This window comes from Platichthys flesus, chromosome 12, assembly GCF_949316205.1.
Source record: "Platichthys flesus chromosome 12, fPlaFle2.1, whole genome shotgun sequence".
Taxonomy (NCBI): Eukaryota; Metazoa; Chordata; class Actinopteri; order Pleuronectiformes; family Pleuronectidae; genus Platichthys; species Platichthys flesus.
In genome coordinates, this window is record NC_084956.1 from 1,451,311 (window position 1) to 1,567,897 (window position 116,587).

Consider the following 116,587-nt stretch of genomic DNA (forward strand, 5'->3'; position numbering starts at 1 on the left):
TTTCTCTCGCCCTCTAGCGGCACCGAACGTCCATTATTAACTGAATACATGATCCTAAGTTTGTTATCTACACTACCTTCTTCTATTGCTGCTAGTCTTGTATCAATACTGTTCATATTCCATATCTATTTCTTATTGTTCATATCTTACTTAATTTACATAATCCACTTTAAATATGCAAATACTAATAATGCACTTTTACTGCTTTTATGCACTTCTGGTTCGATGCTAAACTGCATTTCGTTGTCTCTGTACTTGTACTCTGTGCAATGACAATAAAGTTGAATCTAATCTTATCTAAATCTAAGTTTGTTAGCTACATCATAACCATCACAATAAAACATGAACTGTGAACCATTTCATCTTCATCGGTATGAACTGGACTTTAAACTGGGTGGTTTCAAAATTGAACTGGTTCAACAGGGAAGAGGAGCATAAGAACAGGGAGCGGTTAGACTCCATTTTCACCTGGACGAGCAGAAGGAAGAAAAGTGAGCAGGTGAGTGTGAACACAACTTTCTGAAAGTTTCACTGTCTCACTCTCACATCTGCTTTTAACATCCGTCTGCTGATCACACCACTCTAAGTTTGTCAGTTCACATCTGGTGACAGACGTAGTTTCATGTGATCGGATCCCAGAGACAAATGTGAACAGCAGGTCTGGAACAAAGAGCCTTCAAAGGACTAATTAACAGAGATCACTCACAGTTTAACTTTTTATCTTCATCTGTTCATCAAGTGTTTATTAACAGAACGTGTTTTCACATCATACGTTACAGCAGTGGTCACCAACCAGTCGAGAGTCTTCACTGTGGATCCCAGTAAAGCTCTGGACTCACTGGCTGAGGTGTGAGGTACATCGACCTGCAGAGCCAGGTACACACACACACACACACACAAACACACACACACACACACAGACACAAACACACACACACACACATATATAACTTCATACTGGTTTTGTGTGAGTTTTTAAAGTGAATATAAAGTTGGAGAGCTTGTGTTTGACCTTCATTTGGGCACAAAGCCATAGAACTGAGTGGAGATACAGAGTGCTGCTTCAAGCTGCTGACTGATGTGCTCTCAGTGTTACTGTCTATAAAGTTCTGTAATTCATTTACAGCCTTTATGACATTAACATGATACTAGATTTTGAGTTTCCTTCTGTTAGTGGCCGGGGGTTGAAGGACACATGAACTTTTACAAGCTTGTATTAATTAATTAATGTAGTTGATTAATCTGAGTGTAGATTAGGAATTGCTCAAGTTGCAACAATTCTTTTTTATTGAACGTTTGTTTATGGCTATGCAGGTTTATTGGTGGATTTACAAATGACATAAACCAATATTACATGAAAGGGAACTTTATTATTGAACTTGTACAATAGTACACCTCCATACCCTTAATGGCTGGTGCCCTAAAAAATATATTCATATTATTATTTAAATAATCAAGATCCATTTATTCATCCCAAACACATGCACAGACATGCAAAGGCACACTCATGCAGGTAGGGAAATTTAATCTCTGCTTTTCAACCATCTGGTGCAGGACACACAGAGCAGTGAACGATTATGTACGGCGCTCGGGAGCAGATGTTGGGGGAGTAAGGTGCCTTGCTCAGGGGCACTAGACAGGGTAGGGAGACTCTTGGATTTTTGGACAGATCAATCCAGGTTCGTCTTTTGTTGTCTCTCCATAGAGTCGAACCAGAGATGAACAATGTACTCAATGAAATGTTTGAAACTGGCTGAATAAATCAAGAGAGAGAGAGAGAGAGAGAGAGAGAGAGAGAGAGAGAGAGAGAGCCTATTGTCCTTCACCTGAAGTTTTTTTACTTTCAATGTAACTACAGCCCAGGCCCGGTTCCAGAACAGAATGCCTTGGGGTGCATCTGAGATTACAGGGGGTGCACCAGTACTATACAAACCAGCTACCCAGCTTCAGTTCAGACTTCGCTTTTTTACACACAGGCCTTTCTACCATAGACAAGCACTTCTGTGTAGTTCTACTGACATGTTGAGACAACAAACAATTACTGTGCTTAAAAGATGGTATCATATCATGTCTTGTGATGTGGAGAACATTTCAGCTGCAACATTTGCTTATTGATATCTTAGATAGCTTTGAATATGAGATAGGTTTTTGATATGTGTGATGTGTGAGTTGTAAAAAAGAACAGAATTCTACACAAAAAAAAAAACATGTGACTGCAATTCAAAAATAACGTTTATTTTTTATAAATTGGGGCAGGATATTTGACATAACAAATAATTTTACATTGCCACTTAAAAATAAAACAGATTTTAGCTGAACAAGGAAAGAACACTTTCAGATTTTGAACTTTGTCCAAAAAGTAATTAGTATAATTCTTAAAGTTAACATAACAGTAAATAAATACAATAAAAAGAAATATAGGTTCTTATGAACATAATACATTTAATACATTAATAAAAGAAGCTGTTGTTGACATATATGAACAAATAATTTTACAATGTCATTCAAATTGTAACAACTACCAGTATGTAGACATCAGGCTGTCAGCAGCCATTTTCTCAAACTGTCCCAGGTTCCAAGACAGGGGCACACTTGATCCACCAGGGGGCACAGGATCCTTGTTGGACAGTCAAAAGTCAAAGGTTAAACTATGTACATAACAAATTGTACATTATTATATTTTAATACAAACTTTTTTCTTTTGTGGAGCATGCTCCTTCTGTGTTCACTGAACACATTTTTGAGAGTTGAAAATGAATTTTCACATGTTGCAGTTGATGGACCGAAGGTAAGGCTCAGCTTGAGTGTTTTTAGCACAGTAGGCATGGCTGCTAGAGGCTCACAGTATCGTATCAAAATGTCCTGTGTAGTCCAGTTTTCATTTGATTTGGCCATTTCGTCCTGCAGAAACTGCTGTGCTACAGCAAACTCAGCTTCCTTCATCTCTGTGCCTGTTAGGTCAAGCAGTGGTCTCACTTTGTTTGTGTTCAGGAAATCTTCACTCCCTGGGTGTAAGGTGCAGAGGGCCTGCACCAGTTGGCTGTTTCTTATGCTGAATCTTGCTTTAATCTCTCCCACTACAGCATCCAATGTACTGAAATACAGTCTTTTACACCCAGTCCTCTCTTCCGCTTCCTTTTGACGGTGACCAACTGTGGTGTCCACCACATAGTCACTCAAGTGGCTCAAATTTCTTGGTCGTTTCTGTGGGGGTGCTGCTGCAGGAGGTTCTGAGGTCTGTCTGTCTTGAGAGAATTTCTCCCAAAATGTGTCAAACTGAGTATCACATCTCAGCTTCTCAACACACGCCAAGGCACTTTGGACCAGTCTGACACCAGTGTAGAGGTCTGTGGATTTGGCTTGGAGTGCAGTGTTGGGAGGATCAAGCAAACTCAATATTTGATGCGTCATGCAGGCAATGAACAGGAAGCTGGGCTGGGTAATGGCCTTCAAAAGCCCTGTGGCCTCCATTCGCACCTCTGCTGCACTGGTTTGGGAGCCTTCGATCCCACGAAGCAAGTGGACAATGTTATCAATTGATTTCAGGATCACCGTCACTGTGGCCAGGTGGCCTGTCCACCGTTGCTCAAGCAACCTCTTTAACTTCTCGCCCGTGTACACTGCAGCCACTGTAGGTTTCTTGAAGTACTTGTAGAGTGAGGTGCATACACTGAAAAAGTTTTCCAGTGCGAAATCAGAAGACATGGCGTGCACCACAACCAAATGCAACTGATGATTAAAGCAGTGTACGTATGGCACCTCTCTCTGCAATTCTTCCTGCACGATTTTCTGCATCCCTCCGTGTACTCCAGACATGACACTTGCCCCATCGTAACACTGACTGAGCACCTTCGCTGTATTTAGCCCAATGTCTCTCAACTGTGCCAAAACCAGCTGAGTCAGAGACTTGGCATCACATTGTTTGGTAGTGGCCATTGAGACAAGTCGCTCCCTTACAGTGTTGCTTGTGTCCACGTAGCGAAGCACTATGGATATATTTTCGCAGCCAGTGGGATCTTTGGTGCCATCAACCTTTAATGTGTACCAAGCCTCTCCTATATCTTTCACTATTTCCTCTGTGATGATTGTTCTCATGATTTCAATAATTTCATTTTGGATGTGATGTGATGTGTATGTGGCATTCGCAGGGATGGTGCTAAAAATCCTAGCAAGGTCCTTGTCCTTTTTAAGGGTGTAGTCCATCAATGCAAGAAAAATGCCAATGCCCACCTCACCTCTTGCATCCAAAGCATCATCTGAGCCACGAAAAGGCAGCTGGTTTAAAGCTATAAATTGAATGATGTCAACAATAGCTGCTACATAGGTGCGGTTCCTCTCCAGTTGTGCTGTATTTACAAGTGTGGAGATCTCTGTACCAGTCACACTCCTTGTACGCCTCTCCTTCCACAATGCCACTGACTTCATGTGCTCTTTGCTGGACTCGTGCCTTCCCAGCCCCTTTCCACGTACAAGAGCATGGCGCCAGTTGTTGTAGCCAGTCATGGTGAAAGCATCGGTGCTGTTTTTATTTGACCCAAAGTTTCTGCAGGCATAGCAGAAAATTGAATCTTTCTCACAAGAATACTCTAGCCATTCTCTAGCAGCAAACCACGAGCTGCAAAAGGACCGCTTTACCCCACTGTACAGGCGAGTCGGATATGTTTTAAGAAATACCTGGGTAGGCTGTGTTGATCCGAGATCCCCTGGCACTTGCGGGCCGCCAACGGGTGGCAGTGTCGAAGCCGAAGGCTGCTTGTCCGGGAGTGAGGGCGGCGCAGGCAAAGGCAGCGAGTCGGGCAGGATTGAGCTGGCGTTGCTAGTGCTAGCCTCCACAACGATTATAGAGCTGACGTTGACAGAAGCCAAAGTAACGTCAACTGTTCCGGCTGCCGCGTGACCCACATTGTCTCCATCCTCCTCCCTGCTCCGGTTAATGTCTTCTGCTGTGTTCTTTTTTAACCATTTTCGGATATCCATTCCTAAATGGATATCCAACGGATATATAACTGTTGCTGCCGAAGAAGTTCAACGTCACTACCGTGCGCGCTATAGATATACTATGGGTGCGTGCATTTTGCAAACGACGCCGGCATGACACACGATGCCGGCCGGCGGCCAATCATATAGAGCGACAACATTGCGCCCTCGAGTGTGATATTGCTTTATACAACAGTATAAAGCAAAATATATACTAGTAAAATGTACTGTTAATAATAATAATTGACAATAGATTGTGATTTGTTTGTTTATTTAATCATATAAACGAATGAAATTGCTTCCGGCAACAAAAATAAATTCCCACTGAGCGGACTGTTGCCAAGCAACATATAAACAAAACACCATACATAAATGCGGAGTGATTTTGTCAGTTTGTTGAACAGTCAGAGTGATGTCGGATGCTCATATCTCAATGGTATTTAATGGAAATAGTCACAAGTTTCATTACAATTTGTTTTGTGAGCAAGTATTTTATTATTTTTATCATATTTATAAAAAAAAAAAATCTTTATTTTTTTTCAATTGAGGGTGCAAACAATTTTTTTGGGGGTGCAATGCATGCTTATGCACCCCCATAGAACCGGACCTGCTACAGCCTTCCAGAGGTTTCTGATGTGATCACTGTATTTCCTTGTATATAAGTACTCCTGTGTACACAAATAAATACCAGTACTATAAACTATGAAGCCCTGCATCTATTTCACAATTAAAAACATTTAAAAAAGTATATTAATTGATTCAGTCGACAGAAAAACTGGAGTGCTTTTATTTGGAAATGGGTAGGCTACAGGAAGTGTTGACAATATTTTTGTGACGTTTTCAACAGATAAACATTGAAACTGGTGTGAAAGATCATTTCACTGTGGTCTGCTGTAAACTGAGCGCAGAACCAGAAGGAAAAAGACCAGACCTTGAATATTTAGAAGAGCAGCGTGGCCTGAACCACAACTGAGCCGCAGCCGGTGCAACATGGACGAGGACACTTCCGAGCAAGTTGGACCCTCACACACAAAGTAAGAGACCTGCTACAAACATGTGAACCTCCAAACTGAGTCCTCAGAGAATGAACCAGTGAATGATGTGTTCTGAATAAAAACATGTTTGTGTTTGCAGAGGTCAGGACCACACACTGAGAGGAGAGTCTCCAGGGTCCAGCTGTCTGTCTCAGAGGAGTTTACAGTTCAAAGATCTTCTTCTATTCTTCAGTAATGAACCTGGACCCTCATACACAGAGTAAGAGACCTGCTACAAACATGTGAACCTCCAAACTGAATCCTCAGAGAATGAACCAGTGAATGATGTATTCTGAATGAAAACATGTTTGTGTTTGCAGAGGTCAGGACCACAGACTGAGAGCAGAGTCTCCAGGGTCCAGCTGTCTGTCTTTGAAGAGTGACTGGTCCAAAGAGTATCCTCCAAACCTCAGTAATGAACCTGGACCCTCACACACAAAGTAAGAGAACTGCTACAAACATGTGAACCTCCAAACTGAATCCTCAGAGAATGAACCAGTGAATGATGTGTTCTGAATAAAAAAATGTTTGTGTTTGCAGAGGTCAGGACCACAGACTGAGAGCAGAGTCTCTAGGGTCCAGTTGTCTGTCTTTGAAGAGTGACATATCCAAAGAGTATCCTCCAAACCTCAGTAATGAACCTGGACCCTCACACACAGAGTAAGAGACTGTTTCTACTGGGACCTGCTCTGAAGAGGATCTAGTTTCCTCTAGTGTGGCCCCTGCATTAGGACACAGCTTCATTGAAGTTGGTGACTAATCTCTCAGAATCATTTAAAGAGCTCAGACCTCCACCAAGAACCAACACGCTCCTTATGAAACCACTTTGAAATCCACTAGAGACTCATTCTGATTTGGATCTGCACCAAATTCCACACACTGGTAAACAGCAGTCCTCTGAACATGTCTGTGAAAGAGTACCCCCCCCCCCCCCCCCCCCGATCTGGTTCACAGACCACAACCTTCCACCAAATTCACTGGTAATCTGTCATTTTTTATAATCCCACTAACGAACCAACCAACAAACAAACATACTGGGTGAAAACAAAACCTCCTTGACAGAAGTAATGACAACCTGTGACTGTGACATGTGACTTATCAGGAAATGTCTTCACAGGGAGAGGAAGAGGAGTCATGTTTCTGAGGAGGAGCAGTCGTCCTGCTGTGCTTCGTGTCAGGACGTCCTGAAGGATCCAGTCTCCACCAGCTTTGGACACTGGTTCTGCAGACGGTGCATCACCTCATACTGGGACCAGTCTGGCTCTTCAGGAGACTCCTCCTGTCCCCAGTGTGGACAAAGATCCAGAACAGGAGCTGGAGGTCAGTGAGCCGGTCAGAGCAGCACTGTACATGTGTCTGCTGATGTCTTCACTTCTGACATCAGCACATGTGGTTTTATTTTGTTCCTTCATACAGCATCAACATTTAACATCGTTAGAAAAGCACAAAGTTAAAAAGCTTTTATTTTCTGTAGTTTTTCTGGATCTGATGAAAACAATCAGCAGATTCTCAGATTCTCTGTCTCTCACATTGTTTCTTGTCTTTCAGCAGATCGTGGTCTGCAGGAGGTTTCAGATGAACATAAGCTCAGTCTGATGAGGAGATGTGAACATGTGACTGAAGGAAGTGATGAAACAGGAAGTAGAACCCTCCTGAACAGGATCTACACTGAGCTCCACATCACAGAGGGACAGAGTGAAGAGGTTAATACTCAACATGAGGTGAGGCAGCTTGAGACGGCTTCCAAGAGGAAGATCCTCCACGACACTCCCATCAAGGTCCACGACATCTTCAAAGCCTCCACTGACCAGCAGAGCAGCATCAGAGTCGTCCTGACCAACGGCGTCGCTGGCGTTGGAAAAACCTTCTTGGTGCAGAAGTTCACTCTGGACTGGGCAGAGGGTTTAGAGAACCAGGATGTGGGTCTGCTGGCTGTGCTTTCGTTCAGGGAGCTGAACCTGGTGAAGGACCAGCAGCACAGTCTTCTCACGCTGCTCCATGTTTTCCATCCAGCGTTACAGAAGCTCACGGCAGAGACGCTCGCTGTCTGTAAACCTTTGTTCATCTTTGACGGCCTGGATGAAAGCAGACTTTCTCTGGACTTCAACCACAGGGAGCTTGTGTCTGATGTCACACAGAGGTCATCAGTCAACGTGCTACTGACAAACCTCATCCGGGGGAATCTGCTTCCCTCTGCTCTCGTCTGGATAACCTCCAGACCTGCGGCGGCCAATCAGATCCCTCCTTCATGTGTTGACAGGATCACAGAAGTACGAGGCTTCACTGACGCCCAGAAGGAGGAGTACTTCAGGAGGAGATTCAGTGATGAAGAGCTGTGCAGCAGAATCATCTCACACATCAAGACGTCCAGGAGCCTCCACATCATGTGTCAAATCCCAGTCTTCTGCTGGATCAGTGCTACAGTTCTGGAGCAAATGTTGACCACAGACCAGAGAGGAGAGCTGCCCAAGACCCTGACTGACCTGTACTCACACTTCCTGCTGGTTCAGACAAAGAGGAAGAACAACAAGTACGGTGAGGGACATGAGACGTCTCCACAGCAGCTGAAGGAGGCTGACAGGGACGTTCTCCTGAAGCTGGGGTGGCTGGCATTTAAACAACTGGAGGAAGGAAACATCATGTTCTACCAAGAAGACCTGGAGCGGTGTGGTCTTAATGTCACAGAGGCCTCGGTGTACTCTGGAGTTTGTACTGAGATCTTCAGAAGAGAGTGTGTGATCTTCCAGAAATCAGTTTACTGCTTTGTTCATCTGAGCGTTCAGGAGTTTCTGGCTGCAGTCTACATGTTCCACTGTTACACCAAGAGAAACACAGAAGAACTCAACAACTTCTTGGGAACATATGGAGACACAGACAGTACCTTCTCCCTGGAGGACCTCCTGAAGAGAACCATGAAAAAATCCCTCACCAGTACAAATGGTCATCTGGACCTGTTTGTTCGCTTCCTTCACGGCCTCAGTCTGGAGTCCAACCAGAGAGTCTTAGGAGGCCTGCTGGGTCGGACACGGAACAATCCAGAGATCATCCAGAGAGTCATCAACAACCTGAAGGAGATGGAGAGTGATGACATTGCTCCTGACAGAAGCATCAATATCTTCCACTGTCTGACTGAGATGAACGACCACTCAGTTCATCAGAAGATGCAACAGTTCCTGACATCAGAGAACAGATCGAAGGAGAAACTCTCTGAGATCCACTGCTCAGCTCTGGCCTACATGCTGCAGATGTCAGAGGAGGTTCTGGATGAGTTTGACGTGAAGAAGTTCAACACATCAAACCAGGGTCAACGGAGACTCATCCCAGCTGTGAGGAACTGCAGGAAGGCTCAGTGAGTCCAGACATGATCAATAACATGTTCAATCAGTGGAGATGAGTCGTTCTTCAAATACACTCAGTGTTAAATGATCCTCATTGTTCTGGGCAGCATGGTGTTGCAGTGGTCAACACTGTTAGTGCAGCCTTTCTGTGGGGAGGAGGTTCTCCTGGTGTCTGTAGGGTTTTCTCTGGGTTTTCCAGCTTCCTCCACAAGGCGTTTGTACGCCACCACCAACCAGTGCAGTGTCCTTCCCACCAGGTTCCTGACATGTTGACTTCAGATCACTGTAACCTTTGACCTTTGCCCACTGAAATCTAATCAGTTTCTCTTTGAGTCAAAATGTGAAGAAATCCCCTAAAGAAAGTCTTGAGATATCATGTTCAAGAGGCCATAAACATGTTCTGTGACCTTGACCTTTGATCTTTGACGACCTGAATCTAATGAGTTCCTCTGTTAGTCTGAATGAACACTTGGACCAAATTTGAATTCTCTTGAGGAGTTTTTAACAGAGAAGGGATTTACCAGGGTGAGGGTCACATGATGAAATCAAATCAAATCAAATCAAAGTTTATTGTCACATGAACAAATGACAGCGTCTTCAGCTCAGTGAAATTCTTGTGACCTGGCAGGCAACATCTATGCAGTAGACATATTACATATAACATATAACAGTGCAAAAACTTAAATTTAAAAGAAGGGCTAGCAGCAGTTTACAGGGTGAAGGAGTGAGGAATATTAATCAAGTTTTGTATGATTGTTGTGTTTTCAGATTTTATTCTCACAGATATTTTCTTTAATTCCAGACTCCGTGGTTGTCGACTCTCAGAGACTCAGTGTGAAGTCGTGGCCTCAGCTCTGAAGTCAGACCCCTCACATCTGAGAGAACTGGAACTGGGTGGAAACGACCTGCAGGATTCAGGAGTGAAGCTGCTGTGTTCTGGACTAGAGAGTCCAAACTGTCGACTGGAGACTCTGAGGTCCTTAAATCCTTCTTCACTTTTCAGACTTTCTTTCTTATTGGGTCATTATTTATTTAAATTGTCTCAGTTCTGCTCTGCTCACTGTCCCTCAGTCATCTGTCACTCACCCAGCCTGTCAGTCACGTCCACCTCATCAACTCCATTCACCTGCACTCACCTGCTCCTGATCACTAAGAAAGTGTCAGTAAATAACATGTGGACTGAGGCCGAGCACTCGTCCTCCTCAGGTTTTCAAAATAAGACACATTCTTATTGAAACACGTTGGACAGTTGATAAGTATAGAAAAAAACAGGAAGTGACTGTCAGGAGCCATCCCTACTTTAAACAGTGTTTAATTACACAAACCTGCTCAGTGACCAACACACAGAGAAGAAGCTGATGAATGAAACAATGGTCCAACATGTCTGATCTGATATTTATCTTCAGGTCACAGATTGGACTGAGGTCAGCAGCATGTTGAGAGTCTGTGTTGACATGATGACGATCCACAACAACAGGAGGACACATTCTAATATTCATATTTCTTTATCCAGGTTGTATCAGTGCAGTCTGTCAGAGATCAGCTGTTCTTCTCTGGCTTCAGCTCTGAGGTCAAACCCCTCTCATCTGAGAGAACTGGATCTGAATCTAAACGGCCTGGAGGACTCAGGAGTGAAGGAGCTGTGTGGTTTTCTACAGAGTCCAACCTGTCGACTGGAGACTCTGAGGTCAGTTCACTGACTGACCTTTGTAGATCTCATATCTACAAAACAGCATTTATACACAATTTGTCTAATTTCGTTCTAATTGAACATAATTCCTCTTCATACATAACTTGAATCAATTCATTAATGAATCTGTGACATTTTAAATATTCAGCTACTTGTTAAAACACTGAGTTTAGTTCTGGATTTCCTAAACTTATCTGCAGGACAGAGACCGGGTCCAAATAATCTATTTTTACTGAATCAGGACTTGTTTTATAGTCAAACGAAGTCCAACCTGTCGACTGGAGAAGCTTAGGTTAGACATCATGTTTTGATGTTAAAGGTTCAGTCAAAAGTATTTTATTCTAAAGTCTGTAAATATAAAGTATGTAAATATATAGTATTTATTTATAAAGTATGTAAATATACAGTATTTAAATATAAAGTATTTAAATGTAAAGTAGGTAAATATTAATTATATAAATATAAATGCACCATTGAAAAGAACAACTGTTACAATTCAGATGAAACTAGTGAAAACATCTCTAGAATTCTTTTCTCTTCAGTTTCTAACAATGGATCCTTTCACCTGAATCTTCCACACTGGAGCTTTAAGGTCAAAGGTCAGAGCATGTGTTCCTAACAGTGAACACTGATACTGAACTGAGAGATGTTTGTAGAATGAGCGCTGAGGACCGAGTCAGGCTCAATGTGACTGAAGTTTTACTGACAGAGAAACAATCCAATGCTGGACAATGTGTACATGTAATGTTTCTGTGGAAGCTAACCAGGACTTGTCCCGGTGGTCCTGTGGACTGACCACATGACAGCGTGCTGCGTTGGTGTTCTGGGACAGGGCTCAGGGTCCAGAGTCCAAGTTGATTATATTTGATTCCTTTTATTTTCAGGACCAAGTTCTTCAGCCATGTTTCTTCTACTTTGGGTTACACGGGGTCGTCCATGCGTTTATCTTTTCACCACTAGATCTCTGTCCCGCCCTGTACACACGTGTTCCTCAGGCTCCCTGCACCACTTTCAACTGGTCAAACTGCTGCTCAGATCATCACCACTTCAAGAAAACATGATCATAGAACTGCTCGCCCTTTCACACATCAACTGTGGAACATGTTCTGACAAGTGGGTCGGACATTTTGTGGAACAGAAGCAGCAACAGGAGATTGTCCGGGTCCGACTCGTTCACAGCAACAGGAACATGTGGGAACATTCAGACAAGGGGCGGAGCCAAAACACATATCACCATGATAACCATGGTTACGTTAAGTTATGTTAAGTTACAGGTTCACTGTGAAGGAGTTAGTGACGTCTCCAGGTGTCGTACATGTGAACGTAGTCCACTTGTCCACTTGTACGGCACCTGAACATGTCCAGCAAGATATTTAGAGACCTCTAGTGGTGAAGTTACATATTACAAACAACTGAACCCCGAGGACATGAGGACTTTCAAGCTGTTATCAGTCATGAACTCTGTCAAATAGTGTCTGGACATTTTTCTGGAGTTTCACATATGAAGAACGGGTGGAGCAGCAGGAGGCCGGACATGACGCATAAATTCTGCTGTGGAAAGATCAGTGTTGTTGTTTACAGCTCATCCACACCGGCGTCAGACCTCATCACCAAAAGATCTGGAATCTCCTTGTGTTTCCAAGTTTACATCTTCGTCTTCTCTTTTTCATCCTGAGATATTTGTGTTCTTCCAGTTTCACGTCCGTCACGTATTAGAAGCCTCATCCACACGTCCACTCGCTCTCTGTGAATCCTCTGGACATTCACCTGCTCTATTCTCACATGGACTCACTCAGAAACTTTATTAGGAGGCTGCAGGAAAAGTTCCAGAAAATGTCCAGAACAACTTGACTCAGACTTCAGGTGTGAAAACAGAGACAGTGATGTTTAGTCAAAGTCTTTTGTTTTCACACATGAACTCAGTTTAATTTACAGTTAAGTTTTATTCTTTATCCAGGTTGGAGAGCTGCAGTCTGTCAGAGATCAGCTGGTCTTCTCTGGCTTCAGCTCTGAGGTCAAACCCCTCTCATCTGAGAAAACTGGATCTGAGCTTCAACGGCCTGAAGGACTCAGGAGTGAAGGAGCTGTGTGGTTTTCTACAGAGTCCAACCTGTCGACTGGAGACTCTGAGGTCAGTTCACTGACTGACTTTTGTCGATCTCATATCTATAATACACTATTTATACACAATTTGTTTAACTTCGTTCTAATTTAACATAATTCCTCATCATACATAACTTGAATCCATTCATTAATTAATCTGTGACATTTTAAATATTCAGCTACTTGATGCAACACTGAGTTTAGATCAGGATTTCCTAAACTGATCTGCAGGACAGAGACCGGGTCCAAATAGTCTATTTGTACTGAATCAGGACTCGTTTTTAGTCCAACATGTCTGATTTCATATTTATCTTCCATGTTATGAGTCTGAGCTGACAGTTTAATTCAAAGTTTTATTCTTTATCCAGGATGGAGGACTGCAGTCTGTCAGAGATCAGCTGTTCTTCTCTTGCTTCAGCTCTGAGGTCAAACCCCTCTCATCTGAGAGAACTGGATCTGAGTGACAACGGCCTGCAGTACTCAGCAGTGAAGGAGCTGCTTGATCTACGGCAGAGTTCAACCTGTCGACTGGAGACTCTGAGGTCAGTAGATGGTTGGAGTCAGTCCACGCTGCTTTCATCAGTATTTTACTAAACACAGTCAGTATCACAGATCCAGGGTCTGTGCTACCAAGCAGGATTTGTGGTTATCAGCTTAACTTCAGGTTTAGTTTTTTCAGTTCTACGAAACTCGTCCACTTCTTAACGAGGTAAATCACCATGGTAACTTCTGATTAAGTTTGAGATCAACCTGTATAGAAGCTCCGCCCACTGAGCACAGTGACTCTACACTGTTGTGTGGTGCACACTCTCCTTAAAGGGACCGATAAGGGAAGTTTAAATCAACGTCTCAATCTCTCCAGACTCATCCTGTCACCAAGACACGAGATGCACTCAGTCAGCTTCCTGAAGAAAGGGCCATGTGTTTGTATTAAGTAGTGATGTCAGAGGTTTCCACCACAGTATGTATCCTCAGAGACAGTGAGACAGTGTGTGTCTTCTTCTCTTCCTCTCGTCTTGTTAGTAAACAACAGATTCAGATTTCGTGGTCTTGAGTTATTTATCTCAATCACATGTTATTATGTCGTGGTCACGTAATATATTTTTACCAGATGCCACCAGGGGGCGCTGTAACTTACACATTGACATGATCCAGATGTTTTACCAGCTGTTCTTCCTGCATTTAGCAGCTGTGACTGAGTTTCTTTTATTCTGGATCATGTGTTTGTTCTCCTCTGATTTTTATTATAGAACAGTTTGATCCTGGTTGTGAAATATGAGGCTCTGCTGTCAGTCAAACTGTCCATGTCTGTTATTGGTCATACTAAGTAAACCCCGCCCCTTTTATGTGCACGCTCAGATCTCGATGAAGAAAACCTGAGTTAACTTAACGAGTTGATAACCAGCGTCATGTGACCACTTAGCCTGACTGTATCTGTCAGGTTCAGTTGAGCTGATCTCAGAAAGATCTCCTGGACATGTTGAAGTGTCTTCGTAGTTCAGGCCTCAGTGTTTCCTCAGTGAAGCTGTGAGAGGACAATGAGGACAGACGTCAGGATTGGACAGAGACACAGAGAGACAACAGTCGGTCAATCAGACAAGCCACAAGCTGCTTGGGATCATGTGATTGAGTTGACGTGAAGACCACAGTTGTTGTTGTTTTCATGTGAACAGGAAGTGAAGCTGGACCACAGCTGACAGCCTCACACGAGGGACAGAGACGGTGTCGTCTTCATCTGATCTGAGGCACTTTGTTCTCTCACTTCATCCGTGAAGAACTGATCAGGTGGATCTTTGTCACAGCTCTGAGATCAGTGGGACTGAAGCCTCTCCTCATCACATGGTAACCAGGAGCTCTTTATACAGAGCAGAACCTCTGCTGAGGTCCATCTGTCTCCACTGGTCCCAGTTTGTCAGAAGCAGATGTTCATCAACACACAGTAAAACATGTCTTCACCTGTAACAGCAGTAAATCCACCTCTCAGGTGTTCACTCTGCACTTTGACATGCAGGGGACACACACTGAGCTCTTAGCGTGTTCATTCCAACACGTGAACATGAAGCAGAGAGGAAGCTGCTCCACCTCTGAACAGGACTGAAGTCCCTGCTGCTCTTTCTACTGGATGAACTGCATCACTTACTCACAGCTGATGAAGTGAGTCTCTGTAACACTGATGTCTTCTTCTCTCAACAGGTGGTGAGCTTTGTGGAGCTGAGTGTGAAGAGCACAGTGTGTGTGGACGGAGGCTGAGCTGTGTCCTGAGGATCCAGAGGCTGAAGCAGTAGCAGCTTGTGTGTAGTCTCCAATCTACACAACCCCTAATCTGCATCTGTTTGTGAGATGAAACCGGAGCACCTGGAGAAAACACGGGGTGAACATGCAGACTCCACACAGGAAGACCCCATCTGAACCGGATTCAAACCAGCAACCTTCTTGCCCCGATTGTGTTTATTCATATGAAGAATGTGTTTATTTACATGACACAACACAAGCAGAATATATAAACCCTCTATAAAGAGTCACATACAGTGAGTTTAAGTTTGTCTTTATTATTTTCAACCTTTGTCTCTCAGTATGTCTCCATGTGTGTAGAACCACATTCTGTGTATATGTTTTTTTATGATCTTAAAGTTCCTGGATTCACGTCACAAATTGATTCAGTTCAACACAAAGTTAAACACATTGAAATCACTTTGTCGAGTTTTGTCTTTGACACAAAAGATAAAAACTCTGGACTTAAAAATGGGACGTTTTCATTTCTGCATCAGGTGCAGAGCGGTGGTGGCTTTTCTACTTTTGACCCACAGGTGGCGCTGCAGTATAACAGCAGCACATCCCAGTCAAAGCCTTTATATTCAGTCTATGAGTCAAACACATGGATCATTTCCTCTGTGACAAACCAGATGTAACGAGAAGAAAAACATCTCAGAGAGAAAAGTTCTGTTTCTACTTTAATGCTCAATAAACATCCTTCCACCGACTTCACTGGAATCATGACTCAGCTTTTCTTTCCTCTTCAAACAAACTGGTGGAAACATCTCGTCCTTGGTGCAGGTAAAAGAACAAAATCACCAGTTTGACATAATGGATACAAGCAGAAGAAAAGTGAATGAGACATTTACAGTATGAAGAAGAGTCGATACTAGAGCAGAGCATCTTTAAGTCTCTGAGGAAACTGTTTAATAAACATTTTACCATATTTAATAGAAAACTGACCCGAGGACGTTTTATACAAACGTAGATGAAGATTTTGTTGTACGTTCTCGACCACCACCTCAGAACATCCACCAGGGGGAGACTGTAGCAGGCCTCTGGGAACAGCAGCATGCTGGGAAATAATTGATGATGGGAGGTTCACAGCAGAGACAAGGGACAGAAAGTGTCTGAGAGACGATGTCCTGAAGACAGTGGACATTTTGGTCCTGTTGTGTTGAACAGTTTGTGTTATTTTGTGAAGACACTTGTCCAGTGGCGGACTGGGACAATAATTCAGGCCGGGAATTTGATGCCATTCCAGGCCACCCTTCTCATGCAGACCACCATACCTCTAGTTGTGTATTCTAACACTATTTGATAGTTAAAAGAGATTTAGGAGTGACCGATGAGTTATCTATTTGAATATATGATTTTCATTGAAAACCCTGTTTTCAAATGTTATAGCAATGGATGAATACTCAAAAACTATTGAGGACAGCAGCCATAGGATACACAAATGTACAAGTCAAGACATACAAAACAATGGGCCTATATTTGTAAAAAGAGAGACAAATACTAGCCTGGATGTTCAATAATTAACTTTACTTTCAAGCATCAAACATATAAAACATTTATCAAAACTGGAATATATTAATTTCTTTAAATTTAACAAGCAACAATGTAAGAACAACAAAGAAGAACTTAGAATACAATATTCACTCATTAGTGGCAATAAAGTAGATCACTAAGAGTAACCAGTCAGCGATTATCCCTAGTAAATCAGTAGGCGGCGCAGTAGCTCACTGCTCTCTGCCATCTTGTCAATAATGTCATCTTTGTCAAGTGCCATTAGAATCTCCTTCTCTGTTGCCATCAGCATGAATGCTTCTAAGTTCTCTTGATTGAGAGAGGTTCTCAGGCAATTCTTCACAAGTTTCAGAGTAGAGAAGGTCCTCTCACAGGCCACCTGTGAGACTGATAGTGTGAGGATGAACTTGTAGCCCAAACCAATGATATGATATGATATGCATCTGTGAGCAGATTGTACTGTGACAGGAGTAAATAGCAGCATACCAGGCAGTTTTTACAGGTTGAACAACTTGTGCTCACAAACTCCACACTTTCATCAACATCCTCTCCAGAGTCATCACTGGTGGTGGCAGCCCTGGTGTTGTACTCCTCTTGTAGTGATTGTTTGAGTCTTTCCCAGTGTTGTGCCAGGCTGGTCAGTTCAGCCTGCAATGCTTCAACAGTGGCACGGTCATCAAATTTCAACAAGCATTTGCTCCTTCATGGCTGTGTTTGGAAGGCCCTTTTCTCTGATTTCAGGAAAGCGTTTAGGATCCATGCAGGAGACATCTGCACAGAGCACTGCATTTGCTGCATAACGATGGTGGATACTTTCCACAACAGTGTCCAGTATCATTACATTACAGTACATTACATGTCATTTAGCTGACGCTTTTATCCAAAGCGACTTACATTTTTAGAACACTCATCATTTTATGGGGGGCCATCTAGGGGTTCAGTATCTTGTCAAGGACACCTAGGCATGCAGATGGGATAGAGTGGGATTCGAACCGGCGACCTTCTTGTTGCATAGCACCCGCTCTATCCCCTAGGCCACGCTCTCCCCGTATCACATTGTGGATTTTGATTTCACAATTTTTGTCAGCATTAGCAATGAGGTCATCTTCTGCCAATTCACCTTGCCTTCTCTTCTTTTTTTTTGTTCTCTTCTCTGGCAGAGCAGTTTGAGCTTCAGCATCACAGTTCTGCTGTTCTTCCAGAATGCCATTGGCCCACTCAACAAAGTTGTCTGCTGCCTTCTTCACACTCTGAAAGTCTCTTGCATACTTTCTCAGATTATCCTCTGTTCCAGTCACTAGGTGTTGTGCTGTCACAAAATCTATCCCACTTGTTTGCAAATATTTCGAGAGAGGGGATGTGTTCTCAAAGATCCTGAGATAAATCTCAGCTGTGAGAATCGTCTCATACCTTAGCAGAGCATCTTTGTACCCTTGGGCCTTGCTTCGGATAGAAGGTTTTATGGTCATGTCCTTTTCAATTTTCTCCATAGTGATGATGACATCTGTGTAGAGTGCCTGGTTGGGCTTTGCAAAGCCTCCGAAGACTTTCTTCAATGCTTCATCTTTAGCCCACCAGCGTGTTTCACCAATGACACCTAGCCGCCTGCGTCTCTTGTCCTCAGTGGTTTCCTCCCATAGGTGCATGCGCTTATAGGAGTCTCGAATTAACACTGCAATGTCGTTCAGGAGACAGAAAAGGGATTCGCTTGCAACAACAACCCGAGTGGTGTCACTTAGCACAAGATTTAGGATGTGTGAGTAACACCAAATGTGGACTTGGTTGGGAGATACTTCTGTAATCAATGCAGAGAAGCCTCTGTATTTTCCCTGCATATTAGCTGCTCCATCTGTTGCATTGCCAATGCAATGTTTGATGTCTATGTCCATCTTTGCGAGTGTCTCTTTTACAAGGTCCACAAAGTACTGTCCAGTTGATGACTCACAGTCAATGACAGCAATGAGTCTCTCATGGACAACAGTAGTGACATATCGCAGAACTACTGCACATTGGTCTTTGGATGTCAAATCCTGTGTTGTGTCCAGTTGTACAGAGAACATCCCTGCCCTTTTCACTTCAACAGCAATTGTCTGCTGAATCAATGACCTGATGACTTCAATAACTTTATTTACTGTCGTTTTGGACATCATTGTTACCAATGACCCTCTTCCTTTACTTTCCATCTGTTTTTTACTCTTCTCAATACAATCCTTAACGTGCTCTTGTAGGCAGACATCATATTTGCTCAGCAACAAAATTAGTTCAAGAAAGTTGCCATGGTTGCTGGCGATGTTTTCCAATGTATACGCAGCTTCTTGGCTGTGTCCTCTGTAGCTAAGCCCGCATTTACCGATAACTTTTACTACATTTATGACACGTTCCTTGACCTGCCTCCTCTTTCTGATCTGCTCTCTTTGAATAGACATTTGTTTGTCACTCAAAAGGCTACAAATGTCTGCCCTGCTGGCTCTGAGAAAAAAGGCTTCTGCACTCTCTCTGTGAGTCTTGCTTCTCTCATGCTCCTGTACCCTCTGATGGGCATGTTTCCAATCATGCATCCCTCCTTTGGCAAATGTACTTTCACTGGCAGAGGGTTTTGCAAATGCTAGACATACTGAACAGAACAAGGAGTGAGTTCCTTCATTGTATGTCAGCCATTTTCTGTTGGTGCCATCTTTGGAATTGAATACATTAGGGATGATTCTTTGAGTGGTTTGTTTTGGGTGGTTCTTAAAAAATAAGTCATAGTCCTTGGGCTGAGGGCGGGCAAAATAATCAAATGAATGTTCTGTTTTCTCCCTTTCATTTTCTCCTGTGCTGGACTCTGAACCTGTCTCTCTCTCTCTCCCTCTTCCTCAACTTCAACGTCTGGTTGCTCTGCAGAATGAGATTGACAAGTATAGCCTGATTCTAAACTTGTATTACATATTATGCAGTCATCAATTGTATTCTTCCTGATTACACTCTTGCTGATAGTTTCATTAATAAATCACCTATTAATCTAAAAGCATACTCTGTATGCTCTTAAGTGGTACCTGGGATGTCCTGCTCTGTTTCTGACTGTGTACCAACACTCTCCAGTTCTGCAGGAGCACTTGGGGTACCAGTGCTGCTGCTGGTTCCTTCTCCACCTTTGCAAGGAAAAACCCAAGAGCAGGCCATGTTTTAAGTTTATTGCACTGCTGTTTACATTCAAACAATGTGTATTGCACACACAAACCAGAAAGACAGGTGTCTGTGAACACAGCCTATAAAGTTTATAGTCATACCATATAGAGCCTGTATATATTATTATGATAGTCAAACTATCATTTATGGTGCAGAATTACAATAAAGAAAACTGCCACAAAGCTGCAGCCCAATAGATTAAGAGTAAACAAAAAAGCTAGCTGTATTTAATAATGCTTTATTATTTCACCATGTATAAACTATCCTGTAGTGGCTCAAACATTATGCAACATATTTTTCATTCATGTCTAGGCATTCTGGATTGATTGTCGGGCCGTGTGCCTGTGTCAGTGTGTGTATGTGTTTGTGTGTGGAGGGGGCTGTGTTGTAAACTCTGAAACCACCATAAGAAATAGTAGGATCTCTTCTTTCTTCTAGAAAAAAAGTTTGTTTCTACCCTTTTCCGTTCCTTAGTAATTGGCATTAGCGCGTCTTTCGCTTCGCCATTTAATTCCTATTATCACATGTCTTCTTCATGTAATAAAAACTGATAGCTCATCCTCAAAAAGCACTATAGCTGTCCCAAAAGATTATTTTTCTAACGACTAATCTAGCGATTTTTTTTTTCGATTAGTCGACTAATCGAACGACTTTCTTTTTTTTTTTTTAACATGACAAAAGTTCTCTTTTCACGAGAGTATAAAATCCGAACCCGACAAAGTCTATTCATATTTCATAATATTGTAATGACCACGGAAGAGGCAGTGAATGAAGTGATTAGACAGCTTAGATACCTAATAAACCGTTGGAACACGCAAGACCGGTCACCATAGCAACGCTGGTAAACAAACCCTCGGAGCTCGGCTTTTGGCTGAGTTTTATACCATATAAAGGAATGAAGACATTTAATGGTCCAAATATTATTAATAAATATTCGAATATATTCAAATATTAATATTAATAAACATACGAACTTTTATCTTTGGTATACTACTGCGACTGCTTGATAAACGAACATTCCAGGTCGGGGAAGGGGGAAAATCAACAGAACTTGCGGTGGTTTGCGGCCATCCTGAACCAGAGCTCCCGGGTGTTTTCTTTTTAAATGCTCGTGCATTGCCGTAGTGCTGCTGTGGTACGCTAAACGTCCCGGTGCTCCCGACGGCCAATCCGCCACTGCACTTGTCTCAACATGATGGTTTCACTCCATGTTCAAGCCCGTCTCAGTTCTTTGTGACTTCAGGATAAGAAATGTTTGACAGAGTCAGTTCCTGACAGGCTCAAGTCCTCACTGTGTGGAGAGGTCATCATGTGACTTTGTGATGATCCTCAACACAAGTGTGTCAGTCCAACATGTGACTGTGACGCCATGTTCATGAACACGCTGCTCTAACATCTGTCCAGCAGATGTTGAAGCTCTGAGGTCCACTTCCTCTGCAGAGTGAGACCATCATCTCTTCATGGAGCTGTGCACCAGGCTGGTGTCACGTGACCAAACACAAAGTGTGAACAACACGTCGTCCAAAGGATCCGTTAGAATTCCATCAAACACATTTATGGGATATACTTTATACTTATAAGGAAAAGCTTGTGCTCTTAATGGAATTCTACATCTGATCAATATGTCTCAATATAAACAGCCTGACAGCAGATCAATACATTTGTTTTGTATTATTTATCGGTTGATTTCATCCATTCACAAAAAAAATAATTTGAAGGCAAAACACAAAACCTCTGATCCTGAATGAAAAGAATCAGAAAGAAGAATAATCTGATATAAACTGCTGCTCGTAAACAAGACGCTCATCAGTTCAGTAGCTTCAGTTTCAGGTTAGTGTTTGGTTTAGGTTCAAGTTTAACACCTCTCTCTCTCTCTCTCTCTCTCTCTCTCTCTCGCTCTCTCTCTCTCTCTCTCTGATGGTTGTATCTGTGACATGTTAGCTCCGCCCAGCGGTAATACAAATCTAATAATCTTTATTTAAAGCTGCTCACACACAATTATAATAAGTTTGAAACGACATCGAGCTTCTTCAGTTTACTAATATTCTGTGTCTCAAATGAGATTTAAATATTAAATTAAATCCCAGGTGTCATCAACTCATCAGTTTTTTCTCAACTCAACTCAACTCACAGAGACAAGTTCACAAGCAGCTCAGAGTTTTTAGTTTCTCAGCTGACACAACAACTCAACATGGAAATAAAGAAAGTCCTGTTTATTATATGAAGCAATAGATGATGTGTTTATTTACTCATTTATTTTAACCAGATTACATTTTTTGTTTTTATTTGAAGAGGAAAAACAGTAAAGTAACACAAATGAGGTGAAATGATGAAGAGCTGCTCGGTCTCATTAAAGAAGAAAACACTAAACAACAGCAGTTTTTATGTCTTTAATATTAAGAAGAAAGATCTAAACACATTAACCTTTAATCTCATATTGTCCTGTTCTTTATCCCAAATATGAGAAGAGCAGGTCTCGGTTTGGTTCAACAAGTATTTATTAAGAAGTAATGAAAAGGTATGAAAAGTTACAGCAAAGCAATGGGCACCCAAAGCACAACTTGATAACTTGATTGGTCAATAATGAAGGGGAGTCCTTATTGATGGTGCGCAGGCATAGCTCCACCTTCTTGGCACTGGAATCAGGAAATGGTGAGGAGCCTTATCAGACCTCTTATCAAACCCTAACCAAACTAAAATACTTTACAACTGCCCCTCATTTCACATTTCTCAACCATGTCTGTGAGGAGGTCGCCACCTAGTGTCCAGCCTTTGGTTTTACATCTCAGTGTAGATCTTCACCTCTTTAATGAAAATGTCTTCAAGCTGCAGAACAAAGCACATTGGTGAACAGGAAGGTGACGAAGAGGATGGTGGTGTGGTAAAGTCTTCTGAAGGAGATTTCCACATAAAGTTGAAGTCAAGTATCAACCCAACGTGACGTCACAGGCTGGTTGGTGAGCTGCTGCTCTGAAGCCTCACTTTGACTTTTTGTTCAGCGCCATCTTGGTTTTTTGAAACCAGAAGTAACCATATTTGGAGGACCAGAGGGTGGAGCCTGACTGAGAGCTCGATGACACGCCCCCCTGAAACCATTGGACGCTGCTAGATGTCAATCATAAAGTGGTGTCACATCTGGTGTTAACATCCGTCTGCTGATCACACAGCACATGAAGTAACTGAGTGTTGGTTTGATTCCAGAGTTCATGAGGCTCATTTAAACATCATGGAGAATCACATTGTACGGCTCAGTCCCAGGAGACGCTCACAGTCAGGACTCAGTGTGAAAGTGAAGATCTGGATTCATGATCCAACACCGTCCATTATTAACTGAATACATGATCCTAAGTTTGTTATCTACACTACCTACTTCTATTGCTGATAGTCTTGTATCAATACTGTTCATATTCCATTTCTATTTCTTATTGTTCATATCTTATTTATTTACATAATCCACTTTAAATATGCAAATACTAATAATGCACTTTTACTGCTTTATGCACTTCTGGTTCGATGCTAAACTGCATTTCGTTGTCTCTGTACTTGTACTCTGTGCAATGACAATAAAGTTGAATCTAATCTAATCTAAAATCTAAGTTTGTTAGCTACATCATAACCATCACAATAAAACATGAACTGTGAACCATTTCATCTTCATGGGTATGAACTGGACTTTAAACTGGGTGGTTTCAAGATTGAACTGGTTCAACAGGGAAGAGGAGCATAAGAACAGGGAAGTGTCATACTCCATTTTCACCTGGACGAGCAGAAGGAAGGAAAGTGAGCAGGTGAGTGTGAACACAACTTTCTGAAAGTTTCACTGTCTCACTCTCACACCTGCTGTTAACATCCGTCTGCTGATCACATGACTCTAAGTTTTGTCATCTGTTCCCAGAGACAGATGTGAACAGCAGGTCTGGAACAAAGAGCCTTCAAGGGACTAATTAACAGAGTTAACTCACAGTTTAACTTTTTATCTTCATCTGTTCATCAAGTGTTTATTAACACAACGTGTTTTCACAATCATACGTTACAGCAGTGGTTATCAACCAGTCGAGAGTCTTCACTGTGGATCCCAGTAAAGCTCTGGACTCACAGGCTGAGGTGTGAGGAACATCGACCTGCAGAGCCAGGTACACACACACACACACACACACACACACACACACACACACACACACACACACACACACACACACACACACACACACACATACACACACACACACACACACACACACACATATAACTTGATACTGGTTTTGTGTGTGTTTTAAAGTGAATATAAAGTTGGAGAGCTTGTGTTTGACCTTCATTTGGGCACAAAGCCATAGAACTGAGTGGAGATACAGAGTGCTGCTTCAAGCTGCTGACTGATGTGCTCTCAGTGTTACTCTCTATAAAGTTCTGTAATTCATTTCCAGCCTTTATGACATTAACATGATACTAGATTTTGACTTTCCTTCTCTTAGTGGCCGGGGGTTGAAGGACACATGAACTTTTACAAGCTTGTATTAATTAATTAATGTAGTTGATTAATCTGAGGGTAGATTAGGAAATGCTCAAGTTGCAACAATTCTTTTTTATTGAACGTTTGTTTATGGCTATGCAGGTTTATTGGTGGATTTACAAATGACATAAACCAATATTACATGAAAGGGAACTTTATTATTGAACTTGTACAATAGTACACCTCCATACCCTTAATGGCTGGTGCCCTAAAAAATATATTCATATTATTATTTAAATAATTAAGATCCATTTATTCATCCCAAACACATGCACAGACATGCAAAGGCACACTCATGCAGGTAGGGAAATTTAATCTCTGCTTTTTACCCATCTGGTGCAGGACACACAGAGCAGTGAACGACCATGTACGGCGCTCGGGAGCAGATGTTGGGGGAGTAAGGTGCCTTGCTCAGGGGCACTAGACAGGGTAGGGAGACTCTTGGATTTTTGGACAGATCAATCCAGGTTCGTCTTTTGTTGTCTCTCCATAGAGTCGAACCAGAGATGAACAATGTACTCAATGAAATGTTTGAAACTGGCTGAATAAATCAAGAGAGAGAGAGAGAGAGAGAGAGAGAGAGAGAGAGAGAGAGAGAGCCTATTGTCCTTCACCTGAAGTTTTTTTACTTTCAATGTAACTACAGCCTTCCAGAGGTTTCTGATGTGATCACTGTATTTCCTTGTATATAAGTACTCCTGTGTACACAAATAAATGCCAGTACTATAAACTATGAAGCCCTGCATCTATTTCACAATTAAAAACATTTAAAAAAATATATTAATTGATTCAGTCGACAGAAAAACTGGAGTGCTTTTATTTGGAAATGGGTAGGCTACAGGAAGTGTTGACAATATTTTTGTGACTTTTTCAACAGATAAACATTAAAACTGGTGTGAAAGGGCATTTCACTGTGTCCTGCTGTAAACTGAGTGCAGAACCAGAAGGAAATAGACCAGACCTTGAATATCTAGAAGAGCAGCGTGGCCTGAACCACAACTGAGCCGCAGCCGGTGCAACATGGACGAGGACATTTCAGAGCAAGTTGGACCCTCACACACAAAGTAAGAGACCTGCTACAAACATGTGAACCTCCAAACTGAATCCTCACAGAATGAACCAGTGAATGATGTGTTCTGAATAAAAACATGTTTGTGTTTGCAGAGGTCAGGACCACAGACTGAGAGCAGAGTCTCCAGGGTCCAGCTGTCTGTCTCTGAAGAGTGACTTTTCCAAAGAACTTACTCAAGACTTCAGTAATGAACCTGGACCCTCACACACAGAGTAAGAGACTGTTTCTACTGGGACCTGCTCTGAAGAGGATCTAGTTTCCTCTAGTGTGGCCCCTGCATTAGGACACAGCTTCATTGAAGTTGGTGACTAATCTCTCAGAATCACTCAAAGAGCTCAGACCTATGGAGGACCATACATGACTTAAGTATAAATACATTTTTTTATAAATGTATAAATAAATAAAAAAGTAAAAGAATAAAATAAATTATAAAAAAATAAAAAAATAAAAAATGAAATTAATTAATTAATACAGAAATAAATAAATAAATACGTTATTAACAACAGAAATGTCTAAATAAATGTCTTAAATATATTTGCACATTTATTTATTCCCTGATTTATATTATTTATTTTTCGATTTCAGTGTTCTTATGCTAATGAGAAAGGCGGGCCTGACCACAGTCTCATGCAGGATTGGTCAGAGGAGTGTAATGATCCATCCCTACTACTTCTGCCTCTCAATGCTGACTGGTGTCCAGTAGCTGTTTGCAGCATTGAGCCAGTTCACACTTAAAATGAACTAGTTCAAGTTCAGAGGGTTAGTTAAGGTTATTTTTTATTGGGATGATTTAGTGTGAGCGTCACGTCTGGTGTTCTAATGAGCACATGAGCGAGCTGAGAGGAGGAGGAAACAGAAACTCCAGCTCGGTACAAACCACCTGCAGCTTCTGCTCTGCCCATGAAGCAGCTGAGCTCTGAGCAGATGTGACCAGAGAAACTCTGTGTTATCACTGTTTCCACTGTTCTACAAAGTCACTAACCGAGGATGAGCTCAAGTCTCAGTCACTGCTTGTGTCTCTGAGCGAGTGTGTGGGGGTGTGGGGAGCGGAGCCCCGGGGCCTTTGTGTGTGTGTAGCTCAGTTGACCAATCCTCCTCGAGACTGAGGTTATTAAGTTTAAGACATTGATTCATTTAATTCTGCATTTATTTCCACATTTATTCCAACTTTTATTTATTTCCACATTTATTTATTTTTCGATATCAGTGTCCTTATGCTAATGAGAAAGGCGGGCCAAACAACACCAGTCAGCATTGAGAGGCAGAAGTAGTAGGGCTGGATCATTACACTCCTGTGACCAATCCTGCATGAGAATGTGGTTAGGCCCGCCTTCTCATTAGCATAAGGACACTGAAATCGAAAAATAAATAAATCAGGGAATAAATAAATGTGCAAATAAATTTAAGACATTTATTTAGACATTTCTGTTGTTATTAACGTATTTATTTATTTATTTCTGTATTAATTTATAAATTTCCTTTTTTATTTATTTACTTATTTATTTATACATTTATTTATCTATTTATTTATACTTAAGTCATGTATGGCCACATACAGACCTCAACCAAGAACCAACACGCTCCTCATGAAACCACTTTGAAATCCACTGGAGACTCAGTTTAATTAGGATCTGCACCAAATTCCACACACTGATAAACATCAGTCCTCTGAACATGTCTGTGAAAGAGGCCCCCCCCCCCCCCGATCTGCTTCAAAGACCATAACCTTCCACCAAGTTGACTGGTAATCTGTCATTTTTTATAATCCCACGAACGAACCAACCCATACACAAACATACTGGGTGAAAACAAAACCTCCTTGACAGAAGTAATGACAACCTGTGACTGTGACATGTGACTTATCAGGAAATGTCTTCACAGGGAGAGGAAGAGGAGTCATGTTTCTGAGGAGGAGCAGTCGTCCTGCTGTGCTTCGTGTCAGGACGTCCTGAAGGATCCAGTCTCCACCAGCTGTGGACACTGGTTCTGCAGACAGTGCATCACCTCATACTGGGACCAGTCTGGTTCTTCAGGAGACTCCTCCTGTCCCCAGTGTGGACAAAGATCCAGAAGAGGAGCTGGAGGTCAGACAGCCGGTCAGAGCAGCACTGTACATGTGTCTGCTGATGTCTTCACTTCTGACATCAGCACATGTGGTTTTATTTTGTTCCTTCATACAGCATCAACATTTAACATCGTTAGAAAAGCACAAAGTTAAAAAGCTTTTATTTTCTGTAGTTTTTCTGTATCTGATGAAAACAATCAGCAGATTCTCAGATTCTCTGTCTCTCACATTGTTTCTTGTCTTTCAGCAGATCGTGGTCTGCAGGAGGTTTCAGATGAACATAAGCTCAGTCTGAGGAGGAGATGTGAACATGTGACTGAAGGAAGTGATGAAACAGGAAGTAGAACCCTCCTCAACAGGATCTACACTGAGCTTTTCATCACAGCGGGACAGAGTGAAGAGGTTAATACTCAACATGAGGTGAGGCAGCTTGAGACGGCTTCCAAGAAGAAGATCCTCCAGGACACTCCCATCAAGGTCCACGACATCTTTAAAGCCTCCACTGACCAGCAGAGCAGCATCAGAGTCGTCCTGACCAATGGCGTCGCTGGCGTTGGAAAAACCTTCTCGGTGCAGAAGTTCACTCTGGACTGGGCAGAGGGTTTAGAGAACCAGGATGTGGGTCTGCTGGCTGTGCTTTCGTTCAGGGAGCTGAACCTGGTGAAGGACCAGCAGCACAGTCTTCTCACGCTGCTCCATGTTTTCCATCCAGCGTTACAGAAGCTCACGGCAGAGACGCTCGCTGTCTGTAAACCTTTGTTCATCTTTGACGGCCTGGATGAAAGCAGACCTTCTCTGGACTTCAACCACAGGGAGCTTGTGTCTGAGGTCACACAGAGGTCATCAGTCAACGTGCTGCTGACAAACCTCATCCGGGGGAATCTGCTTCCCTCGGCTCTCGTCTGGATAACCTCCAGACCTGCGGCGGCCAATCAGATCCCTCCTTCATGTGTTGACAGGGTCACAGAAGTACGAGGCTTCACTGAGGCCCAGAAGGAGGAGTACTTCAGGAGGAGATTCAGTGATGAAGAGCTCTGCAGCAGAATCATCTCACACATCAAGACGTCCAGGAGCCTCCACATCATGTGTCAAATCCCAGTCTTCTGCTGGATCAGTGCTACAGTTCTGGAGCACATGTTGACCACAGACCAGAGAGTAGAGCTGCCCAAGACCCTGACTGACCTGTACTCACACTTCCTGCTGGTTCAGACAAAGAGGAAGAACAACAAGTACGGTGAGGGACATGAGACGACTCCACAGCAGCTGAAGGAGGCTGACAAGGACGTTCTCCTGAAGTTGGGGAAGCTGGCGCTCAAACATCTTAGGAAAGGAAACATCATGTTCTACCAAGAAGACCTGGAGCAGTGTGGTCTTAATGTCCCAGAGGCCTCGGTGTACTCAGGAGTTTGTACTGAGATCTTCAGAAGAGAATGTGTGATCTTCCAGAAATCAGTCTACTGCTTTGTTCATCTGAGCGTTCAGGAGTTTCTGGCTGCAGTCTACATGTTCCACTTTTACACACACACAGAAGAACTCAACAACTTCTGGGGAACAGATGGGGACACAGAGAGTACCTCCTCCCTGGATGACCTCCTGAAGAGAACCATGGAGAAATCCCTCACCAGTACAAATGGTCATCTGGACCTGTTTGTTCGCTTCCTTCACGGCCTCAGTCTGAAGTCCAACCAGAGAGTCTTAGGAGGCCTGCTGGGTCGGACAGAGAACAATCCAGAGATCCTCCAGAGAGTCATCAACAACCTGAAGGAGATGCAGAGTGATGACATTTCTCCTGACAGAAGCATCAACATCTTCCACTGTCTGACTGAGATGAACGACCACTCAGTTCATCAGCAGATGCAACAGTTCCTGACTTCAGAGAACAAATCAAAGGAGAAACTCTCTGTGATCCACTGCTCAGCTCTGGCCTACATGCTGCAGATTTCAGAGGAGGTTCTGGATGAGTTGGACCTGAAGAAGTTCAACACATCAGACCAGGGTCGACGGAGACTGATCCCAGCTGTGAGGAACTGCAGGAAGGCTCGGTGAGTCCAGAAAATAACATGTTCAATCAGTGGAGACGAGACGTTCTTCACATACACTCAGTGTTAAATGATTCTCATTGTGTTGGGCAGCATGGTGTTGCAGTGCTCAACACTGTTAGTGCAGCCTTTCTGTGAGGAGGATGTTCTCCTGGTGTCTGCAGGGTTTTCTCTGGGTTCTCAAGCTTCCTTCACAAACCATAAGACATGGAGATCGAAGTTAGGTTGAAGAAATGTGTGAGTGTGTGTGCGCCCGTGTATGTTTATGTGTCTGTGTGTGTGTTTGTGTCTCAACAAAAGAAAAGAGTACATTTTTATTAAATCACATTTAAAATAACTTTTTTAATTGATCTGCATTCATATTCAAACATTCTCCTGACTGTTTGTTGAGACCTGTTCAGCTCTAGTGATAGAAGGGACCAGTCGGCCTGTGAACGTCTCGGCCTGAAGAGGATGAATCACAACCAGACTCGGACATGATGGCTTCTGACATTGGTCAGAAATTACCTGAGCTGTTGTGGAAAAGTCAAATAACCACGACTCCTCCACAAAGATGGAAACATCATGAAGTCGAGGAGAAATGTGACAGAAAATCCACAAAGTCCGACTCCACTGTCGGAAGGAATTGTGGGTCGGCATTTCCTCCTTTTCTTCCATGAAGTATGTTCCCTCTCCTAAAGGAGATAAGTTGGAAGCTGTGAAGCTCATCCCCTTATCATTTTGAGAAATCAAACTTCAGCTCAGTTAAAGAGACGATTCGGCTGCAGCCTGATTTCAGTCGGATGGAGCCCTTTCCTGTGTGAAAGTTTCAAACTCAGCTGCACAAAACTGATTCTTATCCACACTCTAAATGATTCATAATTTTTCAATAAGTGTAGCTGATCATTTGAATCATGCTTAGTTTGTAAATCACGATCAATTCAAACAGAACGTGTATTAGACGAGGGGATGGAGATGGTGTCCGACAGGTGGACGTGAGACAGACAGAACATGTGAGACAACATGTGAGCTGGACTTGAGACCATGTGGCCGCTCGCCAAACAGCTTAGAGAGGGCGAGAGAGATGACGAGAGGGGGAGGAGAGAGAGAGATGATGTGTTTGAAGGGAATAAAGATTAAAGACGAAACGATTTAGAGACAAATGATAGTGATGGAATATACAAGACTTAACGATAGAGGGAGAAGTTTTAAAAAAGAAAGAGAGAGAGAGAGAGAGTAAAGTTACATCAGAGATACTTTATCATTATCAAGGAATTTTCAAAATGAGTTTTAATCAGTGAAGAACTATTTTAAACCAAAACAAAGTTAAAGTTTAACTGTAATTTCATCATAGTTTGTTGGCTGCAACACAAAGACCTGAACATGTGGTGTGTGTGTGTGTGTGTGTGTGTGTGTGTTTGTGTGTGTGTGTGTGTGTGTGTGTGTGTGTGTGTGTGTGTGTGTGTGTGTGTGTGTAAAGTAATAAAGTTATCATTGTTCTCATGTACATATGAGAACAACTAGATCAGATGTGGAGAGTGAAATCCAATTTGATCACTGTGCTGGAGTTTGAGGATTCAGACATACAACCATGTGGGGTGCATATAAAGTATATATCTGAACAGCTAGCACAGAGTGAGGACGTGATCACTGATGAGAATCACTGACTGTTCAATTAAAATGAAGAAGCAGGAAATATAGTTTATTCTTCTTTCTTGTCAAACTAGAGTTCCCACCCTGCGTTTGTCCTCCACCAACACCCAGTGCAGTGTCCGTCACTCCAGGTTCCTGACATGTTGACTTCACAATAATATTAGGTCACTGTAACCTTTGACCTTTGACCACTGAAATTGAATCAGTTTATCTTTGGGTCTAAATGTGAAGAAATCCCCTAAAGAGAGACTTGATATATCATGTTCAAGAGGCCATGAACATGTTCTGTGACCTTGACCTTTGACCACCTGAATCTAATGAGTTCCTCTGACTGAATGAACGCTTGAACCAAATCTGAAACTATTCTCTTGAGGAGTTTTTAACTAAAAGGTGATTTACCAGGATGAAGGTCAAATTATCACATTTTGTATGAATGTTGTGTTTTCTGATTTTATTCTCACAGATTTGATATTTTCTTTAATACAGACTCGGTGGGTGTTTCCTCTCAGAGACTCATTATGAAGTCGTGGCCTCAGCTCTGAAGTCAGACCCCTCACATCTGAGAGAACTGGATCTGAGCTTCAACAAGCTGCAGGATTCAGGAGTGAAGCTGCTGTGTTCTGGACTGGAGAGTCCAAACTGTCGACTGGAGACTCTGAGGTCCTTAAATCCTTCTTCACTTTTCAGACTTTCTTTCTTATTTGGTCATTATTTATTTAAATTGTCTCAGTTCTGCTCTGCTCACTGTCCCTCAGTCATCTGTCACTCACCCAGCCTGTCAGTCACGTCCACCTCATCAACTCCATTCACCTGCACTCACCTGCTCCTGATCACTAAGAAAGTGTCAGTAAATAACATGTGGACTGAGGCCGAGCACTCGTCCTCCTCAGGTTTTCAAAATAAGACACATTCTTATTGAAACACTTTGGACAGTTGATAAGTATAGAAACAAACAGGAAGTGACATCAGGAGCCATCCCTACTTTAAACAGTGTTTAATTACACAAACCTGCTCAGTGACCAACACACAGAGAAGAAGCTGATGAATGAAACAATGGTCCAACATGTCTGATATTTATCTTCAGGTCACAGACTGGACTGAGGTCAGCAGCATGTTTAGAGTCTGTGTTGACATGATGACGATCCACAACAACAGGAGGACACATTCTTATATTCATATTTCATTATTCAGGTTGTGGAACTGCAGTCTGTCTGAGATCAGCTGTTCTTCTCTGGCTTCAGCTCTGAGGTCAAACCCCTCTCATCTGAGACAACTGGATCTGACTGACAACAACCTGCAGGACTCAGGAGTGAAGGAGCTGTGTGGTTTTCTACAGAGTCCAACCTGTCGACTGGAGTCACTGTGGTCAGACATCATGTTTTAATGTTAAAGGTTCAGTCTAAAGAATTTAATTCTAAAGTTTGTAAATTTACAGTATTTAAATATAAAGTATTTAAATATAAAGCAGTTCAATATTAAGTATATAACTATAAATGTTTCATTCAATAGTAAAGAAAAGAACAACTGGTCCAATTCAGATGAAACTAGTGAAAACATATCTAGGATTGTTTTCTCTTCAGTTTCTAACAATGGATCCTTTCACCTGAATCCTTCACACTGGAGCTATAAGGTCAATGGTCAGAAAATGTGTTCCTTACAGTGAACACTGATACTGAGCTGAGAGATGTTTGTAGAATGAGTGCTGAGGACAGAGTCAGGCTCAATGTGAAACAGTTCAATGCTGGACAATGTGTACATGTAATTAACAAGTTTCTGTGGAAGCGAACCAGGACTTATCCCTGTGGATCTGTGGACTGACCACATGACAGCATGCTACTTGGTGTTCTGGGACTGGGCTCAGGGTCCAGAGTCTGAGTTGATTATATTTGATTCCTTTTATTTTTAGGACCAATTTCTTCAACCCTGTTTCTTCCACTTTGGGTTCATTTCCAACATGAAACCCTTCCTCTGGTTTCAGGACTTACACAGTGTCGTCCATGCCTTTATCTTTTCACCACTAGATCTCTTTCCCGCCCTGTACACACGTGTTCCTCAGGCTCCCTGCACCACTTTCAACTGGTCAAACTGCTGCTCAGATCATTGCCTCTTCAAGAAAACACATATCTCCATGATAACCATGGTTTTGTTAAAAGGGATATATTATGAAAATTCCCCTTTTGTAGTGCTTCTACACTCAAACAGGTCAATCTGAGGAGGGCTGTTTTAGACAGGGTAAAAAGGTGCTGTTTTAAATGATCCTTGTGGTATTTTGACCAAAATATGTTACAGACAATTCATTAAAACCCCACGGATCAACTTGTGGTATAATGGGCATACCATGGGTCCTTTAAGTTATGTTAAGTGACAGGTTAACTGTGAAGGAGTTAGTGACGTCTCCAGGTGTCGTACATATGAACGTAGTCCACTTGTTCACATGTACGACTCCTGAACTTGTCCAGCAAGATATTTAGTGACATCTAGTGGTGAAGTTACATATTACAAACAACCCTCATCGCCCAAAGCTCTGGAATCTCCTCGTGTTTCCAAATTGACGTTTTCGTCTTCTACTTGTGGTTTCAGGACTTACACAGGGTCGTCCATGCCTTTATCTTTATCTCTTCTTCATCCTGAGATATTTGTGTTATTACAGTTTCACGTTTGTCACGTGTTAGAAACCTCATCAACACGTCCACTCGCTCTCTGTGAATCCTCTGGACATTCACCTGCTCTATTCTCACATGGACTCACTCAGGAACTTTATAAGGAGGCTGTAGGAAAAGTTCCAGAAAATGTCCAGAACAAATTGACTCTGACTTCAGGTCTGAAAACAGAGTCAGTGTTGTTTTGTCAAGTCTTTTATTTGAACACATGAACTCAGTTTAATTTACAGTTAAGTTGTATTCTTTATCCAGGTTGTTTCACTGCAGACTGTCAGAGATCAGCTGTTCTTCTCTGGCTTCAGCTCTGAGGTCAAATCCCTCTTATCTGAGAAAACTGGATCTGACTAACAACAACGTGCAAGACTCAGGAGTGAAGGAGCTGTGTGATTTTCTACAGAGTCCAACCTGTCAACTGGAGTATCTGAGGTAATTTCACTGATTGACTTTCATATCTATAAAACAGCATTTATACACAATTGATCTCATTTAATTCTAATTTAACATAATTCCTCTTCATACTTAACTTGAATTAATTAATTAATTAATCTGTGACATTATAAATATTCAGCTACTTGTTAAAACATTGAGTTTAGTTCTGGATTTCCTGAACTGATCTGCAGGACAGAGACCGGGTCAAAATAATCTGTTTGTAATGAATCAGAACTCGTTTTTAGTCCAACATGTCTGATTTCATAAATTTTCTCCATATTATGAGTCTTTGCTGACATGAATATGTGTCTGTTACTTTCACACATGAACTCATTTTAATTTACAGTAAAGTTTTATTCTTTATCCAGGATGGAGGACTGCAGTCTGTCAGAGATCAGCTGTTCTTCTCTGGCTTCAGCTCTGAAGTCAAACCCCTCTCTTCTGAGAGAACTGAATCTGAGAAACAATGACCTGCCGGACTCAGGAGTGAAGGAGCTGCTTGATCTACAGCAGAGTCCAACCTGTCGACTGGAGACTCTGAGGTCAGTAGATGTTGGAGTCAGTCCACTCTGCTTTCTTCACTATTTTACTAAACACAGTCAGTATCACAGATCCAGGGTCTGTGCTACCAAGCAGGATTTGGGGTTATCAGGTTAACTTCAGGTTTAGTTTTTTCAGTTCTACGAAGCTCGTCCATTTCTTAACGAGGTAAATCACCATGGTAACTTCTGATGAACAGCTAATCAATAACATCAATAACAATCAACATAAACTTGGGCTACAACTGAAGAGGGAAGATGACAAAGTAATGAAGAATATGTCACAAATGATAATCATACAATATCACACAAAAAATTGAGGCCTACTTAAGTGTAACCTCATGATCACCAGCAGCAAATCCCACCTACTGCTAGTGTTGGGGGCGGGGGGGGGGGGGGGGGGGGGGGTGAGTAGTACTTCTGTGTGTGTGTGTCTTAGAGCTCTCCTAAGAAATTGTTCCTCAACCAGCGAACGTGGTTATTTTTCTTATTACAAAGTATTTGTTTTTCGCTCTTTTGTTATATTTAATATTTTCATTATTAATTCTGCCCATTTGGGCCTTCTTTTTGGGAAAATAAAAACTCCCATCATACAAACTACATCTCCAAAACCTCCTGAGAGTTTTTCTACCTAGCTCAACCGCTCTTCTACATCTACCTTTAACATGCTTGCACAGGGTAAAACTACTGGCAACTTCTAGCCCGAAGCCGGTTTCAAGGTTCCCCTCATCACCATTATATTATTTTAGACATATTTTTCTTATTTTAGATATTTAGCTGGATCTCAGAAAGATCTCCTGGACATGTTGAAGTGTCTCCGTAGTTCAGGCCTCAGTGTTTCCTCAGTGAAGCTGTGAGAGGACAATGATAACAGACATCAGGATTGGACAGAAACACAGAGAGACAGCAGTCGGCCAATCAGACGAGCCACAAGCTGCTTGGGATCATGTGATTGAGTTGATGTGAAAACGACAGTTGTTGTTGTTTTCATGTAAACAGGAAGTGAAGCTGGACGACAGCTGACAGCCTCACACGAGGAACAGAGACATCTTCATCTGATCTGAGAAAGTTTGTCCTCTCACTTCATCCGTGAAGAACTGATCAGGTGGATCTTTGTCACAGCTATGAGATCAGTGGGACTGAAGCCGCTCTCCTCATCACATGGTAATCAGGAGCTCTTTATACGGAGCAGAACCTCTGCTGAGGTCCATCTGTCTCATCTGGTCCCAGTTTGTCAGAAGCAGATGTTCTAAAACACAACAGTGAAACATGGCTTCACCTGTAACAGCAGTAAATCCACCTCTCAGGTGTCCACTCTGCACTTTGACATGCAGAGGACACACACTGAGCTCTTAGCGTGTTCATTCCAACACGTGAACATGAAGCAGAGAGGAAGCTGCTCCACCTCTGAACAGGACTGAAGTCCCTGCTGCTCTTTCTACTGGATGAGCTGCATCACTGACTCACAGCTGATGAAGTGAGTCTCTGTGACACTGATGTCTTCTTCTCTCAACAGCTGGGGGGCATCTTGGCGAAGCTGAGTGTGAAGAGGACAGTGTGTGTGGACGGAGGCTGAGCTGTGTCCTGAGGATCCAGAGGATGAAGCAGCAGCAGCTTGTGTGTAGTCTCCAATCTACACAACCCCTAATCTGCATGTGTTTGTGAGATGAAGCCGGAGCACCTGGAGAAAACACGGGGAGAACATGCAGACTCCACACAGGAAGAACCCATCTGGATCAGATTCAAACCTGTCGAGAAGGCTGGGATATGTGATTTTGTAATACCTTATATTGTGATATATGATGTTGCGATATATGATGATGATGGCTTTACCTGGGCCATATGATTGGCCCTATTGTATTTCGAAGGATTTGTATTTCCCTTTTAGGGCTTTCTCAGGGACTAGTTTTAATTATTTCTATAAATGATACATTGTGATATTAACCAGCTAAAGATGTAACATCCTTTTTCCTGATGCTGCTGGTGAGTTAAATAGAGAAATACTGTCCTCACCTGGAGACATTGTGGTATTGCACGGTACCACGGTTCCCATGGCAAAGGCAGGAAAATAGTAAAACACATAATCTAAACAGCTAAATCTGGTCCTCCATTAAATATAATTAAAAGTAATTGCCCAACATGAGAGATAAAGTTTTATTTTCCATTAAACCTATGCTAACAACTAAATGCTACTGGTTAAATTACTTTACCAGTGCTGCTATATTATACACCAGTTTGCCAGTAGTGAATTGCTAAGCACTTTGTCTCACTCAATGTGGCTGGGTGATGCAGGTATTTTAATAGATAAACCTTTTGTTATAAAGGTCACATTGCTATCTGAGTGCTCAGCTGCTATGCTGAAACCCCTGTGTTTGTGTTTGTCTGTCACTAAGATGATAAACAGGGGACAAAAGGAACACAACTTCATTGTTGAATCTTTTTTTATTGTTTAACTGAAAATAAATTGGAAACAATCTGATTAAAAATGGTGGACTATAGCTATACTGGAGATACTTGTGTGTCTCAGTGTACGATAATTGTGTTTCTGGTGTCGACTGAATATGAGACCAATGCAATAATCCATAACCAAATTAAAACTGGATTATTTTTTTCCACTAAACAGCAGGGTCTAGTCATACCCCAGGAAAGACACCGCCATGTCTCTCTCCTCGATCAGCTCGGCTGCTGTGGCGTCCATCCTCGATCGGGAAAAATCATTGATGGCCAGGCCGTCCACAATCGTCCAGTTCTTGTCCTAAAGCAAATACAAAGTGTTACACTCACAAACAATCCTCTACACTCTCCAAACACAAACATTTTAATTAATTTAATGCCTCCCCCTTTGAAAATCTTGTTTTTGCCAACCTCCAGTGGTTTAACTGCTCATCATGCTGCTGTGTGCAGGTGAACTCACGCACCTTGTGACATTGCGGTTAGACGTGGCTACAGGTGAATTGACCACACCCACAAAGTCATAACACCGAATGTGGTCACAGGTGAAACTTTCAGCCAAAGAGATCAATGGCTTTTGGTCGGCTGTTATTCTTTGCACTTTAAATTTACATATTCACACTAATTTACACTTTTAAGTTGTTCATTGTTGTACATATAGAGAATAACATGATGAATGTGAGTAACCCTAAACTGTGATGACAAACATGTGAAGAAACAACTTATTGATTCCCTGCTGTGGCCAGAAATCTACTAGCTGTAATCAAACCACAAGTTTAGAGCAGTCTCACCTTGATCTGGATTGGGAATGAATAGATGAGGTCTGCTGGGACTCCATATGAGTTTCCAGAGGAGTACACGCCCATAGAGGTGAACTCGTCCTAAAATACAGAGCTAGATTTACTGGTTAAACCGGAAGAGCTTAGGCCAAATGTTATCTGTCAGAAACGAAGGCTTGATCAACATGAGAAGTACAAACATCATCCAAAAAACTAACAGCAGATTCACCTGTAACACAAGATCTAACTGCCTGTGGTGCTCACAGAGAAACTTATAACCACACTGAGGTTATACTATGACAATTAAATTGTGAAGAAATGAAGGGTATAGTACAGTCTATCGATAGTTTACAATAGCTAGGGATGTCACGAGAACCAATACTTACGATACCTTTCGATAATAAAATAACAAAACACAGACGATGCCCATTTTTTTGAAGCACCGTAAGAACCGTGAGCGCCAGTCAGTTTTCATATGTTGAACGTGACTTTCAATCACGTTCAACATATGAAAACTGATTCGTTAAATTCACCGTTCGCGAAAAATATGCGCAACACTGCACAGGGTTGAAGAGCCGCATACGCTCCGGAGCCGCAGGTTGCCGACCTTAGCTCCGGAGGATGACGTGAAGCGTTTTTTTACCGTGGTATCGAAATTGGCATTGAGAATCATGTAATTTGACTGGTATTGGCACAGACTACTGAATTTTTGGTATCGTGACACCCCTAGCAATAGCCATATTTTGCCTGAATACCGCAACAGGCAAACATACCAATGTTAGAACAACAGTATATATATGAACATGGTGTTTACCTGGGGGGTGCCTGACCAGATGTCTCTCATGTGGTCACAGATGGCCTTGGCAGCAGACATAGCACTGGACAGCTTCCTGCACTTGGCAGTGCCTCTCTGCTTCACTGTCTGAAACACACGGTGAAGAAATAAGCAAATGGGTTAGCTCGAGTTGTGCAGCTAGTTTCCATGTTAATTTTAATAATAGTGATAATCAGCTCACAGCTATGAAATCTCCTTTGAGCCAGGCATCATCCTTGACGGCATCGAAGCAGGCGAGCTCACTACCGGAGATGTTGACTAGGCAGTGGTGCACATCTGGGTACTGGGTGGACGAGTGGTTGCCCCAGATGATTATATTCTTGACATTGGTAGCAGGAACACCACAGCGAATTGCCACCTAGAGGAAGGAGAGGATATTCAGAAATGGAGGTAAAAACATTAAAGGGGACATATTATGCCCATTTCACCACAGTTGATATGGCTCCTTGGGGTCTTAATGAAATGTCTGTAACATTTTTTGGTCAAAATACCACAAGGGTCATTTAAAACAGCACCTTTTTACCCTGTCTAAAACAGCCTTCCTCAGATTGAACTGTTTTGAGTGCCCCGCCCCCCCCTCTCACCGCCCCGCCCCGCCCCCGACACACACACACACACACTCACACACACACACAGACACACAAAGACACACAGACACACACGCACACACATCTTAAATCTCCACTTAGCATATTTAAGGTTGTTAAAATCATTTGAAGTCACTGTCCAAACATATATTTCTGTATCCGTTTGTTGTGTTTCTTCATTGAGGATACAATTTTCAAACTACTACACCTTCTGATAAAGATGTACATTATTTAAATACATGCATTAGATATGTGTGTATACACTATAATTGTATCTGTTTTATTTATACAGGGCATATATTCTGAGCGCACACACACGCACACACATCCAGTTTCACGTCTTAAATCTCCCCTTAGCATATGCCATGTAGACCGACTATGACGTCAATTCTGGTCGTATTCCCATTCGACGCACTCTATCGTGTAGTTTTTGGACGGTTGACATGCCAGATATCCACATTAACGTGTAGAAGCACTACAAAAGTGGATTTTTCATAATATGTCCCCTTTAAGGCTGACAAAGTGCAACTCAGGGACACTGAAACTCACCCGAGAGCGAGCCCTGTTGTGGTCCAGACGGGTGAGACAGGAGAAGTTCTCTTTGGGGATGGAGGGAGCAGACATGGCTGCAATCAGACAGTTGGTGTTTCCTACAACCAGCACCTGCAAATATATAAGCTAACACTTAATAATGCATCACCCTTAGAAAGTAAACATACTCTTGTATGTGTCCTTTGCCAATATTAGCATGTGTTATTACCTTGGCAGTCTTCTTGGCATACTTCTCCAGGGCAGCTCCCTGGCTCTTGAAGATGGCCACGTTGGCCTTGAGTAAGTCTTTCCTCTCCATGCCCTCCCTCCTGGGCATTGAACCGACCAAGATGGCAGCGTCCAGGTCCTTGAAGGCCACTCTCTCCTTGTCAGTGGGAATAATCTCTTCAGAAGGAGAATTTAAAGGAAATTACTGGCTTTTTTACAAACAGCATTTTATTAATGATATTTTCCAACAAAAATGTATGCTTTAATATACGTCATCGGTCTGAGGTTCAGATTCAGTTATTTTCATTAGTGTGCTCTTCAACTTTTGAGAATATTGAAGTTTCAGATAAAAGTTAAGTGAATAAATGTGTTCATACACTTTTTGAAATCACTTGCACTGAGGGGTTTTTGTCAAGGCCGAATATTTGAAAGGTAGGAGTCGGCAACCTCCGAAAAAGCAAGGAGCGGAGAAACCGTCTCTGGCGATGTCAGCATAAGCGTTGGCTCGCCTGCATTTCTCCTGCTCTGACAGGAGCTTGCAGTAAGGACACTTGGCTCCAAACCAAGCCGGTGTGCTCTGGACCAAGGTACTCACAGTGGGCATTTAGTTCGGACAATAGGACGTAGCCGGTCTGACAGACCGGGCACAAGCGGATGGAAGAATTCTTCGCGGAAGAAGTCATCATGGAAGTTGTTTCGTGCTTGCTCATGGTACGCTGAAGAAAAAGGAGAACCTATCACCCGGTCTCAGCCCAATATATACGAGTTGATACTAGGGGTGGGGCCAACAGTAGGTGGGCGAGGACTAAAGTTTTCAGTGCTGCACATTTTTGCGAGGGATGAACCGACTTGCGATAGCCTTAAGGGCGAAGCCAATATGATATAGAACTGTGTTTGCTGTGTAGCAGTCAGCAATCATTAATTTTACCCTGTGGGTATTAAGCATTCATATATGTGAAGCACTTTTTTGTACTTCTGTGTTTCAGCTGGTTCTTTGAACAACCCTTCAGCATTTAGACACTACAGGCAGCTGAAAGGTTTGAGGAAGTCGTTCTACACAACACATGCCAACAGGACGGAACATGTCGAAGGCAGAGAAGTGTTTGAGGGCGGTGTGGCCTAGGGGGTAGAGTGGTGGTTCTCCAACAAGAAGATTATCGGTTCAAACCCCACTTGTCCCCATCTGCATGCTGAAGGGTCCTTGGTAAGATACTGAACCCTAAATGGCCCCTCATAAATGTTGAGTGTAATAATTATAAGTCGCTTTGGAAAAAAAGCGTCAGCCAAATGACATGTAATGTAATGTTTATCATGGAACGGCAATATAAACTGAATCTTTAGATTAACAGCTTCTAAAATAACCAAACTGTGACATTAAAAGCACAGTTTACATTTTTAAGGAAAATTTGATGCCAGTACATCAATAAGAATAAAACAATATGTCAGGTTATCCCCTTATGTCGATTATCTGTTGCACCCTTTAAAGTGGTTACCTCTCAGTAAGGAGAGGGCACAGTCCTGTAGCTCCATGACAACGCCATCCAGGACTGGTAACATTGGAGTTATGTCCAAAAGGAGCAAGGTGATTGGCTGGGAGAGGGAGAGAAGGAAGCAGGTAGTGGGAAGAATGGTATGAGATAAGTGAAACATGAGGAACCAAATTAAAAGTCAGTATCCTCCACGTGCCTTGTGACACGGCCTAATGGGATGAGGACGTTGAGTGTGTTACATGAGCAAGAGAAAGCTGTTTCTCACCTGATCTTTGCCAAAGACATCTCCCTTGGCAATGTTGAACAACAGGGAATAGGCAATCTGCCCAGCAGCGCCGGTCACCAGGACTCTAATGGAATCAGACTGTAAGACACAAGAAGAGAGACAAATCCTGTTAGCTTTTTGGTTTTCAGTGGCAGGACAGGTATGAATGTGACAGTTTGATTGTCAACAAAATATATATGTCAGACATAAAACAAGTTGTGTCGTGTGTATCTTTAGCATCAAGGAAAGGACGAGGTGGCAAATTCCATAAAGTTAGTGGAGATGTATCAAATAATTAAGAGGGTTTGAAGAGCTTGTTGGAATATGATGATGGGTTTTGTTTTCTTAAACCTATCAGCGGTACCCCATCTTTTTGGCAGGGAGCACAACGTGGACTGTTGGCTTGTGTTCGTCAACTTGGTTTTCCTACGTGGTTCGCCTCATTTTCCAGTTCTGATATGCGGTGGAAAAACCTTCTAACTAGTAATTTGAGACCCGAAGGTGGAACAGAAACGGTCGAAGAACTAGATTGGGCGGACAGGTGTCAACCTTTACGTCAGAATCCTGTCACTGCGGCAAAACTGTTGGATTTTCGATGGCATTGTTTATGAGGGAGGTTTTGATGTCTCCATTTAATCCTATTGGTGAGATAACTGATTATTACTAACGTGTGTTCCAAGGTCCCCATCTGAAGAAACGTTTATATCTCGTAGCGTTGGTGCAGGTGATGGTGAAAAACCTTGCACTTGTAAGGTGGACGGAGAAAATAGTTTGTTATTTTCTCAAATAGGTTGTCTCAGCAGTTGTGAACCCGACTCTTATTATTTATCATTTTAAACTCTGGTTTGTTCAGCAGAATACGAAATTTGGGAAATAGGGTCCCGATGTATCTTGACCAGACGCATAAAAAAGTATAATGGTGTATTGTGGACAGGAAGGCCGCCATTTTGATTTAGTGGCCATTTTACACATTTTTACTTTGACGAACTTGACCCAGGGCTGATTGTTCAACACAAATGGGCTGGGCGTCTATTCGTGTCTACAGGATTTAGTAAAGCAAGTTAAAAAATAGATTGTCTGCCCTCCACTTCATAACTATTACATAACAGAAACCAGCATAAACTTTATAAACCATTTTCACCACTAACTTTAACACTTCACCAACCAGCTCTCACTCAACAGCTCAAAGGCAAGTAAAGAACAACTTTGAATGAAAACGACATTAAAACACATTGGAGTCATACTAGTTGGTTACGTCATGCAGCGAGCCAGACCTGCTGACAGGATAAGACAGGAAATAGAGGCAACAGTTATTTCAAGCATTGCTTGTGCTGTATACTCACCTGTATAACCATTGTAGACATCTCAATGTATACACATGGCATCTATAGAACAAAACCTCAATGTTAGATTCTGTGAGCATAAATACATGTCTTCATGTTTGACTTCTGTTGAGAGCAAGAAAGACAAGCTTATGATTTGATTTCTGGAAGAGGTAAATGAACACAGCAGAGCATATATTTATCCTATAAGCAAATATTCTCGGCCCGAACACCGAACAGTGAGCGGCCCTATTGATATTGTAAGGATTGTTATTATATTGATAAAAACATTCAGGCAAAAGAAGGGGGCTTCTTGAGGGGTTCAAAATGATCAAATCGTTACCAAAGTTTGCAGAAAATTTTAAAGTGGTGAAAATGTACGTGTTCTGGAGCAATTTCAAATGGACGTGGCAAAATGGCTCAACAGTGCCCCCTTGAACACAGCTCCTGAGTTCAAATTGACGGATCTTCAAGAAAAATGTATACACAGGTGTATCATGTTCAGACGCACAAAAAAGTCCTGAGGAGCATTATGAAAAACACAACAGGAAGCCCGCCATTTTAGATTAGAGGCCATTTTTCACATTGTTCCAGGGCTTTCATCAGATCAACTTCAAAATGAGACTAGGACTGTGAAGCAGCAGTGTGCAGGCCTGAGCACATTTGAACTCTGCTCTGTGTTGCACGCTTCACTTCCTGTGTCCCTCACGCAATGCTAAATAGCCCATTAATCACGCATTACGGTCCACGCTATCAAGTGAAGACCACGCGGTGAACACTTTATGTAAATTGAATGGAAGTTGTAAAAAGACTTACTTATTTCTGGCAGTAGGTGGTGCTATCAGGATTTACAGACTGATAGATCTGTTCAGGTCAAAACACGCATCTTGTTTTTTCTTCAGATCATATAAATCGTTCACATTTGCAACAGTTTAAGACATCAAAGGAATCTTTGACCACGGACAATGACATTAAAGCAAACTGACCACGAAGAATTATTTCATTAATGAATCCTTTGAAGTGCTCTTTTATAAAAAAGCCTGGACAGTCTTCTTGGAATACTTTTCCAGGGCGCCTCCCTGGCTGTAGAAGATGGCCAAGTCTTTCCTCTCCATGGTAAAGGTGGACTCAGCTTCAGGTGTGGAGGAGTGTCCCTTACAGGATTGATCAGTGTTGCCCGTCCTTCAGCCGAGTGGAGGCAGCGGCTCAGGCTGCAGGGAGAAGCAGATATGAATTCCTTGGAACAGGCCGAAGACCTGAAGGCATTTGAAAGGAGACTGATGGAGTATATCTCCAGTTTGCAACCTGCAACAAACAGGTGGAGAATGATTCTGATAGTGGTGTCTGTGTGTACGGCTACTGGGGCTTGGAACTGGTTCATAGACCCCGACACACAGAAGGTCTCGTTCTCTTCATCACTGTGGAATCATCCCTTCTTCACCATCAGCTGCATCACTCTCATAGCCCTCTTCTTTGCTGGGATACACAGACGAGTTGTGGCAGTTGTGATTCAGTTGTGATTCATGCTGTACAACATCAGGAGAATACGCCCCCTTCTCACTCAGAAGGCGGTGCAGGTTCTGGTCCAGGCTTTGATCATCTCACGTCTAGATTACTGTAACTCGCTCCTGGCAGGTCTACCTGCTACTGCCATCCGACCTTTGCAGCTCATCCAGAATGCAGCAGCTCGACTGGTTTTTAACCAACCTAAATTCACTCACACTACTCCTCTCCTCCGCTCCCTTCACTGGTTACCAGTGGCTGCTCGCATCCGGTTCAAAACACTAGTACTTGCGTACCATGCTGTGAACGGATCCGGTCCAGTCTACATCCAGGACATGGTCAAACGCTACACCCCACCCCGTTCACTCCGCTCTGCTTCGGCCAATCAGCTCGTTGCTCCCTCACTGCGAGCTAAACAATCATCAAAAACACGACTGTTTTCCGTCCTGGCTCCTAAATGGTGGAATGAGCTCCCCATTGACATCCGGACATCAGAAAGTCTACACATCTTCCGCCGAAAACTAAAAACATACCTCTTCCGACTTTACCTTGAATAAATAAAAAAAAAAAAAAAAAAAAAAAAAAAAAAAACACTAACAACTTTTTGAAACTAACACTTTACTAGCACTTAAATGGCACTTACTTATAGCACTTTGTAGTTTTGCCTTATTTGAAGAAATTGTATTTTCTTGATTCTTGTCGTCCTTGGTATGTACCCTCGGGTTTGAATGCACTTATTGTAAGTCGCTTTGGATAAAAGCGTCAGCTAAATGAAATGTAATGTAATGTAATGTGGCACCGTCAATTATCGCTGCTCGATGTCGGACAGTTTTAGCAGAATACAACATGTCCTGTGATGATACGGGGAAACTTATTCTCAACCCACCAGCGAACATCCAATAGCCATCGTTTGTTGTGGGCTGCTCCGACTCTGTCCCGGGTCTCGGCCGATCTTAACCACTGATTGTTTGGTGACCTGTATTTCGTTATCATGACCAATGAAATGGGAAAGAAAGGAGAAAAGAACAGAGAGGCCCTTTAACCAGTCCATGTCCTCACTGAAGCTGCTGATCTGCTCACATAACCTTTGGTATATTATATTCCGTCTGGATGATTTCAGATGTCTTTATTTCTGTTGCTAATTCTGTATTTTATCAAAATGTTTCTATTTTTTTAATTATTTACTTAATAAATTCCCCAGATGTGAAAAAAAAGTCAAAGACATTGTGGTATTGCACGGTACCACGGTTCTCATGGCAGTGGCAGGAAAATAGTAAAACACAAAATATTAACAGTAAATCTGGTCCTCCAGTAAATATAGTTAAAAGTAATTGCCCACCATTAGAGATAGCTTTTAATTTTAAGACTATTTTGATAGAATGTTTTGTATAATCTTCACAACTATCCTATAGATAATTTAAACACAAGACTAAGGTAAATATGAATAAACACAACCTTGTAACATGTAAAAATAACCAATGACTGTCTCAAACACAAACAAAAAATACAATAGATAAAACCAGCTGATTTAATATATAAAACTTTTGTTGTGAAGGTCACATTGATGTCTGACTGATCAGCTGAAAAAACGGTTTGTATTTGTCTGTCACTAAGATGATACAAAAACAACACAACTTTATTGTTGAATCTTTTTTTATTGTTCAACTGTTAACGTTTTCCTTTCCAGTGTTTGAGGACTTAGTGCATCACTGACTTTATGTAACAACAATCCATTCACTTAACCCCAGAGAAAACATATAGGAAACAAGCTGGTAGCAAATGGTGGACTATAGTTAGAGTGGAGATACTTGTGTGTCACGATGTACAATGAAAAGCTGTTTCTGGTGTCGACTGAATATGAGACCAATGAAATAATCCAAAACCAAATTAAAACTGGATACATTCTTTTTCCCACTAAACAACAGACAGAGTCATTCAGAATGAGTAGGTTTCTGGTGGAAAATGGCTTTGCTACCAGACAGGATGAGTCTGGTAATCCTGAAAAAGACATGATAACTGTGTCTTCACTGTTCACACCATAACATCTTCAACAGCATTATAAATATGTGAGAACAAACAACAGCAACGAAAGCCAATAATCAATAACCGTCTCCACTTGGTTTCTTCATAACTGCTGCTTCCCAACACAAAAGGGTAAATCCCAACTTCACACTCATTAACACAGACACACATTGCTGCAGGGGTTGGTGGAGTGCTTCGTCACAGGCGTGCGTCTGGAGTTTTGCGGCCTTCTAAGTGCTGGTCAGGTGGCCCTGCAGGGTCTAGTCATACCCCCAGGAAAGACACCGCCATGTCTCTCTCCTCAATCAGCTCGGCTGCTGTGGCGTCCATCTTTGATCGGGAAAAATCATTGATGGCCAGGCCGTCCACAATCGTCCAGTTCTTGTCCTAAAGCAAATTCAAAGTGTTACTGACAAACAATCCTCTACACTCTACACACACACAAACCTTTTTATTAATTGAATGCCTCCTCCTTTGAACGTCTTGTTTTTGCTGACCTCCAGTGGTTTAACTGCTCATCATGTTGCTTTGTGCACTGTGCAGGTGAACTCACGTGCACTCAGGTGCATTTTTTACAACACCCACAAACTCAACTAATTTAGTCTTTGAGCTGTTCATTGTTGCACATATAGAGAAGAACATATTGAATGTGAGTGACCATAAACTCAATGACACCGAATGTGACCACAGGTGAAACTTTCAGCCAAAGAGAACAATGGCTTTCGGTCTGGTGTTATTTTTGCACTTTTAAATTTTTAATTTACATATTTACACTAATTAAGGCTTTAAGTCGTTAATTGTTGCACAAATAGAGAAGAACATGATGAATGTGAGTAACCATAAAGAAAAGAAACAACTTATTGATTCCCTGCTGAGGCTACAAATCAACTAGCTGTATTCAAACCACAAGTTTAGACCAGTCTCACCTTGATCTTGATTGGGAATGAATAGATGAGGTCTGCTGGGACTCCATATGAGTTTCCAGAGGAATACACGCCCATAGAGGTGAACTCGTCCTGAAATACAGAGGTAGATTTACTGGTTAAACTGGAAGAGCTTAGGCCAAATGTTATCTCTCAGAAACGAAGGCTTGATCAACATGAGAAGTCTGATTACAGAAACAGGCAGACGTTCCAATGTTAGAACAACAGTATATATATATGAACATGGTGTTTACCTGGGGGGTGCCTGACCAGATGTCTCTCATGTGGTCACAGATGGCCTTGGCGGCAGACATGGCACTTGACAGCTTCCTGGCCTTGATGACTGCAGCGCCTCTCTGCTGCACTGTCTGCAACACAGTAATTAGCAAATGGGTTAGCTTGAGTTGTGAAGTTAGTTTGTTAATTTAAAGCGTCAGGAGTTGGACTGTTAAAACTGACTGGAACCACTGAACAGAAACAGATACAAAAAATTATAATATTGATAATCAGCTCACAGCTATGAAATCCCCTTTGAGCCAGGCATCATCCTTGACGGCATCGAAGCAGGCGAGCTCACTACCGGACATGTTGACCAAGCAGTGGTGCACATCTGGGTACTGGGTGGACGAGTGGTTGCCCCAGATGATCATGTTCTTGACATTGGTAGCAGGAACGCCACATCGAATCGCCACCTAGAGGACGGAGAGGATATTAAGAAATGGAAATAAAAACCCTAAGGCTGACACAGTGCAACTCAGGGACACTGAGACTCACCTGAGAGCGAGCTCTGTTGTGGTCCAGACGGGTGAGACAGGAGAAGTTCTCTTTGGGGATGGAGGGAGCAGACTTGGCTGCAATCAGACAGTTGGTGTTGGCGGGGTTTCCCACAACCAGCACCTGAAAACAAACAAGCCAAAAATAGCAAACTTACACTTAATAATGCATCACCCTTAGAAAGTAAACATACTCTTGTATAGGTCCTTTGCCAATATTAGCCTGTGTTATTACCTTCACAGTCTTCTTGGCATACTTCTCCAGGGCGGCGCCCTGGCTCTTGAAGATGGCCACGTTGGCCTTGAGTAAGTCTTTCCTCTCCATGCCCTCCCTCCTGGGCATTGAGCCGACCAGGATGGCAGCGTCCAGGTCCTTGAAGGCCACTTCCTCCTTGTCAGTGGGAATAATCTCTTCAGAAGGAGAATTTGAATGAAATTACTGGCGTGTTTACATACAGCATTTCATTCCTCAATATTTTCTAACTAGAAATGATGCGTTAATATACGTCATTGATCAGATAAGGGATAAGTGAATAAACATGTTCATACACTTTAGAAAATCAACCGCACTGAAGTGTTTTTCTCAAGGCCGAATATTTGAAATGTATCCGATCTGAAATTGTTTGAAAATGATTTTGAATCCAGTCTGACTCAAACATGCAGACGATTTAGAAAAATTTGTTTGGGAGGTATCCCATGTGCGACCAGTGCTGCCCTGTATGGCTGGGCCCATCTCAGTGGATGAGGCGTTGTCTTTGCTGCACAGTTGGTTAATCCAGGGGCCTCTCACAGCCCCGTCCAAACAAAGCAAAGGACGGCACCACTCCATAGGAAAAATACCAGGTCACAATGGAGATGACGCAAAATGGCGCCTCACGAATGATGTCATGACAGCCGTTACAGAGATGGGTCCATGTTCGCCGAGCTTTCCAGGCAGGGAAGTCAGTCCTATGTCCTAGATATGCAAGGATGCTCTGCCAGCCCTGGTAATTTAAACTTATTGTAGTAACAAAAGTTGTTGAAAAGACACGAGGGTAGACTGTGTTTGCTGTGCAGCAGTGAGCAATCATTAATTTTAACCTGTGGGTATAAATGCATTCATATATGTGAAGCACTTTTTTGTACCTCTGTGTTGCAGCTGGTTCTTTGAACAACCATTCAGCATTTAGACGCTAGAGGCAGCTGAACGGTTTGAGGAAGTCGTTATTCTACACAACACATGCCAACAGGTAGGAACATGTCGAGGGTAGAGAAGTGTGTATCATGGAATGGCAATAGAAACTGAATCTTTAGATTAACAGCTTCTAAAATAACCAAACTGTGATGTAAAAAAACACAGTTTACATTTTTTAAGGAAAAGTTGATGCCAGTACATCAATAAGAATAAAACAATAGGTCATGTTATCCCCTTATGTCAATTATCTGTTGCACCCTTAAAGTGGTTACCTCTCAGTAGTGGGAGGGCACAGTCCTGCAGCTCCATGACAACGCCATCCAGGACTGGTAACATTGGTGTTATGTCCAAAAGGAGCAAGGTGATTGGCTGGGAGAGAAGGACGCAGGCAGTGGGAAGAATGGTATGAGATGAATGAAACATGTGGAACCAAATTAGAAATCTTGCAGTGACTTGTCAGTGGAGGACTTAGTTGTGTCTGGAACAGAGTGTGAAGGCCAAGGCCATGTGGCTCACTGACTAAAGCACGTGCCAGAGGGATCAAGTGGCTTTAGAGTTGGCCTAAGACTCTGGGCATAAGATCCATTTCATGAACTTCAAGGACGCAGGACGTAGAGGACGAGCCTGATCAATCTGAACATTCCTACAACATCTGGTCAGTGTCACCAGACCCAGATGTGACCTGGAAAACCTGTGACACACACACACAGCTGTTCACTGGGGGGTGTCGGTGTCCTACGTGTGCCTTGTGACAGGACCTAATGGGATGAGGACGTTGAGTGTGTTACATGAGCAAGAGAAAGCTGTTTCTCACCTGATCTTTGCCAAAGACATCTCCCTTGGCAATGCTGAACAGCAGGGAATAGGCAATCTGCCCAGCAGCGCCGGTCACCAGGACTCTAATGGAATCAGACTGAGACACAAGGAGAGAGAACACGCAGTGAGCATCATGGTTCAGGGGCAGGACAGGTATGAATGTGACAGTTTGATCGTTCAACACAAATGGGCTGGACGTCTATTCGTGTCCACAGGATTTAGAAGAGCAAGTTCAAAAATAGATTCCCTGCCCTCCCATTCAGAACCATTACATAACAGAAACCAGCACGAACCATATAAACTATGTAAACTATATAAACTATAACCTCCACCAACTTTAACACGTCACCCACCAGCTCTCACTCAACAGCTCAAAAGGAAGTAAAGAACAACTTTGAATGACAACGTCATTGAAACATACAGGAGTCAAACTAGTTGGTTACGTCACGCAGAGACCCAGACCCGCCCACTAGCTAACTCTGTAAAACTTTGTAAAAGTTAATAAACTCTTGTATCGTTGTAATAAACAACAATTTGTACAGATTGAACTCGTCCGCTCTACTCACCATGTTCACACGACGACCTGCTCAGCTCCGTCTGTCTGCACTCTGCGGTCACCGCCTCTTCTTCTCCGGCTTTACGGCAGCCTGCAGCCAACGCGCTCCACTACCGCCCCCTGCCGGCCTCTTTCCCCACCCGTCGTTATTACGGTTTTATTTAAATCTGCGTGTCCACTTTATTCTAGATGATTATATATCATCTATATTTAATATGTATTTATATATATACATCTCCTGCATTTTGCACTGTCTCCACCCCGTCTGAACACTCTCCGCCCTGATGCCCTTGGTTGTGCCCTCTCGTGATTGCGACACTTTGGACCATCACACGGCAGACCCAGGAAGTTGTAGTTTCTTTTCATACTTTCCGTAGTTCTTCACAGAAAAGCTAGTCTAACTAGTCACAACACGTCACTCGGTTTGTCGTGTAAAGACACGCTGCCATTGTTGTAGCTATTCACGTGATGTAACTGGACTAGGGAGGGGGGGGGGCGGAAGTACGGGGTCGCCGAGGAGCTAGCATGCTAGTTAGCATCGTCTTCAGTGCAGCGCGTGCAGTTGCCTAGCGACCAGTGCTGCATACCGCGAGCTAGCATCGCGAGCAGGAGTTAGCTTAGCTGCTCGTCCTGAAGGAGTCACGTGTGTTACTACCTTCGGCTGATGGAGACCAGTGGAGGTAACACACTGTGTCCTGGTGGAGTGTGTGTTCGAGTGGTGTGACGTGTTAACACAGCAGAGAGACACAACAAACTGTGTGTGAGGTGAGAAGCAGTTAGCTGGAGAACACTGAAGAAGATTCCACTGTGGAGGTGAGTGGATGGACCTGTTGCTGCTCCTCCTTCTCCTGCTCCTTCTCCTCCTCCTTCTCCTTCTCCTCCTCCTTCTCCTTCTCCTTCTCCTTCTCCTCCTCCTCCTCCGTCTCCTTCTCCTCCTCCTTCTCCTTCTCCTCCTCCTCCTCCTCCTCCTGGAAGTTCAGCAAACTAACTTCACAGATGTCTGCCTCGAATTCAGTTATATACTTGTTGTCTCTCTCTTTAAAAAGTTCAACAAATTTAAACTACTTTGCCAAATCCCTGCACCTTCCGGTAATAAGGTTCTCAAGTAACTGCACATCTATCTATCTATCTATCTATCTATCTATCTATCTATCTATCTATCTATCTATCTATCTATCTATCTATCTATCTATCTATCTACCTATCTATCTATCTATCTATCTATCTATCTATCTTTGTAATGATGATATTTTGTAGGGCTTGATGAAATGGCCAGATATATATCAACATAAAAAAGTTAACAAATATCACATTATTATTTATTTTAGGTTCAAACACAGATTTTGACTACTGAGTGAAGGTTGTGGTTTTAAACCCAAACCAGGCAAAATGTTTTACAAATCTGAGGTAGATCTTTATACCTCCTCAATGTGTTTGCACAACTCATGAGCAATGTATTGATTTATATTGAACCTTTGTTATATGACAATAACATTGTGATAATATATTTTTATGGTCCAGCCTTTATCACTTTGTCATGTCTCCTGCCACACAAGACAGCAACCAGTCAGATTTACCTTTATCCTCCGTGTACCCTCAAGTTCAGCCTGTGTCGTCGATCTAAAAACCAAAACACTTGATGATGCTGAGGAGCACATCTGGTCCTACATCCCTAACATCTGCTGGTGACCGCTAACACCTGCTAACATCTACTGGTAGTTGATCACTTAATTTTAAAGATCTCTAAAAGGGATATTCACCATCTTGTTTAATAAGTTGAACGTGGACATGTAAATAATCCACTGCATGCATCTCTAAAGCTGTTTGAACATCAGGGTTTAGAGATTTGTATCTGCTCTGTGTCATCTTTGTTTTCAGTTGAGAGGGAGCGTGTCGAGGCCCAGAGTCCGGTGAGCGTGGTCATCAATATTTCATGGCCTCCTTACAGACTCATTACGAGACTTGAACAATAACCTGAGGAGCAGGTGTTACACCTGGCTGGCATCAGACTGTGGTCTCACCACGCGCTAAACTGGCTGGCAGGGTTTGTTCAGGGGTCTGATATTCATTGTTGTGTGAAAGTTGGTGCAGATCCAAACACAAATCTGGGTCTACTGGATTTAAATGTTGTTTAGTTTAGTTTAAAACAACAATTTCTGCTCTCGGTCTCCATGTTAAAGGTGATATTTTCACATCATAACAATATTGTCGTATTTGTCAAGCATCCTGTTTTTCTATCTTTTAATCTAACAGTGCATTTGAAAAAATGCATCTGAGCCTCAGATTCTTCATCCAAAAGCCCAGAACTTGCTTTTCTTCCTGTGCCTGCGTCTGCCAGTGACACAGACTCTTCCAGTCTCTGAAGGCCGAGCGTGTGATAGCTGGATTCAGAGCATTTTGAAGCAGCTGCCACAGCCTGGCACTGTTCTCCTCTCAGCTCCGGAGACATTCTACCCTTCTGTGTGGCATGTGCTTGTGACTGTCATGGGAGTCACAGCTGCCTGTGGGCTGGCACGGTGCTGTAGGTGGGTGACATCGATCTGGAGAAGAGCCCGACTGATTTACCGCCCGGCCATTGGAAACTGGCTGATATGAACCTTTCACAAACATGTCTGATCATAGACCATGTCCGTTCTAAACATGTCTGTTTGGAATGAGCTGTCTTTCTGTGACCTGCAGTTATTGAGCCACGACATGTGCTGCTGGTCTCTGTCCGCTTAACCCTGAAGCCACCTCTGATGTACAAAGACATTTTAAGCTCAAATTCAAGATTAAGGAAAAGTTTGAGATCCAAATCCTGGAATTAAGTTGCAGATAAAATTTGTGGGATTCCTTTATGAAAGGTTGATCGAGGAGTAGAAGTTTTCTGTCACAGAATGTAGAAATGGTGCGTTCTGTTAGAGAAGAGTGAAAAGATCTCAATGTGTGGAGAGATTAAAAGAACGGCTGCCTCGAGGTTAATGTTTTTAATGGCATGTGATTAGATTTGAGTCTGTTTCATTTCATTCTGCTGCACGGGACCAGTGAGGTGGCCACGAGGCTCCTTATTACTCTGGAACAGTTGAGGTGAAAGTTTAACTGTTACTCACAGTTTTTAGGGAATTTGCCAAACTCTTTGCAGTTTGCCAGTTTTCTTTTAGCGTACGTGACACTGCTGCCATTTATGATTTTGCTTACGCACACGTTTTGAATGAGTCTGTTGTTGCTGTAACTGTTTTTGACAAGTTGGACTCCAGTGTTTATTTTATTGCGTGGCGGTCGTCATGGTAAAGTTGACATGAGGGGATTAGACGTACTTTGTGTTTGCTAAAAGGAAATCAGAATGAAACCAAAAACATCAGCAGCACACACGATAATATCTGGTGCCAGTTTGCCACGCCAGCCTGATCCTCTGTGTGTGTGTGTGTGTGTCTGCTATGAAAACAAATGGCATTGTGGGTGTTTTGTCCCACACACAGGCAAGGAGAGTGGTAAAGTTCACACATGCACAAATCCCCTACCTACACAAACACTCACACACAAACACACACACACCACTCCATGCATTCATGTGCATGGAGTGTGAACATTCTCGTATTCTACACCATATTCACTGTCACAGCCCCAGTGAGTTTGATTTTGATTAGTTTTTTGAGTCAGTGAAACATCTTGATTGACAGCTGAGACTGACTCATGGGTTGGGGTGGTGGGATCTCGATGCTACGATATTAACACAAGATGGCGGCTCTCGTATTTGGGACATTCTGGCTTCATTTTAGTACAATGGGAGAAAATCGAGAAGCATCTTCCACCTTCATACACAAAGTGTACACTAGCACACATACAGTTTACACTGGTAAGTGCAAGACAGCATGACCTGCACCATATCTCTGTCTCCTCTGCTGATCCCTCTCTCCATCTTTTGTCCTCTCCATCTCCTTCTCCTCTTTGTTCCCTCGTCTTCTCGCCTCCCTCGCCTCCACCCTCTCGTTCTCGCTGCTCCTCCACTTGTCCTCGCACCTGAGTGACCCTGTCACGTTGGCAGCTCAGAGGCAGATAGCCCATCACAAACACAAAAACACACACACACCTACACACACACACACAGACACACGTTGCTCTTAGTATCGCCCTCTTATCTCCCCAGTTAGACCAAATAACCCTCACAATGTACGGGCAGTCACTGAGATTGCAGGTGGCATCCACACAAGACCAAACACAAACCACTAACAAACAAACACAGATTATAAATACAACAGCGTCACAACAATCAACATCTTTCTCCCTGTGCCATCGCCATGCTTCTCTCTGCGTCTGAGCTGTGACATGTCCCCGCCTTAGATTAGCTGATGAAGCTTTAGATCAGATGGAGCAGATGATCTTTTTTAATCTACACTGTTACTCATACAGTGGCAGTGTTGTTTAAAATTAACCAACCAGGCCCATCCTGTCTGTTCTCAACTCCAATAACAGAAGTGGTCCACTAGGTGTCAGTGTATGCCTGCGGTGATTCTTGGATGTGTCTCTAACTGGCACTTTGATGTCAGAGTGGTGTTGATGGATCTGTGGTGAAGACTCTTCTAAAACACTTGTTGCTGCAGTGTCAGTCTCGCCCTCAGGGAAATGGACGGAATGTTATGAGCTCAGATTGTCTCTCTGAAATCTGCTCACTAGGGTTAGGGTATTCAGAGATTTCTTTGATAGTTGCACAATACAAACAGTACTTGACTCTGCTCAGAAGTGTTTATTGAAGCTGAACTCATTAAATACTGAAGCACATTTTCCTCAGATTTGGTGATCTTTGTCAGATGTAATCTCTGTATTTATTGTTCACGTCCCAAAGATATTTGTAGATATCATATAAGGGAAGTCTGGGGCCCCCTGCTTGAGCTGCTCCCCCCGCGACCCGACCCTGGATAAGCGGATGAAAATGAGATGAGATGAGATCTAATGAAAACTGAATCTATATTTGAAGATTTCACATATAGTAAACTATTCTTTGTTTTCTGTGTGATTTTTGTGTTTCTTTGATTTATATAAATGAAAACCAACCAGAAGAATGCTTACTTCAAAATGTTGTGGTCGTCTATCTTTAAGCTCTTTGTAATTTTATAAATGCAGTTTATTTTCCTGAAGTTTTATGGAAATTCCAGTTGCCTAGAAAGAAGACGTGAATTAATTTTTACCCAGATAGTTAAATTATTTGGTTTAATGCTTTGTTCATTACATTTAAATTCCTGTACGGCCATCACCTCAGCATGACACATGCTTCCAACTCATCCCCCCTTAGCTGAGATATTATGAATTGGTTCCTTCCAGAAATAGCCTAAAGGTCCATTTGAGGCCATTGTGTGTTTCTGGCACTTTTTCCGACGAGGCCTGGAGGCGTGTGGATGCTTCCACACTGCCTGGATGTACCTACGACCACTCTGAGTTCTTTCCCTCTGATTGAAATCTGAGCAGGACTTTGTTTCTGGCCAAGTGTCGGCTTGCTCTGAGTGGGGGAATACAAATACGACGACCGAGCCCTCAATCAGAGAGAACACAGACCCCCTACAAATAGACCGAGTAACTTCTTGGCACCGATGCAGAACTATTCAATTAAATCTCATAATGTACACACAGCAAGTCACTCTGAGGTGTTTCTCTCTCTGCCTCAGCCACACTCCCGCTCGCACCAGCTTTCTCCCTGAGGTGTTTGCATAGGGAAATGGTCCATGAAATGGGTTTGATGGAATCAAAGTCCATATTAAGAAGAACACATATTTCCCAGCAGCCGACGGACTGATTGATCGGCCTGCGTCTTTACTTTGTGCGTCACTGCCTGGGAAGATCTCAATCACGAGCCGTAAGATGAGGGATCGTGGCTCGGCTTGTTTCAGACAGCAGAGTTGATCTTCACCTGTCGTGTGATGACTCTGAATGTTTCCTGTTTTGGATATCTGTGTGTTTCAGCCTCCACACTACCTGTGGCCACAAGGGGGCACCAAACCGCCACATGTTAGCACTCTACCTCCCCTCCCCTCTCCGCTGCTGACAGCGACCAACACAGTTTTTTAAAAGCTCACTGAAGGATAACCAAAAATGTGGCAGCAACAGTTTAATGGAACCACAGCCAGCTGATGTGGCAGCAAACTCTCCGGCGGATGGAAGGTGGACTTTTGTTGTTTTTGTCCTAATTTTTTTAAATGAATGCAACTGTTGTTTTAGCAGCAAAACTCTGGCTGACGAACTCCCCCTGACACAACCCACCTGGTCCACCCGCACCACCTTCCATTAACCTCAAAACCCAAATCCATCCAACTGGACCGGTGACGGCAACTCGCAGCCGATGCTGGCGGTCACACCCCTCTGCACAGCCATAATGGGGCCGTGGCACAATTGGGGGCCGAGTAACCAACAACATTCCCGGTCCTTCCAAGAGGCCGGTTGCCTGCAGGTTACCAGCGACGCCGCTTGTCCCTGTTTGTCTGCACTCACTGAAAAAGGAAAGAATGTTTTCCCCCCACAACATGGCTGTGTGGGGATTAAGGCCCATTCTGAGTGGCCCCGGGTCGGGCAGCAGATGTTAGCTAGGATAGTGCTCGTTGCCCTGCCGACCATGAGCCGGCGGGATCGGCCCGCCCAGACGACGTTAAGCCTATGTGCATGTATGGGAGCAGGGGGGGGGGGGGGTCTGGTTGAAGGGCCTGTCACACATTAAAGAGAACAGTGGTGGGAAATTTGTCACAATGGTCCCACACTAATTCATCTGCACTGTCTGTGATCGTCTTCACACACATGGGAAGCTGAAGAGTTTCACGTGGTCAGAGTCATGATGGTTTGGGTTCGAGTGGTCCACAGGTCAGATTGAGACTGTGACATCAGACCAGGACTTGACTCTGATCAGAAGTGGTTATTGAAGCTGAACTCATTAGATACTGAAGTACATTTACAATCTGTGTAGATTTCATTGTTCATGTCCCAAAGATAGTAGAGAGATCATCTAATGAAAACTGAATCTATATTTGAAGATTTCACATAGCCACCTAAGTGAACCTATATGTGGTGTAAACTACATACAAACTATATTTTTGAATTAATTAAACATGTAACAATGCAACGTGTTTGTGCTTTTTGAAAATAATAAGGAAGTAAATCATTTAGTAAACTATTCTGTGTTCCTTTCATAGGGTTTTTTGTGTTTCTTTGATTCATATAAATGAAAACCAACCAGAAGAAAGGTTACTTCTAAATGTTGTGTTCATCTATCTTTAAGCTCTTTGTAATTTTATAAATGCAGTTTATGTTGCATAAGTTCTATGGAAATTTCAGTTGTCTAGAAAGGAGACGTGAACCGAATTTTGACCCAGATAGTTACATTATTTGGTTTAATGCTTTCTCCATAATTCATCTGCACTGTCTGTGATCTTCTTCACACACATGGAAAGCTGAAGAGTTTCACGTGGTCAGAATCATGATGGTTTGAGTTTGAGTGGTCCACAGGTCAGATTGAGACTGTGACATCAGACCAGGACGTCCTCAGGATCGAGTGTTACCAAAATATAATTTATTTTACTTTTTTTACTTTTTATTTAACTGGTTCAGACATGTCAACCACATGTGTGCAGTGTAAACTCCTTGCGTCTGCACCACCTTCACCTCCTGTTAGAGTTTTATCAGCAGCAGCACGTGGAAAGCTTTTAGACCACCAGTTGCACATCATCTGTCAAAATCACTTCCCCTGTGTGAGCGTTGGCTTTTAAACTCCCGATGATATTTTAATGGGAGGTGTTGTTCTAACTGCTAAGCTCTCGAGTACTTGTCACACAGAGCCGCTAATGAAGAAGACTCTACCAAGAGATGCACAGATCCACTATTGACAGTTCTGATACATCAATAAAGAGCTTTATATATTAAATTATTATTGTAGAATCATCATTATCATCGTTTGTCTTTGTATTATGTGAAGGAAGAGAACTGCCTATAATGGCTTTATAGCAGGTGTCACAACGAGTGAAAGGCAAATCATTGGATATTGTCAATATGTTGAGAAAGTTTTGTGTTGATTTAACTTTTTCGTCCATGTGGAAAACGTAGCTATGCAGAGTGATATTGGCAGTTTCACGAAAAACAATAGTGAGAAATTTGAGCTGAACGTTTGATGAAACTTAATAGTCCCTGAAGCCCTGATACGATCGGTATTTGATTGACATTTTGTGAATGGGAACAACAATGAGTGAGGAAGTCTAAATACAAGAGAAGGGCCTCGGACCAAATCTTGAAAAGGGTCAATACTCTGTTGTTATTTCTGGCCGATGCTTTTCATTTCCCCCTCATCTCCTACTGTAAACTGTAACCGTTTTCTATTCCAACAGAATGACCTCTGTTTGAATTGGAGAGGCTCGTTTGATGTGAAAGACGAGCCGGCTGTCTCTACGTCAGACTCATACAACCGCAGGGGGAATGTGTTTAACATGGGGCCCGGTTCAGGCACCTGTGGCACTCGTAAGCCTCAGCGCTCAATGGAAAGAGGATACAGGGTCTGACAAGACATGACTTGACCCAGCGGGACAGGCAGAGCCCCCCCGCCATTGTTCGGAATAAACAGTAGAAATAAGCATTGTAGAATTTCACCTTTTTGTGTGTATGTGTGTGTGTGTGTGTGTGTGAAAGAGAGAGAGGAAGGAAGAGAAAGAAACAGGAAGTTTTATGTATTTCTTTACAATGAAGGGAACAAGGAACTTGTTCTGGACAAATGGAGTAGAGCACCAACATGAGTTTTGTGTGTTTGTGTGTGTGTGTGTGTGTGTGTCATGGGGCACAGGCGTTGCCATTCGGCTCCACATTGACTGTGCTCTCTAAGGATGAGTGTTGGGCAGGACTGGGCAGGTGTCACGCACGGCTGCATGTTTGGGCTGTCTGACAGATGGAGAACAGCCATGTGTGTGCACGTGTACTACACATGCACACGATTGTCTTATTTCATGCTTCCATTCTGCTGATTTCAAACCTCGGCAGCAGCTTAACTTGACCCGTTTACTGCCAACGACAAATTACTGGACTCCGTGCTGACAGGAAGAACTTTTCCCAAACGCTCAAAATGTGTCAGGAAACTGTCGACGTACAAAGGTCAAACTTTATCTGGGTTTTAATGTTTAATATGACAACTTGCTTTGTACCATGTTACTATTTTAAAGATAACTGTTGTGGCATTTGGTTCAGCGGGTGATGGTGGGTGCAGGAACAAAGGGGAATGAAGCGAAAGGTCCCCAGTTGAGTCCTTAAAACAGCCAATCTGTCACGAGAACCTGGCATTTATTGTTGCTGTATGTGGAAATCTTACAAATCTACTACATTAAAAATACGTCGGCAAATAAAATGTCATCGGTGGAACTAGCAGTGTTAAATAACTACACAACATCTATTTAACCCAACATGATTTTTCCCTTTTCACTGGAACTATAGAAAATAGTCTCTATGAAAGCTGTTGACCATTAAATAACCAGGTTTCCATTAAAATAAATCCATTACTTGCACCTAAACAGCTTCAAGAAGAACTTTTAGAAAGGAGTTTATTTCAACTTCTGTACTGTGGTGTGTGTGTGTGTGTGGGGGGGGGGGGTGACATGACACGACACTGGCATCTCTCTCTGAGGTCACAGCACCGAGAACAGACCTCTGGTCCGAGTGCCATCGACGTCCGAGCACTCTGTGCCATGTCAACCTGTCAACAGAGAGAGAGAGAGAGGGAGAGAGAGGGAGGCACTGCCCATCGAGAGGTGTCCAAAGTGTCATGGCCTCGTCTCGGAGGTGACGGACAGCGTGTGTGTGAGTGTGTGACAGGGGAATAAGACCACGGAGAAGTCCAGGGGACATCATCCTGACCTTTCGTTTTGCCAGGGTCAATCTCTCTCTGTGGCTCTGAGAACAACTTTAAAGGACCTCATCCTCCTGAGCCCTTGACAGGTGTGTGTGTGTGTGGTTGTATTTTTGTTGTGTACACCAGTTGTGGAAACTGAGCTCTGTGTGTCCAGGTGCTTTTGTACTCAGTCATCAAAGGCAGCTATAGGATCCTGTTGTGTTACTGATGGTGCAACACAAGTCTGTATAAATCTGCAAATTGATTTTGACCACTAATGATATATCAAATTCTCCTCTTGACATATTTGGCATCCAATAGTGACCTTTGTAATTATAGTTACAAAGTTTTTGGTTCTGTCGTAGATAAGAAACTAAACTTTTCATTCCAGTCTGTCTAAATGGACATATTTCACCACCGGTGTTTGTGTGGGTCCATCGGTGTGTGTTTACGTGTGTTTGTGGTCACGAGGTGAGGGACAAACAACAGGGAACTAAACAGCTTTAAAAGAAGAAAATCCAACAACATAAACAAACCCCGGTCAGAGTGACACGTGTCACCTTGGCTGCGACAGGGGACGGACACCGGAGACTCGCCGAGTCCTGAGCAGCTCTTTGAAGTCGGCCTGAGGTTGTGCTGCTGGTGTGGAGGTATTGCCTTTCCTGCCCTTGGGCGTTGCCTTGGGGCAGATGCACGAGCCTTTCAGTGAAACACTTGCCAGGATTAGACCTATTAGCTGAATGGGAGTGAAACACAACCACCGCTGGTTCAGGGGAATCCTGCCTGAATTTGAAAATGCAGTTTCACTTTGTCGAGCTGGATTGTTCTAACGTCTTCACGGGGACGAGTCTCCTTCTCGATGCAATTTGTCTTTGTTTCAACAAATCTCCTGCCGAGTCGAGACCTGGTTCTCCAGCCAGCGTCTCTCTCCTCAGTCATTACTGCTGCTGTGTTTGTGTTTCTGCTCCAGGCGTTGGGTAAATACCTCTGCTGGAGGAGGGTTCCCCCCCTCTCCCCTCCATTACCTCCGTTAATGACGTTTACACATCTGCTTAGAAAAGCCCCTACTCATCTCTCTGTCTCCCTCGGCCCGTCTTTCTCTCCTTCTCTCTGTTACACACACACACACACACACACACACACACTGACACACACTGACACACACACTGCCCACTGAATTAACAAATTAATATCTTAATTTCAGAAAATTTGTTAAATAAATGATGCATACGATCCCTTTGTAGACCAACATAAACACTTTATTCACAAAAAAGAAAGAAATTGTCAAGCTGAAATGGTTAGTTGATGATTTAATTAGAGAATTGAAAATAACTAAACTGATCGAGGAATTATCAATTTTATTGTCTATTTCCTCCTCACTGTTTTTAGTTTCATTTTTGGGAAAAAACTTTTTTTTTCCTCTGGATGACTGAACTTTTCAACCGCCTCACCTCTACACGCCCTTTACACATGAACTGCTACTTCAAGTGCACAGACACACACACACACACACACACACACACACACACACACACACACACGCACAAACACACACACTTGTATCATTCGACAATGAGACTTCCCCAGCGGTCATGTCACTGCAGTTACATTTTCCTGCTGATTGACATGTCCTGTAAAACACACACGCACACACCCACACATGCATGCGCATGCAAATTGACTGTACCTGTCACCTCTCTTGAATGGTATTACCTTTACCTCATTTTTTTCTGCCTGTCCATCACCTTTATTCTTTCTCTACTGACAGCTGAATGGGCTCCCATGGGACTCTGTTAAGTGTGTGTGGGTGTGTGCGAGTGTGTGTGTGTGTGTGTGTGTGTGTGTGTGTGAGAGAGAGGGGTTTTCGGCCTGCTCCCTGGCGCCACTTTGCCCACCCTCCTTTCTACTCCTTCAAACCTTCTGTCTTATAATGGGACAGATGAGAAGATACACTGTACTAATGTGTCTGTGGGAGTGTGTGTGTGTGTGGTGTGTGTGTGTGTGTGTGTGTGTGTGTGTGTGTGTGTGTGTGTTTGTGTGTGAACTCTCCTGCCAGACGTCATAACACAATCTGAACATTGACATTGACAAATCAGGCATCAGTACAATAGAGGACATGATCAAATCCTTAATGTGGTGCAGTATGTTTTACATTATTAAATAATTGTCTCATGAATGAACCTCACTTGTTAAACTGGCCGATATGTAGATGTGACAGGATCTTTTCCTGAGAGTGTGCTCAGGTCTCGTCTCCACCGCACAGACACACACACACACACACTTCTTATCGGTTCCCTCAGTGTTCACCGGCCTCCCACGATGCTTGTCCTCCGTTTCATTAGAGGCTTTTCAGAGCTTTTATTCTTTTGTTTTATCCAGTTTTGCTCCTCTCATTATCTCCCCCCCCCCCCCCCCCCCCCAATTCGTCAGACACATATCTTGTGTTTTCAGAATTTGTCCACCGTTCTTTGCTGTGATATGACACTAGAAGCTAGAGGACTTCTCCCTCAAGGATATTCTGAAGATAAGGGCCCGTGTGAGTCTGACTGCGTGGCTTCATATGTATGTAAATGTGTGCGCGTGTATATTTCCTCAGGTATCACAAGGTTAGAAGATAGGAGAGTATGCATCGGACTCCATATGCCTTCCCATGCATTCGTATGTGCTAGTGCTGCCGTTTGAGTTCACCTACCAGACATGGGAAAGATAGGAGTGTATGTGGCATAGGACTGACTCGAATGGCTGAGTGTGTTTACTGGATACACAAGTGTTCATGTAGTCTGTGTCGAGCTTCCGGAGCGCCCCAGATTGGAAAATGTGCGCTCAAACCCTCACAATTATATACTGTTACCTTACCTATCTCTCTCAGGGGATGTACTTTCCACTCGCTCTTTGTATGTTCTTCATGTTTTCCAAGTTTCTCTCCGAGAGCCAAAACAAGACCCGGCGGTGGCTGCGGGAGATAAAGGGTGCGAGGGGGAAAGAGTCTGAAAAGGTGAAACGCTCTCTTCCTAGAGAGATGAGACAATAAAGAGAGGAGTAAAAGTGCAGCAGAGGAGAAGTGTCTTTGACGAGACAAAGAGAGGAGTAAGAAATTGGCAGAAAGGTAGAGAAAGCTGACAGACAGGGTCAGAAAGCTTAATGTATTTCTAATAGCAGGTACCTTAGAAAAAACACAGGCGACAAGAAAGAGGAAAAAAGGAAAGTTTAAAAGGAACAGAGGGATGAGTCGAAAGAGGGATGATAAGTGAAGGTACAAGGGGCAAGAAAAGGTAAAGGAAGGAAAAACTCATGCAGAGCTGTGTGCGTGTGTGTCAGTGTGTGTGTGTGTGTGTGTGTGTGAGTGTGTGTGTGTCAGTGTGTGTGTCGGTGCGAGGGGAACGGTGCAAGGCTGTGATGGCCTTGTGTCAGTCACCCTATGGCAGCTCTTTAACCCTGTAATTTACCACATCACTCTTCTCACAGTGATGGGACCACTGCACCGGCTGACAACACTGCCTCTGGCGTGTGTGTGTGTGTCTGTGTGTGTGAGTGAGAGAGATGGGAAGATGGGAAGAGAGAGAGAGAGAGTGTGTGTGCATACCTGTGAAAAAGGATTCTTGAAATGTCAAACAAAATGTCTCTAAGCCTGCCTCCATTTCAGACATGTCTCTCTCTCTCTCTCTCTCTCTCTCTCTCTCTCTCTCTCTCTCTCTCTCTCTCTCTCTCTCTCCACATCTGAACCATGACCCTCATCGACCTTGGGGATGATCACTGACATCTGACCACAGTTGTTTTTGAACTTACATCGGCTGCAGCGTAAACAACACACCTGTAAGTATCCCAAGTTATCTCAGTTAAATAACATCTTATCAAGATATCACGTATTTTTATTAGATTGTAGTCTCGTGCCACAACTTGAGGTGTTTGAATATAAAGACATAAAGAGAATATTTATTTATAGGATGCATATATGTGAGATGCTGCTCTGCATTGTTCATCCACCTCTTCCAGAAATCAAATCTTAAGCTTGTCTCTGCTTTGTGAGAGGGACACTGTGTTTGTCCCTCCAGCCACAGCATACGTTTTCCTCTCACCTTGGCCAAGGAGAGTTTTCATAGGGCAAAATCAATGAGAGATTTCAGATGTCTTAAATCCACCAACTATATTTCTCTTCATTCCCCCAAGCACCCCCCCCCCCATATCTCCCACAATAACCTGTGCAACGATCCTCATAGTGCAACTAAATAAACTCAGTTTGAGAGCTCATGATGAAAAATGCTTTCCTGAAATTTGAATGTCAATACATCGGCAGAAATCGTGAACTGTGTGTTTAATGATTCAGGTAATTCATCAATTATGATTCCAATTAAATTGTTTTGATATGGATTTTATCATGGTATTTATTTCTGTTGGTTTCAGGAGGTAGGCTTGTTTTTATTGCACATCTAGATCTCAGAGAATCTTATTTACATTTGGATACAATTGCTCTTACTTTAATTTTGAAACTTTCTTTTCAACATTCTGAAGATTTAAAATAACAAATATGGGCAGAGCTTCATCCTCACTGTGGGGCTGTTAATTTACTGAATGGTTTTATTGTAGAAAGGTCAGGATGTGTCATTCCTCCATCAGGGACAGGATATAGAGGCAACAGTTATTTGAAGTTTGTGCTGTATACTCACCTGTATACCCTCTGTAGTCGTCTCAATGTATACACATGGCATCTATAGAACAAAAGCTCAGTTAGATTCCGTGTCTTCATGTTTGACTTCTGTTGAGAGCAAGAACGAGTGAGAGATGTCTCAGAGAGGCGTCCTTTGAGAACCAGTAAATATTTACTTTAAGTTCTATCACCAACGTTCTGTCGAGCACACACAGGACACCTATCACATCACACTCGTATGAAGGCACTTTCTGTTGCTCGTGTTCCTCCTTTCACACACATACACACACAAGCACACACACACCCACACACACACACACTCTCTCACTGTAGCCACCCAGAGGGGACAGTGAAAGAGGAGCAGAGGAAGAGATGCAGGGACCAGACGAGGTCGTAGTTCCTGTGGACTGTCTTTGAAAGAGGAGTCGAATGCCCCCCCCCCCACACACCTCGTTTGATGTTAAAGCAGCTACTTTACTTGTGTAAAGAGGACAATAACCTAGACCAACTCTGCCCCCCCTCAACCCCAACCCCCTGTACACTCTGTCTGCACCCCCCCCCCACACACACAAAGCTCTGCAGGGGGACAGGTTACTCACAGCAACCAGCAAATCAGAATGAGTGTGGCAGCTGTCCAGGACCTTTACGTGTGTGTGTGTGCGTGTGTGTGTGTCTTTGTGTGTGTGCGTGTATGTGAATGTGTGTGTGTGTGTGTGTGAATATGCTGTACATCACTGAGAAAGTGATGTATACTTAATATATGGGGTGGTGTGGCCTTGGGGGTAGAGTGGTCGTTCTCCAACAGCAAAGTTGCCAGTTCAAACCCCACTCTCTCCCATCTGCATGCCGAAGTGTCCTTGGCAAGATACTGAACCCCTAAATGGCCCCTCATAAATATTTAGTGTACTAATTGTAAGTAGCTTTGGACAAAAGCGTCAGCCAAATGACATGTAATGTAATATATTTTTTCCTCCATTGTAAGCTGAATTGTTTCTAGTTTTGTTTCTGCTGCTCCAGTCAGTGAGGCGTGATCCCTGATGAGCTGCTGGTCAGCTCCCAGTTCCCTTTGAACTGTGTGTTTCAGTTTGGAATCCCACTCAGCATGGCTGAACGCCCTGTGGAGTTCAGGGATCCACTGTGTGATGGGAACTTAGCCAGAACAGGATCAAAGTCAATCAAAAGCCTCTTCAGACGTGGATCTGATTCAAGAACCAGTTATAGAACACAGCTCATCAGGCACAGAAGACTGAACTCACCTGCAGGTTCTGTTCTGGCTCTTTTTACTTGCTGCCCAAAAGCATTCATTCATCATGGACCCACACAGCAGCGTGGTCCAACTCACCTTCTCCCATCTGCCCTCAGATTTTCCGTGTCTCCGTCAGACCCCTTGTTTCTTCTCTTCTGCTGTGACCCCTGCAGCTGCACAGAACACGCTCTCAACTCTAAGGTTAGCCGCAGCAGCAATAACAAATGAAAGCTTGCTGAAATGAGGTTTTCCAACCGAAAGAGCTGACCTCCGAGAAGAGGATGAGAGAATCCTCTTATGTCAGTAAACCCGTTTCGCCGATGCTGCCCTGCCATGCTAGCCCCGGCGTTTCCATGGCACCCACTGTTATCTATGTGTGTTTTTGTTGGGACTTTTAGTTTGGGGGGTTTAGTGACAAAATTAGATATTTTTTTCCATCCCACACCACAAGGAGCGAGAGGGGAAAGATAAGAGAGAGTCCCCTCTCAGCGTTAACGAGAGAGTGGATGGAGGGACGGAGGGAGGCAGCTGCAGAGATACAGGAATGAACGGCTCCGCTATACAGAGAGACAGTTCTGGACAGTGTGGGACGTCCACTCCTCTCTTGCACCACTTAATACTGATATGTCTCCATCACACGTAGGACAAAACAACAATATTCCTTTACGTTGGAATATACAAAGACAATTATGCTTCAGACTATGAAGGTTAAATCTATAAAACACAGATGTGGTAAGTGGAATTTGGGTGATGTGGGAAACCTAAGCTCCAGTTTGTTTATTTCCTGTTCTTACAAAACAAAGTCAACAGAATTTTCACCATTGGTTTAGCTTGGACATCATCGAATGACAAAATGTATATTCTGTTATTGTTGTTTGCTTGATTTCTAAATACATTTGATAGTTTTCATTTATTTAATATAGGGTTCTGAAAGAAAGAAATATTACTTTTACATTTAAAATGAACTGGGTTAGGGTTAAAAATTGGTAATATTGAATTTGACATTCAGTGATTCCCTCCCAAAAAAACTATCTTTCAAACCTTTCTAAAAACATTGAAACATTTTCTTATTTGGCACAAAGAACATTAAAAGCTGTGCCATGTCTCCATGCCTTGATCTGGTGTGGTTAGAAAACGTGTTAAGGATTAAAGGAAAATACCATATGATGATCTAATGTTTAAAGCAGATCGGAATAAATCACACATGACAAAATTGCTAAATTTCTTTCCAGTTTAAGTGATTCCCTCCAAAAAACTAACTTTCAAACCTTTCTAAAAACATTGAATTTGTAGTGAACTCACGTTGACCTGTCTTTTTTTTAAAGGTTATATGAACTCCCTTACAAGGCCCTTTGGTTAGTGTGACCGCCCCCCCCCCCCCTGCCTCTGCCCTGGCATGTGACCCTCTATTGGCCCCCAGGAACCAGAGTTAACTGACTGGAGAGAAAATAACGACTGTAATGAAGAAGGAGGGGCCTCCAGCATATTGCACAGCCCTGCTCCGTGTTCATTAGCTGATGCAAGGAATGCTGCCGGCTTTGTCTGAGCTGTCAGCTCCAAAGTGTGTGTCCGTCACTGCTCACCTGTGATGTGTGAACAAGGCATCGCCGGCCGTGACCTTGCCTCGGTGTCAGCTGGAGTTCATTTGCGTGTCTGTCTGACGATTTGTCACAATGTTTGTAGTTTGCCTCTTTTTGGGGTCAAAATGTGTTTTTACAGACGAGTTGTCACTTACGAGTACGACAGGGACAACGGGAACAGGAAGTTAGTAAACACAGTTAGTAAGAACACCTTATAACCCTATTATTAGAATGTGGGTTTCTGATGTCACAATCACTATGAAAAAAGTGTATCTCTTTCATTTTATCTTATTTGTCCATAATAAAGGTTCAAAATGACCCCAAACACGTCCTTGCTGTGCTTTGTTATTTGACACTTGAACATGTGGAAAATGAAATGTATTGTGCCTGTCTGTGCTCAGCGAGGCCGTCACACCCAGTTGTCATACAAGTTGGCATGTGTGTAAGCATGTATACCTACATGCGAGTCGTGTTTGACCCTTCAGGCACATTTAGGTCAATCTATTATGTCGTCTCACCGAGATACACATCTGTAGTGGTGTTTGGTCTGCCCTGTCTCTTTCTCCATCTTTCATTTGTTCCCTCTCTCCTCTGGCCCTCTCCACAGACTCGGGTTTCACTCCTCCGTCAGATGGCGTTCTGCCTGGCTGAGCTGCACTTGTGGTCCACCAAGAGCACACTCCAAGTTAAAGGTAGCCCTTATCACCATGTTCCATCTCCCTCCCTCTCAATAGTGCTCCGCCTCTCTCCCGTCTTTCTGTCCTCTCACTCTGTCTTGCTCGGCCTCTTTCTGTCATCGCTCACTTTGTTTTCACACCTCCTCCATCACCTCTGCACATCTTACTTTAACAGTCTGACTCTCAGTCAACACCCATGGTCACCCTGTCACTTTTCACTTTCTCTTTGCACCCTTAGAATTGTTTTGCTTTTGATGTTGTTGTATACACCAAATGTATGAAAGATGGACGACTCGCAATAGCGATCCCGATGTGGAGCCACAGTATCTGGGTTCTGCTCAGTCAATACGAGTCAGTCTCAGCTGTCAATCATGATTTTTCACCCTGTTGTTTTAGCATATAACACTTAATTAAAACCAAATTGGTCCTTTGTCCCATCCACTAACAAGGAGGAGACACAGTTTCAGAATTGTTTAAGTACACAGACCTTTTCCATGATGTTTAGATCAGGACCCTGATCAGACTCTTTGTTCCAATGGTCATAGTCGATAGTTCTTTATAACCAGGCTGATGTTTTGGAGTCGATGATCTGCTGCAGAATGAAAAGGATATTAAATCAGAAGCTTCCCTGAATAAGAATCTGCACGTCACCAACATGCACTGAGATTTGCTCACCGGTTCAGTTTTGGGCGAAGTGAGCCGAGTGCAACTTTGACTTTTCTGCCACTTTTGTGCGTTTTCTCTGCTCCAGCTATCAGTCCATCTCCTCTGTCTGACAGAAAGGCTCTTTTTCTCCATTTTCTTGTTTTCTCCTCCCTTCCATTTTGTCTTGTCGTTCACAGTCTGCTGAGCTTTAGACAAAGATAGTGTCTCTCTGAGGCTGACTGTGTTGTGTGTTGTGTGCAAGTGTGTGCCCGTGTTTATGTGTATACACGGAGGTATGACAGCTAGAATATCCTTGGAGACGGTGACATATCCTTTTTTGTTTGTTGTTTTCCTGCTGTGTGTGTGTGTGTGTGTGTCTTCCGCTATCTTGGAAAAATGTGGATGGATACATGTGATGGACGAGGCCTGGTCGCTCAGGTGTGACGCTCCCTATCGCCAGCTTCCTTACATCGTGTACATCCACCTTGAAAACTAAAATATAGATTCACAGAAGCAGGTTCTATAATTCTATGTAACAAATGTTTTCTGTGTGTAAAGTTTGTACAGCTGCAAAACACAAAAGGCAGATTCCACAGACCTTAGCCACTGTATGTGTGTGTCTGTGTGTGTGTGTTTGGGAATATTTATTGGTACAAATACAGAATCAATCTGCAGGTTTGTTTGCTACTTCTAAATCTCAATTTGCAAACACGAGTAACTTACAGAGCTGTGAGAGCATCTGTATCCAGGTGCAGAGTGTGTGTGTGTGTTTGCTTGTTTGCGTGTCTGCCATCAGCTCTGTGGTTGTATTAGTGTGACCTGGCCTCAGGAGCAGCAGCAGCGGCAGCAACAGTAGCGGAGCGATAAAGAAACGATGTGTTGTGCGAATCCGAGTCTGGCTGCTTATGGTTTGGGCCTGCAGGAATAACACTGACAAAAAAAGGCTCAGCTCAGCAATTTGTGTGTTTGTGTGTGTGTGTGTGTGTGTTGGACATGCTGTATATATTTGCTGCCCGCTCAGTCTGTGTGTCTACTTTTAAATGTATATGGTGCATGTGTGTAAATCTGAGTCTGTCCCTCAGGTGGCGTGGGTTGAGGCACACTCCCGTCTTTATTAATACCCCTCTGCCCCCCCACCCCTCCATTTTGACTCGGACCCCCTCCCACCTCCTCCTCCCTCACAGGGTCTTATCTGAACTGTGGTGCTGGCAGACGGGACAGGCCACTGGCTGATAGTGATTGTTTATCCCATGGTGCGAAATTGCTGATCTGTCTTCTGCTTCTTCCCTGACAGCAAGATGCTCATCTCTCTCTCTCTCCCTCTCTCTCTCGCCCCTCAGATACAGATATTGGCACCTATCAGTACCACGATAAAGGAGAGCCAGGTAAATAGTGTTTATATTGGATGTCTGTTTGTGTTTAGGATAAGTTGCATTTGTCTTGTTTTGGGAATGTATGGGATTTCCTTATATGTGAAGAAGAGATTTTAGCCGCCCCCTGAGCTCACATAAGATATAAACACACACACACAGACACACACAGACACACACAGATTAATGGTCCTGCCTATTTCGCCTACGTCTTACACCCGTTAACCACACATACACTTGTCCACACAGAGGCTATTAGTATGTAGGATTTACACCCTAAAACCTTTATTTACTCATGCACATACCACACACACACACACACACACACACACACTCACATGCACACACATGCACGCACATGCACACAGGTTATTAGGCCTCCGAGGTTCTATCTCTTATGCTCCCTGTGTTCCTGTTGACCCGGGGTCCTGCCACACAGCGATAGCAAAACTAAACTGTTGACTTTCTCCCAGATCACATAGCAAGAGGCCCCGCGTAGTCCAGCCTCATATTGCCTCAGGCCAGGAGGCTTCCCTTTCCATCAGGAAGTGCTCAAATCGCCCCCCCCTGCAGTCCCCAGCAGCAGTGGGGATGAGCCATCTCATCCGAGGCTTTTTTTTCCAAATTATTTTGTGCATTTGTATTCGTTTTTTGAGAATTACACATCTTAATACACAGTACACACCCTGAAAGTTACACTCTGCTGAGCAGGCTTTAACAAATCTTCAGGAAATCAAACGTTTTCAAAATAACTCTGATTCCTCAGTTACAGCTCAGAGGAAGGTGACTTCAGGTTAATATACATTTTACAAAAGTATATAATAAATACTACATGCAGCCGCTAGCGTCTTATTAACTCATCAAGTCAATATAATGAGGTCTATAGTTGTGTTTATGTTCAACTGACAAAGTCCAATGCTCACTCTGCTCTGGCTCTTTAACACTTACATGCACCACTTTATCCACGAGGTAGTTTCTGATGTGTCTCGCATTAGATGTCTTGAGTTACCAACTTTTTCCACCTCAGTCAAGCTTTAATATGATTTAGCAAATTGTATTTATGGCATTTCCACTCTTAAGCACAAATTGAAATGAAAACCCACTTTGTAGCATTGTGCGTTTGTTCTAGTGCAAGAGGCCTCTCTGATTTTCTTCCTCTCTTCTTAAAGCCATATAGTTAACATATGTAGGCCCGTTTCAATTTCCTCCATCAGTTTAGTGTGTTTTTATTTGTGTGTCTCTTTTTATTTCCCCTTTGTCTTTGTCCCTGTGCCACGTTTCTTCCTCTCTCGTTATTTCCTCGTCCTTGTCTCACTCTTTTTTCTCACCGCGTATATTTTGATCCGTCTGGTTTTGTGTACAGTCTCTGTGTCTCTTCCTCTCCCTCTCATATCATGGGGTTCTCTCTCGTCTCTCTCATCTGAGAAGCTGCCTTCTCTTTCATTCCAATGTTCAGTGGGGAGACGATGCTCTCTCTCCAAATCCTTTCATTTGGAGGATTACTAAAGTGTGGCTTGATATCAGAGTGGAGGGAGGAGAGAGGGAGGAGGAGGAGGAGAGAGGAGGGGTGAGACGGAGCAGAATCACCATCCAAAAGTATCACAACATTTTCACACAGCAGTGTAACGACAGCTCGGGTCATGATTCCACTGCATATAAAGTAGATTACATTGGATTAGAGTAAATTGTGTGTGTTTGATATCTTGTGGGGGCACTGTGGCGTTCAGCTTCACAAAGTGGAGCATGTGCTCAGTCAGGCTGTGAAAAACAAAACACCTGGAAAGGTGGCTTCAGAACATCAGTGTTCCTCTTTATTCATAACTAATAATCAACAGAAACAGAAGTCACTATAGTAAGAAGGTGATTGAGGTCGTATGTCCCCAGGGCCTTTAATAAGATATAGTTTTGGTGTCTGTGCTGCCGTAGACTTGTGTTGCATAATACTGGTAGAGGGTTTGTGCTGGGTCTCTGTTTGGAGTTTGCATTGCATTTTTTTTTATGTCACGCAGACTGAGGTTAGGTTGAGTGGAGACTCTAAATTGACTTTATATGTTGGTCCTGCGATGAGCTGGCGACCTGGTGTTTCCCCCCATCCCCAGCCCCCAGATGCATGGATGGAATACTTTTAGATGTTTCTATAATATTGTCCAGACTATTGATATCAATTAGGCTGGGTTAAGAAAATCATAGCCTTAATATAGGTAGGATTTATTCAAGAACTGTTAGGATTTAGTTATTTGTACCTAATAAACTGTGAAGTGTGAGGATTCTCTTACTGTTTGTCACATACTGCATCTACTACTATGTCAACACATATATGGGCGACTACTCTGATTGGTTTTCTGATACTTCCACATCCCCCCACCAGAGGGAGACCCAGGCTCATTGGAGCGACTAGGAGGGTACCCCCACTGCCAGCCCCCCACCCTGCCCTCCCTCCCTCCCTCCAGCCTTCCCCACCCAGCCCCAGAGCAGGTGCCCATGTCTGGGCCTGTCTGGCCCCTCACCCCCTTATCTGATTAATACTACTAATCCTGGAGGTGTTGCTGCCTGCCAGAGAGGCCGGCCACCAGACTGGCCACTTTCTTGCTCACAGTGACCGTGCCATGAGCCACTGTTGTGGGTTACACTTTGCCAAAACAGCCCCTTGGAGTTGAGGGAGATGTGTCATCTCCAGCTTAGTTTCCTGCTCCTTTTAATCTACATATTGTGTAGAAAACAACAACAAGCACACAATGCTCCTCTCATACCGAGAGTATCCCAAATCAAAACCTCCTTTCTGTATTTCCCCCGCAGCCGTTTCCCTGGAGCATCACTACTACAATGAGAAACTCCAATTCTGTGATGGTAAGTTTCCAACAGAGAGGGTGTGTGTGTGTGTGTGTCTGTGTGTGTGTGCACATGTGTGTGTGTGTGTGTGTGTGTGTGTGTGTGTGTGTGTGTGGATGACCATCTCCCTGAAATCGTCCTAGTCAGTCAACTGTCCTACTTGCTCTATTCTCTCTCCATCTCTCCCTCCCTCTCCTCCCCTCGTACTCTCTGATTCTCACCCGGTAGTGGAATACAAACACTCTTATCAGGAGACGAACACTCATCCCCCCTCCCTTCCCCTCACCCCCTCCCTCCTCCCTGATTTGCATTCATCTATTTACCTCCTCTTCCCACTCCTTCTTAATAGAGAATCCCAGTCCTTAATGGTTTGTTTCGGTGGAGATGAAAAGGGAGACTGTAAAATAAACAGTAGGAGAGTGATGGCACCGTACTGAAAACAGCAGTGCCTCCCCCCCACCCCCCCCCCTTTCTTTTTCTCCCACTGAACTTCATGCACATGTGAGGCACATGCACAGATTCAATTAGCCGTTACCTTCCCTCCCTGTGTTTAACCACTCGATATTGCGGGGGAAAGGGACGGCAGGGAAATTAAAAGGAAGTGGCCTCGCTGTGGAACGTGTTGAGATACGTGCTGCAGACGGAGAGGTTGCATTCAGGAGATAACTCCAAAGCGGCGAAAGTCTTCTCGATTAACTGCTCGCCTCTCTTCCACGACTTCACGTGTTTTGAAGGCACATTTTTCTTCCATTAGAATATTCCCTCTCTCTATATGTGCAGCCCTGCATCAATCTGTGAGCTGCAGGTGTAAAGAGTGTTTCTGCTTTAGGGACACAGCAGTCAGAAATGTGATTGTGTGACTGTGCAGACAGAGATGGAGTTTCTCTGTAGAATCATGACTTTTACATTTAGTTTTTTATTTATATTTTAGAGATGGATATGGGTTGATATATATTACATTTCCCTATAAAAACATCACATGAGTAAATAGTTAAAGACACTGTTGAGTACTGAGAAAGCTTCAATGTAAAAACAATAGGATTTTTGTCTGATAATTGACTCTCAGGATATTTTCCTCTGACCAACAGTTTCTAAACTCTTAAAACACATTTATTATTATGCATAAACATTCCTGAACTGATTCAGATTCACTTTGAGACGTGTCCCTCATGTTACCTGCATCTCTTCCTTCCACTTGTCACCACCCTCTGTTGCCCAGTTGCCTCCAGTTCATGCTTAGATCTCAACCCAGATATGAAGTTCAACCCTTTCACCCTTTTCCTGGCACCTGAATTCCCACGAGTAGCTTTTCCCTTTTCTCCTGTGTCTATGTTTAAAAGTTCCAGTCTCATCCTCTTTCCCGTTCTTCTCGTTGATTTAGCTCGGGGCTATTCGTGGACCCCCAGGAACCACCGACCAGAGAAGCTACGCGATTCGTTGAAGGAGTTGGAGGTACCTGCCTACTCTGTTCAAACCCCACCACCACCTCCCGGTCTCCCCCCCGTCTTCTTCCTCCCTCTGGGGACTTTCGGAGTTTTCCCTTTCCGAAACGGCCGATTGATTAACAAATAGGGGCATTCTCTCTCCTTTCTCCCGCTGCCTTCACTCTCCCTGTCCTCCCTGTTTGTTCTCGTCTCTCCCGCTCCTCTGTCATCACCTCTCTTTTGGCCGAGCTCTGTCATCGACGGGGATATTTGAGGGGATCAGGGGGCTGCAGGCTGCCCCCTCGTCCCTTCTCAACCTCCCCTCCTTGTCTTCCTCCTCCTTGCCTTCCTCTCCTTTCATTCATCCCCCTCTTCCTCCACCCTCTCCTCCCCCCTCTCTTCCCCTCTGTACTTGTGGCAGTACAGACTTAGCTTTGTTTGCTGGAACCTGTCTGTGGCTGACTCACACACACACACACGCACACACACACAGGCACACACACTCTCCACCCATCCATCTCCCTCCTCTCACCCGTAACCATTGTCTGAAACTAGAAACACCCCAGCTCACCTCCACAGCCCTCCCTCCTCCTCCCTCTCCATCCCTCTCTCCTCCCATCCAATCACCCCAGCTGGGTTTGGAATGTGGCAGGAATGACCGACCGTACACACACACACACACACACACACACACACACACACACACACACACACAAACACACACAATCACACAAGCAGTCCTTACCTGCATCCTCTTTCAACTCTCTCCCACCCCTCCTCGAGCAGGAACTGTTGCAGTGGCCACCTGTGGAGGCAAGTGTCCAGCACAGTTTACCCCCGAGATGATTATTGTAAGAATGAGCGACACTGGCAATCGCAAAAAGACGGAAACTTCTCAAATTGTTACACAAAATAATCGCAGCGGAAGCAGACTCACTTGATCTGCTCTCTTTCCCAAATAACAATAAAGGTTTTATTACATGTTCAAAGCCTCGTCTGTGTTCAGATGTGTTTTTCCTCTTGCACACCTCCGTTTGTTCTCGACCTCTCACTGTCTCTCTCTCTGTTTATCCATCACGCTCTTTCAGGAGCTGCTGCAGACCAACACCTGTGTTCACACCAGATGGCGAAACAAGAACTGCTGCCAGGTACACACCCTCCTCAGCCCACCACATTCTGCACACACACACACACACACGCACACACACTCACACACTCACACACACACACACACTCACACACACACACACACCCCCACACACTCACACACTCACACACTCACACACAGAGCTTTAGGTAGTGGCAGGAGGTGATTTTATGTCCCCTGGTCGGCCTCAGATAAGAACTTTGAATCAATTAAATCAAATAGGAAACATCTGAAACAACATCAGAATAATTATAACTTGACACTTCTTGATCCCTTGAGGCTTGAATGTGTGTAATGTTTGATTTGTATAAAAGCAGATTATTAAATAGTGACTGTGTTATTCAAATGAGTCTGAGAACCCTGCTCGCCTGCCGAAGTCTAATCATTTTAATTTATACAGAACAGTATCACTGATTTGTCTGGACAGCATTCGACTCCCTCTGCCTTCACACACGTCTCAGAAGAATACAACTCAAGACGAGATCCATAGCAGGGATCCAGGACTGAGAGGCTTGACATGCCAAATCACAATAAAGAAAAACAGGATGAAGCTCAAACAGTAGTTTCAAACATTTACTCCTTTTTTGCTTCTCTGAGTCTGATCCTGTATTTGATCTGGTTCGAGCTACGTTTACCACTGAATCGCTGTCATATGTGTGTTTTATGTTTCAACCCTGCAGTTGATGCTGCGTAGTGGAGTGCTGGTGACTCTGAACCTAAATGGACCTCAACTTAGACAAGTGTGCATAGACCGCACATTGGTGGGCAGACTACCAGCCAACACAATCACTGATGGTTAGTACACACACACACACACACACACACACACACACCCTCTCCATCTAACTCCAGGGAGCAGGGGACCTTGTTCTTCTCCTTTGACAAACACTGTGTGTTTATTTGCTTGAACATGTTTTAAATCTGTAATTCAACAACAGCATCCAGTGCAATTGAGACATTTGTGACAGATTGTTGTGCTGCTGCATAACCGACATGTCCGTTATCACAATAAAAAGGGAAACGATGGTTTTATATGTGCCTTAAATATTCAAGAGGTTCTCTGTGCTTCAAGCAGAATGAAGGACACAAACATCATTGTCTCCACGGCCGCTCCAACAACCTCCGTGCTCAGTCACACACAAACAGGCAAAGACGTTTGCATTCAAATGTCTTGCGTTATATTTTAAAACCATGAAACCATCAACAACGCACACATACACACGCATGTCACACTGTCTGTGTGCTCACACCTGCTCACCACACATCTACCCTACACATAAATGCACTGAATCACACACACACACACCACTCTCCTCAGCACTTTGTCCAGCAAACAGTCGCACTCACCCAAGTGCCGACTCACACACGTCGCAGGTGCCACAGGTGAGCGTGGCGACTCTGCAAGCTAATTGCGGGCAAATCCTTTTGTGCTGTGTGTGTCCAGGGGCCTTCCCTTAAGAGCATCCATCAGTGTTTTTCCTCCATCGCGCGCTCCTCCAGGGAGTACCGCCCCCCCCGCACTGCGCTCGGCAGACCTCTCTCTCGCTCGGCAGACCTGGCAGGAGAGAATAAGGGGCCGTGGACACCGGCCCAAATCTGCTAATTATTTCTTTCTTTCTGTATCAATTATTTGTTCATAACACCGCCCTCCCCACTTCCGCCCAGGGTCTCCAGACACCTGATAAAGCCCCCATAGTGCACACAGACACACACACACACAAACACACACACAACCCCTCACATGCTCTCTCACATACACACTTCCAGGCATACACACAATCATTCTCACAGAAATACATATGTAATTACAAGTGCACACACTTTTTTTTTTTATGTCGACCAACAAGCACTTACTGTACCTCCATTTTTATTTAGAGGCACACGTGCACCGAGAGTAGTGTGCACATGCACACACACTCCTTGGCACATACTTAGGAACACACTTACACACCCAAGTACACACACACTCATTCACCTCCCACTGCGCTCCATTCAAAGCCTTAGAGGCACTAATTATTAGAGTAATGGTTGTGAGAGGTTGGGTTCCGGGGATTTTGTGTGGTTGTGTGTGTGTGTGTGTGTGTGTGTCTGTCTGTGTGGGTGTGGGGGTGGGGGGAGGTTAGAGGCTGTTCTCACATCTGTCACTTGTTAAATTAGCTTGAGACAATGCCAGAATCAGACCAGATCACATCATTCAACACATTTACAATTACTGAAAAAGTTCACGAAAGTCAGGGTGTGACTGGTGCAGTGTTGTGCTACCAAGTGTAGAAGGTACTTGTTATAGTCTGTATATAATTGCAGTGTGCAGTTTGCACTGCACCTCTGCAATGTCAAACGTTCAAATATATTCCACAAACAAACTTTTTATTAATATCAATTAAGCTGTCGATCATTTTCTTAGTTATCAACTTAGGATTTTTTCTATGAAATCAAAATGGAGTGAAGAACACACAGGTCGGTTGAATCTGTCCATGAAACGGTTCATTAATGCAAAAATGCACCTCAGAATTAAATTGTGCGTCAGGGTGGTCGTGTTGCAGCTGAACGCGTGTGAGGTCACAGTCGGCGGGGAATGAAACACAACTAGTAGATGAAGAATGATGCAATTTCCAAGAGAACGATGTACAAACACTTATTATTGATGCTGCTAGCTCTGGTTTGCAGAGACGTGGTCACAGAGAAGAACAAAGACTGTTCTCAAGCATCATTACAGGTTTGTGAGGACAGAGTGTAGCTTTCAAAAGAACACACTGTGACAGGGGCGATGACAGATGACAAGTTTTGTGGTGAGCAGAACCAAAACAGTTTTTAAGTGTTAGTTTGTGTCAGAGCAGTTATAGAGTCGATTAATGACACATCACAAGATACTGGCATCGAGCACATTAAAGGACATGCACAAGAAAGTACTGGTTTTTCATTGAGGCCTGTTCGAGGGAGGAGTCTCTGCCAGTTGAAACCATGCAATGAGAACTGCAGCTGCAAAGGTGTGATTCTGAAAGAGAGTCCGTTTAAAATCATAAAAAGCAAACTAAGAAGGAACAGAACATATATAACTGGTTCTAATATAGAACCAGTTGATGTGTGAGGGTTTTCTCTCAAAACCAACTTACCCAAACCTGGAAAACCAGTTCAAACCATTGCATAAGTACGGTTAGTGTGATTTGTTGAATTGATAATTCAGTATAACACTCAAAGGATGTGATAAAAGTAGAGATGATTAAAAAGTATTTAGTTTACTTTCATGTTATTAATAAAAAGTAAGAATCAAGTACTTATGTGAGAACTTGGAATAAGCAATTATTTGTCATTTTTATAAAAGTATAAATTGATTTCCTTTTATTCAACTAAAGGATTAAAACTGAAGTAACTATGTAATGACAGAGAAGAATTAAAGAAAATTCTGAACGGGGTTTGGAAACTTTCTAAAGCAAAAGTGCGTCGGTGTATAAACACTGAAGAAAATCCCTTTTTCATATTTGCATGGTTTGAAGTGGCTGTTTGGTCTGATGTGTCTTTTTGTGTGTTAGCCTCACTGAGTCGGCCAATGAGCAGCAGCCAGGTCGGCTCTTTGTTTCATGATGTGACAAAGCACGGCTTACTCTCCTCTCTTAAACTTTCCGTCCTCAATGCCGGTTACGTCCGTGTTCCTTCCATGAGCTCAGATTGCATCATGCAGAGCTGCAGATTACACATATTTTACACCATCAAAGTACAGCAGCCTCCTCTGGCTGCCGGCTGGGCCAAACTGTGCATATGCTCCACGATTAAGCATCCTTAAGTGATTTTTCATAGCCGGTTTCATTTACCCATGTTTAAATGTGCTTTAGTTAAGCCCATTGGCCTCTTATGTCAACATGCTGCTGAGGAGATGGCATTAAATGGATTTAGGCGACTATCTTTGTGTGTGTGTGTGTGTAAGACAGAGCGTGCGTGTGTGTGTATGTGAGGTCAGACTGTGTGTTTGCTTTGATTTGTGGTTGCTTGTTTTATGCATGTGGTTGCAAATTTGCAAGTTGAAATGTTGTGTGGCACTGCATGTGTAAAGCATGGTTCGAGGCTTGCATGTATATATGTATATGTAGCTATCTGTGCATGAAAGTGCCGGTGTGTGTGTGTGTGTGTGTGTGTGTGTGTGTGTGTGTGTGTGTTCTCGGGGGTGTACCACAGTGGGTCATGAAGGTCTGGCCCTTAATGCCAAATCAGCCACCTGGTCCCAGATTGGGTCACAGCCTGATTTCATATCCTTCATTTGGGAATGAATGGGATTAATCTTAATCCCGTAGACACCCATAGAGATCAATACTAAACTGCATTTAACTTGATTTGTCTGTAATCTATTACAAAGACGCTTACTGTTGCATTAAGCGTTGTTTTCGCAGAAGCCGCTGCAACATTAATGGCTGTATTTTGGAGTGGTTTAAGCCTTGGACCAGTTTTCATTACAAATGCTTCATAATCCGGCCTCAGCACAGGGACAGAGACTCCACTGACCTGATTTAAGATGCTAGTTTCTCTGTGTTTTCCTGCACTTCCCTCCTGAATATTTGCATATTAATTTGAAATTTCCACACACCAGGATGATTTGAAGTGTAATCATACCAATACCCACACATTTATAAATACACACATGCCGTGGTTAATTGCCGGTTAGATTTCTAAATCTCGGGGTGCAGCCTTACTCGTTCAACTCAAAGCAGGATATCTGAGAGACATGTGTAACAGCCCCCCCTTCCTTTCCATTTAATTGGTTTCATAAACAGATTAATTTGAAGGAGAGGGGGGCTTAATTGCTAATCAGCGTTTCCACGCAGCTCCTGAAGAGTTGAACAGGATCAAGTTTCCACCACAAAAAGGTCTCAGAGCCTTCAGTGCTGCGACAGGAGGGAGGAGAGAGAGAGAGAGAGAAAGAACAGGGGAGGAAGGAGGAACAGAGAGTAGGGGGGGGGGGGCGAAGGGAAGAGACTGAGAAACTAACTGGAAAGAAAAGTGAAGAGAGGGAAAGAAGACACGAGGAAGAAAGTGAGACTGAACTACTTCACTCTATGACACAGATATTGACAAATCGTTCTGTGGTTTAATGAAGTGTTGACAATGATCAGTGGAAAAGCAACATGTAGATTCACACAGACACAGAAGAGGATTCACAAGCAGCCGGAGGATCAGTTCACATCAAATGTCACATAAATTCATCTAAAGTGAGTGAATTTAAAACTGCTGATGTAAACCAACCACATAGATTTGATGGAACAGCTGTAACAATCCTCTAATGCAAAAAATCCGAGAAGGTAAATCCAGAAAGTCTCTAGAAATTGGTTTATTTCACTTTTAAGTATTTTAATTCCAGACACTCTTTGTATTTTAAAGTTCAATTATAAACTGTGTTTTATTTAAATCCTGACACTAAGTGATGTACACGTGATGATGTCATTCCCAGCGGTGCTCTGTGATAGGCTGATCCTGCTGTCCTTCCTGGATCACAACCAAGTGGCTGCAGTTTACCTCAACAAGAAGAACCAGGACGCCCCAGACAGCGGCAGGAGGACAGACAAACTGTCCCCCTCTGAAATCAAGGTACAGCAGAAGGCCCTGATGGAGGAGTCCACTGAAAGCACCAGTAATGTGTGTGTGTGCTTCAGTGTGTACGTGTTCGCACTGTTGTGTTTGTGAAAGAGAAAAGTAGAAAGTCAAAGGAAGGACGAGACCAAGAGAAAGATGAGATGTGTCGTCTCACATCCATGTCCGCCTCCCCCCTCCTCCAAAATCCTGTTCTCATATAGAATTTCTTTCTTCATATCTATAAAATCGAAGTGTGAATACTGAATATATATTATACATACAGTAAATATAACTTTACTGGTCTCTGAACACATTAAATACACACCTCAATATCTACCTTTTGGTCACAACTTTACCATTTTCTTATTGCTGCGTCAGTTCGATACCCACGTATCCTTTACATATGGTCATATAGAACATCTCCAAGCAGTGAGTGTTGGTCCAATGTGTGTTTGTATCTCTGTGCACAACAGGTAGGTTCACTGTGAGCACCGTGGGATCAGGGCTCTTACTGTGGGATCAGTGTGTCCAGGTCTAATTCTCTTTCCTGTTCCTGTCTTTGAATCGCTCATGAAGTCGTGCATTGAGAGGCAGTGTGGTTTGTGTTCTAGACACAGGTCTGATGATGTGTTGTCCTGTCCTGCCTCCACCAAAACAAAACCCTGCTGTGTCCTCCCTCACTCGCCGGCTAACCGCTCACCCTGGCATTATCACATTACTGCCAGACCCCTTTGTCAAAGTGTGTGTGGGTGCGTGCGCATGTTGGTGTGTATAGAGGCAATCGTTCCTGCCGTGCGTCTGTCTCCAGAAGCAGAGTCCTGATAAGACACCCCCCCCCCCACCACGGCCACTACCCCCTAACACATACACATCCATTCAACCACCACCCCCCCCCACACCCCTGTCAATACATGTGCATGGAACCTGCAGCATACACATGTGTGCACACGCACGCTCAGCGACCCATCCCCCCACAACAAACACACACACACACCTACACACAAACATACACATTGCCCTGGTCCAGTGGGCTAAGCTGGAGAAGGGAGAGTGGGGGGGGGGGGGGGGGGGGGGCATTGAGGGGGGGGGCGCTAAACTAATCCAGCCCACAGAAAGTGGTTTTTGATTATTGCTGACCAGCAAACGCCAGCAGGAAAAGACCTGGAAGAGGGGGGACGTGGGCAGGGCCGGGGTGAGGGAGAGGGTGTGCGGGGGGAGAGATAGAGTGTGTTATTAACCCGCTGATTTTCAGATCTATTTCTTCTTCTTTTTCCATTTCTAATCTGTTAGTGATCTCCCGTTCAGCTATTTGGGGCAAGTCTTTGTTCCCGTTATCATCAGATGTTCTTCCATCATTTCCATTCGTCTCTGTATTTTGTGTCCAAAGCAAATTCCCTCCCCAGGGGGCGAGACGGGCAGACATGGACCACTGAACCCGAAATCTCTACTCATACAGTACAGCTTGTCAATACACTAATTTCTGCATGTTCCCTGCCTTTTGTTTGTACTGAGGAGTTTGTGTTTCTTACTTATTTAATTTCTCTAGACATTCCCACATTTGACAACCCCCTGTTCCATCCAGTGGGATTTAGATGTTACATCTGACTGCTTCTTCCCGGTTTCAAACATTTATTTTGACCCAAACCTCCCATTTATCTACGAAAGAAAATCCAATTATTTTACTTTTTCCTCCACTTATGTATGCCTTTTGTTTTGTCCTTCTTTCCTCCCTCCATTTCCATTTCCCTAAAGCTGAGGTGCACAAAGCTGGTCATCACCCCTCTTCCCTTGTTCTGTCCAAATCCAAACAATCTGATATTTTTGTCATTACCACCTTTTATTCCTCTCTCTCTTCCCTCCTTCACCTCTGCCTTCCCTCTATCTGTCACATCCTAACCACTCATCTGCACCGTGACAAAGGTCATGGAGGTGTGTGTGTGTGTGTGTGTGTGTCTGTGTGTGTATGTGTGTGTGTGTTCGCCCAAGGTATGTTAGCCACCGACTCTGGTAACTGGTTCATTGTGTTTGTAAGTGTGTCTGGAGATTAACACTGTATGAAAGGCCTGTGAATTATATTGGGGTGTGTCTGTGTGTGTGTGTGTGTATGTGTGTGTGTGTGTGTGTGAATGTGGGTCTTTGTGTGCGAGTGAACTCTCTGACCATATATGCCATTTTTACGTATGTACATGTGTGTTTGTGTGCATACATGCATGCATTCATGTACGCATCTCTGTGTGTTTGATTGTGTGTTTGTGTGTGTGTGTTTCTGTGTGTGTGTGTGTGTATTTCTGTGTGTGTTTCTGTGTGTGTGTGTATTTCTGTGTGTATTTCTGTGTGTGTTTCTGTGTGTGTTTCTGTGTGTGTGTGTGTGCCCCGAGCGCCACGAGAGCTCATTACCGTGCGTCTCTTTGTTGTGGCCTGTAGAGCGTAGCAGACCTTCCCAAAAATATGCACATCACTAAAACAACAAGCCCGACAGAACCAAACACACACAGACATTAATATTGGAAGATGAAAAAACAACCTGAGACATCAACACAAACACAATCAAGGAAAGACGAGAGGAATATCTGAGGCTCCAGAAGTTTTAGAGCCCTGAGGTGATGGAACAGGCCGGAGACGAGAATCAAAATGGATGAATCACCTCATGATGTTCTCCTAACTTCCCCTTCTTCATGAAATACACTCTAACTGTGTGCGTGTGTCTGCTGGTGTTGATGTGGAGTGTGTTGTCCGTCTTGTCGTCCGTGTCCAGGTGGTGTCTGTGGACGTGGGCTCACGCGGCTGTAGGCTTCACAGACGCGTGGCTCTCAACCGTCTCCAGGATGTGGCGCTGTGCTGGTGGAACTCAGACGAGGCCGGTGAGGAGCTGTGGCCCTGGAGTCCCACAGACACACACAGGAACAACCTGGTGCTCCTCAGCTGCTCCCCCACTGAAGGTCTCAAGGTAAATTACATCAAGTCCAGAGGAAAGTTTTCAGTCTCTGTCTGAGCTTTCATGTGAGTTTATTCAAACCCACATAGAACAAACAACCTTTTATCACATTGTGCCGATGGTTTAGGGGTCAGAAGTTTTTGGAGAAATGCTCAGAAGGTGAAAAGCTCATCATATTTCATATTGTAGAATCCTCTGCAGTCAATTACTGGCTGAAGTTCTCGACTCACAGAAACACTCTGAACCTTCACTGCAGCCTCCTCTTGCTCTCGCTTGTCTTCTTTCTGACTTCCACTTGTCTTCATCAAGCAGCTCGATCAGACTGAGATCGACAGTCTCTCTCTGCCAGTCGAGGTTATTCCACCTCCTGGAAAATCCTTGATGCCCGGATTGGATCGTGGAAACACCCTTTACCTGTGTAAGCATATGGAAGAGGTCAGAGGAGTTTGTCCATTCAGCTTCTGTGTTTTGACTTTGAGAAAGTGTATGACCTTGTCCTGTTGGAGACTCTCACGGGGTTACCGCAGGAATATCAAGTGGTACAACAGCCGGTGGCGTTCTTGTATAAATGGAGCAAAAGCTGTGTCCGTATTTTGGCAATAATTCAAGTATGCTCTTGTTGAATGTTGGCTTGCCACTGATTCTCTGTGTGATTCAGAGCCACAGACTAGGAGTGCAGAGTGTCCTCTTCTGCGACCTCGGTATCCTGCCAGCAATCCATCAATGTATGGAAAATGGAGGATTGCTCCCCTTCTTTCCCCCGGGATGAAGTTGCCATCCCGAGTGAAGGAATTTAAGTCTCCCCTTCACGAGTGATTGTTAGATGGAGCGCGGGGTCGACAGGTGGATCTGTGCAGAGCTGGCACGGACAGCGGTATTGTGTGAAGACGGCTACAGCTAAAGGAAAAGCTGTTTCAACCCTCGTCTGTGAAATGAGCTCTGAGCGGCGGCTGAAAGAGGACGAAGCAGTCAGCGTCTAACTTCTTCTTCCTGAAGGGATCTGACTCAAACTGTGGTGTCTTCAAAGTCATCTGATCGGGAGGCCTCGTGGAAACCTCCTCTGGAGTTCTTCTGCCTCAGGGAAAACACTCGCCTGCTTGTTGCACTTTCTGACTCCTTGAAATGTAAAATGTAGACTCACACACATACAAACACACACTTTCTAATACACTTTTTAATACAGCACTTTCTCTATCGTACTCTGACACAGTCATCGGGGGACACGTGGGGTTCAGTGTCTTGGAGTTGCTGGGATTGAATCCCCGACCCTCCTGTTACTGGATGACCGGAGCTGCTTCCTGAGCCAGAACCGGCTCCTCAGTGTTTGATAATGTGAAAGCACTGATGGATATTGTTTGTCGTGGTTCATTGATGGACAGAGTTACTTCTTGGAGATGATGAAGAGGCTTCTTCTCGGTGTGGAAGGTTGAATTCAGACACGAGAGACGATGATGGACATGGACATAAAGTTTTTATATTCTACATTCTGCATCCTGTCCTGTGGCATCATCTTATATGAGACATGTGAAGCCACAAATCACAACTCAAGCTGGTTGTCGTGCACACACACACACACACACACACACAGTGAGGACACAGTGAAGAAGCTGCAGTAGAGGCCTGTGTTGCATGGATGGGATTGGGGACGGTGTGTTAGTCACCTCGAGGGTGGCACCTCTGTGTTGCACCTCCATGTTTCACCGTATGAAATAAGCAGGAGAGCTAAGCTGCGGTGCCGCGTGGAAGCAAACGCCCACACACTCTCTCACACGCACACAAAAAACACAAACCCTGCCCGTGACCCTGTTCTGTGTCAACCTGGCCTCGTGCCCGCAGCAGATGAAAGATCCCAAATTACCGAACCGAGCTTAACTCTCTTCTCCTCGTACCGTGAACCTCGGTAAACATATGCAAAATATTCACCGCTCCAGAGAGAGAGAGAGGGGAGTCTGGGCGAGGGAGAGGAGATGAGCATTACCAATCGCATGTGAGGAAAACACATTCACGCAGGAGAGAATGAAGGAGGGATGGGAGGAGGTGGTGGTTGGGGGGGGGGACACATGAATATTGAAATAATCAAAGCAGATGCTGTTCGCTGCTTTTTCAGCTTCTTGTTTTTGGAACGCTCTCCACATTTATCACACTCCTTCACCTAGTTTATTCTCTCTGTCTCCTTCACCCCCCCTCCCCCTCCTTCCTTTCCTCCACGCTTCAAGAACATTAAAGTGTCTTCGTGGGGCTGCAGCATCGCGCCTCTAATGAAAGCGTTTGTTGTCATTTTTCAGATGCGCGGTGTGAAATTAAGCGAGCAGTTTATATAAGAGCCGTGGCAGGAATCAAACGCCGGGCACACATCGGGAGACGCCAGCTACTTCAATCACTTCAAGCTCATATATATGTTCCTTTTGTTCAGTTCGCTATCTGCCGCACTAAGCCAATTTTCTAGCCAGTCTCTCGGCATTTAAAAAAGTCTGATTTCTTTCCCTATGTGGTCTTAATTCATATGCCCCCCCCCACACCTTCCTCTCCACATGCTGATAAGTGGAGCCAAGGCACACAGGGGGGGTGGAGGTGGGAAGTAGAGGAAAACACATACACATAGTTTGTTTTTATACGATCAGTTAACGTTTTTTTAATGATCCCTTCATGTTTCCTTCTTTTTAACACCCCCCCCCCCCCCCTCCCACCCCACACCCCAACAAACACACACTCAAACACAAACAAACCATTTCCTGGAATTTAATAATCTTAATGAAAAGAAAGAAGCAGAATTATTTATTATTTTAAGTCAGGTTTTTTGTGGTTGTTTGTGAACACGTCCGTTATCTGTCACCCAGCAGTTTCTCTGCGTCCGTGTGATTTCTGCTGTCTTTTTAATTATTATTGACTCCAGCACTTTGCTGCGTCTCCTGCAAAACAACAAGAACCTGAACAAAACCAATGCATTAACAACAACCTTGAATTAACCCATTTGCATTGAGAGAAGGTGTAACTGCACAAAATTAGATATATTCCACAACCTGCACTTCATTCCCTCCTCAGCTGGGAGAACACTGTGTTTAAGTAAGAGTGTTAAGAGGCTAAATCACATGTAAAATGGGTGAATTTGCCTCTAGAACATCAAACATAGAGAATTAAAGGTGCAGTAAAGCATGTGCAGTAGGAAGCACATCTCCAGCCGTGCACTGGAGTCATCATTCGGACCATGAAAGGGTCGAGTGTGGAATCCAAAGAGCAGAATTACCCCCAAGCTCCACTGCCTTGTGAAAACTCTCACAGGAAACACTTCTGCTGCAGTTTTCAGGGGCCGAGTGAAAAATATTCCCTCTGCACTCTAATTATGTTCAGTGGCACCAATTATGACAGTGGAGGTGTGAGGGAAATTTTCAGTTTGGTAATTCCGCCGTGCCTGTGTATTTTCTCACATCAGTACCTCAACTCTTAACCCTAATTCACATACCTAAACCCCCCCCCCCCCCCCACCACCACCACCTCCCCACCACCACCCCCTCATCCCTTCATCCCTCGTCTCTCCTCAGAGTCCCTCGGCCGGTCTCTCTCCGCCCGTCTCTCCCTGTCTTTCTCTGCTCCGTGAGCTGGAAAATTGGCTTCAAAAGGCCACTGCTGTGAACAAGGGCCAGCCACACAGTCGGGCCCGTCCGCTTTATCTTCCACGCCACGGAGGGGAAAAGAAGGCAAGAGAGAGAGAGAGAGACAGAGAGAGAGAGAGAGAGAGAGAGAGAGGGGAGAAGAATGGAGAAGAATAGTTTTGACCAGTCACTGAAACCAATAACCAGGAGAAAGCTACTTACTCAAGGACTCTCTCTCTCTCTCTCCCTCTCTCTCTCTCTCTCTCTCTCTCTCTCTCTCTCTCTCTCTCTCTCTCTTGCTCTCTCTCTCTCTATCTCTTTCTCTCTCTCTCTTTGCATTTCTTCCTCCGTCCCTGTCTGTCTCCACCCTCTTCCTCACTCACTTCACTTTTCCCTCTTCATCTTTTGTGATTCTTTTGTGGTCCGTCTGTCTCCCTCTCTTTCTGTCTCTCTTTCCCTCTTTCCCTCTTTAGACCTTATTCATCATTTTTTCTAAATGTTTGCTGTCATGCAAACACAAGGAATATGTTGCATTCACTTGAGTTCACAGGAAAACAATGCTTTTGTTTATGAATACATTAAAATAACACATGTCTGCTGTATGTCAGAAGCTACAGGTTTTGTTTTAACTCCCAAATTAAAACATTAATCAGACTTTATTCTTGTAGCAGTTGTGTAGATAGATAGAATCAATGCAGACAAAACTCACCTCTGAATATCCCACAGTTTAATGCATACAGTGCGATTTAAAGTGCAGCCATCATAGCACGCAGCTTTAAAACTAGTCCGTCAGCTGCAGCTATCTCATCATTTCCCTGATGTTAGTGTTTCATCACTTTACAGCAGCATGTAAGTGTTTGCAGTTTACGCCACAACCCCGAGAGTCCCTGAGTGCTGCGCTCTGTAATCTCCCAAATCAGCTGCGTTGCCTTCAGGTGCATTTCGCTTGCCTCCGCTCGGTCCACATGAAATGGAAAACGCGGCGCAGCATGGCCTCGGAGATGACCCAGAGCTGAGATGCAGCTGTGCTGGCTATGATAGGTGTTGTGACTGTGAATGTGTGACAGAGTGCAGTTGGTGCTTTGCGTCGAGGCTGCAGTCTGATAAATATTTTTGCTTTTGGAGACACTCATGGAATTTTTAACCAGTCATGGTCCAGGGCACAAATCATGGTGGGTCAAGTTTAGTTGCTAAATATTGTGCAGTAAATATTTAATTATCTTAAATATATTTAAGATAATCTTTCACTGGATGCTCAGGTGTAATGAGGCTGCTGCTCAGACACGTCTTTATAAATATAAGGATGATGTGAATAAGGAGTTTTTTGAATGAATCCTTTATTTTATCTTCAAACTTCACAGTGAATATAGGACATTCCACATCCATTGGTGTTTGAGGCTCATTACATTATAGATAAATACCTTTAATTGGTTGTAGTGGTTGAATAAATACATAATTGTGGTCAAGAACATGATTTCATAATGAAACAGAATACACTGCGGTTGTGGACATAGTAATTGAAGACGGTTGTTTAAATAAGATTAATGATGAAATAGAAACAGAGGTGCTTAAAGCTCTGTCATTGCTACAACTGCAGTTTCACTGTCATGGTCCGTCCATTGCTTTATGTTGGGCTCTATGGTCTTAACCAGGAGCTTCTAATAATTTGCTTTGCTTTAAGATCAGGAAGTAACTCAACCCTCTGTCTATCTGGTCTCCAGGGAAAATAACCAGTTAGTGTTTTAATATATGAGCAGTCGTACCATGGGTTGAATGTTTGTTCAATCTCCCACATCATACTTGTTTTTACTGGGGTAGACAAAATAAACGTAGGACCTAAACACATATTTGTCCAGATCTCAATTAAATGATTGGCAGTTGAACCAGGTCATGCAGTTCTTCCTCTTTGCCTCTGAGCTTTAGCTGACGCTGCCGTCCTTCTCCTTTCCCCTGGGAGACACGGAGCTGAATCAGCTGAATCAGCTGCACCTCATCCCGGATGGTGCCACGGTAGCAGCGGGCAGCGGGCACCAGCCGGCCGGGCACAGGATGAAAAGCAGAGGAGGATCAGATGTGGTTGTTGGGGGAGGGGGGGCAGTGTTTGTGGAACTGAAGTAGGACTTGTGATTCACGTGACAGCGTTTTGTGGACGAACTTGACGGATCCTTGCTTTCTTTCTGTTTGTGTGCAAGTTTATTTAATGGATGTGTCACTTTGTCCCTGCAGAAATGTAGCTATCCAGAGAAGGACACCCTCCCTGGAAGGCTAGCCCACCTCCTACATGAGTTGAGCCCTCTTGCCTGCTGGCTCAAATAAACACACACACAGCACCCACCCCCTGGGGAGCAGCAGGAGCTGTAGCTCGGGGGGATTATGGAGAGGAAAAAGCTTTCAGGAGGACAGTCGTCTGCTTCTCTCCTGCTCCTCCATGGGCAGGCAAAAAAAAAACCTCCCTTCCTCCCTCTAAGTCCCTTTTTTGGCATTGCCTGCCAAAAAAAACTGTGCCGGGCAGCTTTGCAAAAGGAAAGGCAGGCAGGCAGCCTATCCCTCTTTCTGTCTACATGGCGAAAAGAAATGGGCTCATTTAGCCAAAGCTGCCACGGTTAATGCAGAGCTCGGATGGAGGCTTTGGTGAGGTGAAATCCCTCCTACAAAGATCTGTTGGTGACTGTGGAGCTGTTGGGCTGCCGTCTCCTACAAGCCTCTGTCTCCTGTCATCCACCTACAGTGCCTGGTGGCTGGTGGGTGTTTTATCGACAGCACCACCGTGACACGGCCTATCTCCGTCAGTGTCAATGCTTGCTTGCTTAGCAGGACCATTGTGCCCACTCCCACCGACTGGTTCTGCTCCAGGAGCGCATAATCTGAATTCTGCCTTTGACCAATGGTCAGATGATTCCAAGCCTCCTCCCGGTGTCGCCCTCTTTGTGTTGGAAAGCGCTTGTTTCTTGTCATTCGCCGTGTCAAGTGTTTAGCTCTTGGCTCTGCACACAGGTAAACAGACGTTTATCACAAGGTGCCGGGTGCCAAGCCGTGGCATGCTCAGGGAGAATATGTTTGTTGACCTTGAGTTAAAATGGGACGCTTATCATTAGTTGCTTTGACTGACAGCTGGGCGTCGATGAGAAAAGTGTACGGCTGCATTTGTTCTATCTCCGGGGGGTGCGGGGCTCGGTATGACTCAGTCCTTCTCTCACTTGTTCTCTCTCTGTGCTTTTTTAGGGCGTCTTCCAATTCCTACAAAGAAGAACAAGTTTAAACACAATTATGATATTAAGTTCCAGTCTTGCTGCTCATACAACTTTTAGTCACTTAACAACCGAACAGAGGAATCCTCCATCCAACCACCACAGTGTTTATATAGACATTTCATTTAACTTCACAGTCAAAGACATGGAAAGAAATAAAAGAAAGCATATAGACATAAACCTGGTAGATTTGTAGTGATGTGGACAGAATTACATGAATTACAAATTGATTTCCCACCATGAATTTACATATGAAGTTTACAAGAACTCTGATGTTCATGCAACTGTCTCCCACGATCACATCCTCCAAGGAGATTGTGTTTTTACCCCTGTCCGATTGTTTGGATGGTTGTTGGTTCGTCAGCAGGATTACGCAAGAACTACTGAGCGGATTTCCAAGAAACTTGATGACGAAAGGGACATGAGCCAAGAAATAACCAAGTTAAATTTTGGGGAGGATCCAGGATTATTTCCCCCGCCTTCTGTAACACTGGATTTTTTGACAATTTAAGTAATAATTAATGGATCTTAAAGAAAGAAATCTGATTTATTTATTCATGATATAAGTGATTGAGAGCAGTTTGGTACAGCTACGTATCCCATTGCACATATTGAACAGTCAAAACACTGAGAGGAGCGAGACAAAGAAGAGAAAGAGTCAGCGCCTGCCGTCAGTGCACATTCTGAATCCTTTGACCTCAGGTTCCTGGAGGAAGTCAATTGTGATGTTTCTCTTTGTGTCTTTCAGGTCCTCAGCTCCGTGCGGACTGAGGGAAACCCCCTGGACTGTGGCTTCAGTCTGCTCCAGCCCTACAAGCTGCTAACGGTAGAGCTCCCCTCGAGACCCCAGGGGACAGAAGAGGGGTCCTGGGCCGACACCTGTGTGTACGAGTGTGCACGAGGCCGCCTGCACCGCCTGTCCGTCACCCGCATCCCGCTGCCGTCCCAGCCCATCACCTGTTCACGGCACCCCTGGGAAACCACGCTCCTCCTGGGCCTGAGTGACTCCTCCCTGGTCCTGTACGACCAGCGCCGGGGGGTCTCTCTCCTGGCCTCCTGCCCTGTGCCACCTAACCTCCTGGCCTGGCACCCTGCTGGAGCTGTGGTCATGGTGGGGGGAGGCCAGGGAGAGCTGGTGTGCTTTGATGCCGGCTTGGCCCCTGTGAACATGGCACTGGTGGCGGAGGAGGTGGCTGCAGCCGCTACGCTCAGACTTCCTCAGCACCTGCGCTGCTCCGGAGGCCTGGAGGGGCTGCAGTGGGCCACGGGCCCGGACGGAGGCCCAGAGGGGACAGACACGCTGATGTTGCTCTTTCATGAGGGACCACTGGCAGTTCTGAGATTCAGACTAGGTAGGAAAAAGATTCAAGAATGACACATGACTGAAATTTACTCAAATTTACGAAACTGGGATCAAATGTTGAGCAACTTATATTAATTACTGAAAATGGAATAATGGGATCTTGATTTAGTTTCTGTTCACGTGGTGGTTGAAGTTAAACGTATCTCAATATGTTGAGCAAACTCTTGCATGGTCTCAAACAACAATGAGAAGTATACAAGAGATTAACAAGGACAATGTATATGCATACTTCAAAAGAATCCGTGAAATAACACATACTAAAAATATAGCAGTCTAAGGCTAAATGATACTATTATAAGGATATTATCATCAGGCTCTGATGGTTTCATAGATTGAAACATGTCTCCTTATGCATACTAGAGCACAGCAGTCACTCTATAAAGGTTTATAAAATGAACAGGGGCATCCAGGTCAATACAAGGATTCTGTGTTTGAACAAACCCTCCTCACCATCTTCGTCACCTCGTTCTAATGAAGGAGTCTTCCTCCCTTCGGAGTCTCTCTCTGTCGCTGCACCTGAACCTCGCTGTGTCAGTACGTCCGCTGAGCGGGGCGTCTCTCGCACCTCTCCAACGAGGGGAAGTTAATTTGTTGACGGGCGGCAAGGTTAGTAGGAGCCACGCTCTCAGAGGTCATTCGATAATCGCCCCCGGGGCACGAGCCCTCCAGGTGCATTCTGGGATGCATTTTTCCGATAAATCGTTTAGAGTGGCTGCGCGGTCCCTCGGGGCCCCCAGATAAAGTTTGCCAATCAAAACATTTTCCCAAGCAGCCGCCTCACCCTGTAACACACAAGTACACACACAAACACAAACACACACACAATCATACAGTGTCATACACACTTGCACGTTCAGCGTCTTCGAGTGTGACTTTGGCAAGAAGATGTGACAGTGGCACGCAGGTCTCTGCTGAAGTTTGGAAGCAGGAGTGAGGGGGCGGAGGGAGGAAAGTAGAACACTGTGTGTTTTAAGTTTGTGCGTGTGTGTATTTGACTGTGTTTGACTGTGTGCACAGGGAAAGAGGGGGGGGGGGGGTGTCTTCCAACAATAGCTTCCCCTTCTCTGATCGTCTGCCAAGGTTTTGATGAAGAAAGTCACTGCACGTCTTTTCTCCATGATAATTCTCTCCCCCCCCCTCCCATCACGTGTGTGAGTGTATTCTTCCCTTTCTGTGCTCCAACACACACGCACACACACACAGACACACACACCTCATTTGTTTGTTTGCGCTCCTTCTCTGTATTGACTTGTTTCATAAGGCCCACCACATGACAGAAGGAGTGAGTCAGGAAGCGCAGAGGAAGAAAGACTTGGACAAGATCCAATTTCTCCTTTTTCCACGGGAGGCAGCCCTCACTACCCCTGCCCCCCCGCCTGTACTGGGTTATCTCATCTGGGCACACGTTGGCCGGGGCTGGACCTGCACCGGTACAGGCTGTGGAGGGGCAGACCAGGGAATGTGCTGCACAACGCTGCAGCTTAAAGCCTTTTTGTAGAGGTTGAAATTCAGTAAAACATTATTAATGTTTTTAAACAAGTATCAAATTCAATAATCTGAATTTTAGGCCGTAAAAATATTATGCACTAGGTCTCACATACGTGTCGCTCGGTCTCAATTTAGTTCTTCACTGCTTCCGTCTCACTTATGATGCCATGCATCGTTTGTAATGTCTCTGATACGGATATTAATACGCTGTGATAAAACTGCAGAGTAAAACCACATGGAACTGATTGTCTACAAACACCTCAGTCCAGTAACATGGAGATTCTGTTGTGTTATTCTCTTACTGGCTTCTTCACCTTATCTTCAAATAACAGGAAATAAACATTTTATTTATTAGATTTATTAATTCATTGAGGTCTTAAACGATTAGACTACTTCTGTGGTAATAGAAATCCATAGAGTCCAAGCTGATGTATTTTATTATTTTGGTTTGTAAGAAAGAGCTGATCTATTGATCACTTTATCTGATTGATAGATAGCAATACAAAAGTTTTAATGATTTTAAATTATTTCATATTTCAGAGAACTTCCCCTCATTGGTTTGAATTGATCCCTCTGTGCTCATTCTTCTCATGATCTTCTTCTCGGCCGCCGTGTGTTCGTGCTGCTGTCGACCTCGTCCTGCTCAGTGGTTTGTTTTTGTGTCTGACACAGTGACGCTGAAACGAGCTGGTCAAACAAGTGAGTGTAGACAGGTGTGGCACCGCAATGAGCCATTGTCATTGCCAACCAAGGACACCCCCTCCCCAACACAAACACACACCACAACACAAAAACACACACACACACACATACAAACCGTACCAGCTCAGCTGATGTATTAGCCACATTAGACCACTCTGTAGGGGATTTGGGGGATTGCTAATTGCCAGCTTGTCATTTTAATTGCCAGTACACCCCCCACCCACACACACACACACACACACACACCCACACACACACAGACAGATACACAGACATATGCACTTGTCAATTAATTAGCCAAGAGCCTGCTCATGGGGCTGCAGCCTCAGCAGAGACTCTCTTACACTGTCCAGAACATTGACTGGATTAAAAAGGATGTAAGGAAAGTGAAGCCTGAGCGGAAGTGGCTGAAGCCTGTGTTCTCTCAAATGACCACCAGGGGAGAAAATAAGTCATTTTAGTCTAAAGTCACAGTGGTTTGGCACTTTGTCCAGAACCTGTCGTGTACTGACTACATGAGGGTTTGTGTCAGCAAATGAATTCATGGTGAAGTTAAACTGGACCCAGACCAGTTTCAACTTCTCGACATCTTGTCATTCACAGATGTGTGGTTTGGAATCTGCTCACATGAAGTTCAGTCTTTGCCAAAACAAGCTTGTGATTCATGTTGACTGTTCTGTGCAGCGTCGTGATCGGGTTTCAGTCGACACTAATTACCCCCGGTATTCAACACCTTCACTTCCTGACTGGGTTCTCTATAAAGTCACAAACACGTGTGCAGCTTCGCCCTTTTACACAGAAGAAGACACCGACACGATCGTGAAGGGTTCAGAACCGTGGCCTTCTATTATTCAGCAGTCCTAATCTACAAACACACACACACACACACACACACACACACACACACACACATCCAGACCTAATTGATTGACAGGTCAATGCCAGCCTGACCCATCTAGTGCTCCAGGTTATTCTGCCTGGTCACACACTGAAAGAACCTCAGAGTATTGAAGACACAGAAAAATAGTTTTCTTTAATTTTATAGTAACATTTTGTTTCAGTTTCTACATTTTGACTGATTTAATCGAATGTGATAATATGAATACAATAAAAAGCCATTCCAGAAAATGGGCAGTGGTTCGATGGACAAAGCCTAAAAGATTCTCAAAGTTTTTATCTTAATGTTTGATATAAATGTTGATCCCATAAGATAGAATTGTAGTTTTCACAGACTTACGTTTCGCTGAAGGATCTGAATTGTTATTGGCCGTCGATAAATAGAAAAGTACAAATCAAAGTTCCATTTATTTCAAGTTGGCAATAAAGATTTATTTTTTAACAGACAAATCATCATGTGATGGGACGAGCTGGGAAAAGCTTCATATTTACTGTAAATGTGTAGGAGATGAACAAGATCCTGCTGTTTAATATATTATCATTATTTCATATGATAGTAAACCATGACTCCTTGTGACAGGAGCTCTGACCGGGGGCCAGATGGGACATGGGGAGCTGCTGCAGCAGCGGCTGCTCTGCGGTCAGGTCAGAGAGGCCCTGGGCATCCTTGAGTCCATGGACTGGAGCATCATGGGAGACCAGTGCTACAGAGGCCTGAGCTCAGTCACCAACTACCTGCTGAGGCTGGAGCTCAACGCAGAGAGAGAGGGTGAGTGTGTGTGAGGGAACAGTCAAACACAAAGAACAGGTTTGGGTTTGACTGTTTTAATTCCAGTTAAAACTAGAACGGCACCCAGTCAAGTTCCCTGTAAATCCATCCAGTAGTTTTTGTGTAATCCTGCAGACAAACAAACACACAACACACGGACAGGGTGAAAGCCAACTCCACAGCCAAGGTAAATATTAGAGCAGAGAACGCTCACATCTGAAGCTCATCGCAGAGAAGAATGCAAATAATGTAAACGAAGCAGAATCCGTCCTTCATATATCGTCAAACCTCACCAGCGTCATGGTTGTCTCGGCTGTCGAACTGTTTATGTGACAACTTAATGAAAATATGATATAAAATGCATATGAATATCACTTTATGGTATTGTGTGTGTTTCTGTCCGTAGCTCAACTGGAAGCAGCTCTGGGCGTGTTTTATTCTCCGCCTGCTCCTCTCTCTGATACGCTGATACTGGATTACCGGGAGCCAATCAGCAAGTACGCCCGGCGCTTCTTTCACCACCTCCTCAGGTAACGCCAGCCGCTCCGCAGGGTTCTGATCTGATGCACTGAGGGAGACATTTGTCTTTCATATGTTTTTATGCAGGGGTCATGGGGTCGAGGTCATACACTAGAATTAAACCATCTGAATAACAGAAATAGAAGTTAATGGTGTGTTCATCTGAAACACTACGAACAAGTGATCCATCTTAAAAACGAACAGATGTCTGATCAGGGATAAACGTCTTTTCACCATCTTCCTTCATCTCACGTTGCTATTTTTTACAAATCCAAAGAGGGAAAAATAGCTTTTGAATTAACTCGCAGGCGTTGATGCAGCTTTGAGTCATTCATAACGCAAAGCTCCACACATGCACCTGTTTAGACTGTTGTTTCATTTCCCTTCTGCCATGAGAGCCTTTTGAAACGCCTGTTTGACTGAAATAGACCCTGTTGTTCCTGCACGCCGCCGCTCGCCGCTCTCCATCCGGCAATTACCTCCCGCTCCCTCTCTCTCTCCTCCTCTGAAGCAGAGCTGCAGCGGCGTTTGGCATCCCACCTCCTTCCCTCGCTTATCATCTACCTGCATTCTTTCTCTCGCCATTAACATCAAATGAAAAAAGCCCCCCCTTCACCACACACACACACACATACACACACACAGACACACACACACACACACACACACACACACACACACACACACACACACACACCTCCTCTGTTTGCTTGTGTTTGTTTCATGTTGGCTGCCAACAAGGAAACTTGAGGTGTTTTGTACTGGGAGATACAGCTTTCTCTCTCTCTCTCTCTCTCTCTCTCTCTCTCTCTCTCTCTCATTTTCTCCAAGCTTAAATGCTGTATGATAGGGAGAGAGCTATAATTGGCAGTTTTGTTTGCAGAGGTGTGTTACAGTATGTGTGTGCATGCTTACAGATTGAAGGAAGAGACCGAACCATTGACCTAATATTCATCTTTCATTTGTCATTTTCATGTTCACAGTGTTGTCAGGGTGTTGTTGTGTTTCCTGTGTAACCGTCTCCTCTGTCTCTTCAGACACCAGCGCTTCGAGAAGGCCTTCCTCCTCGCTGTAGACCTGGAAGACAGAGACTTGTTCATGGTGAGTGGAAAAGATAAAAAACAACACAAGATATTGTGTATATATACATTTTAACCTCCAGTTATCACACACCCCGGACTGTGCTTTTTTGTGCAAAATTCCACACTCATGAATAAAATAAAAAATAATAATAATGATCGATCTTGATGGAGCTGTATCTATTTTTTGTTCCTATCTATTAATTAATTTGTCTTTGTTCAGCACCTTTTAAAATATGCTGAACATGTGGCTTATATTATTTAGCATAAATAGAATATAAAGAAAAATATAATGAAGCCACAAATTAAAAAATGACACAGGTTTCTCAGTGCTATTGTTGGACAGATCTCTTATACTCTCTTTTTCTGTTTCCTGTTAAAATATATGTTTAAAGAAGAAAAAAATGACACAGGTGATTTATAAATATTAATAGATATAATATAAATAAACCTTTATTATATAAAATCTCCGTAATACTAAAATTGTTACATGCATAATGTTACGTTACTGTAAATTAAATATTCAGACTGTGTTCATTGATTAATAGACTCCATCGATTACAGGGAGTATTATACTTTTATGAAAGTGTTTAATTTAAGAGTGTGTGTGTGTGTGTGTGTGTGTGTATATGTGTGTGTGTGTGGCAAAGAGCAGGTGTGATCTCAGTCTGGGCCCCAAACTTCCTCCTCGGCCTTTTCCCCTCCTCTCATCTTCCCTCTCTCTTGCTCATTCTTCCTCTCCACTCTGCTCTTCTGTGTGTTTGACCCCCTTTTCCATGGGGCCCCCTTTTGCTCCATGCTTCACCAACACCATAGACATTAATACAGAAACCCCCCTACACACACACACACACACACACACACACACACACTCCTCTTGGTCCTTCAATCACATTGATAGCACTGCTTCCAATTCCCTCCCCACTAAGTAGTGCTGCTGGGAAGCCCAATTGAAAAGGTGGAGTCGAGCCTGTGGACCTTGAAAGAGCGCAAGGGGAAGGTTGGGGGGAGTAGAGGGCTGGAGGGGGGGGGGGGGGTAGTGGTGTAGATGGAAAGCTATATGACAAATGTAAAAAAATAGAGAGAGAGAGAGTAGGGGAAAGAGGAGAAGCGAGGTCTCTGACAATTTATAGGTGTCAAGAGATGAATTAGCACAGAAAGAACTCAAATAATTGTTGATTTTGATCTGACTTCAACTGGTAAAATCAGTGATTTTGGCCTGTTCTTATTGTAAATATATATATAACATAGAAGATAGTAATGACATTTTTTTCATTTAGATGTGAAAACAAACAAACTCAGGACATTTCATTAATTTAAACCTTTTCTTCCTAAATTTTTCAAACTAAAGGAACAAAATGTTTTCATCAGGAATGTCGAAGACAAAAATCCTTTTCATATTTTGTACCAAATGATTACCTCTGGTACGGAGGTTATGTTTTCAGCCCTCTCCATTTCTTTGCTGGTTGGATTCTAGATGTTTTTCAGTTTCCTGTTTGAAATCAAACCACGTGTGCAGTTTTCTTTCCAAACAGTTTTTTAATGTCTTAAACTATTGTTATTATCTTTTTAAAATGCACCTGTGATAAATCAGACCTAGTTTGATGGTCTTCTTTTTCTCTTGCGTGTTTTACTCATCATTAGAAGTCACTCAACTCGACAGATAACTGCAAATACTTATCCTCCCGGATCTGTAACAAAGTTAATGCTCTTTCAAGCACTTTCTTTTTGCCTCAGTGACCAAGAGAGCAACAACTCCTGGTTTGAAAGGACCCAAAGAGAGAAGAGGAAGAAAAGGAGGATGTTGACATTTCACCCCTCGCTCTGTCCCTCGCTCTAATTAGGTTGTGTTGTTGCTTTAACCCGCTGCTCGGCTGATTGAGTCGAGGTGGACGGGGTTAATGAGGGCAACCCCCGCCTTCGCCGAACCGCTCAGAACTTCAGGACCTGCTCACAGAACTCAATAACGCGCCGGCGACTTGGTAAAATGCACACGCACACAGAGATAACACGCACACCCTTACCTCTCCCAGAAACGCCCAGCATGATACACCCCCCCCCCGCATCACCAGGACCCCTACCCCCCTCCGGTGTCATTGTTTCCCAGCTAACAATAGAGGCCCTCCAGCCTTTTCTGTCCCAAAGAAGAAACCTTTTGTTAAAATGAAACACTTCAGTGTCGGGCTAAATTGAGGGGGAGGAGGAGTTGGTGGTAGGGGGTGTTGTGGCGGAGGTGGAGGTTGAGGGGGGTTAATGCAGAGGTGGTGGGGGGTTACTGAGTCGTTTGCATTTTTTTGTCATAATTGACGCTGCTCTGTAGCTCCCTAATTAGCCTTTGATAATGAGTTGATAATGTAACCAATTAGGTCATTCGTCAATCCTGTTGACAAGTTTTTTATTTCTTCACCTCCCTCCCTCCTCTTCTCCTTCCTCTTCTCCCTCCTCTTCTCCCAGGGTCTGTGGCTCTTGATGAAGCCCGTTAATTAAAATTAAACGGTGCGATAGCTGAATCTGAAGCCGGCTCTTTTGTTCCCAGATGAGAGCTCGTACTGCGTCTTGTTAGATTTGCTAAAGCAATAAGGAAAAGATGCGTGAGTTGGGTTCAGCCTCTATCTCCGTCCGGATCTGCTGCAGGAGCAGGGATCGCTTGTCTTTGGGAATAAGCTCGTTGTCGTCTCTCAGATGAGTAATTAGAGTTATTAAAACGTTAAGTCCTTAACACCCATCTGATAAAAGTGTTAGTCAAACACAACGCTCCTGGATAACAAGTGTGTGTCCGAAAACAACTGTGTGTGTGTGTGTGTGAATTATTATCTGGGAAAACTGATAATGTTGATTTCTCGGATTCCTCTGAACTTTTGGAATCACTCCTCCAAGCTCCTGACTGAGGATCTGAAACTGAGGCTAATTGATTGTTGTTGTATTTTTGCACAGACCAAATTACTGTTTATTTGTTCCTGTCATTTAATTCAAAACCAAATATCTAATTCAGCCAAACTTTTGCCTTTAACCGTAAAGTGGTCAGATGTCAGTTCAAACTTCCGTTCTCCTCATTAAATCTGTGTGATGCAGTTTCCTCACACAAGACGCTGACCTGGCACAATAACTAATAAGTGTGTGAGTCCACTCTGTGGTTTAACACTTGTACTTTAACCCACAAACAAGTAGACATGAGCAAGTTAACTTAATCCCTCATTTAACCCACATATCAGTGGATGTTGGGCCCTGTGCTTCCTCCACCTTCTCTCCCCTCGTCCCCTCTTCTCTCCCCCAAAAATGGCCCCTACTAAAACGCCCCTCTTTATCGGTGTGGTTAGCTGGCGCGCTGCAACCCCTAAAGCTCTTATATAAATAAGATTAGTGTCGCGTTCGAGCGTTGGGGAATAAGAGGTGTAATATCTGATGGTTTTATATGGAGTATTATTGTTATCCCTTCTTAGTCCGCCTGATACTCCTCTCTCTCTCTGGCTCGCTCTCTCTTTCTCTCTCTCTCTCTGTCTCTCTTTCTCTTTTCTTACTTCTCAGTTTGTCTCTCTCTATCATTTCACATTTGTTCATTTCACTGTCTCTCTCTCTCTTTATCCAGATTCACAGTATTATGAGGAGCTAAGCTGGAATAAAGCGCCCCAGAATCAAATGTTCAATTGTTCTCTTCTGACTGTCATAATCTCTCTCTCTCTCTCTCTCTCTCTCTCTCTCTCTCTCTCTCTCTCTCTCTCTCTCTCGCGCTCGCTCACGTGCAACCCCTCTGCAAAATATTTCTTGTTTTTCAATGTCTCTTTCACCCTCTTTCTTTTGCTCCCTCACTCATACTCCTCATGATCATTTTACTGTATTGCCTCCCCTCCTCTCCCCTCCTCTCCCCTCCTCTCCCCTCCTCTCCTTCTTCCTCTCCTCTCCTCCTCCTCTCCTTCTTCCTCTCCTCTCCTCCTCCTCTTCTTCTTCCTCTCCTCTCCTCCTCCTCTCTTTCTTCCTCTCCTCTCCTCCTCCTCGTCGTTGCCTGTTTAATCTTCCGCTGCTCTGTTTGTTATCAATTAGGGAGCCTCACTCATATCTAATTGAGGGGCCATGTCCTTGTTCCCGGCGGCTGAATTAGCCTCCTCAGTGCTTGTAGCCGATTTAGCTTCTTTTGAGGCCATTTTGTTGTCGGCCATTTCCACATTTCCTCCTAACTCCTCGCCACAGAGAGCAGGCACCACACTATAATTACCCAATCTGTTCCCATTCATACTCCTCAATTTCAGCACCTCACCCTTTCCCTCTTATTCTGTTTTACTCCCCCCCCTTTCTGCTTCAGCCCCTCTCTGCTCCCCACCTCTTCTGGAAACCAGCACCCTCCTCTTTTTCCTTTTTTCCCTCTGGGGGTACAAAAGCTTGGTTACAATATGGGGGTATTAAGGCCCGGTGCAGGCTCAGCTGGGGGTTGGCTTTAGCCAGCTGAGGGTTATCCATGGCGAGCCCTGAGTCACGGCACTGATGTCCTGTGATGTCGCTGAGGCGGAAGACTTTCCTTAACGTGCTGTAGCCTTTGATGGGCCCTCAGGCCCTGCTCTCTAGTCCAGGAAACCCTGCGACCCGGAGTAGCCCCTCGTTGGGTGCCAGGACCAGGGTTTGATTCCCTGTCAGTCAGTTCAGGAGGTTGAATGTTTGATCGTTTAGTCCACGTGTAACGACATATCAGTTTTTAATTGTTCCCTCCTTGAGAATTTTCTGTTTTCGTGTCATCTGAGCAAAAGTCCTGACTTTTTAATATCCTAAGATTTACCCGTTGTGTGTCTTAATTTAGGTCACCTATATATTGTGAGGCTGTTCCTCAAACTAAATGTAAGTAATTTATTTGTTTGCCGTGCAACTCGATAAACATTTACTAAATATTTTAAGCTTGTAAAGTAGGGTTCAGAATAGGATTGTAAAGATCTACATTATTTTTAAAATATCTACTACAAGCGAAATAGTATATGACAGTTTTTTTAGCTTATTTGAGATAAGTAAAGATATTTTATTTTAGATATGTTGAGAGTTGCGTCACAACGTTATTCTACTGGTTTAAAAAACAGTGATATTAAGAATATAATTTGAGAATATCCAGTTTTCTGGTATTTAATTTGTAGTAATACTCGTGGCCGAGCGATGCAGTGTGGTTACTAATGAATAATGTGGCAGCATATTGAGCTTTAAATCAGCCGCACTCAGACATCATGTTCCAGTATTATCTCTCTTTATGGCCGTGCGAGACGCAAACAGAGCGATACAGAGGAGACACGCTGTTTCCAATATTGTCACAGGCTGATATAGTAATATGCTCGGCTGGATATGTTTCTCTGCAAAGAGACAGAATACCAGCGTTTCTGAAAGGTGAACAGTCCCTCGCCTTCTCTCCCACTTTTGAAATATGACAGATAACATCCTCCCTGGTTCAAACCCGGAGAGACGAGGGTGTGGGAGAGAGGGGGGGGGGGGTAGAAGCAGGCTGATTTCAAAGTTTTTTGAGGAACCGGCATTTCATCCAACCGGTGCTCTTTCTGATGTTGGGCTTCAAAGGATCTTGTCATTTCATCTGTTTCTTCCTTCACCCGCAAAAAAACCCACCGCCTCCACCCCTCCAAAAAAGGAAACCTATTGTGATCGGGAGCTTAGATTCATTTTAGATTAACGTTCTCACTTCTTTCTTTCTTGCATTACCTTCAAAGGACCTCCATTATGTCGCCGGTGATAAGGGCGAGCTGGTGCTAGCGGACGTGGCCAAGAGGAAAGCTAATGAAATCGAGGCCCAGGCCGACGCAGGCAGCGGTAAGAAAAATAATCATAAACGTCCAAATGTTTATGATTGTGATCGTTTATTTCTCCTTCCTCACATTTGAAGAGGTGGATACTTGTTAACCTCAGTAACTCACCCACTCCCACACATGTTACAGCATTTTCTCACTTGTAATTGCACCGAGGAGAATAAATACTATGATATCAATATTCACGTAAAACTGAAACCACGTGAATCGTCCTCTTCAGTGACTAAGGAACAACTTATGGGTTTTTGAATGTACATGGTTCCAGGTGAAGGTTTTGCCCAAACTGAATAGAAAGTGTTGTGATGTATAATCACTCAATGTTTCCTGAAGTTGTTGGAGGGGAGGAAACCCAGAGAAGGCCCAGTTTTGTGTTGTTCCTTCAGGCTGTGCTGCTGCCCTTTGACAAACATTCCCCAAAGCACATACCAGAGGGGATCAGGCAGGGTTCCTCATTACACACACACACGCACACACACACACGCACACACACACACACACACACACACACACACACACACTCACACACAAGTCCTCACAGAGGCTTTAAGGCCCAACGGGTGAGCAGCAACCATTCAAATTTGTGAGGGAACTAGGTGAACATGTCTGATGAGTCCTTCATTGGTGCTTAAAACACACCAGAAGGCTGTGTGTGTCTGTGTGTGTGTGTGTGTGTGTGTGTGTGTGTGTGTGTGTGTGTGTGTGAGAGAGTGTGTGTACGACCACATGAGACAAGAGAGGTATTTAACTCCACTGTATAAGGTCAAACCCCTGAGGTTGAGTGTCTTGTGTGTTTGTCAGTGAATGAAAATGAGCATTTGTGTAACTGTGGGGCCTGTTTGCATGTAATTTCTTTTTTTTTTGTTTCTAATGTGATGCGTAACACGCACACGCCTCCTCATAAGCCTCTTAATTATGTCCTCGATGATTTACCTGCATCACCTGCAGCGTGTCCTATCCTTGGACAGCAGCAGAGGAGAGGAGGATGGAGGAAGGGACAGAGGAGAGGAAGAGGAAGGAGGGATGAGAGGCGGGGAGGACAAATATGAAGAAAACCAAATGAAGGACAGTGAAATTAAAAGATAAGAGGATGAAACAGATGAATTGGAAAAGGACGGAAGTGAAGGAAAGAAAATAAATGAAATAAGAAAAGGAAAAATGAAGAGAGAATATGAATGAGTAGAGACGACCGAGGCATTTCAGACATTAAACTTAAGTCCCATAAGTCGTCTTTATTGAATGGACAGAGTTAACTGTGAGATGTGGGGAGAGAGCAGGGGAAACACACATGAAAGGGTCAGAACCAAACCTGCAGCTGCTGCAGATGTTCCAGCCCCTGTGTGCAGGTTCCTATCTCTCCCCCCCCCCCTAATGTTCCATTCAACCAGACACTATAACTGCAACAGGTGGTTGAACATGACATCGTTCATGAAGAGTTCAAGTGGCCTGACGTCTCCACAGACACTGGATTACAATCAGGATAGGAACTGTAGCTTCAGGGTTAACCTGACTTCTCTATGGTGACACAACACGTCACTAAACCAGCTGATATTTAAATATGAGATCAAATACACATATCCACCTCAATGTGTAATGTATGTTTAAAGTATTATATATTTGTTAGGATCACGAGATAAAACACAATAACATGATATTCTGATCCAGGCAGGAGTGTAAGATCAGTGTGTTGTATGTGTGTGTTACAGTTACACAACTGCAGCCTTCATATTAACAGAGCAGAAAAGCCGGGTTATAAATTATGAGTGATTGGCTTCAAGCAGAGAACAGTGAACAGGTGTCTCTCTTTACACACACAAACAAACACAGACACACACAGACACACACACGCACACACACAGACCCAGACACACAGACATAGCCAATGGCATGGTCGTTGCACACCACCAGGATCATCTGTGGCTCACAGGACACACACGTGTACAAACATGTCAAGTTGTGCAAACACAATGTATTTACTGGTTTCCTTCTCGTGTTAACAGATATTTTCCAGTATGTTCATGAAACAGGAGATTCAGTTCATTAACAGTTTTTATGACACTGTCAAGTTTCTGTTTTGCTAAGAGTGATGTAAAGTATATCTTTGAAGTACTTCAGTTCTACTTTGAGGTACAAATATTTCCATTTCTGCTTCTCTAAGTGTGACCGTCTTTTTTTAACTCCACTACATACATTTTTATTTCCCTTTAAAAAGATGAAACTGTATTTTTCATGTTTTAGATTTGCGATAAAAACCCACATCCTTCATGGTCCAGGATTAAACCAGTGCTTCCCACCTTCTTGGCTGGTGACGTCGAGCAGCTGGAGCTCCATGTCACATTTCATAAATCTGTAAACACAACCTGTTCGAGGCAGGAATGTTCCGCCTTTATTCGGCCGCTCGGTATGAAAGGTATCGACGTGGAATGGTGGGGGGTCATTGTTCATCTGCCTTTATGCTGGCAGCAGAGGAAGTCACAGAGCCGATCCACTTGTGTGTAAAAGGGAGAACCGGAACGGTGGAACAGAAGCCGACGCCGGTGTTACACGTCACGCCTCTGATTCCAGAGCACCAGCATTTTATTCACCACCACACATGGGGGCGGCAATATGCTGCCTCGGTTGGTTCAGGGTGAAATCTGTGGGGCTGCTGAACTCAACGGGCTTCCCAAATATTATGTCCATCCTGATTATATGAATTACCATTGACAGAATATCAGGAACCCCTCCCAGTACAGCCCAGTAGAGTTTCAACTAGAGAACAGGACTCATTTTGAAAGGTTCCCACAGTGCAGCTACACAAAGCCGCAGCCTACACCAACAAATATCTGTTTAAACACGCAAGTGAGTCTGACAAGTGTTTGTTCTCCGTCACACACACACATATATGCAAATCAAACTCAGAATGGCCCTCGGACATGTGTGCGATTGTGTAAATATGTGAACTGTGTGCGTGCAGTTGGGACGTTGTGAGGCCGGTCACACTGTTTCCTGCGTGAACCAACATTATCATCTGCTAAACAGGAACGTGAACACAGTTTGTTGAGTTCATGCAGAGCAGACGTTCCCTGCAGCTACACAACACTCGTGTCATCGCAGTGGTAACACAACTCACCGCTAAATTGTCACAGCACCAGAGCGACTGAGAAGTTCTATGTAATTAACTAATGATGAAGATAATTGATCATCTTGCCGACCTGATTAATTGACGCTGCTGCTCAGCCTCCATGTCCCTGAAGAGCTGAGATGTTCCTCACATCACGACACGACACCGAACTTACAGAAGTTCACCTAAACCCTGTTGCCTCCAAACAGGAATCAACTTGACACCACAGAAGGTGTGTGTGTATGTGTGTGTCTGTGTAGGCTCCTCTGTGAGGCTTTGCCACCGATCAAACCATTTCACTGCCATGTTCCCAGTGTCTGTGCTCCCAGAATCATAATTCCATCTCACATCAATAGGTGAGGAGGCCACACAGCGGTGGGAGCTCGGATCTGATCAGGTTCCTCCTGCAAGACGATATTAAACATCTCACCTTTTAGATCTGGAGCCCCACCAACACGCGGGTGTGGGGTTTTTACAGAATACTTTAACGAGATATAACGTTTTAATTGATGAATTCAGAGACTCGAGGTGAATGGGTTTTTATTCTGGTTCTCTGGACTGAACCACTGGTATAGAACCAGCCGTCTCTTTTAGTCCTGAGCAGCAGGAGAAACCACCGATCTAGGCCATCGCCACCCATCGGTTTGTCTCATTTCACTTTGTGAAAACTGTGGAAATGAGCTGATTTGCATTTGAAAGGAGAAACACTGGAAAGAGGAGAACATCTCCTGATATTGTCTCAACGATTTCTTCACTTGTTTTCAAAAGAAATAAACAAAAGGACTGAATCCCAGATGGAGTGATTCTTTAACGTGGAGTCTTTTACCAGCATCGGTCTCGGACTTGGAATCGGGTTGGGCAGCGCCACCGTGTTTCTATGCACCTCTTCTCATGTGTATGTGCATCCATTGTAAACACTGATAAACAGAGATGCTACCGTGGCTCGTACACACACACACACGCACAGACACACAATAGAGAACACACATTTCAGCTTAGAAATGGTTCCTTTTATAACGGCATCGGAAATCGCTTGTAGCTGTCTGGCTGACAAGTGTGTTGATTTGGATAGATACGGCATTGTGAGAGGCAGAGTAGCGAACAAGCGCGAGGGAAGCTCTCTTTCTCCTCCTCTCTATCTCCTTCTCCTCGGAGGAGCGTTCTGCCAAGAGGAGAAGCCAAGTTGGGCGCCTGATGGTTCCGTCTCCCCCTCACAAAGGAGGATGTGACTGTGGGGCCTTTCAACGGGCAACGAGACAAGAGCTTTATCTGAAGATCCACTTCTCCACCTCCTCACGCTCCCTCCTTTCTTAGTGGTTATGATAAAAGCCTGTTAGCTCCGCTGTGTGTTGAAGAAGCGTTTGTTTCGGGCCCTCGCTCTCGGCTCTGTCGATCGCTCTGTTGACTCATCCTCCATTAGTGTTTGAGTTCTCGTATCAGTTCGGAAGCTCGACTGGAATAACGTGTTTGTCAGAAGCAAGATTGTCAAGTTAGCAAAAACCTGCACGGGCTGTTTACAGAACCAAACGGAGAGGATGGAAAACAGAACCTAGAGGTGTTCTACAAAAATATCCAAATACATTTAACAACTTTATCTGACAACGTGAAACAAAACGAGTTAAAGGGACTGATTATAAACCAGTGTCTGGACACATGAATCATCACGTGTGGAACCACTTGGTTTTACATTATCTACAGGTGATAGATGCAAGGAGCCAGTTTGTTTAACACTCACTGATCTGGGAGAAACGTTGTGAGTAACATAAGCTATTCATAAGTTTAGGTGCTAATGAAGTTAGCATCCTGACCAGCTCCTGTCCACTGTGGTGTCCAGTCTGCCCAGAAAGGAAGCAGTGACCATCACCTGTTCCCAGTGACAAACTGAACATGTCTGCAGAGGAAACTCACAAGTTCAACTTTTAAGAAGCAGATTACTTCAGGTCTTTAAATCGACTCCATTGTAGACACACTAACTGTTGGTGGAGTCAGTTATCCAGAGTCTACACCTTGAAGAAAGGAACAGTCTGTAGTTGTGTTTGTGTGATTCAGTGTCAGCTGGAAATAAAATAGAAAATTAGAAATTGAATTCTTTGATTCAATTCTCATATAAATTTCAATAACTTGTTCTTATTCCTCCTTGTGTGTGTGTGTGTGTTAGAAGATGTGTTGGGTTGGAGCCTCGGTGACCGACAGACGGATCGGAACCAAAGTGCATTAGGACCTTCGTCTTCAGGGACTCCTACAACACAGTGAGTTGTGTGTACTGTTTGTGTGTGTGTGTCTCTACTGTGTCTGTTTTCATGTTGTCATTATTACTGATTCACTTTCCCATGTTTGTGTTTCTTCTTTTGTGATTTCAAATCTGCAATAACTGTTTTTTAAATACTTTGGAGCATTCGTGAACATTGACATATTATCACTTTTAAAGAAGATATAATGAAGTTGTTTGCAAAGGTCTGTGTATTTACACATTGAGCCACATTAAGAGTCATTTTCAACCATGTTTCTGTCCGATTGGCAAATGGAAATCTAATATTCTCTTTTAGCTCGATTATTGGTAATAATATTGCTCTTTATGCACAAACAGCTCATTTCCTCCGTTCACATTGTTTCCACATTGTCATTTGATTTAGTAATTTCAACTGTATCCATTTTAATCGTATAAATTAATAAAATACCAGAAAAATAGAAACCACATTTAGTTCAGCTCAGTATGAATCAAGCCTCCTCCACTGTCGTGTGGAGGATTCGCTTCTTCTTCTTCTCTCTCGGGCCTGCCCTCGTTCTCCTCCACCACGATCCATCATTGTGTGTGTATGAATTGTGTGAGAGCGTCTGCGGCCAAATGACCCAGCGACAGCCGGAAAGCCTCCGTTTCCCTGTGTCATTTCAAATGTCACAGCCGCATCAGTTCTGGCTCTTTAAAAACACGGAGCCACCGGAGTCCGCTCTCCTCCACGCTTCAGTCTCTGGTGTCGACAAAACCAAAGCCACTGCTTCGGAGGGATTGTTTAATACACTGGTCGACTTGAATGATGTGTGGAGAGAGTGTGACTAAAAGACACAGGGAGAGCACCCCCCCCCCCCCCCTTTGTCCCTGACACATATCTCACACACACACACACACAGACACACACACACAAATAAAGTCATCCACGTCTCTGTTACTGTAGGACGGGTGGTGGTGGTGGTGGAGGGGCATTCCAAATAACATATTGAAAGTGTTTATATGGGATTTGTGTGCATTAGATAAAAAGAGGCGCCCTTGTTCTTCTCATCTTCTGAGGCTTTTCATGGTTGTTTGACTGTAACACTGATGACTCCCTGCACCTCCACCCCTCCACTCGGCGTCTCTCTAAGCCCCCTCCATCCATCCCAAATCCCTTCCTATCGGCCAATTTAAACAAGCTGGGGTCCAGGGAGAGAGAGAGAGAGGAGAGGGGGGGAGGAGGAGGAGAGAGATGCTCTGGCCTAAGCTCTTTTTTAAAAAGCAGTAAAAGGAAGGAGAGCAGGAGAAAGGAGTGGTAAAGAGGGTTAGGGCGGTTTGGCAGCCAGACGCCTGCTCGCTCCTCCTCAGGTCTTCCCCCTGCGCTAAGACAGCAGATCCTGAACCTCCCCACAGATAGTGTTCACAGAGAGGAACAGACAAAAGCTGCTGCCTTTTTTATTGCACAATTCCCCCCCCCCCCCCCCCCCCTTCCTTTACAACAATTTTTATATTGATGCCCCCCCCTCTCTTTTATAATCTGGTCTCCGATGAAGTTTCATTGTTTCTCATGTGAAGCCAGTGGCAGCTTAGCCGTGGTGGAGTAGGGGAGGCATTATAGCGCGGGCGTTCTCCCGTTTGGCTCGCTGAGAAAAGAGCAGAGGAAGAGGGGGAGGCGAGCACAATGGAGGGTTCGGGGGGGGGGGGGGGGGGGGGGGGGGGCTCCTCGCCGGTTCCCCGCATTCCCCCAAATCCGACTCTGCCCGAGCGGAGGAATGAGAGAGAGAACGAGAATCTGGGAATCGTCCCAACGTTCTTTTGACGGCTGTTGGCCTCGCCCGCTCCTCACGTCCTCCGCTGGCAGAGCAGGGAAGAAGAATGGAGGCTGTTTCTATTTCTACTTAATGTGCGGCTAGTTCAGAGTGACAGGACAGGGAGCCAGGAATCTACATCTGACTATTGAATCACCAGTTTGTGTACATCTGGAGCCGGTGGGGGGGGGGGGGGGGGGGGGGGGTTCAGTTATGACACTTCAGCTCCTGGAGGCCCGAACAGAAGATATGAAAGATGTGAGTCCAGAATAATACAAATACAAGAGTCAGTTGAGTTAATCAAACAAATAAATCAGCCGGATTTCCCTTTGAATAATCTGATAAGTGATAAAGTGAGAGATTGTTGATTAAGAAATATCTCGGTCTGTTATTTAAACACATCATGTTTGACTCATATGACAGAAGCTGCATCACAGTTTCTGTTCATACATAATGTAAACTTATTGAACTTGTTCGTGGTTATGTCGCAGCTCTTTAGATCAGATGATAGATTGTGGTCTGGTTAAGGGAGAAGGATTTCCTGTCCCACACATTCAGCTTCATCACACGTTGGCCTCAGAACAACCCCCCCCCCACACACAGATCCTTTGTGTCTGAGGAATAGACGGACGCATCGGTCGGAGCTTTGAAGGATTCTCAAAATGTCAAGGTCCTGAAGATGATGCAGCCATCGGAGGATGTGGCTCCTGGAAGGAGACGGAGAAAACGTGTTGATTAACTTTCACCAGAACGTGATTTGTCTCTAAACTTCACCACAGACACGACTCTGGATACGAGAGATGTCAGCAGCGTGAAGATGAGGAAACAATTTAGTGTTTAAATATAATTAAGTTGGTTGATTTTACTGATGCAAAGACACAAGAACATCACAAACTGTGTGTGTCTCCTCCCCTGCAAAGTAAAGTTTGTTTTTCATTTATTCATCTCAACTTTTAATGTGTTTCCTCTGTTCTTCAGTGTTGATGGACGATTCGCTCCAAGGAGACCAGAGGCAGAGAGTCCCCACGTGACCGTGAGTCCAGACGTGTTCAGGACACTGACACAACCAGGTCTGTCTGTCGCTCCCCGTCTGTGTCTGTGAGATCCTGGAACATTAAATCACATAATGTTCAGCGTGCACATTCCAGGGCCACGTTTTATGACCTGTGATAATTCTCCCGTGTTAGATTCTCTAAACGAGGCCTGAGTGCTCCTGGTCTCAGACGTCTGCGGTGACTAACGGGTCATTTAGGAAAAACATCCATTAAGAAAACATCACTTCTTCTTCCTCCTCTTCTTCATCACTCCTTCCCGTCCTCCTTTCCGCTCTCTCCATTTTAATAGTTCAATTTTTGGGGTTATTAGCGATTGTCTCGCTACCAAATCGCTCTGTCATTTGGTAATCTGGGCTGGAGGCTGTTGTGGGGAATTTGCATCAGCGTTTTAAATATCTGTATAAGGCACGCTGGGGTTTTAATGTCAATCATAACCTTATTAACACAGCGCTCAGAGCGAGAGAGAGCGAGAGAGAGAGAGAGAGAGAGAGAGAGGGAGAGAGGGAGATCGCCAGGAGTGACAACGGTTTACTACATTTGTTAAAAGCCAGAAAAGGCAACGTGTCCGACCTACTGAGTGAGCATGTAACCTGTTCAGGCGTTCTGCTGTGTGTGTGTGTTCATGTGTGAGTGTGTCAGTCAGTGTTGTGTTGCTGTAGGGCTGCCGTGTGTGATTATGCATGTCTAATGTTGGGCTGTTGTACTTTGTTTAATGTGTCGCGGCTGGTTTACCGGTTCCTCGTCCAACATCTGCAGTCGGCTCCTCTGGTTCTGCAGGAAGCATCAACAGAGACGTGAGTTGATCGACTGAACGTTGATTTGTTTATTTTCATCTCCGTCGACAGAAGTCACGAAGTTCCATCTCGTCTCGATGTGAACGGGAGGAAAACGTGATCATAAAATCATATCATAGGTTTAAAGCCAATAGTGAAGTCACAGCAGAAACAATAAAAGCTGAAGCTTGATATCATCCAGATGTTTTGGGGCTGATATCAGGGACTAAAGAATTTCTTCCTTCGGGGTCCTTATCAAACCTTTGAATGTAGGTTTAAAGTAACCATAAATAATAACAAAGCACTAATACATCTTTACTGTTTTGTTTATTCTGTAAAATAAAAGTTTTCATATCAGCAAACATAGACACTGACAGATCAAGGTGACAGGCCTCTCTACCATGTCAGATATGAGGATTCATGTCTTGTTTTTATTGAACAGGATAATAAATAAAAATATCTCTTGATTTGATAAAACAGTAGAAGTTTACAGATGTCCCTTTGATCTGATTTCATTGTATTTAGATGTTTTACAGACAAACGATTGATTTATTAATCAAGAAAATAATCAATGAATCACTCGTTGCAGTTTTAATTCAGTTTATTGTCTTATCATCATATTCCTGAAGCTTGTAACGTTAGATATTAAAACGTATATTCCATGAAAACCAGTTTAACACTCAAATTAACTTTAAGCATTATTATTATTATTATATTTCCTGTACGAGCTGCAGAGGTTTGTTAAAACACAACTTCTCTGTGTGTTGTGTTTATTTGAGGTTTGTTAAAACACAACTTCTCTGTGTGTTGTGTTTATTTGAGGTTTGTTAAAACACAACTTCTCTGTGTGTTGTGTTTATTTGAGGTTTGTTAAAACACAACTTCTCTCTGTGTTGTGTTTATTTGAGGTTTGTTAAAACACAACTTCTCTGTGTGTTGTGTTTATTTGAGGTTTGTTAAAACACAACTTCTCTGTGTGTTGTGTTTATTTGAGGTTTGTTAAATCACAACTTCTCTCTGTGTTGTGTTTATTTGAGGTTTGTTAAAACACAACTTCTCTGTGTGTTGTGTTTATTTGAGGTTTGTTAAAACACAACTTCTCTGTGTGTTGTGTTTATTTGAGGTTTGTTAAAACACAACTTCTCTGTGTGTTGTGTTTCTCAGGAGGAAGACGACCCCGGGACGCTGCACGTGGTCCATCTAGGAACCGTTTGAAAAAAGAAGATGTACGATTCAAGAGGTTCTTCATTAAACTGAAGAAACACAACAACACCTCCTCAATAACAGACTCTTTTGTATATATATGTGTTTTATATGCAAACTAGTTTCTCACTTATGTAATGTGTGTACAGATGATGAGCGTAGAATAGAACATGAGTGAAGCAGAAGCCTTTACTTGTGTTACAGCTGTCATCCTGAGTGTGTTACATGTCAAACACACACAATGGATCCAGGTCATTTTCTGTCTCGGTGAAAAAGCAAAGTGTTCTAACGATTTCCTCCTTTTTAAAAATATGACAAAAACTGTTTTCAACCTTGTCATTAATCAGCCTGAAAAATAAAGACTTCTATTATACTTCCCTCAGCACTGATGTTGAATGTTCCCGGCTGCCTCTGTGTGTGTGTGTGTGTGTTGTGTAGATGTGTGTGTGTGTGTTGGCCGAGATTACGGGCCACAGTTTTATTCATGAATAGGAGCCAACCAGGGAGTTTAAAGCGTCGCGCGGAGCCTGTTTCCTGAACAGCAGCCATGGCCGTGTCAGAGCTGTCGACGCGCTGCGCTCAGCGACTAATCTGACAGCGCGGCGCGAGCCCTAATCCCTCACTGTATCCTAATCTATTTACTTTGCATTCTAAGAGGATTTCCACCAAAAAATATACAAGAAGCGATGTTGGAAACGGACAGAAGATCAGCGAGGATGCTTTTCTGCTCCTTTTTCCTGTTTTGTTTGCTTTAAAAAAAAAAAAAAATCATTGTGTGTTTTTTGGGGAGTCAATCCCCTGCGAGAGGGACGGGTGAAAGGAATTACATTTCTGACTGATACTAATACTTCTCTTATGTAAACATCAGAATGTTGTATTTCCCCTCCGATGATACAGTCGCTCTGCAGAGCTGCAGCAGATAAGTGGCGTCGCTGCCTTTAGTGCATCTCCTGACATGTTTATAATTTACAGACCAAGGCTGCATTATCTCCCGATTGTTGGATTTGACAGCTCGAATAAAAGCTGCAAAATTGCTTAACAGGCGAGCACGAGTTCCTCCCATCTCCCCGATGGCCTCCACACAGCAACCCCCCCCCCCCCCCCTTTCTACACAAACACTGAAATCTCCTCTTTCATAATACAGAAGACAAAGTACGAGCCTCACTTACCCTTTGAGCAATTATGTCAGCTTTGTGAAATCATAAATACTTATGCTTCATTTAAATTGTGCCCAGCAGCTTCATTGTAGAGCAGCCGCCCCGCGCTCAAATCTCCGCCGTCCGAGATGACTCGCAGAGATATGCTTATTAGTGGTATTAACATACTGGGCCGCGTGCTGGAGCTGTGGAACGGCCTTGTTAACATTGGAAATGAATCACGCCTCCAGCACTTGCTATTATCCAGGTTATCTGTTGTTTTTTGTATTTCCCCCTCCGTGCAACAGCTGTGCAGTGTTTCTGCAGAGGCCTTATCCCGTCTAATGATGCTGCTTCTCTGATTGGACGGATAATGTTTCCCCTCAGGGGCCTGGTGTGTGTCTCACAGGTTTGTTTGACTCGTGTCCACAAGTCAGAGCCTAAAACACTGAGGACTAATGTGTCAGGACCGTTAAACACAACCGGGAACTGACAGTTACTGAAAGAATCAACTTCACTTGTTGGTTTTTAACACAACACAACATGGATAAGGACACTATAACTGCAGTGACATGTTTCAGACGTGTCAGAGCCGTCGTGTGTGAATCAAATGCTGAAGATTTAGTTTGACACAGTCTTCAGTCGAACGTCCCCAGAGAGCATCATTATTTCTGTTATTGAATCTTATACA

At 43.7% G+C, this 116,587-nt stretch overlaps 4 protein-coding genes and 1 pseudogene across 12 annotated transcripts; 3 read left to right on the plus strand and 2 right to left on the minus strand.

The window, feature by feature from the left end:
- The first annotated feature begins 5,827 nt into the window (after positions 1-5,827).
- Positions 5,828-15,342, plus strand: LOC133966545 (NACHT, LRR and PYD domains-containing protein 12-like; annotated as a pseudogene).
- An 8,480-nt stretch (positions 15,343-23,822) lies between these two features.
- On the plus strand, positions 23,823-37,537 carry LOC133966182 (NACHT, LRR and PYD domains-containing protein 12-like). Of its 5 annotated transcripts, none has more exons than XM_062400973.1 (12): positions 23,826-23,881; positions 24,130-24,226; positions 24,946-25,032; positions 25,481-25,667; positions 25,768-25,887; positions 27,557-27,759; positions 27,988-29,782; positions 31,898-32,071; positions 32,603-32,776; positions 34,324-34,497; positions 34,869-35,042; positions 36,556-37,537. In XM_062400973.1, the coding sequence occupies exons 4-12, from the start codon at positions 25,624-25,626 to the stop codon at positions 36,578-36,580; spliced, it is 2,883 nt and encodes a 960-aa protein (XP_062256957.1). In that variant the 5' UTR covers positions 23,826-23,881; positions 24,130-24,226; positions 24,946-25,032; positions 25,481-25,623; the 3' UTR covers positions 36,581-37,537. The 5 variants fall into 5 exon arrangements, 4 of the variants coding, with proteins under 4 accessions (XP_062256961.1, XP_062256957.1, XP_062256959.1 ...); XM_062400975.1 differs by having other exon boundaries at positions 27,991-29,782; XR_009923927.1 differs by lacking the exon at positions 36,556-37,537 and having other exon boundaries at positions 23,823-23,881; positions 34,374-34,497; positions 34,869-35,008.
- A 69-nt stretch (positions 37,538-37,606) lies between these two features.
- Positions 37,607-40,623, minus strand: LOC133966206 (malate dehydrogenase, cytoplasmic-like). The gene is made up of 6 exons (XM_062401008.1): positions 40,452-40,623; positions 40,241-40,354; positions 39,286-39,462; positions 39,084-39,191; positions 38,282-38,371; positions 37,607-37,794 (listed from the first exon to the last, which is right to left on the minus strand). The coding sequence occupies exons 1-6, from the start codon at positions 40,557-40,559 to the stop codon at positions 37,669-37,671; spliced, it is 723 nt and encodes a 240-aa protein (XP_062256992.1). The 5' UTR covers positions 40,560-40,623; the 3' UTR covers positions 37,607-37,668.
- Positions 40,624-46,665: 6,042 nt separating this feature from the next.
- On the minus strand, positions 46,666-51,427 carry LOC133966196 (malate dehydrogenase, cytoplasmic-like). Its single transcript, XM_062400998.1, has 9 exons — positions 51,305-51,427; positions 50,737-50,835; positions 50,195-50,291; positions 48,984-49,159; positions 48,750-48,872; positions 48,491-48,667; positions 48,230-48,343; positions 47,979-48,068; positions 46,666-47,439 (listed from the first exon to the last, which is right to left on the minus strand). The coding sequence occupies exons 1-9, from the start codon at positions 51,305-51,307 to the stop codon at positions 47,317-47,319; spliced, it is 1,002 nt and encodes a 333-aa protein (XP_062256982.1). The 5' UTR covers positions 51,308-51,427; the 3' UTR covers positions 46,666-47,316.
- A 249-nt stretch (positions 51,428-51,676) lies between these two features.
- wdpcp (WD repeat containing planar cell polarity effector) lies at positions 51,677-115,133 on the plus strand. 5 transcript variants are annotated; one of them, XM_062400980.1, is made up of 19 exons: positions 51,677-52,107; positions 64,885-64,927; positions 69,193-69,277; positions 71,248-71,292; positions 74,074-74,124; positions 75,488-75,558; positions 76,619-76,678; positions 77,358-77,472; positions 82,115-82,251; positions 84,992-85,183; positions 92,758-93,361; positions 97,040-97,228; positions 97,635-97,758; positions 98,785-98,848; positions 104,517-104,616; positions 109,871-109,961; positions 112,708-112,799; positions 113,541-113,578; positions 114,722-115,133. In XM_062400980.1, exons 3-19 carry the CDS (start codon positions 69,217-69,219, stop codon positions 114,770-114,772), a joined length of 2,085 nt encoding a protein of 694 aa, XP_062256964.1. In that variant the 5' UTR covers positions 51,677-52,107; positions 64,885-64,927; positions 69,193-69,216; the 3' UTR covers positions 114,773-115,133. The 5 variants fall into 5 exon arrangements, with proteins under 5 accessions (XP_062256964.1, XP_062256968.1, XP_062256967.1 ...); XM_062400984.1 differs by having other exon boundaries at positions 109,874-109,961; XM_062400982.1 differs by lacking the exon at positions 51,677-52,107 and adding an exon at positions 61,012-61,221.
- The last annotated feature ends 1,454 nt before the right edge of the window (positions 115,134-116,587 follow it).

Bases quoted from the DNA above. Each gene is read 5' to 3' on its own strand.
- LOC133966182 (XM_062400973.1), top strand. From the start codon at position 25,624: ATGGACGAGGACATTTCAGAGCAAGTTGGACCCTCACACACAAA. The intron at 27,760-27,987 runs GTCAGACAGCCG...CTTGTCTTTCAG, and splicing joins ATCCAGAAGAGGAGCTGGAG to CAGATCGTGGTCTGCAGGAG. The intron at 34,498-34,868 runs GTAATTTCACTG...TTCTTTATCCAG, and splicing joins TGTCAACTGGAGTATCTGAG to GATGGAGGACTGCAGTCTGT.
- LOC133966206 (XM_062401008.1), bottom strand. From the start codon at position 40,559: ATGCCCAGGAGGGAGGGCATGGAGAGGAAAGACTTACTCAAGGCCAAC. The intron at 39,192-39,285 runs GTGAGCTGATTA...CGTGTGTTTCAG, and splicing joins TCAAAGGAGATTTCATAGCT to ACAGTGAAGCAGAGAGGCAC. The intron at 37,795-38,281 runs GTGAGACTGCTC...TATTTGCTTTAG, and splicing joins CATTCCCAATCCAGATCAAG to GACAAGAACTGGACGATTGT.
- LOC133966196 (XM_062400998.1), bottom strand. The intron at 48,069-48,229 runs GTAAACACCATG...TCTGTATTTCAG, and splicing joins TCTGGTCAGGCACCCCCCAG to GACGAGTTCACCTCTATGGG. The intron at 47,440-47,978 runs GTGAGACTGGTC...AATTTGCTTTAG, and splicing joins CATTCCCAATCAAGATCAAG to GACAAGAACTGGACGATTGT.
- wdpcp (XM_062400980.1), top strand. From the start codon at position 69,217: ATGGCGTTCTGCCTGGCTGAGCTGCACTTGTGGTCCACCAAGAGCACA. The intron at 74,125-75,487 runs GTAAGTTTCCAA...TCGTTGATTTAG, and splicing joins GAAACTCCAATTCTGTGATG to CTCGGGGCTATTCGTGGACC. The intron at 85,184-92,757 runs GTAAATTACATC...TGTGTCTTTCAG, and splicing joins CCCCCACTGAAGGTCTCAAG to GTCCTCAGCTCCGTGCGGAC.